Source organism: Anthonomus grandis, chromosome 5 (assembly GCF_022605725.1).
Source record: "Anthonomus grandis grandis chromosome 5, icAntGran1.3, whole genome shotgun sequence".
Classification (NCBI taxonomy): Eukaryota; Metazoa; Arthropoda; class Insecta; order Coleoptera; family Curculionidae; genus Anthonomus; species Anthonomus grandis.
In genome coordinates, this window is record NC_065550.1 from 12,357,491 (window position 1) to 12,501,669 (window position 144,179).

Genomic DNA, 144,179 nt, shown 5'->3' on the forward strand with positions numbered 1-144,179 from the left:
AAATATGCCCATACAACCCCAAAAACCACCCCAAAATTTTATAAAACCTCAAACCATACATAATCCAACTATACATATTCAACTTAAGAAATCCAAATCCAACACCTTTTTATAATAATAATATTCTTCCAAAACCACCCCAAATTGCCACAACAAAATTACAAGTTTCAGAGAATTGAAACTCATAATACAAAATCCCCAATTTCAAAGATTTCCAATAAATCCTAATCAGACTTCATCTATTCGAAGGGCGTGTAATATAACTTGAAATAGTTTTGACCATTTTTTTTTGGTCCATTCGTAGCCGAATTCTTTGTTCAGCTTTTATTCTATTTATTAAGCTTTTCTTTGAATTCAATTGATCGCAAATTGATTGATTGCCAAAATTAATTAAAAAAATTACTTTAATTATTTGCCTTTTAATTAAACATTAAAACGGTGCATTTTCCATTCCATAAAGCATACATTTCGCAGTTTTTGACAAAACACCAAAGTCTTTTGTATTGTTCAGTGGAGAGAGAGCATTGTTCGTGGCCTTGAAAGTGCTTCGCATTCTTCCAACAACGTTTTCAGCGCTGATTGAATAATAGGAACCTATTATTCAATCATTCAATTATATAAGGATGTAATGCATTTTTTTTGAAAAGATTTAATTCAAATTAAATTTTTTTGAAAGTTGAAACTACAACAACTGGCTGTTCTCCTTATTGCCATCGAAATAATTTGCTTAATTTAGTAGCTTTAGTTAAGAAACTATTTTCTTATTTAAGTAAGCAAAATGAGTGCTAAACCACAAAAACTTTAAGTGAAGTTTTAAAGACTAAACGGTCCGTTATAGTTAATCGATTAAGGGAAATTTATGAACTTGCAATAAATTGTATGAGGGATGAAAAATTAGAAAGAAATTTTCAAGTGCGTTGCGATGATTTGCAAAAATATTTTAAATATTTCAAAAATTGCTAGTTGAAAAAAGATATGGAAAAAGAGCAGTTAAAACTGGAGAAAAGTGTTAGAAAAGAGTTCGATGACCAATACTAGTCTATAAAAACTGATTAGAGTTATTAATCAAATAGGAAGTTACGCCTAATGATTTAAATGTCTCTAACTTTGTTGGTCAAGCTCAGGCTCTTAATGCAAAGTTCCCTAAATTAGCTTTGCCATTTTTGATGGCAACTTTAAGCAATAGCCCGCCTTTTTTGATTTATATAAAAGTCTTATATATAATTAAGACAGTATTTCTAATACCGACATTTTCAGTATCTATTAACCTTTTTACGAAGGTGAACTATTAAATTCCATAAAAAATATACCACTAACTAGTGATAATTATGAAATCGCACTTGATACTCTGATAAACAGATATCAAAATAAAAGAATTCTTACCAATACTTATTGGAATGAAATAACAAATGTCATTTCCTTAACAAAATCTCAAAGACCACTTCATGCGGCTTTGAGATATATTTTAGACATTTTTTCAGAAAATCTCGAAGCTCTTAAATTGTTGGAGTTTCCAGTAGGAAGTTGGGACTGTTTTATTTAGTTTACTTTTCCAAAAGTTAGATTCAGAACTTTTCAGCTACAAAAATTTGAGCTCATGGCCATTTAGAGGGTATCTCTAATATAATACATATAGTCTGTTTCGTCATCACATGCTTATAGTAATTATAATTTATTAACTTTAATTTTCTTTTGATTAATACTCAGTAATACTTTAATTTTAATTTAATTCTTTAGTTATATTAAAAAATTATGCATTTAAAAATGCGCGTTTTGCTAATAACTTAATCAACTTTACATAATATGCTTTACACCTTTTCCTTTTCCCACCTTTTGTTCCTAAACATACATATCTGTCCTTAAATTAAATACAAATGCGCAAAGAGTGGGAGAAAAGGAGAAGAAGGTCGTGCTAAGCTGTGAACCGAGTAATTTTGGCATTGACGGAACACCGGATTGATCGATAAGTGTCGACACCGTTTTTAGGCGCGCGTATTTTTCGGTACGCGCCCTACTACTCCCATCCCCAAACAATCCAGGGTAAAGTTACTTTAGTCTCCCTTTTTTTTACGTTTACGAGTCAGCAGGTGATAGTTTTAGATTAACGGTTGCCTTTGAATATTTTGGTAAATGAGTCAGTGAACCAGTGACTGTAGGGATTTATTCCCTCGAGATATTCATATTTCGACGGAGTTATCCCATAGTCATTTGAAAATATTGTTAAAAAATCATTGTGAAGTTTTGGACAACGCTAGCAAATTCTTTATTTGATATGCAGAAAATCAATAATTTTTTTAAAAGTAAGAGTAAAACTCATGTTAATGCTTACTGGAGCTCAGCCTAATTTAAAATGTGAAATATGTAAAGCGTCTCATACATTATCAAACTGTTCACATTTTCTTCAAAAGAAACCAAAAGAGCGCTATCATATGTGCAAACAAAATAAATTTTTTATAAATTGTTTAAGTATTTCACATACTTTTTCGAAATGCAATTCAAAATCTGTCTGCCGCACGCCATCATTCACTTTTACATTTTGACAACTCTTTTACTTCTTTAGAACAAGATCCCTATTCTAGTACCTCGCACCATGCGACCTTAGGCTCTGCGCCAAATCTTAGGCTTAATTGACAAAATACGCACATGCCCAACCCTTTTCCAGTTGTTCAACCTAGCACATCCACCGCTAATATTTAAAAGACTTATCTGATCAAGAGGCTTTTCAAAATCGTCGCTGTAATTTACCCCCTAATTTATCCTCAAATCAAGATATTAATGGCTTTTTATGCTCAATGCTTAACGACTCATTTGTTTTGTTGGCAACCGCAATTATTGCAATTTTAAATGCTCATCTACAACATCTACACCGTATTCCGATGTTGTTGGAGAGTGCCAGCCAGGCAAATTTAATTTTCGAGCGGTGTTTTAAACGCTTAGGAATAAGAAGATCATCTTGCATAATTATTGTAAATGGTTTAGATCAAATGAGTAGTATGTCGTCAAAAGGTTTTACCTCTCTTGCCATTAATCCGCTGGATAAACCACAAAATTCAATGTCTATTGTTGCTATTGTTCTATCTCAAATTTGTGCAGATTTACCCCATACATTTTTAAAAAATTCTATGTGGGACCATCTTAAAAATCTCTAGTTAGCTGACCTTAAATCTAATATTACCAGTGGAATTGATATTCTGTTAGGTAGGGATATATTTTCTTTAATTATTCAGCCTGGAAAAGTTTTGCGCAATGCGGCTCATTTGCATATTGCTTTAAAAACAATTTTTGGATGCATTTTAATGGGTAAAATTAACTTGTCACCTAAGCAACCTATGTATTCCTTTGGTACATCAGCTCTCGATAATTCTTTGGATTACCTTCAAACGTTTTGTGTGTTCAAGGAAATTCCAAAAGTTGTTCCTTGGCCCGTAGATGAGCGTGAAGCAGAGGAAAACTTTTAAAGCACTCATAGACGTACTCTATCAGTTTGTTTCATTGTGAATCTACCCTTCAAACAGGGAGAACCCTATTTTACCGAAACTCGTGCTTTAGCTGAAAAGAGTTTTTATAATTTAGAAAAATGCTTAATTCAGGACCTCACTTTGTATGAGGCTTATAACAATTTTATGCGAGAATATTTGAAAACTATTTCTTCTGACACTAATTCAGAAAAGATATATTACATTCCGCATCATTGTGTACAAAATATAAATAGTTCTACCACCAAATTACGTGTCGTTTGACGGTTCCGCTAAACCTCCTAAACAAGATTGTTTAAATGATTCGCTTCACATTGGTCCTAAATTAGAAAAGGATATATTTATTAATATTTTATTGTCTTTTAGGCAACACCCTATTGTCTTTACGGCGAATACAAAAATGACGTATCGTAAAGTTCTTGTTAATCCTGCACATATGGATTATCAGCGAATTTTGTTTCGCTTCTCCCCTAGCGATGAACTTCAGGATTTTCATTTAAAAACTGTTTTTCTTAATTGTGACATATAGGGTTTCTTCTACTTCTTTTCTTGCTTTACGATGTATTCAGGAGCTAACCATCGAGGGTAAAAATCCATTTTTTAAATCTGCCAACGTTTTATTTAATCATGTTTTTGTTGACGATGTAGCCTACAGTTGTAGTACGCTTGAGAAGGCTTTAGAGACTAAACATGAGTTAATCACACTTTTGGCCTAGGGTAATTTTGAGGTCAGGAAATAATCAAGCAATAATATTGAATTTTTAAAAACTATTCTTGAAGATGTATACGTCACTGCAACTTTATTGGTTCGAAGATGCTTTAAGTATTGAGTATGCTGCCTGTATTTATTTTCGCCTCGAATCTGTTCAGGGAATTTTGACTTTTCTTGCTTGTGGAAAAAGTAAAGTTGCACCTTTAAAATCAATTACTCTTCCAAGATTGGAACTATGTGTCGTAGCTATGTGTAGCTTTATCGTGGATTAAAGCATCCCCTTATAAATGGAAAAATTTTGTTGCAAACCGCGTATCTCAAATTTAGCAAATAGTTGCCCCAGAATATTGGTATCACGTTTCGTCAGAGGACAATCCTGTTGATTGTGCCTCTAGAGGATTGCTGCCCTCGACACTTGATTGCAAAAACATGATTCCATTTCGAAAACATGATTACCATTTGTGGTGGAAGGGCCCTCATTGGCTTCCCAAGCCAGAAAATCCTTGGCTACAATGAAAATTTGTTTATATGGCTTACGAAGCTTCATCCAAAGAGGAAAAAAATAGTCTTTTGTCTTATAAAGGATGACCATCCTTTAAAGAAAGAATTAATGATAAAGAAAAAAATATCTAATATATCTAAGAATTTTTCTCTAATCTAATCTAAGAATTTTTTTTAAGGCTTTAAAATTTAAAAACAGAGAATTTAATAGGTACCCCTTTGACGAACCTGAACTTTTTGATAGTCTTCTTATTATTGAGAAATATGCACAAATAGAATGTTTAAATAAGGATATTTCGAGTTTGATAAAAAATGGTCGTTGCTCAAAACCCTTGCAAAAACTTTCTCCCTTTCTTGATAATCAGGGTCTCCTCAGGGTGTGTTGTCGATTAAGTTATTTATTGTCCATTAAGTTTTGATCAAATACATCCATTGCTATTACCCTGTTAATTGAAGACTTTCATAAAAAACTAGTTACATTGTGGAGTGCAAAATCTTCACTTTCTTATTTTTATAAATTTTTGAAACTGTGGCACATATTTTGTTGGTGCCTCGAAATACCTTCTGAAAATTTGTTAAAAAGGCTAGTGCTAAAGGAAAAATTGTTTGGCGCTTTAACCCCCTGTCTTCTCCCAATTTTAATGAATTACATGAAGCAGGTGTAAAGGCAGCAAAATCGTATTTAGTTCGTATTGTAGGCAAGCAAATACTTTTCTATGAGGAGTTCTACACATGTTAGTGCAAATTGAAGCTGTGTTGACTTCTAAGACTCTAGGACCATTAAGTTCCGATCCCAATTATTTTTTGCCGCTTACTCCCGGACATTTTCTCATTTTATCAACTATTCAAACCCAGACTTAAGTACCTAAAATATTAAAAGACTTAATCGCTGGCAACTTTTAATCTACTTTCACAAGGTTTTCTGGAAACGTTGGCATTTGGGGTATCTTAATACTCTCCAGCAACGCCAAAAGTGGCAAAAAACTATCCGTGATATAATCCCAGGTACAATGGTACCCCTTGGACAACTTGGAGAAATCGAAAGTACTTTTCCTGGAAAAGATGGCGCAGTGCGTGTTGCGTCAGTAAAGACTAATAGGGGTGTCTTTACTAGGTCAGTGGTAAAGTTATGTCCCCTTCCCATTTATGAAGATTAATTTTTTCACTCCTTTTCTTAATTAAAAAAAACTCTTATTATAGTTTAAAGTGATAGTATAATTTGGTGGTATTAGTTTACATTAAATTTTTTTGCAATGCGATGCAACGTATTATGATTTGACTTGCTTATGTTATAAATGATTTTGCTTTATTTTATGTAGATTAAAAAAAATAAATAAAAGTTTCCTAGTTGATTAACACGTGCTTTAGCGTGTCGCCGCAGAGCCCTTTTGGGCATTTATGTTACCGAACAAACAGTGCAAGGTCTTGCAAGACATCCCTTCAAGCCAGGGTACGGTAAGCCCTTTGTTCTGAGATTTTTTCCGCAAAATTTATTTCCTTTACCCGCAAAATATACCTGAAATTATATTAGATTTTTTGAACTAGCTTAAAGCTACAAATCAGCTAATATTTCACTACCCAAAGATAGTTCAAAGAGTCATGGATAACATCTTACGGGGTCTCCAAAATGAAATCTGCTTAGTCTATTTAGACGAAATAGTCATTTTTAGTACATTCTTAGAAGAACACATCTGCCATTTAAAACAAGTATTTAATAAACTTCGTCAATCCAACTTAAAAATCCTACTAGATCAGTCAGAATTAAAAAAAAAGAAGTTCAATATTCAGGACATGTACTTACTACCGAAGGACTCAAAGCCAATCCGGAAAAAATTTCCGCAATAAAGAATTTTCCATTACCCCCCAAATCCTTGAAACAAAAATAAAATCATTTTTAGACTTGCTTGGCTATTACCGTAAATTCATAAACGATTTTGCTAAAATTACGAAACCTATGACGATTTGTCTTAAAAAGAAAAAAATATTCACACCCCTGAGTTCATTAAATCATTTAACCACTGCAAGCAACTTCTGATAAACTCTCCAAATCTTCAATACCCAGACTTGTCCAAACCTTTCGTATTAACAACCGATGCAAGTAACTTTGCGTAGTTCTCTTCCAAGGGAACATATCCCATGATAAACCTCGCTTATGCATCAAGAACCCTAAATGACAGCGAAACATGATACTCCACAACAGAAAAAGAATTACTAGCAATAGCTTGGGGTATGCAAACATTTCAGACCATATTTATTTGGAAGAAAATTTCAAATTTACACAGATCACCGACCCCTGATATGGCTATTTAATATAAAAGAACCAAATAGTAAACTCGTCTGATGGTGATGTAAACTTAGCGAATATGATTACGAAAACATTTTTAAGAAAGGTACAAAACACAAACGCTGATGCATTATTCCGTTTATGTCCAAACGCAGTAGAAACAGAAAGTATTTTTAACAACCCCGGAGATATAAATTTCAATATAAACCAATTATTTATAGATCAATCTTACAACCTAAATGAACTCGACATAGCTGAACTAACCCCAATCTTAGAAAACTTTTACCCTGAAAAAATTAAAATATTACAAAATATTTAACTAATCCCACCACGTGATGCAATTTAACAACAACAATAAAACTATTTTCCACTATCCACAAGTAAATATTACATTCAAACAGCAAACGAACACAACAAATTAATACCATTAATACCACAAAATCAATTCCCAACATTTAATGAAATCCCAGAAAGTACGATAGATACACCACATTCGAGTAGTAATCATCAAACTTTAAATGAATGTATTCCAATTATTGATGACATAATTAATAATAAAGTATACCAACTATTAATAATAAAATATCCGCATAATAAATTAATCGTAAACCACTCAAAATTAGAGAAACATAATATTTGGAAAGTTAAAATTCCAAAGTCAAACCTAGAACTAATACTACAACTTTTCAAAACCTACACCGTAGATAAAAAAACCTTTTATATGTATTTCCATGACGATTCAATACATAACGAATTTAATGACGTTTATATGAATAACTTGTAAACTCAATTAAAGAACCAGAAGAACGCTTACGTTTAATTAAATATCAACACGAAGGCAAATGCAACCACAGAAGCATTAACGAGACTTAAAGAGAGAAACTCAAAACCAGTTATTATTGGCCCTTTATGAAAACAGATGTAACCAAATATATTAACGATTGTGTTATACATCTAAATATTCAAGTAAACTCCCTTTTAACTGAAACAACCGGCAAACCTTTCCAACTATTACACATCGATATATTTAAATTTGACAATCAAGATTTCTTAACAACTATTGATACATTTTCAAAATTAGAATAAGCTATTCCCATACAAGGTAAAACTGCTGTAGAAATTTGTTTTCCGTAAGTTCGTCTCTTAGGCAGGAGGAGTTATGAGATGCCCTAACGCCCATGTTGCACATTATTATATTTTAATACTAATATAATATTACGCTTTATCATTAGTTAATATATATAAGTTCCAAATATAAATAACATATAGTTGTAAGTTATATATAGAATATAGTATCGTTATTTATAAGACATCCAAAATAATAAAGCTAAAATAAAAACTGAAGCCAACAACAAAACCGAAAGAATCCTAAAAGAGTTAAAAACACCCGTTGTTGCAGCTGCTCCAACATGCACGATCAGACATAACCATACACGACATGACAAAGAACTCCGGACTTCTACCGTTAAAACTAGAAAATGCTTAAAACACCATATGCCTCTGGCCATTCATACAAATCTATAACATAACACCAATACTAAACTAATACACTAATTTAGATAACTCAAAGATACGATGCAGCTATATCTTTGAATCTTCAAATCGAAAATAATTTTAAAGCTTCTCTAAATACTCAACTCTCTATAATCGAGAATTCAAATAATCAATTTCAATAAAGTACACAAAATTTAGCTAAAAACCAATTAGCATTGGAAGTATATGTTCAAGAAACGTTTAATAATGTTAGCAAACAAGGCATGGAAACTAGACATTTCATTTCTCTACAAATGTACTTGACACACATAACCACATTTTTACAAGAAATATACGATATTGTTGAATAATTACACATCGCTATAACATTTTACACACAAAATTAAACACATTTCATAATTTAATACTTAATCCTAAGGAACTACTTAAAATATCAAAAAATATAACTTTTGGCAAACTTTCGTTTTAAGTAAATATCGAAAATATCCTAAACTTTAAAAAAATATTAAATATTAAAAGGTAGATAAAGGTAAAGAAAATGCCTAGAGTCGACAAGAATACTTATTCACTATATCACCTATATCCTCTACCAACACCCTCACTTCACTCCTATAAAATAATACCTCGTCAATCAAAATATCTTCTCCCAAATGAGCAAATGTACCATGCAATCAATAACCCATACTAGAGGATAACATTTCAATAATATCTTTGTCAGAATATAAATCCACTACCTATGAATACACACCCACCTTGTGAACTGGAATTATTGAAATTTAGTCAAAACATCACTCAATGCCTTAAAACCAAAATTCAGTGGGACAACATCAAAGTCGAACAATTGGATCACGAAAAATAAATGCTGGTCGTCCCTAAGCCAGTAGCAGCAATTCAGTGATGCAAAAAAAGTAAATTTAGCGATTCTGTGATGCAAACAGAGATAATATCCCCCTAAATTCTAGAACTAGATCCTGCATGAGAACTTCACATTGAGAACTTCATTTTAAAAACCTACAAGGATCCAGGGAAACACTTTCAAAACATCAAGCTACCTCAAATTGAATCACAACCAATTGATGACACTAGCTCTATCATCTTTATCAACCTTCAACTCAACTCCTTAGACGTTAACGAAGCTAAACATATCCAGAAAAACTTAGAAGACCAACGCAAAAAGATAGACAACGCTCTTAACCAACCTGTGTACTTCCACCAATTCAGCTTTGAACTTTAATACTGTACGTACTAGTAATGTCTAGCAGTCTAGCTACCTAATCTATCACAAGCTAGTACCTCTAAGACTACAAAGGAAGAAGAAAGAGGCAAAGAACTTCAATCCAGAAGAAACTCTGATGACGCCTTCTCCACAAATCGTCATATAACGCCAAATCGTGATATAACGCCCTCACTTCAATACTTGCCCATGTTGCACATTATCATATTTTAATACTAATATAATATTACGATTTATCATTAGTTAATATATATTATAAATATAAGTTATATATTATATATTATATATATATTATATATATAATATATTTATAATTAATATTATATATTATATAAAATATATATTATAATATAAATAACATATAGTTGTAAGTTATATATAGAATATAGTATCGTTATTTATAAGACATCCCGTAACGTTTTTTAAAAATAATTTTTTTTTAAAGCTTTTCTCGTGGTTACGGAACATAACTAGCCTGCTTTCTCGAAGCTATTTTGTACTGTTGTATGTGTTTTTTTTTGCCTTTCATATGCACAGCGCAGGTGAGCGAACAGCTTTCAGCTTTTCTCACCAGTACTCATTGAACGTCCTGAATTCTAGGGTTTATGGTAACACCTTACGCCAAGTGAGGGCAGTATCTGATCTGTCTGTCATAACGATTTCTATCAGTTTGTTTGCCTACAATTATATTTAAAAATGATCTAATAGAAATTTAAAAAATGGATGAGTTTAAGGGAACTCCTGAAAGTGAGTATAGCATTGAATGTTTCCAAAACTACACAGCCCCAGAAGTGTTTATTCAGGGCCTTGCGGGTATTGTCAATCAAACAGATGTAGAGACCATGATAAGAGCCCAGAAGCAAATGTTAGTATTCCTTTTATTATTAAAACATGCTATGAAAATTGTTATTTGGGCCCTATATACAGGCTGCAGAGATTTGAGAAGACCAATGAAATGCTTACAAATTGCAATGCTTTAAGTGCTTTGAGGCTAAAGACTGTAGGTCCCGAGTTTAAGAAGCATGTGAATACACTTATGGAAATGAAGAAAGATCTGGACTTTATTTTTAAGAAGATTAGAGTTATAAAAAACAAGTTATGTTGTCAATATTCTGAGGTGTGCTTTTTAGTAGTTTCTTGATAAAATATACATTGTTACTATTGATTTTGCTTTCCAGGCCTTTGCTGAAGCTGTTAGAAGCAGTTATGCAGAAGAGTGTGATGAGGAGACTGAACATAAAAATAAAGAAAATAGGAGAAGTCTTCACATAAAAAGTAAAAATCTAGAAGCAGGAAGTTGTGATCAAAACAGGAGATTTTCAAAGTAGATTAAATTTGTTTTCATGATCTCTTTAAGAATAATTTTTGAAGGAATGTGTATATTTTGAGGCAACTATTAAATATGGGGAGGGAAGCAAAGTTCTGCAACCCTCAGTTTTAGCATTCACATTTAGAAGTGGACAGCGTGAAAGTAGCCAATGTTCCAAAGAAGTCACATTGATATTTTGGAAACCTATGAACTCATTTTTTTCATAGGCAAGCTGTTATGGCTTGCCTATGAAAAAGGCAGTTAGATACCTATGTTCCGCTGGGTTAAGAGATTCTTATAAACCTCTCTTTATATCTCAAAAAATCCTAACTCTTTTTTCTCTTTTTATCTTAGAAACAGCTACTCTTATTCATAAATGTCCTAAACCTCCCTCTAACACTGGTCATATGACTCGCCAGGTTAACGATTTTCCCTTACCAATCCCTACATCCTCCCTCACCAAGAACTCACTTATATACCTTAGCAAAAAAATTTACAACCATGTTCCTCTATGTATCAGACAAATTTTAGAAGTTAAGAGATTCAAAAAGGAATTAAAATCACTTTTATTATCCAGGGCATATTATAGCCTTGATGATTTTTTTAATGATACCTTTTAACCTGTGCTCTGACATCATTTTAGTGTTTTAGTTTTGTTTCCTGTTAAATAATTTAATTTACTTCCTCTAAATTCTGTTTTATTGACAGCTTTACTTATTTTTTAATGAAATTTATCAAAAAGATGCTTTTTTTTTCTCAATCTGTTTTGTTATGATTAATTTTGGTAATGAGTGTAAATTTTATGGTAAAGTGTTTTAGATGTTATGTTTGTTTGAAATTTGAAGTGAATTTGAATTTTTTTAGTTTTTAGGATGCTTGTACACAAGATTTTGTTGTCTTACGTAATATAGCACATTTTCTTTCTTTCTTCTTTCATATTTTCACCATATACTGGGCAACGCAGAAAAAAGGGAACACTTAATAACTTTTATTTTTCAAGATAAATAAAATTTGTTATATTAATAGAATAGTTATATGAGCATCTGTTGAGATATTCTATTGCTTTTTATCACTTCTGGTTTAACAGAGAGGACAAACACTTGTTATATTATTAAGTATTTCTATAGAAAATAATATTCTGAAAACAATGATGCTCTATTTGCTAGTTTTTGCTTTATGCTCATAAAAAAAATATTTTTTAAAATTTTAATATCAGGTGCCATGAATGCATTGAAAGTTTTAATTTTTAATCAAGTAATCATGGAAAAATAGTTTTTATTGCATTTTATGACTTAAATCTTTTACACACCTATTTAAAATTTTTAAACTATTAATTTTGGCATTTACTTTATTTTTTTAAATAGCACATTATTGTCAACAACCACTTTTGAAATGCATTTCTTTTTTCATAATAATTTATTTATATTGTCGCTTCGCGAGAATAATAACGACACAATCCAAAAATACACTTTTTTCAGGAGAGCACTTTAAAGTTTTTCTTACTATAAAATTTGGAATATCTAAGAGATCAAATAATTTATGTGAAAATTATTTTGTTGGGTGATATAATTTAGTTTTAACATTAATTTTGTAACTTTTTATTATTATTTTTTTAAATTGGGGTCTAAATGTAATTTTTTTTTGTTTAAAAAACTAAAATGTGTCACTGTTCTTGCAAATATTGAAAACTTTTGAATGTTTTTAAACATAATTATTATATAATAAGAGCTAAAGATGTAGTGGAATTTTGGAAATAAAAATTATTTATGATCAAAAAATACAAAATTTTATTTAGCAAATCATTTAAACTTATACTAATTTTTTTTAAACCCAAAGTAATACCTAGGTTTTTAGATTAGATAGTAAAACTTAATATCTAAAGGTCTTTATAAAAGTTTTCATAGAATTTGGGAATTATGCTTTTATTAATTAAATTAAGCAAAGCTAATTTTTTTTTCTCAGAAACGGCCATTTTCTTTTTATAAGCCTGTAGTAGTGGTAGCCATAGTAGTGGCAATAATAATAAATAGTAGTAGATTTACAGCTGTTATTTTTTGATCGTGTAGTTTTTTTTGCCAACTTCGATGTTTTTATATTCTTGGTCACTAAATGAATTTTTATAAAAAAGTGTTCCAGGATTTTGGTTTTCAACTCTAATTATTTTTGCTTCTGTTATTTTAAAAGTCTCATTTTTGGTAATTTTAAATAGGTTTCCCAATTGTTCAGAAAGATTTTTTATGTCATAAAAGGAATCGTGGCTCATTTCATGTACTTTGTAAAGCCTGTTTATTTTTTTTTACATTTCGAATTATATTAACATACTGGTCAGGAGTAAATATAGGTCCGGATTTTAAATTTCTGCTAATACTTCTCTCAATCACTGAGTGCATACTATCTCCTTCATTTACTGTGTGGCCTTTAATTAGGAATTTATGTGTAATTGAGTTTAAAAACTCAAATTTTGATACCGCAAACTTATACATGCTAATCATAAATTGATTCTTTTGCTGCCCACAACAGTTGTCCGAATATAAGATTACATCAATTTTTTTTCCAGGTTCAACAGTTTTTTCGAGGTTTTTTAAGAAAATTTATACACATGAACTGATTTCGTTAACCCCACTCTGCCCTTCTCCCTCATGCCATACAAAACAATCTCCATCTTTAGTTTTTAAATTAAAGATGGTAAAATTAAAGGTATTTATTTTTGAGACATAATAAAAATTGGAAACGTCTCCGTCTGGACCACCTAAGGTTCCTTGCAGATCATACACTGCTACAACGCAGGATTCATCAGCACTGTTTTTATCGCTTTCTTTTTCTTGTCTTGCCAAGTCTTTTTCTTTCAGATGATTATCATACATTGATGTAAGTTGCATTTTTGTTTCCCCAACATTGGAATATGCTGTACAGTCTTCGCACTGGTCTTTCTTCGGTTTAAAGAAGGAGATGTTAAATTCGTTTTCAAAAATGCGGTTATACATAACATAATTTCCGTAGGGCTTATTTTCTCTTTTACAATCCTTTACATAATCTCTATGTAGATCTGCAAGTGATTTTCCACCTTCGATAAATTCTCTCGTATTATTTGCCCTGCAGTAGTGGCTTTCGATCCGGGGAATCGCATTAATATGTTGTCGAATGCCATCTTTAATACTACTGTCAACTTTTTTGTGATTGGTATGCTTACCACGCTGATCTAATAGCACTATACCACCTGGTGAATTTTTTCATTTTGCTGAGGACTGTTCCTAATTGGATGGTCACCTATACCTAAAGTAGATTTAAAAAATAATTTGCAGACCCGAATTTTTCTGCCTTCAATCATAAAATGAAAAGCATTTTTACCAGAATGATTACTGTGCTCTAATCTGTATGAATACCTAGACACAATTCCAGTAATATTAGCAGCTAGGAACTCTCTTTGTCTTTGAATATCTCCCATACCCCAATAAGCTAAGAAAATATTATTACGCTGTTCTTCTGTCACATTTAAATAACATTTTAACCTGCATTTACTACATGGAAGACCAAGGCTTCTTTCATTAATCACTTTTTTATTTTTTGTGGAATTTGAAGTATAAGATTTTCCTGTATTTCTTAAACGTCTGGCTATTGTCTTTTTTGATCCTGAAGGTTTGCTTTTCTTTTTCGGCCTCTTTTTTGATTCTCTACTTCAACTATCTTGTCTGGGGTTACTTGTGACTCATTTGCGTTCAATATCATATCGGATGATCCTGAAGAACAAGAAGAACTCGTCCGAGGAAAATGTTGAAGACGATGAAGAAGAAGAAGACGATTGAACATTTTCAAATAGTGGATCCTTAACACTGTCATCAGATGCACAAAGAGAAATATTGTCAGTCAAAGATTCTTGTATATTTTGATCCTGTATTAACTTCTCTTCTTGTGCTAAAATAAAACAAAAAAGCCGTAAATATTGCAATAATATATCGATTGTGTTACTGGTAACATACTACTTGACAATACGGTAGGTAGAGAACTTTTATCAACTTGGCTGCCAGATTCTAAGAAATAGTTTAGAAGAAAATTACTTTTTGTTTCTTCTTTTAGCTTATTTTTTTCATTTTCTTGTGCTAAAAAACAAACAGTCCATTATACAAATTTCGCACTATACTTGGGTAACCAATCTTAATTTTGTGCGAGTCTGCAAGTCACTATTCTTACCGAAAGAACCTTGCTTTTCTATAGCAACTGCTATCTGCACCAGCCGTTTGGTCCTATCATGCATCGGGAGTTGGGTCTTGTGTTCCATATTACAGCTAAAAAAAGTGAATTTAATGAAGAAAATAGCACTTATATTATTCGTTTATATAACGTTTTATGGTGCGCTAACAGCCAAACAAATTTTAATATATAATAATTAAAAAAAAATCATAAAAATATACATAGTTCTGTGAGTATTGATGTAAACTCTGTCACGTAATCTAAAATAAATATTTTTTTTTTATAATAATTAATCTATTTTACCAAGAATAAAGACACTTTGCGAAAAGAGACATTAAGAAAAAAATAATTATTAAATTTAATATATGAAATTTACAAGAATAATGGTTTAATATGAAATATGACGATCTTATAAAACACTTAATTACAAATACAACTTATTCTTAACAGAAATACTGTCACAATCTATAATGTGTCACTATTTAACATAATAAAAAAATTAATAAAATTTTTTACAAGAATAAAGACATATTTTAAAATATGACGGTGTTACAGCAAAGAAAATAAATTTTATTAATACTTACTATATCAAAAAGACTGTAGTAATCTGTGATGTGTCACTATTCACAAAAAAAAAATCCAGAATTCGAAGCACTTTTTGGATTGTGTCACTGTTCGCGTAAAAACATACATGTGCTTGTCGGATGAATAGGCGCAACTAAATTTGTGTCCTTTTTCTCGATATAATATTTAAAAAAGCGTTTAACGGAATAACGACACTTGCGCCATCACTTGAAGCAGAGACGTACTAAACGCATAGGACCTTGTTCTTGATAAATTAGGTATTGTTTGTAATTGAATTTTATACATAACTCAAAAACGGGGTTTTTTGGATTGTGTCATTATTCTCGAGAAGCGACGATATGATTATTTTTTAAATCAGTTGATAAATAAGCCCATCTAAGCCAAACTTGGAGAAACTTTAATTTTAAAGAAAGAAATATATTTCATTAATTAATTTAGATATTTTTTAAATTAATTTTCAACTTACATAAATTGAAGCCTATTGAGAATAAAGGTATGTACTTAGCAATAAAACTATTCATAATATATCAATAATGATAGTTTTACAATAAATTGGTGCCTGTTTGGTTTTACCTGAACTGAAAATTTGCTAATTTTGCAACTACATTTAACTGAATAATTCAAGATTTGCTTATTAAAATTTTTTGAAACTTTGCACAAGGGTTTGCCAGATTGGTCTCTTGAAAAAGTTATCTTACATTTTTTCTATAAAATGTACAGGGGCTTTGACCCCCTTAAAATTTACATGGGTTTTCCTATGTTCTGCTCGGCGACGCACCACCCGGTATATCCCAGTACAGAAAATAAGATCAATAATATGCTTTAAGGATTTTAGGAGTACTTCATGATTGGACTTAATGATTATTTCTGATGTAATTCCATCTTTAACACTTTTTACATTATTTTTAAGATTTTTAATGTGAATTATAGATTCCTCATCCAATATACACTATCGTTCATATATAAAGCAACTTTTTAAAAACAAATAAACATATTTACTGCCAAAATATTTAGGAATTCAGACATAAATAAGATTTAGCATTTAACAAATATCATGTTTTTATTTAACTTGTGAGACCACAAGCTTTGATCATAATTTTGTTGGTTTTTAAGCAGTCCATATACCTTCTAAATTTACCAACTAAATTTTATTTTAAATTCTGTTCAGTTCCGTTTGTACTCTTTGGATAATCTGTGGTGAATGTAACAATATAAAGACTTAAAATGCCAAGAGGTGTACATTTGTCACTGCAAATAAAGGAAAAGATTATGGAAAAAATAAGAAATGGAGAAAAGCAGTCTATAATGGCAAAAGGCTTAAATTTAAATAAATCCATAATATCTAGAACTGTTTCTTATTTTAATAGAAGGGGTACTTTGGAAGGAGTTCCAAAAAGTGGCAGGAAAAGAAAAACTAATGGTGTGGTAGATAGAAATATAAAGAGATTGGTTGTGCAAGATCCCTTTATTAGTACTTCTCGAGTTAAGCAGCAGTTAGGACTTGTTTCAATATCGGTAAGCACTATAAAACGAAGACTTAAGGAAGCTGGTTTACATGGCAGAAAGTCCGAAAATAATCCGTTTATCTCAAAGAAAAACGGAGAGTCTAGACTTCGATTCGCGCATCTTAACTGGACTTACCAAAAATGGAAAACAGTAGTATTTTCAGACGGAAGTCGATTTAAACTATTTAGATCCGATGATATTTGCTGGAATAGGAGGCCGGTGAATGAAAGATTTAACCCTAAGTTACGCGATGGTGGCATTATGGTTTGGGGTTGCTTTGGCGGGTTAGGTATGGGTCCATTGGTGCAAATTGAAGGTGTTATGGATCGTTTTGTATACCAAAACATATTGGAAAGTCATATGCTAGCATGAGCAGAAGACAACATGTGCTTAAGATTGGTTTTTCAACATGACAACGACCCAAAACACACATCAAAATTAGTTAAAAATTGGTTAAGTGTTAATAAACTTGATGTTGTGCTTTTCCCAGCCCAAAGCCCAGATCTCAAGCCTATTGAGAATGGTGGGATGAAATTGATAGGAGAATTCGTTAAAAAAATCTATCAAATATGAACGAATTGCATCAGGAAATTCAAAATATCTGGAAAGCAATTTCTCAGGACTATAATATTGATGGACTATTAAAATCAATGAAAAAAAAGGTGTGAAGCTGTTATTAAATTAATTTAAAATAAATAATTTAAATTTAAGTTGCTCTACCTTTGACCCATACAATTTAGATTTTTTTTGTTTTTATATATACACGATATTGAAAATAAAAATTGTGATATAAATAAAGTTGTTTTACTATTACATAAAAAGAAAGCAGACAGCAAAGGAGATAAAAAAAGAAAAAAAACTACATTTTTGAGAAATTTGAATTGAGAAAAGTTGCTCTATATATGTGCGATAGTGTAGGTGTAAAGAAAAAAAATTGTTGGATATTCTTTTTTTCAAAAATAGGTTTTTTATCCAATAAATTTGATTTTATTCTATGTGCTAAATGTTCCCCTACCCCAACATAATACTGATTGAATTCATTGGCTATGTCAAGAGAGTCTGTCAAAGAAATGTTACTTCAGTATATTATTCACTTTATTATACAAATATCATTTGTAACTTCTCCTATCACTTTCCATGTTTTTTTTTATGTCATTCGTGTTTTTGCTAATTTTTGTTTTAAAATACTTATATTTAATTTTTTTTACTATTTATGTAAGTTCTTTTCTATATTCGTTATATGTATTCAGAGTGGCTAGGCAGTTTGGCTTAATTACACATTGTTTTAAAAAGTCGCTTTTTCTTATAGAATTTAAGACGATTGTTATCCACAGTTTAAGTCTAACTTTTTTTATTAAAATTTTCTGCTAGTACAGATTTCCCTTATATTCTCATGTATTAGAGATATATTGCTAGATATCTGGTCAAAACCAGACACCTCTAACAAATTATTGCATTCTATCGTTTTACATGCCTTATAAGTATCTAAGAGATCATTAAACACAGCGAATATCATAACAAAAATCAATTAACATTAAACTGAACTTATTTACATATTAGGTCAATCAAGATCACATACACTATTTATTAATATAGGGCGTTCCTGATCAGTTTTTTTAGCAAAAATATCATTCTTATTATTTCATGTTTTCATCATTATTTCATGTTTCTTGTCATAACTTATTAGTTTCACCATGATAGATCCATTCTAAAAGTTTCCTCAGTGATTCGTAGTGGTATTTCCATTGTTCTGCAAATACGAACAACAATATTGGTAGGATCTAATTTAGTTTGTTTTGGGACCCCCATTACCACAATGTTTTTCCACCTCTCCTGTTCCAAATTGGCCATTCTAGACTCCAGATGCCGATATTTACTGTTAAGGAAGATATGTTCCTTTTTTAGTTCCTTTACTTCACCAATAAAAGACTTCAAAGTCACTTTTTGTTGTTCAAATATATTTGACATGTATTGAATGGACGCTTCAATTTCATTTAATTCTTTGCTCATGGATGCTCTAAATAATAATAATAAGACGTTTATTAGTCATCAAGAAATTACAGCAATTAAGCACAAAGAATACTAATAGGTAAGTGTATTAAATTTTACAAAATTTCAAATATTACAAAATTCCACTAAACATTATTTCAACAGAGTATTTCATCATTTACCAATAACAAAAAAAATCGAAGAATTTGTAACTAAATAAAAAAGCTAATAATGCAAGGTGACCAACAGGCCATAATATGCAGATTTACAGAGATGTCGCTTACACAAAAGGCTCCATGAATTCTGTTGAGGCCAAAAAAAAAATTTAAAAAAAAACAGTAACTTAAAAATTTAATAAATATTCTACTGAAAAAAGAAAGAACATACCTAACGGGAGCATGGGAAGAGGATCAGGATATGAAAGAAAATATGAGGGGAAGGGAAGATGAGGAAAATTATATAACGATATTTGGCAACGTTCAAAGCCTTTCAGGAACAAAATCATGAACAATATTATACACAAAAACGTAAAAAAAAACTCACTCATACATATAATTAACCAAGGAGAAGCAGCTTAATGTTAACTTTAAAAGTTTTTTCTGTTATTGTAAAATCATTTATTTTAAACCTATTTATATAGTGTGCAATCAAGTATGAAAATGACTTTTTAAATAATTCCTTACCCACATAGCATGCGATATCCACTGTATATACCTATAAAGTCCAGAAAGCGCACAAAATATTGTGTCTGTTCTATGTATATACAGGGTGTTCCGTTGATCATGTTACAAACTTCTAGGGCAGATAGAAAACGTCAAAAGAAAAACAAAAGTTCATATAAACATGGGTCCGGAAAAGCTTCCTCAGGGAGCTCCGGAACTACTTTAGCTACCGCAACCAATTTTGGGAGGTAAATTATTGTTAATATAATTAATATAAATAATTAAATATTACGTTTATTCTTTTGAACCTACTAAATAAAAAAAATATTTACCAGGGGCTTCAGAATCAGGGGGGTATTTGGTAAATTTAGGCCAATTTCTTTAAGACTTTAATTTCTGCCCGTTTGGGCATTAGATTATGATGTTCATATGCTTTTTACATAAAAAAGGTGCTCTTAGTAAAAGTCGGTAAATATCACCGTTTTTGTGGAAATTGACTAAAACCAAACTAAGATACAGCCCCTGAATTAATTATTTTAATAATAATAATAATGCTAATTCATTGCCACTGTCAGTATTTTTTAAATTTGTCACTGTCAGTATTTTTTACATGATATTAATTCCCTTTTTATTACGATTAAGTAATGGAAGATTACACTTTTGCTGAATACGCCGATATGCTTTTAATTTATGGGGAAGTTCGATGTAATGGTAGAGCTGCTTCTCTACTACATGAAGAGCGGTTTCCCGAAAGGTGAATCCCAGCTCACACACTTTTTGAATAGGTTAATCAACGGCTCAGGGAGACTGGCTCCGTTAAAATAAAACGCCAAGATAATGGCGCACAAAGGAACATCCGAATCCCGGATTTTGAGGAAGAAGTGCTTCAGCGATTTGAAGATAACCCATCAGTAAGTACTCGAGCAGTAGCAGATGCGATGCATGTAAATCATGTTAGGGTATGGAACGTTGTTAATGAACAGCTTCTTCGGCCCTACCACCTGCAAAAGGTGCAATCATTAGGACGTAATGATTTTATGCCCCGCGTGAATTTTTGCCAGTGGTTTTTTGACCGGTGTACAGAAGAACCTCAATTTCCAAAATATGTCCTTTTTACTGACGAGGCTTTATTTACAAAAGAAGGCATTTTTAATTCTAAGAATAATCATGTGTGGAGTGAGGAAAACCCTTATGGTATTCATTTTAGGAGCTATTAACATAAGTTATCGGTCAATATGTGGGCCGCCATTGTTTGAGAACGCTTAATTGGTCCAATTATGTTGCCTCCTCGTTTAACGGGAAATATTTATTTAATTTTTTAAGAAATGTACTGCCAGAACTATTAGATGATCTGCCCCTAAATATACGACAGAACTTATGGCTATAACACGATGGAGCGCCAGCTCATTTTTCACTTATTGTCCGCGAGTTTATAAATGAAAATTTTGGAAGGCGCTGGATGGGCCGCGGAGGCCCTGTCACCTGGCCAGCGCGCTCACCAGATTTGACACCCTTAGATTTTTTTCTTTGGGGGCATATGAAAAGTCTCGTATATGAAACTCCAGTCGAGTCAGAAGAAGACCTGGTGGCCAGAATTTCCGCAGCTGCTGAAGTAATCCAAACCACGCCTGATATTTTTAACCACGTCAACCTTAATATGGTGGGTAGATACAGTAAAAGTGTCGATCGTGGCGGCCGGCATTTTGAGCAATTAATATTTTAAGTTTATTTTTGTAATACCAATCTTTTTTTAATTAATTTGAGTACCAATTTAATAAAGTGGTTACCTTAACTTTTTTTAAACATTTATTTTTTATTTACGCCAGATTTTTTTTTTAATTGTTTATTAATAATAATAGGTAATTCATTTTTGTATCTCATAACTTGCTTTTCATCAATTTTCACAAAAACGGCGATGTTTACCATTTACCTACTTTTACTAAGAGCACCTTTTTTATGTAAAAAGCATAGGAACATCATAATCTAATGCCCAAACGGGCAGAAATTAAAGTCTTAAAGAAATGGGCCTAAATTTACCAAATACCCCCTGATTCTGAAGCCCCTGGTAAATTTTTTTTTTATTTAGTAGGTTCAAAAGAATAAACGTACTAACAATATTTTACCTCCCCAAATTGGTTGCGGTAGCTAAAGTAGTTCCGCAGCTATTAAAAAAAAATAGTTTTTTTAAGAAAAAGGTTATTTTCAAAGAGATCTAGCTCCTTGAGGAAGCTTTTCCGGACCCATGTTTATATGAACTTTTGTTTTTCTTTTGACGTTTTCTATCTGCCCTAGAAGTTTATAACATGATCAACGGAACACCCTGTATATTACACATTGAGATTAACTTTATTTTTTTATGTTATAAAAGTATTAATAATATATGTATATATTTTGTGAACATTACCGTCGCCTGCTAATATCTATACCTTCGATATATACATCGACAATGATGTCATTTTAGGAAGGACTTTATGTCGTCCTGATTGTTAAAAAAAAAAACAAAATTTTAAAGTAATAAAAGTAGTAAAAAAATAAAAAAGAACAGACAATGTCGAGAATTCAACCCGGGACCACCTTCACCATATTTGCTGTACAACAAATACGTACTAAGGCAGCTTGCTTTTTAAACCAAAGCCAATTAACTTTAAAACTATCACGTGACTAAAATAAGATATGTAATTGACTTTTTTTAATCAAGTATACAAATTGGATTAGATCAGTTATATTATTTCATATTTTAAGGGTTTAAATATCGACAAGAATTTAATTTTTTGTAATGGCTATTTTACTTGCTTCTGCCATGTATTCATGGACAAAGTGGGCGGCCATATTCTCACTCTCCAAACTCCGTTTGACAAAGGGAATCATCCTTTTCACATTTTGTGATTTAATTTTAAGTTAAGCAATAAAATAATTAATTTCTATTAGAATGCCTTAAGAACCATATATAATTTTAAATATTTGTTATATAAGTGTATGTAAAAACTACATTGGTTATAATGTAATATTTACTTCTATTTGTAATGTTCTGCCGACCGAAATATACAAAAAAGTTTTATTTTATACAGCGTTTACATCCTGATCTAATCTTGTTTATAAAATTAAAAGTTGTCAGTATTTTTGTGCCGAATGTTTCCTTCTGTTCTCCTTCCTCCTTTTTTAGGGTTTCCTTGTCCAACAAATTTTTTATCTGAATTTGAAATCTTCCAATCTGTTTTATCTGTTAAATATATATTTGGAATTTAAGTAAAAATATTTTCTCTCAATATTCAAATTCTTAAAAACTATTTTAAGACCTTAAAATTACTTACTATTTAAGGTCATTTTAAATGACCTAAGATAGTCTTTAAACGTCATCCTATGTAAATATTTGACGTCTTCCAGAAGCCTTTTTCAATTCCGTTTAAGCCTTTATTTAGGACTTCATTTTGGATGTGACATTTGTACGTTACTTTAAGGTAGTAAGGACGTTAAAATGACTCGTTATGTAGACCAGAAAGTACGAAAAATGACGTATTCATGACGTCATTTTGTTACCTAGGAAATTATGCATATATGGTATATCCAGAATATGTTTTAAGGATATAGGTATAGGTATATATATACCTTAGAAATATTTAATATAATATATCCTGGAATAATAAAAATGTGCGCCTGAACAGTAAAAAAATTTTTTCTTCTAATATTTAGGTTATGTACATCCCTTCGGAATTTTATCTTTCTATGCAAATATGATGGACACTTCCACTTAAGTAATTTATAAAAAAAACAAATAACATGTAATAATCGTCGATTGAACATATTTAACCAGTCCGCATCCTTTAGCTTATGAGAAATATGCTCCCCTCTCCTTACGCCAAATACAAGTCTTAGGCACGAATTCTGAAGTTTTTGTATCCGATAGGTATCTGAGCAGTCAAGACAAGGACCATAGATAGTGTCGCAGAAATTGAAAGGTGACAAAACCAATGCTTCACAAAGCATTTTTTAAATATTAGTACTTAAGTAATTCCTCTGCGAGTAAATAGTTTTTGAAGCAGACTATCCAATTTTAGGTTTAAGTGTAACATGCTCCCTAAATTTTAGTTTATGATCTGTATACAGGGTGAGTTTTTTAAAGTGTTACAATGCGATATGTCAAAAACGGCTGCAAATTTTTTTTTGACATTTTGGTGACATTTCAAGTATACCGGGGGGCACTTTTTGTGATATTTTTGACATTTGTCCCTTTACCCCTCTAAGAGGGGGGGAGGGTCACTTCCTTATTTTAAATGGAATGATGTGTTTTTTATTCTTAAAGTCAAATTCAGGGCAAGATTTTAACGAGGACCTTGAAGGTCTTAGGGAAAATTTACACTTTGAAATAGATGATAGTTTTCTTGAAGATTAATGTTTTTTAGGTTTTTGTTTGTATTTTGAGTTCATTTTTGCTTATTTCACTTACATACGAATGTTGAATATTCAAAATTGACCTAAGCCACATCTGATGACCTTTTCTGTCATATGTGACAGTTGAATCCGTATTTTTTACTACTCATTATATTTTTCATAGCCAATGTTATGTTTAGAAAATAAAATAAATATTTTTCTAAAACCTGTTGATTTATTATTTAAATTTAAACTTTAAACTCAAATATCTAAAAACTATGTTCTTGTGGGTTAGTCGATTTTTGCATAACACCGTCCATATAAGATATGCTTGTTGCTTATTACATATATACACAATTTGGCAACTGCGAGATCATATGTCAAAAGTTTGACAATGTATTATCAATAGCAACGAGTTTCGATCATCAAATAGAGTAGAGTAGACCTTTTTTTTGACATAATTTAATATTATTTTTTAGCGTCCTATGTGAATGATCCGCAATTTTTTTTCTCTTAATCTATTCTTTTCAAAGTCCTCTTTATGCTCACATTTTAATTTTAAAATATTGCAAAATCGGAGATACTTAAAGTCGACAAGACCCCTAAAACAATTTATAATATCTGGCAGAAGTTTGAGCAGTCAGCCTGTGTAAATCGGTGTGCAAAATGTTCTAGTGGCGATCAGGAACCTCGTCGAACACCTGACGCTAGGATTGAAAAGGAGGTCAATGTGTGTGCTTTTGTGAAACTAAGTGAACCTTGTCCTAGCTCCCAAATTTCTGAAGAACTTGATATTCCAAGTCGTACAGTGCGGGATATTTTGAAAAGAAATAAGTACAAAGCCTATAAAATTAAAAACACTCAAGAAATTTTTCCAGAAGATCAAATAAAACTCTTTTTGAGTTTTATGAAACCTTAAGAAATTGATCAAAATGACGACTACACGTAATATTTTAATTACAGACGAGTCATCTTTTTCTCTTCTAGGTCGACATAATTCTTCAGTCGTGAGATATTGGTCTCGGGAAAATCTACATTTGAGTGTACCATTACGAACTCAATACCCGCAAAGGGTAAATGTTTGCGCTGGTATTTTAGCCAACCACATCGTAGGGCCTTTTTTATTGATGGCACCTTAAACTCTGAGAGATATTTACTTTTATTGCAACAAAATATTATACCCGCTGTACGAAACTTGGATGTTAATTTTGAGGAAATTTCGTTTTAACAAGATTTTCCGGTCACAACGCTAGGCAAGTGCAGGACTATTTAACAAACACTTTTCCTGAAAGGCTTATTTCCACAAGAGGTACCATACCATGGCCTCCGCGATCTCTAGATCTGACGCCTTGCGACTACTTCTTATGGGGCTATTTGACGGAAATTCTTTACCAACACCGACATGAAAGAGCCATTAATTTGGACGAATTTCGGCTTAGAATTATTAATATTTCTAGGTCCATTACACCTGAAATGTTAGCCAATGTACGTATAGAATTTTACGATAGGTTGGGATACTGTGAAGCCCAACAAGGTGTATTTGGACACCTTATTAAATAATCCATTTAATTAGAATTATTGTTTAAGAGTTATTTTTCATTTTATTTTAGAATATTGTATTTAGTTTTCACCAAAGGTTTTTAAGATTTGAGCATATTAAAGTTGTTTTTTTACTTGCGATTATAAGCACGTCAAAAAACAACATAAATTTTTATCTTTCGTGTGCGCGTGAAATTCCAATAATTGATTCGAGGCTGACCTACCCATCTCCAAGCGCTTGCTAAACATCACTGCGAGCAAGCCGAAATTAAATTCACATTGCGAGCGGTACGGAGAATCGGCGTCGCTATCGGTGGGAGGTTGCCGATGCAGTCGTTCTCTGTCTACTCTCTATCTATTAGGTCTAATACATTAAAACTCAATCCGTAAGATTCAACTCGCCAAACGTGTATATAATTTATCTCTATTATTACTCGGCCTCCTGCCCATTTAAGATTTCAGGGTTGATGCCACCCTGTCTTAAGGGGTTTGTTATTTAGATTCTATATACTAGAAATTTTTTTTAAATTAGATTTTCGGTATATTGAAAGTTAAGATGTGGTGGTAAGGTACAACCACACTTTATTGCCATGGCCCCGAAATCGCCCCATTATTTAGATTTACTTTGGAACGAGAAAATATTTTTGTTTTAATATTCGGTATATTGATGATTAACATCACGTTACAATGTAATTTTTTTGTTATTGATCCAATTTGCTGCAGGTTTGGTACTTAGGTTCTATGTAGAAAAAGATCATTATTATTTTATCTATGTAGAAAAAGTCCATATTTTGTAGGAGAGTATATATATATATATATATATATATATATATATATATATATGGATGGATATATATATATATATATATCTTATCTCGCACAACTCAAGAACCACTTTTAAAAAAAAATCTATTTATTAAATATTAAAATTTAAATGAGCATAGTTTCTGCCTATAATTATTCTGTAATTAATCTGTTTTTTTACAATAAAACTTAAACCTATTTATACTAAATCTAACTGCTGACTACGTGAGAACTGTAGATTCCATAATATGGTGTGATCCGATTCAAGAATGCTGACTTAGCGGTTCCCATGAGAAAGGTCGCCACGTGCATGGGAAGATCCAATATAACAGCTCCCCATCAAATAAACAAGTTGATGCTATGCAACAACTTTTAAATTGAGCTTAACTGGATGGTTTCTTCCTGGATCGGGTCTTCTGGATGGATGCTGGTTCGTCTCTTGGGAACCAGTCTTTTTAGTAGATCGGTTCCAGGTCTTGGTCGTGGTGGTGAGTCATCGGCTGCAGGAAGGCTTAGTCTAAGGGGCTTGCGACGTCGACACTTGCAGAATATGTACAAAACGATGAGGGTTACTACTAAAATGATTGTCAGGATAGTAAACCAGTGGACATGCTTGGTTATAAAGGGCTCTTCGATTAGCTTCTCCAGTTGCTCGGAGTACTGATTTAGCTTATGTTGAGCCACATTCAGGTCAGCGTTGAGGTTGCTGAGCTTAAGGGGCTTCAGTTCGGGAACATGGAACCGAATGGGTTGGGAAGCTTTTGCAACAGTCGTACGGTATCAAGACAGGATGACTTCTATAGGTAACATTTTTGTAGACTTCTATTGGGTACTTAGAGTGAACCCTGGTACTGCCAATAAAGGAGTTGCATTCTGGTTGGAGTCTGAGAAGGGTGTTCCCTCGGATGATTTTCGTCGCAACTTCTGTTTTTCCACACTGGATGGTTACTGGTAGGAGTCCTGAGACGGTTATTAGCTAGTAGTTTTGGTCTAACTCTTGCACATGATAGTCTGACGTCTGGAGAATGGAAGTTTGACAAGTGATCGTTAACTGGGTACTCTGCTTCAGTAGCTGTGCCTCACATATTGCATCGCCATCTATAAGATATTGTAGGAGGTTGGAACAAATGTAGCTATTGATTTGAACCAGTTTGCAGTTATCCAGGCTTGGAGGTAAAATGTACAGTAGAGGATCGTCATCACGCGCAATGTATTTATTTATTGTTGGAATTACATGAGAGAGACCTGTTCGATTGTCCAAAATGGGGATAGGAAAGTTTCGGTATAGGGTATAGGTTTCAGGTTCAAGTAATGGAATGTTAAGCACACATACTATTTTGTTTTCAATTTGAAAGGCGTGCAATTCTATTACATCAAGATACTGAGCAGCGTATTGAAGGTAGGTGGGGAACGGTAAATTATACTTTGAAAGAGATCGCGAGACTTCTTGTAGAGAATTGATCAAATCCCTTGGGTTTATGATTGAGCTATGTAAAATCTTTAGGCGAGCAAAAGTTACGGAGTTTAAAAGATCATTTAAATAACTTTCCAAATAAACATAACTTTCCATTAAAAACTCGCAAAGCTCTAAAGTTTTTACTAGACTTTCATAAAACTTCAATGTATCTGAAATGTCTATCATTGATGTTTTTATTTCTTCAATATCGTGATTGAATGTTAATTTATCTATTTGAATTTTTTGTATGGTTGAATTAAAACTTTTAATAACTGACGTCGTTACCGATATTTGGTTTTTTAACAGGGTTTCAAGTTCTCGTTCATCGTGCGATAATTTGTCTATGCATTCATTAAAATATTCGCCGTCAGACGAATCTAAGTTGCCGGTTATTGAGTTAAAGATACTACCTATTCCGTTTATTAATCCGCGTTTGATTCGATAGGTATAGTCTTTAGTACCAGCCGTAACTTCTGACAATTTAAGATTAACAGAGTGAGCGATTCTTGAAAGAAGACTAAAATGAGTTTGAACAATACTTTTAAAAGCGGTAATACGGGGAGAAGAGTCAGCCGTTAGGTCAGAGAGGATAGAAAGTAACTTATCATTATGATTAATGGCTTGCCTTATGGGCTCTAAATCTTTGTACACAAGCAAGGTCCATTTATTATTCGACACTCTTACTTTTCCTTCTTCGTGGAAAAATATGCCAACCGTGTTATTTACAGGCGTAAGCAGGAATTAAGTGACCGCTGCTGGGATCAGCAAGGGAAATCTGAAATAAAATAGCACTGTTCTAGTCATAGTATGGCTTCAAACGATCAAAATTGACTTTAGAAGTCTGATTAGTGGTTACATTTTTCAATTTTGCAGAATTTTGATAAACTTCTAATACTTCGAAGGGGCCATTAAAGAGGTTTTGCGCTTTGGTGGTGATTTGCGATTCTTTGATATAAACTTTTTGTCCTACTTGATATTCTGATTTATTTCTATGTACAATGCGGTCAAATGGAATTTTGGCTTTTTCTTTCTTGTCGTTAGATCGAGAGCGCGCGAGTTTGTAATAATATTCCATACGATTATTTAAATCTCGGACATATTTCGTTATTAACTGCTCTTGATTGTATAAGGTTTCCGGTGGTCTACTGGACGTGTGACCAAAAATAAGCTCGTAGGGTGTAAACCCATGAGTTTTATTTTTAGTGTTGTTGTAGCAGATTACCGCATACGGCAGAACATTAAAAGGATTTTCATCAGGGTGTTCCGCGCTATGGGCTCTAATCATTTCAGTCAGCGTCGCGTAAAATCTCTCAAGCGAGCCATTTGACTGGGGGTGGCTTACACTGGAAAACGTTAGTTTGATATCATAAAGTTTACAAAGATCTTTTAAAAGGCTATTGTCAAATTCTCGCCCTTGGTCAGAATGGATCCGCAAAGGGGTACCGTAGTGTTGAAAAAATAATAATAGTGTATTAAGTACAGAGGATGCCTTTTTATCTAGTAGGGGGTAGGCTTGCGTGAATTTAGTTAATTCGTCCCTAATAGTTAATGCATAATTTCTAATCGGATATTCAAAAAGATCTCTGTTTATTCTTTCAAACGGTGTTTTGGGGGTTTCAGTGATTACAAGGGGAGTACTAAGATTTTTTCTATAAATTTTTACCTTTTGACAAATATCACATTTTTTTATAAAAACTTCTACATCGCGAGTTATACCAGGCCAGATATATTTTTCTTTTATACGCCTGACTGTTTCGTTTATGCCACGGTGTAGGTTATTTTTCCCTGTGTGGTATTGATCTAAGATGATAGGGATTTGGTCTTGATCTGGTGTTAAAACGATGCCTTGACATATTCTTAATTTAATATCTTTGTCGGCAAAGATATACGAAAATAATTCGAGAACCGGTAGGTTAAGATTATTTTCAACACAATAAGTTTGAGTAAGGTCAAATTCATTACTGCACGTGTAAAGAGCATAGAAAAGGTGTTGAGCAATTAAATCTTTATTAGCTGGCAAAAGAAAAATAAAATATTTTCGATTTTTTACACTTGTGCTTGACAGGATATTAACTTTATGAGTTTCAAATTCGATATTCTCTTCGAGTAAATCGTCCATTATTTTATAATAAAGATCTTCGAGTTTAGTTTGACAAAAGAAACTTACGATGTTTTTGTGTGATTTGTCTAAAAGTTGTGAAGTAGAAATTTCGATTTTTGAATAATCAATAATCGACTGAGTACTGTATAAATTTACGAATCTATTGTAGTCTTGGGTCATTTCTTTATCGTCATCATCGGGTTCATTTTCATTGGAAGGAGGTGTTTCTTTACTAGTAGAGGGCTGGTCTTCATTGGCGGCAAGGATAGTAATTTTTGATTGAAGATCTATACAATCCTTGACATGATTAATTTTTACCCTCGAAAGAGCGTTCGCATTTTTGTTTATTTTACCAGGCTTATATTCGATTTTATAGTCGTACTCCTCTAGTTTTAGGCGCCAACGAGCTAATCTACTACCGGGATCCTTGATTGAGAAAAGCCAAGTCAAAGGACGATGATCAGTAATTAGAAGAAACTTACGACCGTAGAGATACGGGCGGAAATGTTTCACAGCCCAGACGATGGCTAAGAGTTCTCTTTCTATAGTGGAGTATCTTGTCTCAGCACTACAGAGAGTCCTTGATGCATAGGCTATTGGGAGGTCCTTTCCTACAGGTCCTTGTGAGAGTACAGCTCCAATAGCGAAGGCACTAGCATCGGTTGTCAGAACAAACGTTTTCTCAAAGTTTGGGTATATAAGAATTGGATCGGATACAAGAGACTTTTTAAGATCGTTAAATGAATTTATACACTCAGAATCAAAATTAAAAGAAGTGTCTTTCCGTAAAAGAGTCGTCAGAGGTTTTGAGATTTTGGCGAAATTAGGAATAAAGCGTCTGTAATATCCCGCAAGACCTAAGAAAGATTTGACATCCTTGGTGGTGGTAGGAATGGGAAACTTCTGGATACAATCAATTTTAACAGGATTGGGTTTAACGCCGTCCTGGGTGATGAGATGTCCCAAATAAGCGACTTCCTTCCTAAGAAATTCGCACTTGTCAGGCTGAATTTTTAAATTTGCCTTATAAAGATGTTTGAAAACCTCAGTAAGTCTAGCGATGTGCTCATGAATAGTAGGCGAATAAATTATTGTCATCCATGTAAACCAAGCAGCGTTCGTTCTGGATACCAAGAAGAATGTTGTCCATAACTCGCTGGAAGGTAGATGGAGCATTCTTCAGGCCAAATGGCATTCGGACGAATTCAAAATGACCATTTTCTACAGAAAAAGCTGTATTGGGAATGTCGTCTGGATTTATCTCGATCTGATGAAACCCTGAAGCGAGATCGAGCGTAGTGAAGTACTGACATTTCCCCAACTGGTCGAGAAGATCGGAAATGTTCGGAAGAGGATACTTGTCTCCAACGCTGAGCTCATTGAGTTTGCGGTAATCAATCACCACTCTCCATTTTTGTTCTCCAGAGGCGTCAAGTTTTTTGGGTACGACCCATACGGGGTCCAGCCAAGAAGACGTCGAGGGGCGAATGATATTTTGATCGAGCATTTTACCAATTTGCTTTTTAACTTCTTCCTTATGTACCTGGGGGTAGCGATAAGATTTTGTGAAGACAGGTCGAGCATTATTGGTATCGATACTATGTTTGATTTCGCTGGTGAACGTTAGTTGGTCACCTTCAAGGTAAAATATGTCAGAAAAGTTTAGACATACATCAGTAACAAGTTCCTTTTCTTCGTCATTTAAATGTTAAAGTCGAAGTTGGTCTCGTATTTTGGCTTTACGATCAAGACTTTTTTTATTGGGTTTTGAGTTAAAGTTTAAAATATTTTCTTTACATTGGTCTGTGTCAACATTAAATGGTTCTATTTTGAGTTGAAAACTGAAAAATCAACTATTTTTGGTATGGCATTAGCATTAACTATGGTGGTTAAAAATTCACCACATTCGTTGACTCTGACCATTGCATTTGGTAACCTAACTTTATCTTTTACATCAGAGTATAGTAAGGCATTAGTATTAGACAAGTTAGACTTGAGTTTCAAAATTTTCTCTGTCCGGGGTTCAATTTAAATTAAATTTACAGGTGCTGTCTTTTGCTGTGAATTTTCTGCACTTGATTTTATGTTTTCAACTTTATGCAGGGGAATAGTTTTAGAGTTTGTTATTAGCTGTTTTGCATTTAAATCTATTACGCATTCATAACGTTTAAGAAAGTCTAATCCTAGTATTCCATCAAAATCGATATCGAGGTCGTAAATATACACCTTATGTGGCTCTCCAGGGCCAAAGGAAATAAGAGTAGATTCTTGAATTATTAATTTTTGATCCGTAATACCTTGGATAGTAAGGTTTTCAGGGAATCTTTTGGGTAAATTTTGAGCCGTTTTTTCTTTAAAAATTGAAATGCCTGCACCAGTGTCAATGAGTAATTTACATCTATTTGATGCATCGTTAATATAGTAAAGGTTTTCAGAATTTACAGTAAGTAAGGATTTTAAATGAAGTGTTCCGGGAAGTTAAGGTTTGGGTCCATGTTGTCCAGATTTAGGGTCTGTATCTGCGACTGAAGTTCGGCTACTGGGTCCTGGGTGTTGCTTTCTGGGGGTTGGCTGGTAGTTGGAAGCGTGAGAAAATCCTGATAGTCATTAGTATGAATAGAAACATCAAGAGAATAATTATAGTAATCGCCAGAATTTTCAGCATAGGATTGATGATCCGACTCGTGTTGCAAAGAGTAATTCGGGTCGTATTCCTCCTGGGGTTGTTCATAGTGCGCATGGTGTGTCCTCTGCTGCGGCTGGGAATACTGGGGTTTGTTTTGACTAAAGGAAGGACGATTTGGACCTGATTTGGATTAGCATTTCCAAAATTCCTGTTCTGGTTTCCATTGTTGGTTCTCCATTGTTTTTGCAAAAAACTATTTCCATTTACACCTTGTTGTGGTTGATGACGGAAATTTGGTGGGTTAGGATTATGATGTTGAAATGCCTGTGAAATGCAATTGGGTTTGCCTTGGCATCATTGGTTGAGTTGTTGGCCTCTGCATAGGGGGTTTCGAAATTTTCTGATTCTCAAAATATGAAAGCTAAAGCTCCCTACGGATTCTGGATTGGGCTTCTAAAAGTGTAGAAGGGTTGCTAGCTCGAATGAGTTGTCCAAGACGGTGTTCTAGACCCGTTAACAAGGTATTTAGAGCCATAGTCTCAATTAATGTGGTTTGTGCTAATTTTTGTTCTTTAGTTGTTAATAAAGGTGATCTTTGCATGCACGAATGCATTTTTGCGTTCAAAATTTGTAAACGGTTAAAGAATGTAAGTGCCGATTCGCCCGGTAGTTGCTTAAGGTGTTGCAGGTCTTGTATAAGCGAAGACAAGTCTCTTGAGTCACCAAAATGTAAATTCAAGAGTTGTTTAATTTCAATATATGACATGGGGTTACGCGAACTAATTAATTGCGCTGCCCTACCTCTAAGTTTATTTTTAATATGAATGACTAAAAATACTTTTTGTTGTGCGTTTGCCATATCGTATGCGCAATCGCACGCATTAATAAAATTGCTTAAAAAAATTTGATCACCCTCAAACTCGGGTACAATTGAAAATATTTCAGAGAGCTTATAAGGCTCTACCTCAACACTGATGTTCGCATCTTGAAAACGTCCTTGACCTTGTTCGGCCATTTTGTTAAATTTACTTAAAATGCAAAAGAAAATATAACAATTCAATTACTTGAGTACGTTAAGGAAAAATTGGTTAAAATTAAGTATCTAATAAATTTTATTTTATTTCAGGGAATAGGTTCAAGGACAAATATTTTTGAAAAATCGAACAGTTTCGAATTATTAAAACACCCAAAAGAAATATTAATAATAAAAATGTTTAAAATCAATCAAAAAAACAAATAATATAAACGAAAACTTACAAAAAATAATACTCCATGAGAGCCGTGTTCTCGTTCGACTGCCAGGTGGTTAAAATGCTTTTGTTCCTCCTGAAGACGTCCCAGTTAGAGTTCTCTTGGCAGGTTCTTCTGTTAAGGGATGGAATCCGCCGCTACTAGTGGGAATTCTCCTGTTCTAATAGCGTTGACAGATCCTACCTCGACTGCGCCAAATTGTTATCTCGCACAACTCAAGAACCACTTTTTAAAAAAAATCTATTTATTAAATATTAAAATTTAAACGGGCAACTCTCTCATCGAGAAAAAATGCATGTAGATCATTTAGTTAAATTTATTATGCATTTCGACTGTGTAAACGGCCATCCTCAGATACTAAAATGAAATACATGTTTTCTTTGACATAGGTATATATTTTTTTATTACGTTTTTGGTTTTTAGTACTACTAGCTCTGCAGTTGGGATTCTGCCAAAATAACTAAAAGAAAGGTATAGATTTTATGAAGAAACACAAAGAAATAATAATCTCAACAAAATATGTATTTATGTATAAAAAACTGACTGCTTGAGTATACATATAAAACAACCGCAAAATCAAGATTAATCTATGCGAAAAAAAAACAAATCTGAACGTTTTTCTCTTAAAATATCTTTATCAACACATTTGCACTTGAGATTAAAGGTTAATGGACAATTTTTTGTTTAATGTAATTTAAGAAATGACCTAAACTTGTTTCAAATTTATACTAAATCGGTAAGTCCTGGTCTGTGGAGTTTCTGCCTCTGGTATTTTGGTTGCCTTCTTGGCTCATAATTTCTATTAAGGCTCTGATCTTGACTTCTATATTGGAAGTTCTGTTCATACTGTTGATAACCTTGACTCCTGTTGATTGGTGGCTTCTGGATTTCACTGCAGAGTTGATTCTCTAGGGGCTACAAAACTAAAAAGTTTAATTTTTATTTTTAACTATCGATAGGCTTACCGTATCCGATATATGTCCTAATTTTTCCAATTGTTGCACCAGTCTGGTAAATTCTACTGTTAACTCAGAATTATCAGTTTTCTGTAATGCCTTTTCCACTAAGTCTAACACATCCCTGTTGAATGTACTAGTTTGTTTTTGAGCTAAAAATATTTTTTTTTTATAGTTTGCAATTCAAATGTGTAAAACATATGTAATTTACCAGGAAGGACGTCCTCATTCAGAACTTCCTTGAGAATGGGAATGATATCGTAAATTCTCCCAATATCAGCCAAACAAGCAACCTTTAGGTTCCTAACTGTGGTATAGTTTTGATTTTTGGCAGATTGCAATATTTCTAGGGCAACATCCGGTTTCTTTTGATTTAAAGCAAGTCCTGCACAAAAAGTAGTTGCTCTTCTCATAGGATTATGGCCTACTTTATTTAGTTCAACCCACAGATTTAAGGCATAGTCAAGAGCTTCCTGGTTGTTCTAAAATAATATTAAAAATATTTAAATGTATATATACCGTGTGAGACAGAAAAAAGGGAAAACTAAATAACTTTGTTACTTTTCAAGATAAACAAATGAAATTTGGGAAATCAATTGAATAGTTATAAGAGCACCTTTTGTACCTTATACAGGGTGCTTCAAAAAAGTAGGGCGATATAAGCAGCTTTTTTTTTAATGGAATGCCATTCTTTTTATTTTATTTTTAAGACTGCCTTAGGCGTCTTAAAAATAATTTTTTGGAACAATAATTTTTTAAATGTCTAGACTTAAGGTAGAAATATTCTGTAATATGATAGAGCTATCTCATTTTTTGTCTCATAATTTCATAATACTTGATAGTTTTGTCCTACTGCCTGGCATTGTTTTTCTTAAAAGTACCTTTAGTAGTCTATGATAAAGTAAAAATATTGAAAATTACCTTTTAAGGTTTAAATGCGAAAATTTCAAAAAGTACTTACTTAAATTGCGTCAAACCAAGTACCCTTGTAAAGAGAATTAGAAGACCTTTCCAATGAGGTATCACTCGACCTCCCTTCCCATTTAAGATTTTAGGGGTAGTGCCACCCTCATTTAGGGGGTTGTAGGTGGGAAAGTGATTTTGTGATTATTAAGTGTCCCCCTCGAAAATAAAATCGACGGGTCCGAGCGTTTTTTTAAAAAGTTAATGGACTGCCCGTAATTGGCTCTGTTTCGTTTTCGATGCGCCACCCGGTATATATATATATTACATATATACAGAGTTTTCCGTTGATCATGTTAAAAACTTACGTGAAAAAAAGAAAAGTTCCTATAATCGTGGGTCCGGAAAAGCTTCCTTAGGGAGCTCGAGCTCTTTGAAGATAACCTTTCAAAACTAGTTTTCGTTTTATAGCTTCGGAACTACTTTAACTACCGCAACCAATATTGGGACATAAACTATTGTTAGTACGTTTACTCTTTGGACCTACTAAACAAAAATAATGTTAACCAGGGGCGTGACAACCAGGGGGATATTTGGTAAATTTAACCCCATTTCTTGAAGACTTCAATTTCTGTTCATTCGGATATCAGAATATGATGCTCTTATGGCGTATCGTATCGTAAAAAGGTGCTCTCAGCAAAAATCGGTAAATATCCCGTTATTGTAAAAATTGACTTAAAGTAAAATAACATGCAGCACTGGAATTAATTATTTTATTTCGTCATCATTCTACTTGCAGCAGTCGTACGAGACAGTCGTGTTTTCGTTCGTTGGCTCTGTTAGTATTGAATGTTTGTTTTGTTTTGATTTGACCGTGTTTTAAAAAAACAACGGTGTGTTTTCCGCTATACATACGCTTCCTGATAAATTCTAGTTCCTATTATACTGTTTACGTTTCGCTAGTATAAACTTTTCCGGTGTAACTTAACGTGACCTTGTATAGCTACCATTGACTTTTTCGATATTTATTGAACTTTTAATATTGAACATTAATTGCTGTGCGTGCTTTCTAGTTAAAAAACATTTCCCGCTAACTATTTAGTTCCTGTGTAACTCTGTCTGTTAAACTATTTTTGAGTTTTTCCTGTATAAACATATACCGTCCACTTAAGAATAATGGCTGAATTCAAGTGCGATTCCTGCCAAAAAATCGTCTCGGATAAGGAGAAATACAAACTTCGTTGCAGTGGGGAATGCCGCCGTAATTTCTGTATGAGCTGCACAGGTCTGGACAAGGTAACTACAAAGGTCCTTCATCAGCAGAAATACAACAACATTAGATTTTTCTGCAGTGTTTGCGATTCACCAACATTAAAATATCTTCATGATAAAGTTTCGCAGCTGCAAAACTCTCAGATATCTCTAGAAAATATCAATGCTCTGGGAACCTGTCTAAAGAAGAATAACGACCTTCTTCCAGTGTTTTCAGAGATGTACGACATTTTAAATTCTCACGACTACAAATGGAAGAATCTCTATGACAAAATTGATGACATTCATCGCCTCCATACTGTCTCTGAAAATGGACAAGAATCTCTTTTCCATTCAATCAGAGATATGAAACAGGAAATTTTCAACGTGTCATCAATTCTTATGGACAACCATGGTGAGACGGTAAAGGTACAGGTCCATGATTCTTCCAATACTACTACAAACTAAAACCAGCTCTAGTACAATAGATTATGTCGTATCTTCCTTTGAGCCAGATTTCGTCGATTGTACTGTCTTAAGCTCAGGTTTCTCAGACCATGAAGCCGTGTTAACAAAGTTTTCCAAAACTAAATCTAAAAGTAAAAATGTTCCACGCAAATTAGGCAGTATTTTCTCGGATAAAAATTTTTTACATTTTAGACACCTTTGTCAATCAACTGACTGAAATATTCTCTCTGACGACGTTGATTCAGAATTCTCTAGATTTATAAAAACGCTATCTAGTCTTTCTCACAAATCCTTTCCTTTGAGACCTCTTAAAAAGAAGCAACATAACCCCTGGTCTACCCAAGGCTTGCGTACATCTGCTAAGAACATGCGCTTATTATCTCATCTTAAGAAATTTTCAGACAGCGCTTTTTTTCATGAATACGTAAGACTTTACAAAAAGATTTATCAGAACTTTAAAAGCCGCCAAGGATATTTACTATAATAGAAGACCGGGTAAATCTAAAAATGTGGCTAAGGAAACATGGTCGATTGTTAATGCTTTGAGAAATAAGCCTTCTTTATCGAATACTATCTCCACTTCATCTGAGAACCTTAATGATTATTTTGTAAATGTGGCAAATAATTTAATGAGTACCATAACTCCTTTCCATGATCCACTTTCATATCTTCCCATTGCAAATGAGGATTTTCACAGTTTTTTTTTTACGCCCGTAGTGTTACCAGTGCTTTGCAGTTCAATTAGGCAAATAAAAAACAAAGGCTCTTCTGGAATTGATGGACTTACTCTCACTATGTTTTCAAATCTGCCCGAATGTACATTATGTCAGAAACAAAGATCAGTCTTCCAACTATCGCCCTATCGCTCTTCTTCCCACACTTTCAAAAATTATTGAAAGATTGGTTAAAAAAAGACTTCTATCATTTTTGCTAAAATATAAAATACTTACTTTCCATCAATTTAGATTTTTAAATAACAAATGCACAAATGATGCTATGTTTTCTCTTTTTAATAATGTAACGTAGTAAATGTAATGTAGTAATATACTCTAGCTTAAACAACCAACACCCTACAGCAACAATTTTCTGTGATTTTTCTAAAGCCTTTGATTGTGTTAATCATGACATCTTATTAAAAAAGTTGCAATATTACGGGTTCAGAGGAGCGCCTTTTGAATGGTTTAAGTCGTATCTCAATAACAGAAGTCAAGCTGTGAGAATTGATTCGACTATGTCTTCTTGCAAGCCAATACAAAGTGGAGTGCCTCAAGGTTCCGTATTTGGCCCTATTTTGTTTCTTATCTTCATCAATGACATTGCTAATCTAAATATTAACGGTAAAGTCTGTCTATTTGCTGATGATACTAGTTTTACCTGAAGTAATCCGGATATTTCTACACTTCATAGAGCCGTATCAAGTGATTTAATCAAATCATGGTGCGACTCTAATCTCCTTTGTCTCAACATTTCCAAAACTAAAATGTTGTCCTATCAAAATACCTTGCAATCTTTTGTACTTGGTAACGCAACAATTGACGAAATTGATTCTGTAAAGTTTTTAGGGCTAACTGTTGACAACTCATTAAAATGGGACGCACATATTGACTCTTTATCAAGAAAATTAAGTTCCGCTTGTTTTGCGTTAAGATCAATTTCTAAGGAGCTTAGCCTGTCTACTTCTAGAACAGTTTATTTTGCCCTTTTTGAATCGCACCTTCGATACGCCTTTCCATTCTGAGGTACATGTAGTGCAACTCAATTTGACCGTATTTTTAGACTACAAAAGAGAGCTTTACGTTATACACTGAGACTTAAATACAGAAGTCATTGCCAGCATTTCTTCAAAAAATTTCAAATATTAACTCTTCCATCTTTATTCATAGTTGAGTCCGTTTGTCTAATACGCAAACATGGTTCAGCATCTGATAGGCCTTCCCATAGTTATCCACTTAGAAACATGGAACTGATCTATACCTGCCTACCCCACATTCAGAGTTGGTCAAAAGTTCCATATCATATAATGCAAAAAAAATGCACAATCATCTGCCAAAAAATCATCTGCTTGGAAATTAAATCCATCACATCTTTTTTTGCATTTCGTAAAGCTTTAAAAGCATTCTTACTGGAGAGAGCTTTTTACACGGTTAACGATTTTTTTTTGTAATCATTGATTTGAAATTTCGCACTAGCTGATTATGTATTTTTACTATCTGTACATACATGTTTAGGTATACTGCTTTGTGTAGCTATTTTAGGATTTTTTATAATTTTTTACTTTTTTAAACATTTTTTACATTTTTTTTATCATAGAGATATTTTTTAATGATTTTTTTTTTAATTGTATACATTAAATTGTATATTTTATAATAATATTTTTGACTACTTACAATTTTTAAATTGTATTAATCTGTATATATTGTAGATATTCTATTCTATTTATTTATTTATTTTTTTTTTTATTTTTTTTGTTTTTCTTTTCTTTAATTGTGTTTTATTTGTATTTTTGTGTCTTTTTTGTTTTACAGCTTTGTCTACAAATTGTAACAATTTCTTGACAATAAAGCATTGATTGATTGATTGATATTATTAATGCTTAAGTTGATTTTCCGAAAAGCAATAGTGCATGTTCGAGAATTAATCAGGACTAAACTTTTAACTTTCTGCTGGACGTCCTGCAATACTGTGCAATCAAGTAATTTTAAAAATTACATAAATTTATATCTACCATATCAAAAATTCGATTATTACATTACGATTATATGAAGAGCGGTTTCCCCAAAGGCGAGTTCCAACTCACACATTTTTTGAAAGGGTCAATCAACGTCTCAGGGAGACTGGCTCCGTAGAAATAAGACGGCCAGATAATGGTGCGGAAAGGAATACCGGATCCCGGGTTTCGAGGAAGAAGTTTTTTAACGATTTGAAGATAACCTATCTACAAGTACTCGAGCAATAGCTGATGACCTTCATAAAATTGTTGATTTGTTGTTTTTTTTATTACTCTAAAAATCATTTTAAAAAAAATTAAAAATGGTAATAAATTAACTTTTAAATAAAAGTTAATTTATTACCAAATTAATCAAGTGCTACCTTTTTTTTAAGACAGTTATTTTTTATTTAAGGCACAGATTAAATTTTTTAAGTATAATTAATTTTTGTATCTTATTATTTGCTTTTACCCAACTTTCACAAGAACGCTGATATTTAGCGAATTTTATTGAGAGCACCTTTTTTTAAAAAAAAGCATAGGAACCTCATGCCCAAACGGGCACAAATTGAATGCCTAGAGAAGTGGGGTTAAATTTACCCAATACCCTTCGCATGCCCCTGGGTAAAATAATTTTTGCTTAATAAGTTAAAAAGGATAAACGTATTAACAATAATTTATGTCTCAAAATTGGTTGCGGTAGCTAAAGTAGTTCCGAAGCTATAAAACTAGGTTTTAAAGGCCATCTTCAAAGAGATATCGCTCCCTGGGGAGGCATTTCCGGACCCATGTTCATATGAATTGACGTTTTCTATCTACCCAGAAGTTTGTAACATAATCAACGGAACACCCTGTATATATATAATATACAGGGTGTTCCGTGGCTAAACGAAAACGAAACAGCGGCCATGTCGGGCTCGTAAAGACTTTAAAAAGAAAACGCTCGGACCCGTCAATTTAGATTGTCAGAGGGATACATTTTTAGAGTATAATACCACTCCCATCTGTCATCCCATAGCCCATAAAAATTTTAAATGGAATCGACCCACTGAGTTATACCTTGTTTGAAAGGCCTTTCGATTCTCTTTACGGCTGTACCTAGTTTAAAGGATTTTACTTCTATTACTACTTATACTTATTTTAACATTTAATAGAGTTTTTTGGAAAACCTGTATTAAATATTCGGTTTTTGGAAGAAATTTATTAAATCGATATTCATTGTCAAACTATTAATTTATAACAATCGTACATAAACCAACAAATACTGAAAATGGCTACCGTTCAGTTCAACTTGGTCAGAGTGAAATCGAATCATTAATTTTTAGTTTATCGTGTTAAACAAAGTAATACTCAAAATGGTTTATACGCTACAAGAGAGAATAGATAGTCGAGTTATTTTTTGCTAAGTAATAGTAACTTCTTTTCGAACAGCGGAACTTTTCAATGAACGTGAAGAAAACAGAAACGGACAAAGAAAAATGTCATAGAACTAATTACAACATTCAGGGAAACAGGATCGGTGGCCAATAAAAAAAGGAATGTTGAGAAACCCTGTAGAGGATGCGGTTTTGGGACATGCTAATATGGATCCTACACTAAGCACTCGACAGTTAGCTTCTGTATCTGGTGTCAATCGGGAAAAGAAGTATGCAAGGGAAAAACTCATGATTTTCAAAATAAAGCTGGTACATGAAGTAAATGAAGAGGACGAGGATCGGTGCTTACAGTTCGGTGAAATAACTAGTAAAAAAGCATTAAATAATCCCAATTATGTGTTTAACATTTGTTTCTCAGATAAATGTTCGTTTTTCTTAAACGACACTGCAAACCGTCATAATTGCCGTTATGGGTCGGATCACAACTCACACATTTATCACGAAGCACATAAACATCCCCAAAAATTAAACGTTTTGTGTCGTATTTATGGCGATCATATTATTGGACCATTTTTTTTATACCTGGTAATCTTGATGGAGATATGTACCTCAGGTTATTACAAGCTATCGATTCGGCAATAACAAGCTTTATTGAAAATGACTACTAACTATCCTGGTCGCTGGATTGGACCCATAGGCTCTATTGAATAGCCCGCGCGGTCGCCTGATCTTCCACCTCGGTATTTTCTTCTGTGGAATTACCTAAAGAGTAAAATCTACGCTACCCAACCAGCTTCAATAGAAGAATTTCGCAACAGGATTACATTTAAATGCCAACAGATAACTCCTGATATGCTACGAAATGTGCGACGTCGATTTGAAAAAAATCTGTATTATTGCATGGAGGTTAACGGTGGCCATTTTTAGCATTTGTTGGACTGGTATTTATGTGTGATATAAAAACGTGTAAAATGTGTATTAGGAATGAGGCCAGACAATTTGAGCATTTGTTGAGACTCTAATAAAGTTTTATTTCATTTACTTTGATATTTTTTTTCATTTATTTATTTTGACTGTACAATTATTAACTTAGCTTAGATTAACGGCGCAATTTATCGAAGGGTTATTCAGGGTTATTCAAGGGTTTACCACAGTACTAAAAAAATTAACAGAAAGGTGTAATTTTTTTTCGGTTTTCTATGAATGCCTATAATTTTAAAAGTACTCAAGATAGATTTTTTTAAATATTTTTTCTGTATCCCTGAGCACCGGTCTACTGCCCGTTTTCGGCTAGTTGATTTTTGGGGCACTCTGTATATGGTTTTCTCAGATGGTTAAAAAATATTGTAGCAATTACCATTTTATAACAAGCAGCTAGAACTAGTACTAAACTATTCTTTGGGTACTGTTGACCATCCAATTGTGTTTCTTTTATATTTTCAAAAACATCTAGAATATCTTTGTATCTCTGGTTTTCATACAATAAATCTAAGAGTAATTGATAACTAATATATTGGTCGAACATGCGGGAAAGATCTGGCGATTTAAAAGACTAAAAACAAAGATAATTACTAATAAACTAGGCACAATTTTATGGTACATACTTCTAGAGCTAAATCTGCTTTATTATGAATATAAAGCATTCTCATAACAACTGGTCCAAAGATATAGTTTCCAAACCTAAGTGACTTATTTTGCTTGTTATATCTAAAACAAATATTTATTAATAATTAATAGTCTAAAAGGAATGCAAACTTACTTTTTTAACATTTTAATTGATAATTCAATATCTTTATCATCATCTGCCAAATGCACCATATTTTTAAGATCTTCAGTGAAGACCATATTTGGAGAATCTGAAGTCACAATCTCAGCCATTTTCTCTTTAAATTTGTCACTTATATTAGTCATTTGAGCTTTTACTTTTTCTCTTTGCTGTTCAAATGTATCCAGCCCCATAGCTGTCTTAACAAACAGCTGTCGAATATCTATAAAAATTACTACATAGTAATTTTTGTATTATAATGTATATTAATAGTAAAAAAAGAGTAATAATTTATTTTTTTATAGGTGGTAAATATCAGAAATAAATAATGACAAGTTTATAGATTATTAAAGAAATAAAAGAAACTATGCAAAATTATAGTAGTTAAACATTAAAATTAGACTTAATTGTCGTGGAAAACCCAGACAATAAGGTTTTTAGCTTTTTCCGCTAATTATATTTACAGGACAATGCAAGAATTTAAAAAAGGATGAAATAAAAAATGTTTAATCTGCAAGATAAATAGGTCTTGTATATTATTTGATTTCTCAGAGAAATCTAATGATTGAATATTTTCTTATTTAAAAAAATGAGGAGGATGCTTTTTTTAAATAATTTTTTATACAATAGTTTTTCCGGCGAATATAAAGTAACATTATCTTGCTTTTCGTTTGTGTCTTTTTTTAATATTTGTCATTTATGTATCCTTAGTGTTATTTAGAAAAAAATATTACCGATTAGAACTTTGCCCTTTCATTTTGTTTTGGTCTCCTGTGAATAATTTCAGCTTATAATGATGTCTTATAAGCTAAAATCGCTTTTCTAATATTTTGGACAATCTCTCAAGCAACAAAGCAACTTCACCATTTTTTACCTTATTATTAATAACATATAATTAATATAATTAACGCAAGGTTTTTTATTACATATGGAAAAATTGAAATCAGGTATAAAGGGTATCAAAATCTGATATCTGCAAGTTCAACTGATTTTTCGAAAGACTTCAACAAAGTGAAATAGACTTTTATTCTAACAATACGCCGTTTCAAGAATGAGTCAAATTGGAATGTTTGTTAGTCATAAGTACACACTAAATGCGTCTTTACTCATCAAAAAATTACTAAAAAATTAAAAGAAATAGATATGAAATTAGTTAAGATAAATAATGTCACATACATCAAAATCAATAGAAAATCAATGAAAAACGATAACAATCAAGAGGCAAGAAAGAGAAATTAAAAACAAATAACATTCATATTAGTAACAGTCATACGAAAGAGTCGTGTCCGCTCTCGTAACCTGTACCGGTACTGAATCTTTGTTTTGTGTGTTTTAATAAATTTGTTTTTAGACAACTATCAGTTTTGATACTGCAGCGCGTTTATGTATAATTTTCGCGTGTGTTGATACTACCTAGTTCCTGTTAATCAATTCCTATGTAATTGACATTATTTACAAGCAATTCACATTTATTGTTTAAAATTGTTTTTAAAACACAGAACTTCAACGCTTTACGTTATTTCGCTGTGCGTGTGTGAAAACCTTCCCGTTTGTTAAATAGATCCTATTTTAACTCAACTTAACCTTGTTTTCCGGACGTTGACTTTTTTCAATAATATTACCTTACAATGGCCGACATGAAGTGCGATGCCTGCCAAAAAGTTTTTTTGGAAAAGGAGGAATACAGAGTTTGCTATAGTGGGGAGTGTCGGCGTAATCTTTATATGAGCTGTACTCGGCTGGATAAGGCAATTACAAAATCATTGTGCCAACAAAAGTACCATAATTTGCGATTTTTTTTGTAGTGTTTGTGATTCTCCTACGTTAAAATATCTTCACGATCAGCTTTCACAGCTTCAGAATACACACATTCCCCAAGAGCATATTGAAGCTTTGGGATATTCTTTAAAAAAAGGAACAATGACCTTTTTCAAGTCATAACGGAAATTTATGACATTTTGAGTAACCAAAAGCCTGAATGGAAGTTACTTTACAATAAAATAGATGACATTCATGCCATCCATAAAATATCTGAGACGGGACAAGAATCCGTATTTCACTCTATCTGTAAAATGAATCAAGACATCCAGCCTGTCTTCTATTTTAATGGACAACCACGATGTCCAAGTCCAAGTTCATGACTCATTAAAAGAAGATAGAGAGGAGATAGTAAAGGAAGAATTTAAATCAAATGGCAATTAAAAAAATTGACGACGGCGGTAGTCAAAAAGGAGAAGGTCTGCAAACCCGTTGTAAAAAAGTCGGTTTCCATGCAGACATGCAGCTCTAACAACCAAGTCCCAAAAGTTGCTCCTAAAAGGGTTTTATTCCACCGACACCTAAATCTTTCAAATTAGATGTAGTAGTGTTTAAAATACCAGCTTCTTACTCGGCAAATCAAATTGCACATTATGTAAAGGAAAAACTGGGGACAACCGACTTTATTCGTTGCTTCCCTATGCTAAAAAATAAAGACAGTGCTTACTCCGAATTGAAAGTTGGCTTAAAGGACAATCTGGAGTCATCTGGAGAAAATGAAGAACCTTAGCAAGTAGTCACAAAGTACTTTAGTTGACAATACAATTTCTACACCCTCATCATCACACTTGTGAATGTCACCAGCCTTATGTGTAGAAAACCTACAATTAAGGACAAGCCAGATTTGGACCCATTGACGCCCTATGGTGCGATTGTCGTGTGATTTGGATGCGGCTAATAATCGTTGTTGGTAAGACTAAAAGATCCATCAATATTAAAACCTCTTAGGCTGTTTCTTGCCTAACTTCACGACTAACCCTCTAATGTCTTCTTTGAAGGATGATTTTTAGTTCTTATGACGCGATCAGAGGATCCCGCTCTGTAAATATGGACGAGAGCAAGCTTAGTTTATTTCTTATAAATATGCAGTCCTTAAGAAACAAACCAGATGAATTATTTCTTCTAGAAGGGCTTAATTTTCCCGACATCATTGGCACCAATGTTCAGTACATTGGTCAAATGTTGATGAGCCTGTTTTTGTTAAAAAATTATACAACAATGGCTAGATAAAGTAATTTATCACATGGAGGTACCATAATGTCTACTAACAACAATTTTTCAACGGTTACCAAGTTTTCTAATCTGCTATCTAAAAAAATTATTCGAATTTTCTATTATCCATCATCATAATTATGATCTCTATATTGTTTGTATTTACAGAACTACCCACGCGGACCTAAATATATTCTTTCAGAAATCACTGAGCTTGCTTGAGTCCCTATCTTAAAAAGCAAATTAATTTTATGTGGCAATCTTAACATTGACTTCTCCAATGTGTGTGCTGCTCAAGAATCTATCCAGTCGATTTTCGACTCATTTGATATAGTCATGCATATTAACTCACCAGCTAGAATTTCGAAAACTAACTCCAGCTACATAGATTATATAGTTCCATCTTTCGATCCAGGACTCGTTGACAGTACTGTCTTAAGTGCAGGTTTCTCTGACCATAAAGCAGTATTGACAAACATTGTGTTGTCGTCAAACACAAGCAAAAATTCCTCCCGCAAATTAAGCCGTATTTTTTCCAACAAATAATTTTGTTAATTTTAGGAACCTCGGTCTAGCAACTGACTGGAATATTCTCTCTGGAGATGTTGATACAGAATTATCTACCTTTGGAAAAACATTATCTAGTTTAGCATTTAAATAATTTCCTCTTAAGCCTGCGAAATTTAAAACCTTGGACCACAAAAGGCCTACGTACATCAGCTAAAAACATAAGCTCTTTCCAGACAGCACTTCCTTTCTTAATTATGTAAAACTCTACAGAAACGTTTGCCACAAGGCTATAAAGACCGCCAAGGACATTTATTATGTTATGATTGGCTAAATCCGGTAATCTTGCCCAAAAAACATGGTCTATTATTAATGATTTAAGAATCAAGGCTCCCACATTCTCCTCTATTTCGCCGAACAACCTAAACGATTACTTTGCAAATGTGGCTAAAAATTTAATGAGTATTCTAACCCCGTGGTCAAAAAATCGATTCTGTATAATGCGAAAAAAATACACAATCATCTGCCATTAGAAATATATATACCTTCCTTTCCCTCATTTCGCAAAGCATTAAAATCGTAGTTACTAGAGAGAGCTTTGTATGCAGTAAACGCCTTTTTTATTCATACTTAAATTAAACTTGCCATACTCTTTTTAATTAAAACAAAAAACTAAAATAAAAATAGTTTTTAAAAAATATTTTATTATACGCGCTTGTGTTGCTATATACTGTTGATTTGTTTTATTATCTTTTGACCTTATATACATTTTAGTGTATATGAATTTTTCGTTTTTGTTTTTTTTTGTTCTATTTACTAATTTATTCATTTTCCTTTTTTATATTTTGACCCCATAGAATTTTGTTAAATTGTAGTTTTCTCTCTATGTGTATTTTTTATTGTACTTTTGTATATTTTGTATTCTTTTATCTTGATTTTTTCTTAGGCTTTGGCTACAAATTGTAAAATTTTTCTCTATTGTCGATATATCATATATATATACCATGGAAGCTATTGCCTCCTTGTCACAACCAATTTCAATATATATATTAAATATATATTGAAATAATATATTGAATATATATATTTAATTAAGATAAACAAAGATTTTTCTAATTTTCTCGAAAACGAATCGATCGATTTAAAAAAATCAAACGTCAAAATAAAAGACTTCGAAAGACCTTTTAAACAAGCTATTACTCGATACCCCTTGCCATTTAAAATTTTTAAGGGGATGACCCTGGGGGGGCAATAGGTGAAAGGGGGTGAAGTAATTTTAGGTTAGAAAGTTGTCCCCCCTTGACAAACCTTTTGACGTATTTCGGCGTTTTTTTTATTTTCCCATCAAGCCTATCTGATCCATTCTTCGCTCTTCATCTCCTTCCTGCAGCTCTTGATGTTTTTCGAATTTATACGAATAATATTTGTGTTTTTTTAAAGTGCGCAATACCGCACTATGTATGATGTTCATTTACCTCTTGCCCAAGAACCCTCGTGTATATACCCTCATATATATATATATATACAGGGTGTCCGGAAAAAGGAGGCCAATCCGCCGGGCACATATAGGATGGACCAAAATAATGCGCCTTTCGTTATGCCATTTTTTATTTGGGCGCTTGGTATTCAATATACAGGGCGTCAAAATGAGAAATATAAAATCGTTTCTTTAAAGTAAGTCGAGTGTTTCATAAGAATATGAAACACTCTACAATATTACCATTCAAACGAAAACTTCATTTGAATAACTATTTCATTCCATTTTAATGAATTTTTAGGTCACTATTTAAAAAAAAACACCCAAGCGTATTTACTATTAATCAACTAAATGTCACTGTCAAACATCAATAACATAGCATTGTTTCATCATGACCTAATTTTGAGCAACCCTGTATAACGTAGAACAAATTTTCATAGTGAAAAATAATGTACAATACTTCCATAAATTACATTTATAATTTCAAGGTTCTGCGCGTTCCAGAGTAATACAAATTTATTTGGATCTATGTTTTCGTCAAAAAATTAAGAAAATAATTAATTTTTCGAAAACCACTAAAGATAGGTATAGGAACACCTTATACAGAACCAATCATAAAGTGTTAGCGGATCCGAAAATAAAAAAATATACAGGGTATTCCATTTAAAATACCAAAGTTGCTACTACTTTTTGGTATAAGCGGCAACGCTGCATCGCTAGAAATATTTTTAATCGTTAGATCATCAGCTGAAACCCATGTTGCCAAATTTTCAAAAAAACATTATTTTCCGTTCTGCGTAAACGTCTAAGGTACCATCAACCATCAATCACCCTGTATGCAGGGTGTAGTATACTTAAAGGTATGTCATAATTTAAAAGGGACATTTCTGGACCGATTTTAAGTCAAAAAGTTCATATCAACATGGGTCCTAAAATGATTAGTTTTTAAGATACAGGGTGTTAAAGTTTTATTTATTTTTTTCGTTTTTAATAAATTTTTCAAATACGGTTTCAAATATTGAACTGAATTTTGGCAGAGGATATTATGGCATAAAAACACATTTTTTAGATGTTCACCTACTTTTTTTTAGCAACCAGTGAATTTTTAATACAATTTTACAAAAAAATACTACGCCATTGACTTATGAAAAAATTATGACTTTATCTTAATTATCAATCAATTATAAACAAAAAATTCCTCTATGACTTTTGCTGTAAATCTTACCGTTTGGGTGTAATCGTTAATTAAAAAAACGTCTTTTATGCATAAAATGCATCTTTAAAAATTTTAGAAATAAATCAAGTTAGCTTTGCTCGTTGCCAGCAACTTTTTTGTTGTTGTTGTAAACATTATGACACTGATATTAATAATTATTTTTGATTGTGTTAAGTTTGATTTTATTTTCAGTTTTTATTAGGTACATTTTTCAAATATTTATTTTCAAGCTATTTTTTACAAACTGGTGAACAAAAAGCAACAACAATTAAATACAATACATACATACATAATTTACAACAAATGTTGGAAATGACCACCTCTTGCCTCTATGCAGGCTTCTGCTCTTCTTCTCATAGAATCACGAACTCTTTCGAAAATTCCAGGCGTCTTTCGTATAGTTTCACATCCGTCAATAATTCTATTTCTTAGTTCTTCTAATGTCACGATTGGTGTCTGATAAACCAATGTTTTTAGGGCCCACAAAAAAAAATCTAGGCTATTTAAGTCAGGTGATCTAGGTGGCCAAAACTGTGGTCCTCCACGGCCTATCCATTTATTTCGGTAGACTATTTAAATGCTCACGAGCCAATATGCTAAAGTGGGCTGGAGCACCATCATGCATAAACCAAAGTTGTTGCCGTAACTGAAGAGGCAATCTTCAAGAAGCAAAGGCAAATCATTTTGGAGAAAATTACAATAATTCTGTCCGTTAAGGCGTCCTGGTAAAAAAGATGGTCCAATTAAATGATCGGATACGATGCCGATCCAAACGTTTATTGAAAATTGTTCCTGAAAATGTGTCTCTGTAATCGCATGAGGGTTTTCTTGGGCCCAGTAATGATTGTTATGGAAAATGATTATTACATTTCTGGAGAAATTAGCTTCGTCCGTAAACAAGATGTTCGCACCAAATTGAGGATTTTGTGTTACTTTTTGGAGATACCATCTACAAAATTGCGTACACGGTTCATAATCTCTAAGAAGCAATGCCTGAACCCTTTGTATGTGAAAAGGATATAACAAAGAATCCCTTAAAATTTCCCATACCGTCTTGTAGCAGATGTTCAATACCATACCAATTTTTCGTGTACTTGTGGTCGGATCTTCGACTGCATGTAGGACAGCCTCTTCAACTGCCCGTGTCCTAACTGTACGGGGCCTTCCCTCGGCAGAATTAGCCTTAAAACTCTCAGATTCAGCCAGACGACGATGAATGTTTATAAATAATCTTCTATCTGGGACAGCGCAATTAGGATACCTTTCTTGATACAAACGCCGCGCCTCCATAGCATTACCATTGGCAAGTCCATAAAGGAAATGCACTTGCGTCATTTCCAAATTAAAATAATCTACCATTTTTTAACTAGTACAATTCACGTTTCAAGATCCAAAGGGTACTAAAAACAAACTGTCAAGAATAACCACTAACGCAAGTGTCATAATGTTTAAAACAACAAAAAACAATTTCTGGCAACGAGCAAAGCTAACTTGATTTATTTCCATAATTTTTAAAGATGCATTTTATGCATAAAAGACGTTTTTTTAATTAACGATTAAACCCAAACGGTAAGATTTACGGCAAAAGTCATGGAGGAATTTTTTGTTTATAATTGATTGTTAATTAAGATAAAAACATAATTTTTTTCGTAAGTCAATGGCGTAGTACTTTTTTTTGTAAAATTGTATTAAAAATTCATCATAGCTACGCCACTGGTTGCTAAAAAAATGTAGGTAAACATCTAAAAAATGTGTTTTTATGCCATAATATCCTGTGCCAAAATTCAGTTCAATATTTTAAATCGTATTTGAAAAATTTATTAAAAACGAAAAAAAAATAAAATTTTAACACCCTGTATCTTAAAAACTAATCATTTTAGGACCCATGTTTATATGAACTTTCTGACTTAAAATCGGTCCAGGAATGTCCTTTTTAAATTATGACATACCTTTAAGTAACACCCTGTATATACAGGGTGTCTCACGACGAATAGACGCGATCGATATCTCGGAAACTACTTTTTCAAAAATTTTGAAAATTTGGCAACATGGCATAGTTGATGGGGGCTACACAACTAAAATATTTTGACAGTTGTGACGTTTCCGGTTATACCGGAAGTAGGTGTCAACTTCGTTATTTTAAATGGAACACCCTGTATATTTTTACATTTTTTACTTTTACGTGAAATTCTAAGTATATTTTGTGTATAATGTCATATACCTAAGTGTAACCGTTTTTGACATATTTTTAATTTCATGTTAAAAACTATGTTTATAAGCCCTAACATAATTACCGATTACTCCCTTTTAGTAGCCTTTATTCATTGGTTAGTTTTGGTTTTATTTTAGAGGAAGGACCACTTTAAAAGACTATTTTAATATTTGGCTAAAAAAAAGATACAGGGGGGTCAAAAACTAGCATTAAAAATTAAAATGAAAAAATCATTAAAAGTCAATTTTTTTAAATGGAAACCCCCTATTTTTATAATTTTTTCATAAAGATAATTAAAAATAAGGTTAACTTTGTATAAGGTTATCTAGTCCAAAAATTGATAGTTTCCGAAATATTGGCAGTTTAAATTTGGCCTAATATTAAAAGCCGTATAGTTGTACACGGCTCAAGGATTGTTGATTAGTTAACCAGGACGGTTGTCATAGTAACCGCTACAAGCAACAGTAAGATAATGGATTATAACAGAAATGTACACTTTTTAATTAAATTACACTTTTACGAAGAAAACTTAAATAGCAAGTAACTTATAAATTTAATGCATATAATCCATTGTCTTACTGCCGCTTCTAGCGGTTACTATGACAACCGTCCTGGTTAACTAATCAACAATCCTTGAGCCGTGTACAACTATACGGCTTTTAATATTAGGCCAAATTTAAACTGCCAATATTTCGGAAACTATCAATTTTTGGACTAGATAACCTTATACAAAGTTAACCTTATTTTTAATTATCTTTATGAAAAAATTATAAAAATAGGGGGTTTCCATTTAAAAAAATTGACTTTTAATGATTTTTTCATTTTAATTTTTAATGCTAGTTTTTGACCCCCCTGTATCTTTTTTTTAGCCAAATATTAAAATAGTCTTTTAAAGTGGTCCTTCCTCTAAAATAAAACCAAAACTAACCAATGAATAAAGGCTACTAAAAGGGAGTAATCGGTAATTATGTTAGGGCTTATAAACATAGTTTTTAACATGAAATTAAAAATATGTCAAAAACGGTTACACTTAGGTATATGACATTATACACAAAATATACTTAGAATTTCACGTAAAAGTAAAAAATGTAAAAATATACAGGGTGTTCCATTTAAAATAACGAAGTTGACACCTACTTCCGGTATAACCGGAAACGTCACAACTGTCAAAATATTTTAGTTGTGTAGCCCCCATCGACTATGCCATGTTGCCAAATTTTCAAAATTTTTGAAAAAGTAGTTTCCGAGATATCGATCGCGTCTATTCGTCGTGAGACACCCTGTATATATACATCGGCAAAAACAATGAAGAAAATTCTTAATATTTCTAAATTGTTCCATGGGTCTTTAAAAGGAATCATGTTTCGTGAGATTTTAATTATTCTTAATTAGTTTTGTTGTTTATCTTGGAAACAATTAATCGACAGTCAAATCCAGGTTCGAGCTTCTGACATTGTCAATAAAGGTGTGTTCCTAACAGAAAAGAGTATTCTTGGAAAGTGGAGAAGTGTGTTCCTGAATTTCATTACAATTTGGTGTCAGAAGTAAAGGATATTAAGACGCCAGCATTTTAGTGGACGCCATTAACAAGAAGTCAGGAGGAGGCCGCGAATTTAATGGAATTGCTATTAAGCTTGACGAGCAGAAAGTAGAATAAGAGGAAAGAAAAAACTCTTCATCCCGATCCTGGAACTGAAAGAATGATGAAAGTGAAGCCACCAAAATTCCGCGGCAAAGAAGCATAGAGTACCTACTTGCATCAGTTCGAGGCGGCTGGTAGAGGAAATTGTTGGGACAACGAATCTTACGCTATGCCTGAGAAAAGAAGCTACTGAGATATTAAGAACGGTGCCATCTGAGAATCACCTCAATTTGGATGTACTGGCGCGTACCTTAGAGATGAGATGCAGTGCAGTCCGTCTATAACAAGTGTACCAAGCCTAATTGAAATCTAGGAGACAACATAAGAAAGGACTCAGTTTGATACCGAGACAACAGTTTGAGGCCGATGTTGCTCGATTAGTAAATCTGGCTTATCCTTTCGCCCCAACGGAGTGCCGGGAACAGATTTCTATAAATTATTTTATTAATAAGGTTTGAGATCCAGATACTAACCATGCTCTTATGATAGCTCGCCATAAAAATATTTCAGAAGCTTTAGCCCCTGGACTGGAGTATGAAGCAACTTTTCAAGCAACTAGAAGGCATATTTGAAACAATAAATCAATCAAATATAAATAAAATATTCTCATTTGTAAACAAAGCAAAATCAAAACTGAACGTCCATCTCGTCCATCACGGATCCGATTCTGCTATGTGGTGCGACGTCGCCAACTGTTATTTCGCGGCTTAAGTCGGCTGTGCCGATAGTAACGCAACAGAAGCCAGACGTATTTATCAGGAAAAGTATCCGAATCGTGTCCTACCAGATAGCCGTATGTTTTCAATTATTCATCGTCGACTTATGGAAACTGGTTGTTTCAATAAAGGTACTCCGTAAGGTAGACCTCGAGCTGTCACAGCCCCTGAAATTGAGAACGCGGTGATACAAGCAATTGAAGAACGCCCTGAGACGAGTACGAGGAAGATCGCTAGAAGTCTGCATATCTGTCATCAAATTGTTTGGCGCATTTTGGTTGATTTTTTATAATACCCATACCATATTTTAAGAGTACAGGCATTACTTCGCGGAGATTTTCGAAGCACCGCGTTCTCAATTTCAGGGGTTCTGACAATTCGAAGTCTTCCTTCCGGAGTACCTCTCTTGAAACAACCAGTTTCCTTAAGTCGACGATGAATAATTGAAAAGATACGGCTATCTGGTAGGACCCTATTCGGATAGCTTCGGGCGTAGTATTTTTTTCACTAAAAAGAATATACGAAATATATATAAAGAAATATTCAAAAAAAGACCTGTAGGGACGCCACTGGCAGAGAAAATATTTTTAAAAAATATTAATTTTTTTTTTGCACTTCAAAAAATGCGTTTTGATGTATGTATCAAATTTCATAAAAATGTCTACAATATTTTTTAAATTATTATAAATTAAAACTGATTTTTTTGAAAACTTTAACACCCTGTATCTCAAAAGTTAAGACGTTTAGGACATATGTTCAGAAACACTTTTTACTTAAAATAGGTCTAGGAATCACCCATTTAAATATTAGCACGTCTTTAAGGAACACCCTGTATGTGGAGGTCTCCGATGTGATAGGCAACGTCGGGCGTGCCTCAAGGACTGCGCATTGGTCCTGACGATGTGCTGTCTTGTATTAAGAATTTAAAAGTGTTTGCTGCACCCAAGCAACTTAAAGTTTATTCGGTTTAAATAACTTTATTGTTATCCGCTGCTGGTGAATGTTCAGGATCCGATTTTCCTTCCTTTCTTCCATCCTTACATGCAACCTTCGGTAGAATAGGATCTCAGCTAAATCATCTTTAAGTACATCCTGTAGTTTCTTGAGTTTATTTATCTGCTTGGGATATCTCTTTTTTATTTTCAGTAAACATATAGAGGTAATCATATTTCGATTAAGACTAGTAAACTATTTTATGTCATTATATCTTCCAACGATTTCTTGGTTTTGTCAATTTCATTTCTTAAGTCTGCGTTCTGGAGTGTCGGCTTATTTAATTCTTACATATCACGATTGTTATAACAATAAACAGTTGAAAAAAAGTAGTCCTATGTTTGGAACCTTTTGTGTGACACTTAAATAACAGTTTTACAAACAGTTAAACAGTTTTACCACTAGCCACCAAAATCTTTATTTTTTCTCTGGACTAATAATTAGTGTTGTTTCTTTTTCTATATTTTCAAAACTCTAAAAATAAAATTCATTTGGGCACCCAAATCTGGAGTGGAGACCTATGAGGCCATTTAATATCGCCAGTCCCACTAACAAGACGGTTAGGAAAAGTATTTGTTAAAACGCTTTTAACTGAAGGTATTCTTGTGAGTTTAAAATACCATCAATAAAAAATGGCTCTATAACATGGTCGGCCAAAATACCAACGCCAAAATTCAATTTTTGAGGAATCTGAGTACAGAATTGAAAACTTCTATACTCATTTCCCCGAAACCAATATTGAACAACGGAAGGATTGTGTTTTTTCATGTCATGGGAAATAAGATTTATCCGAAAATAGAATATTTCTTCATTTTGCTTGGCCTTCTAGATCCGCCGATTTAATTCCCTGTGATTTTTGCTTTTATTGGCGGTATTTTCCATCGAAAGTTTATGTTATGTTACGTGTTGTCGGGAGACTGGACGTGTCAGTTGCGAAGCAACATTCAAGCTGTGTGTTGGTGTTTTTTTTTTATTTATCGAAGTTTTGTTTTTTGTTTATTATGGCACAACAAAATGCTGAACTGGATTTTAATGGATGTCTGTGCAGCTCCTTAGCAGCAACAAACATTTATTTTTTTTTAAATTTTTCTCAATAAAAGGATGCACGCACCATTTTCTTTTTTTTTCTATTCCGCAAATACCAATACATTGCAACCACATCCTCGTCTTCACTCGATGACATTTTGAACTAAACTGAACAACTAAACGTAGGAAACACGAAACGCGTATCTTTGGTGGAGCAACTGCATTTCGTCTGAAAATTCGCCGTCGCGTATCTTTGGTGGGACGACGGCCAAAGTCAACAGTTATCGAAAAAAATACGACCAAACATTATTATTGAAGTTCACCTTACGAGTCAGCTTATCTCTGAAAATTTTTATACAGAGCAAAATTCCATTCATTCGTGTTTTTTATTGTTGGCTGTTGACCGTGTATTTTCATAGAAACTGTATGACAGTTGTACGCCAAACAGATATTGTCAAGTGTGAAGTTGTGAAGTGTACGAGCAAAGTTGCGGTTTTCACAATGATAAAGTTAACGGAACGAGAAAAAATAGAAATTCTGTGCATGGTTGGATTTGGTGAGAACACGTACTCAAAAAGAAGCTGTTTCGTGTGTTTTTAATATTAAATTAATTAAAAAAAAACTGTTTCTGGGAAAGTTAGTAGTTTTTAATCCCTCCCCGATTGTTCGTATTTTAAAATACTTGTTATCTCAGAAAAAGCACAGATTTTGATTGTTCCCATTGCGCGCCAAAAACATTGTTTACATCGGAATCCGTCCGCGGCGTTCCCGATTGGAGTTGCACCAAACTCCAATCGGGAACGCAAATGCAAAGTGTCGTTTTCTAATGATTATAGTATTTTGGATTATAACATTTGGGCTTAGAAAACTTTTTATAATAATTCTGACTCATTTGCTTGTTGGAAATCTTTATTTGTGAAGACTTTTTGACAATAATGTTATTTCTACCTTTTTACATATTTTTTGAGGTATCTAAAATTTGAAACCATGCTTTACTTAATTACAAAGATATTAATATCGAACCACTCATGTTAAGACAGGAAAAAAAAAATCTTCTGTTGCAAGTGCGAATATAGTTTGAGACTATCATAGCTATTTTAAATAAAGATGTATAAACATGTCTGAAGTTGCAAAAATAAATAAAAATAAATTTAAATGTTGTTCAAGTAAAAACCATGGTTACTATTGTTGTGCAATTTGCTTAGGAATTTTCCATACAAGCTGTGGGAAGATTTTAAAAATCACAAAAAGATAAGCGATACCAGGATATATTGCTCTGAAAAGTGTTTTCTTGAAAAAAATTTAAATGACCAAAATCTTAAAAATGTGCAAAGTAAAATAGATAGTTTGTTACAATCAGCCACTATCTTAAAAAGAAACTGTCAAATAAAGAATAGGAATTTACTGCTACAGTCGAACAAAAAGATGACATTATTAACTTTCTTAGAGCAGAGGTTGACCGTTTATCAGATGAAATAGATAAACATTATGCAAGTCCATTACACATAACAGACATGGTCCATAAAAAATACAAACGTTCTGTTAATAATAAAGCAAGAGTGAAGATTTTACAGTACTAGCTTAGGATTTCTCATCCGAAGACCCAACTTTATAAATATATTAAACAATTATTTATAGGATAAAAATGTATAACCATTTGCAAGTAATAGTAATGCTAGCAATATATATATATATATATATATAATTTAGTATCATATATAGTATCTTAAGAATTAAAGGAACAATTACTATCAATAAGAAAGTATTTCTTTCGTCAACACATCTAGTTCCAAAATTAGTTTCTTTACTTATATATTCTTTTATCATTTCAGCCTTAACATGTTCTTCAATCCTGTTAATATGAATGCAAGCCCTTCCTTTAGCCGCCATAAATCCGTTTGATTGAGTATCCGGTCCACTAGGTGCATCTTTCATCTTTTTTTTTTTTAATTTCTTTTGGTGGTATCTTCTATAGAGTTTCTAAATCATCGGAATGTGGTGTCTTCTGTTGGCAGTACTAGGTAAAGTCCAAATCAGATCGAATCTTTGCTTGCTTGATTTGCCTTGTTGCCATATTGCTGTAAGAAACTGGTTGTTTTCTATAAAGTGATTTTTAGAAAAAAAACATATAAAATCTAACAATAGATTCAAAATGTTAATTATTAATTTCTAGAACATTATTTTTATCCTGTACCTCTTTTAAGGTTTCCTTGAGGTAATTGCTTAACATTAAATCATTGTCCAGTTCAGTCTTGCTGACATCCTCTTGTTTTGTTTGTTTTCCATTTTCCTGAAGCTTTTCATTTGACATTTTTTTTTCTTTTTCCTGAAGCTTTTCCTTTAACATTTTTTGTTCTTTTTTCATCTTATCATTTTAAAGATAGCCGCGAGATGTCCTCTAAATGCCCCGAGAGCTTACTCGAGAGCATACTGGCTTTGAGATGGATGAGCACGTGAGTGCGACTCGTGAGATTCTGCTTCAAAAACTTAGGTTCTATGATGTCTCTGTCAATAGTTGCTGGTTGATAAAATCTCTATGAAAGGAAGCAGAGGTAGGACTCTGTAACGCAAATAGCGATAGATAAACTCTTTATTCTCTATCTCTATGGTATTTCGTATTCTGTAACGCCGTTCGGGCTTTTTCGTTACAGAACGAATATAGACGACCTCGCTTTCTTAAGCGACAACGAAAAGAACCTTTCTATTGTAAAGATATTATTTTCTTCCTTTTTTAGCGTGTATTGTGGGAAAGAATAAACTATTGGCTTAATTATTTGGATTTGGCACCGACTCCTCGTCCGTGTGCCATGAACGGGGAAATTTTATTAGGAGGGAGAAAAAATTTAACGTGCGATGGACGGGAGTCACTACCTGATTTTTTTAAAGTGTTATGTCATGATTTATTTTCAGTTTTTCGTTTTTGATTTATATTTGTATTCTGTGATTTAGGGTAAAAAGAAAAGGAGAAATCAAATTATTTTACTAGGTAAGTACTCATCCATTCCCTCAAGTAAATAATATCCTATGTAAAATTAAACCTTGCAATTGCAAATCATTATAGATAAAAAGTTGGTATACATCATAATATTATTTCTGTTAACGTCCTATAATACCTATTATATGCCTTTGAATATCTTAGCTTCTTTAGAAGAAACTATGTTTGGAATAAACTTAAATTGTTCCAGACTAGCTTTTAATGCCATTTTTTATCAACTCATTATTGTTGTTACAGATATGGAGAATCAAAGTAGAGCAACTAAAACCAATCCATCGCAATGGGCTGTGCTGGATTGGTATAAAATTAAAAAAAAGTCAAAATGTCAATATTGTCAATGTCATTTTCTTCTTCTTGTATTCACAAATGGACTATGCTCAACTGTCTGATGATTTTAGAATAGATAATTATCGAATTCTCTATGCCCGAGCAACAACGAAGTTTATAAGGAAATGTTTATAGAGTGCCAAGGCATTAAGCGATCTTTGTCTCTTCGCTTCCTTCTCTAAATAGAGAAAATTTACAGTCCCACGCCAGGTTACTTATTTTCAGGGCGAGGTCTCGGATGAGAGGACAGTAGCACATGGGGTTCCTCAGAGATCTATATTGTGATCGCTACTTTTTCTGATATATGTTAATGACATCAGTTCTGCTCTACCACAATCTGTCTTAACTCTACACGCCGCTAATGATACAAGCTTTCAAATAAATCAAACCGACCTCACCACAATCAAATGTAGAAATGCATCGTTGAGACCGTGAGGGACTGGTTTACAGCTAATAAACTTAATCCTAATCGTAGCAAGACCAAAAACATGGTGTTTTCACTTAGATCTCATGACATGGAGAAAGTCGACAGTGGGGTAAAGTTTCTGGGTATACTTTGGGTTCTAAAATGACCTTCTAAAGTTGATGCATCAATGCATTGTCTCGTTTGATGCAATATCAAAAAGGATAAGCTCTGCGATTTTCGTGTTGAGAAATCTGATTCGGACAGTCGATTTGGCATCGATTTGGTTGCTTACCATGCATAGGTTCATTCCGTATATACATACAGGATGTTCATTTGAAAACTTCCCACCACGGATTTATCGAAAACCACTGTTTAAAAAAAAAAACGCCGAAATACGTCAAAAAGTTTGTCAAGGGGGACAACTTTCTGACCTAAAATTACTTCACCCCCTTTCACCCATTGCCCCCCAGAGTCATCCCCTTACAAATTTTAAATGGCAAGGGATATCGAGTAATAGGTTGTTTAAAATGTCTTTCGAAGTCTTTTATTTTGAAGTTTGATTTTTTTAAATCGGTCGATTCGTTTTCGAGACAATTAGAAAAATCTTTGTTTATCTTAATTTGTTCAGTTAGAAAACAAAAACATGAAAATATCACTTTTTATTTCAATAAGTGTTTAAAATGTTGCCCGTTTTTGGCCAAACAATGATATAGGCGATGATCAAATTCCTGACGGACATTTTTAAAAACATGTTGTGGGATATCATGGCAGCTGTCGATGATGCGTGGACGAAGTTCATCCAAACTTTCAGGTTGGGGAGTAAACACAATAGATTTCAAATAGAATTCAAGATTTCAAGACCCCATAAAAAAAGTATAACGGCGTTATATCAGGAGATCTAGCAGGCCATTCTATAGGCCCCCTTCGCCCTATCCATTTATCTGGAAACTCGTCGTCTAGTCATTGCCGAACGGGAAGAACATAGTGAGGAGGAGCGCCGTCTTGCTGGAAATATATTTCAGCCTCATCAAGTATAGGGTTTCCATCATCATCGATTTGGTTTTCAATGGATTCAGTGATAAGCGGATTGATGGTATTTTCCAACATATCCAAATAAATGTCCCCATTTAAATTTCCGTTAATAAATAAAGGCCCAATCACTTTATTTTCTAAAATGCCTGCCCATACATTAATTTTTTGAGGGTACTGGGTATGCCCTTCTACAAATGCATGAGAATTTTCATTGCTCCAATATCTACAGTTATGCTTATTAACAAATTAGATTTAATTTTTAGATAATTTAGATAAAATGTGCATTCATCGCTGAAGCAGATATTATTTACATGAATAGTTTTATCATTAATCGCTTCAGTAATTTTTTCACAAAACTCAACTCGCTTATCGAAATCGTCTTCGGTTAACTCTTGCAATATTTTCATTTTGAATGGATGAAATTTATGAAGTTTGGTAGCTGTGTGAATAGCGCCTAATGAAATACCAGTGGCAGCAACAATTTTGTGTAATGAAGTATTAGGATTTATTCCAAAACGACCCAAAACTTCAACTTGAGCGGCATCATCCAAAATTCGCCGATGATCACGTTTCTTATTTGCAACAGATCCAGTTTCAGTAAACTTAGTAACAAGGTCCAAAACATACCTATGCGAAGTTATCTTCTCCGGATGTCTGGCGTTAAACGTGACGGCAGTTTGCCGAGCACATTGATTTTGTGCACCATAAATTAGGATAATTTCCACTCTTTCGGCTAGTGTGTAAACCATTTTGGAAGTAAAATCTTCATTTCAACAAATAAATGTTCACTATTCCAAGACTGTCACAAATGTAACGGCAAAATAAATTCTTTATTTTCCTTAGCAACTATAAATAACTAAGCAGGTATAACAATAAATACAGTTCGCCCAGGATATCTGTGTTGATGAAAAGAATGTGGAAAAAAATTCAGGTTATTATTTAGTTTTTTCCACGTCTTCGGAATTGCTGTTTATGTTGGTAGTTTCCGTTTTAAATTATAAACGAATTGTAGATTTGGCAAACCCTAACGGGCAACATTTTGAACACTAATTGAAATAAAAACTGATATTTTCATGTTTTTATTTTCTATCTGACCAAATTAAGATAAACAAAGATTTTTCTAATTTTCTCGAAAACGAATCGACCGATTTAAAAAAATCAAATCAAAAAAATCAATTTAAAAAAGACCTTTTAAACAAGCTATTACTCGATACCCCTTGCCATTTAAAATTTTTAAGGGGATGACCCTGTGGGGCAGAGGGTAAAAGGGGGTGAAGTAATTTTAGGTTAGAAAGTTGTCCTCCTTGACAAACCTTTTGACGTATTTCGGCGTTTTTTTTTTTAAACAGTGGTTTTCGATAAATCTGTTGTGGGAAGTTTTCAAATGAACACCCTGTATGGCCTGCTTGCCTGGGGACATTCAGCACATACTATCAGAACTTTTGGACTGCAGAGGAGAGCAGTTCGAGTCTTGGCTCAGATTGAATACTGACATAATGTACAACCTTTCTTCCAAAACCTAATATTTATGAATGTCTGATATATGTACATAAAAATAAAAGTGTCAGATGTCCATCGTCATGACAGTAGAACACACCAAAATTTTAGAATAGAATTCCATAGATTACATAAGTCATGCAACTCCACCCCATATTTTGCTCAATTTTTGTTTAATAAACTATTACATGAAACTCTTTTTAAGCCTAAAATCAAAAACTACTTCCTTAAAAAAGCTTTCTTTGGTGTAAATGAATTTATAGCATGAGTAATTAATTAATTAAACAAAAGTTTTTAATTAATAATTTAATTAATAGTTACAATAAACAAAAGTTTTTACTACTGAAAATGGCCTGTATATATTTCATGAATAAATTTGATTTTTGCGCCTTTGTTCTTCATGAAATTTCAGATAACAGACAGATTTCAGACAAATTTCCTGTCCTTTAACTCCAACACTATTTCTTCTGTAATTATTTCTACGCCTAAACAGGACTTATAAATGTAATGACAAATAAATGCATCACAAATATTACAAGAGGAAATCCTTTTCTGTTCAGTTGGTTAATGATCATCATAGAAAATTTGGCACCTTACCTGACTTCACTCACAGTTTGTTTTTGCTTATTAACCATTTAATAACATTAACTAGTAACAATTATTATAATAATAAACCCCGTGGGGGATCGAGGTCAAAGAATAGTCTCCCGGTATATTCTGCCTGTCGTAAAGGTAACTAACGGCGCTGGACATAACAGCACGCGGACCATCTGTGGCAGGGTGCTAAGGGCTTCTGCCATACAAGAAACTACAGCTCCACTACAACCCCAGTTGCACAGGGTCAAATACCAACCAGGACTCAACATGCTGAAGGTGTTGCGCAGGAACCTCAGCCAGTGTTCACTCAAGCAGGGTTACCTAGACAGCGCTTAAAATGCACATCTGCCATCAAGAAATCTATAATGCACATTTTCTTTAAGGTAACAAATCTGGGCAACAACTGATATTATCCAAAATATCCAAATATGAACGTGACTGAGCAGAGAGTCGCTGACTAATAGCGCTTTATTCTTAGAAACAACATGATCCCAGAAACGCGAATTAACTCTATTAAAAGGGAAATTGCAGCAGAATAAATTATCAACAGGCCTTAAATAAACGAAGGGACAATTTGCAGGACAATGCCGACCAAGAGAGAACAGAAGCAGAAGAAAACTTACACCCAACCTTAGACCAACTCTTTCCACACTTCTTGTTAATGCTGCTAACTTAATTATACCTGATTACAGTTACGTAATATGCTACTGTGCAGCTACCGCTGTTATTAAAACCCTTGGATTAAAAATAATAAATAACCACCAAAGTGTTACACGTAATGAAAAACTGACACGGCCATGGGAAAAGAAATTCAAAAAAAGCTTGAAGATATTGGGAAAGACATTGGCCGGCTAAAGGAATATATTGAAGGTATCAGAACCAGAAAAGTATAAAAAAGAGTAGGGAAAATAATGCGTCAGACCGTAGCCGATCGAGAGTTTTAGCCGTGACACTGGTTTCGTGGCGTCAAAATTGAAGCCGAGAATTGAAACGACTAAATGAAGATACCGCAGGACCTAATATTTTACATTTTACAAGATAATATATTTTTTTTATCATTACGTATTTTTAGGTATATGATAAATGTTTTAAATATTTTTTATTATTTATTTTATTGGAAAAATATACATAAACGGTGTTTCAAATTCGTCTACCCTCAAAATATGAAAATGGATAATTTACCCCAAAGTTGCACATTATTTACTTGTAAAAGAATATGCCATATAAAAAAATATATATATTATATTTTATGTGGTTTTGAAGATTATTGAAAAAAAAAAACAAATTTTCAAAAACTTATTCTTGACACTTTTCTGGGTTATATTGGTTGCTATGGGAAAGTTTTTGCATTGCTGTATTACTTTTTTGTAAAAATTTTAATGCCGAAAACAAAATTAGGTAGGTACCTACGCCAAATTTTTGTTGCTTATTTAAAAAATCGAAAATTTTAATGATTCCGAAGATAATCAAAAAAAAAAACAAAAAAAAAATTTTTAAATCCATTTTAATTTTTTCTGAGCTTAAACAGGAATGCAGTAAGAGGTAGGCATTATTCTAAATAAAATTAAGATTGTAAAATGTAAGTTAAAAATAAAATTGTCAATTTATCCACCTAATTTAAATACCGAATTTTTATTCTTTTTAAAACTCAAAGCGAATATCAAAATAGTTTGGTAGTTTAAAATTTTAAATGCGTAATCTTACTATAAACTACAATAATAACTGCAGTAAAATATTATTTCGAATCAACGCAAAATATGTGCCCCAGCGCGGAATTTTTGTCATCGCAATGCGGTCGTCGCCTCGCATGATTTCGGCTTCTGTTGTGAGGTATCGATGGAAGAGGGATAAGTGTCCAGGCTAGAACTATCGATCGGCTACGATCGGCTACGGTCAGACCCAACAACATACACAGTAGGACCCAGAAAACTGTACTCTGGAAAAATGCCTAGACACCCTTAAACAAAAGTTATCTATTTTTTCAGATCGCTTAAGAAGGTATAAATCTAAATACTAAAAGGAAACAAGATAATTTACTTTTTCAACGCTCAGAGAAGCAATTCTATCGAAAGCTTAGCGACACTTCTCCAACAAACACTCTCATTAGCATTTACCCCACTAAAGAAAACATCAAGGAGTCCTGGGGCACTCAATTAGCAACACCTTGTGATTGCAACCTCGACAATGAATGGCTGACTGAAGAACAAGGAAAGTGTCAAACATATAATCCCATTGCATTTTTACCAGTTGACGAAGTCAAACGAAGTGACTAACGTCATAAAAAAGCTACATAACTGGAAAACCTCCAGGATGAGATCACATCCAAAATTACTGGATTGACAAATTGTGGTCAACACATCAACAACTGACCGACCTTTTAAATGACGTGCTTTTGAATCCCCAGAATTTTTTAACAGAAGTTACCACTTACTCCTTGTCCAAAGACTGCCAAAACACTCAAGATCCGGCTAAATATCGGCCAACAACATGTTTACCCACACTCTATAAACCAATTACATTACAGAACGTATTTACAGACATTGTTTCCAAAATAGCATCATAGCGGCTCGACAGACAGGATGTACAGAGGTGCCATGGGGTGTAAAAAACAACTACTCATTGACTCATACCCCATACATACCTTTTCGCAGCATACATTGATTACCGAAAAGCTTTTGATGCAGTTACTCACACAATAGCTTATTAATGTACTTCTATTATCTTTGATGTGTCGCAGATGCCGCACTAAATAGTCCGTGCGCCTATGTCGTATTAACTAAAATCTAACTTACAAACACTCCCAGCACTCACCAACTTCTTACCTCTTTTTAGCCAGGTTACTAAACAAAGATAAAACGCCTGCGTTCTGGCAATTCCTACTTTAGGCTTTGTGCAAGTGATTGTGTATCTCTCTCTGATTTTGAGGATTACGGAGCCGTACCCAGATAATAATAATAATATATTTTTGGGCTGTTTTTGTATTACTTTCATCGTGTTTTTAAAGAGATCTTTAAGGATGGGTCTATCGCCTTTAAAATAGTTCTGTTTTATGGGTCTATCACCTTTAATAGTTGGGAGAGGGGTTATGTGAGGTTATTATTATTTGATGGGTTTTGCTTTTTACACGTTTACGAAAGTGGAGAGTATGAGGAATTTAGAATTTGGCCTGTATTCGTCTAATTTTTTTGCAGTTTTTACTGTGAGGATTTTTTTTTATTTGTGTTTGTGGATTTGTTTTGGTATTATACCTAAAGGCCTTAAAATGTTTCGACCCTGGGGAAAATAGGCAGGAAAATTTGGCAAATGAGGAGTTAAGTGCCTATGCGCGTTTATGGTGACCGTGGGTGCACAAGAAAGGCAATAACATTTTCTACTGTTGAGGAAGCAGAGGAAGGCGCAAGAAAGGGACTACAGGGGAAAATCAAGCAGTTTTAAAATGTTATTGTTTAAGTACAGACGGAAATTTTTCCAAATGTCTATAACAATCTAAGCAATGATCCTCAATTCACAAAAGCACTACAATGCTTTGCAAAAAACATTTATATTGTCAAATTGCTAAGTGAAGTTGTGTATTCTAAATACAAAAATAATGAGGGTCTGACCATATAGTTAAGGAAACCTTATCGGCGAGGGAGAAACATTTCTCAGTCTCAACCTTGCGGAGATACCTAATAAAACTTGGATTTAAGTTTAAGATGGGGTTGCTGTAATGGAAAGTACTCGAATTGTCAGGTACCGTATAGAATATTTGGAGAAAATTTAAAAATTTTGGGAGGAAGAAAGATCCATATATTATTTAGAAACATGGTATGATACATTTATGATTTTCACTTCTGGGAAAAGTCCCTTTTTTACCATAATAACGAAACCATATTTTTATTAATTAAACAAGTTTAAAATTTTGTTTTTTACAGCTTACTGCCCTTGTTGTTCTTCAGGGACACAATAAAGTCTGCCTCTCCCTCCATTCTCTAGGAAAAAACCCTTTTTTGCTATGGAAATTTAAAATTATTTTTTTTACAGTTACTGCCACACTTGTTCTGTCCCAGAGAGGCAAGACTACTTCTTTCATAATTCACTGGAAGAGAAAAGGCTATTTTACATCTGAGTTGTTTTGATTTAAAAAAGAATATTGTAAATTTATTATTATTAAGAATTAGTTTTAGTATCCCTATGCTTCGGTGCGAGATAAAGTTTTGTAACTAAACTGTAATTTTAGGATCCAGTATACTTAAAATGTAGTGTTTTGTATAAGATTTTTAGTTTTTAGTATAAGCATTTCTTTTTGTTAATTTTCATCTAATCTCTCCTATTATGCACAATAACTAAATATGAGGCAAACAAATTAATAAATATTACATACAAAGTGTGTGTTTTTTTTATAAGTAAAACTTGTAATAATAAATATTACATACAAAGTGTGTGTTTTTTTTATAAGTAAAACTTGTGTCTTTTATATGCTTAAGATATAAACGGCTTGGTTTTTAATGCAAAAGTTTATTTTAAAAAATATACTTCTACTTTTCTGACTACATAATTACTTTTTATCAAAAAATGTTGGTACTAAATATAGAGATGGGGTTTTCATGAGTAAGTTATTATAATAATATATCATAATATGTATAAATTTAAAAAAAACTGTAATAAAGGACATTGAATGTGGCAGCCAAAATCCCCGTTAATAATAACCACCAAATAAAAATAAATCTCAATACCCCAAAAAAAGGAAATATATAAAATTTGAAGACAAACCAAAACATTTTACCCTTTTGTGTCAAAAAGTAAATCTTTAATGCCATAATCCACAGAATAAATTGTACCACCTATTCTCTTATCACTTATTATAAACACCTCACTGATGGAGCTAAAAACTAAATTTATTAAATTAAAATTTTTGGTTAAACTGATTTTACGTACTTAAAACTTATCTTTAAATTAAATATTATCTTGCTGCTTATTATATCTATTATATTATACTATTATATCAACTATCCTGAATTTCTAGGTTTATAAAACTAAACCCAAAAATCCCGAATAATAAAATTTTAAATACAGATAAATTTTAAGGCCCGGCCTGTGCATCTTTTCACGCTTGAGTGGCTGGGACTGAGGTCAGACGTCTAACAAAATAGTACGTGGGCGTTTGTAGTCAAATTTTATGAATCAAATGTATAAATTTAAAAAAAAATGTTTAAAACGTTTATTTATTTCATGGAATTATTAAATATCGCTTAAAATATTACTTTGTGACTCCACATAAAATTTTGCGATTTAAACATGCATGCCATGTGACAATACAAGCAACACTGGCACACGGACTATTCGCGGCCCATCAAAGATTTTAATAGATCTCTGAACTGGACTTGTCCAAGTTTTGGCCTAAAAAAGGATAAAAGAGAACTAAACATCTACTTTATATGGATGACTTAAATATTCCTGCCACAACACGAAATCAACTGGATCAGATGCTTAAAATAGTGGATAATTCTCTTCCCGATGATATAGGAATGACCTTTGGATTAGATAAGTGCCGAACTGTGAACATTATTTAGAGTAAACTACAACCAAGTGACTTTCAAACAAAAAACGGTAGGATAATGCTATGGACGAAGAAGAATCCTACAAATATCTAGGAATAAAGCAGGCACAAAGAATAGACCATAGAACTATAAAGAATGAGCTGACAACTAAGTTCACTACAAGAATGCGACGAATCCCTAAAACAAGTCTAGCAGAAACTTATTTCAAGTTATTAATTAGTACAGAGTCAGTTCATTAACTTACTCTTTTGGTATTATAAGATGGACTAAAACGGACATAAAAAATTTGCAAATAAAGGCTAGAACACTCCTAAAGAAAGCCAATAAGTATCACCCGCGCAGTACCTTAGAACGAACTACGCTACCTCGACATATAGGAGGATGAGGAATGGCGGACATAGGAAAGACACTAACTCAGCAAATTAGTAACTTGCGACCTTTTTCTTAAGAATGGCTGAAACATCAAACATTCATGCCGTATGTGAAGCAGAAGATTCAAGAACAAGAATATGTACTGGTTGACTTCGGGACAACTTTTTCCTGAAAATGAAGGGTTACTTATAACTATCCAAGACCAAGTAATGCCAACAAGAAATTATTTGAAGTTTGTCATAGGTGACCCAATGGTACAAATTGACAGATGTAAGTATGTATGTGAGACTTTTGCACCACCGGAATATAAAGAACGGCATGAGCTAGTTGCAAACATACTGCATCAAGAGCTCACAGAAAAACTAAACCTCATCAGCCAAGGTACCATATTATAACTATAAGTCCAAACCAGTTCTTGAAAATGAGCAACACAAACTGTATTGGGATCACAAGGTACTTACAGACCAATGAGTAGGACAGACCTAATATTAATTGATAAAATTTGTAGGAAGATTGATGTAGCTATTCATAATAATAACCTATGAGCGAAACATAATGAAAAGATAGTTAAGTACACGGATCTAGAACACCAAATACGAAGACAACGGGAAATGAGAGAAGGGCAGACAATTTCAATAATTGTGTTAACAGGAGTAATACCAAAGAGCCTGATTTAAAAAATAAAACTGCTTAACCTTAAGGAAAGCATCTATAAACTAATGCAGAAGTGGCCGAATCGTCAGAAAGTTCTGTGATAACGTCAACTAGGTTAATCAACCTATCATGTAATTTTAGTTTTTATGTAAATTAAGGAAAAAAACAGAGTTCGATAACATGAAAAGGATTCCATCAAAGCTTCATTCTTCTGAAGCTCTGAGATATCTGGGATTAAGTGTATGATCCTCCTTCTCCAGGGGGAAGTGTGATTGGCATTTGGCATGAAATCTATAATAATAATAAATCGGCTTTTATTTCAATAATTATAAAATATTTTTGTCTTACAAAAAGGGCAAAGTTTATCATGACAAAAGCCAGTCAACTAGTCTTCCAGTTAACCCTTAGTGTGGAATAATTTATGTTTTTCTTTAATATTATTGCTATACTTGCACTTCATTCTTAGAGTTATATAGTTTTTTATGAAAAAATTTGCATCACCCCAGCCATGTCTCATTAATAGGTACTATGTCTAGATTGTGTTTATTTAAGAACAATTAAATCTGTTCTATTTGAAATAATGCAGTAGATATTCCATTTATATTATAATATATTTCCAGTTTTAATGTTTTTGTAGTTGTTTTGGTCCGTTGTTTATTATTTCATTATTGTTAATTTCCTGTGTATATTATAACTAAGGTATTTAGTGTATTTAATGTAAGCATGAAAACCAAAAAGATAAGTCTTATTTTTTATTGAGTTTTGTGAGATGGTTTAAAATTCCATATCATCTTCAACCTCACTTATTTTATATGATTTGATTGTTTTTTAAAAATTTTAAAAACCTACAAAGTTTTGACATCCAGTGCATTCATTTCAAAACAAACCACCCCTAATAACTTCTGAAAAAAACATGTCAATCTAGATATACAAGGGGTTTTTTAATTTTATATTTGACAAAGTTTTGTGAATCACCTCACCTCCAGCTAACTTCACTTTGATATGTCAAATGGGAACCCCCATCCCATCATGTGACACATCAATGTAAGCAGTATTAAAATGTCTATTCAACTGTGCCAAAAAAAAATTAAATTCATAAAAATGTCTGGCAATAATGGATATTTTATCCACGTCAAACATGTCGACGTTTTGTATTTCAAATGGCTACCCTAAGTGTGATACATCATTTTAAAGGGCATTCAATCTTCTATCTAACCAAACCGAAAAAAAATCGGTTGACGTACAAGCAAATAGTATGCAAAATGTGGTAATAAAAGACATTTTATCAACTTAAACTTTGGTAAGGCAAACAGTTGCATTATAGTGTCACACATTCTTTTAAATGGCAAACATTTGTTATTTTCCCACAAAGAATAGATGAATATTTAAAAATATATATTTGGACTCAATGAACTGTTTATTACCATAAATTTTTACTGGTAAATCGCTTGAACTTGCATCAATTTTTTTGGTGAAGTAAGATGTAAATTTTTTAATATCATAAAAGGTCTTGTGGATGAAAAAGTCTTTGATAAATTTTTTATACTTTATGAGAGGGGTAGTTCACATATTGTGGATGTCAATTTATTAAAGAATGTTATCCCATAAGAATTTAGTCCATCCAGACTTCTCTAGAGTCTCCTATAGAAAGGAACACGATTCTGTCCACCTGTGGTTTCATACTGATAAACCTCATTATGTCTGAGATGTAGATGGAAACTTTCTTTGGTAAAATTAGGGCTTTCAAAAATATATAGAAGTGGTAGAGCTAATATCTGAAAATCTATGAAACCTCTTTAATTCTCACCACCCTCCTCTGAAAATAAAATGCATTCTGAGCACCAGCATGATGAACCCAGATGAGGATGGCATAACTTGTGGAAATGAAAAAGAGAAAAATAGGCATGTTTCAGAACAGAATTAGAGTCACATTCAAAAAGTCTTCTTGTAAGAAAAGTGGTAGACCCAAGCTTTTTGACTAAGGATTCTGTCTGCGATTTCTAAAGAAGACCAGGATCAAGATGCACCCCTCTTTAATATTACATCCTCAGTACTAGGCCCAGTTCGAAGGGCTCTTGTGGAAATCATGGTATGTGTTTTTTCAGCATTACCATTAAGGAGAAGTTCATTTGCTGCAAACCACTGTTTAGCCCTCAAGACTGCCTCCCCAGACACCTCCAGAGGAGTAGTTGAATCTGTCAGTGCACAAGTAAAAGTTGTGTCATCTGCAAAGATAAAGAAGCAGCATTCCTGATAAACTTGTGGCAGGTTGTTTATATATAAGAAATAATAGTGGTCCAAGTATTGGCGTTTGAGGAACTCTCACCTTAATCACTCTCTCAGGCAAGTCCACACCATCCAGCTGCACTCTTTGCATTCTATTTGTAAGGTAGCTGGAAATCAATTGAATGCTCTTCCCGCTAAAGTTATATTTCTTTAGCTATTTTAAAAGTATAAAGTTCTGGGAAACACAATCAAAACTTATGTTACAGAATGTAATTGACAGGTAACAATGACTCTCAAATGCATCCTCAATCCTTTTTAACTAAATCCAGAATAGTCCAGGTTCTATTATAATTCTTTCTAAAACCAAAATAACTGTCCATAAAAAGATTTCTAGATTCGAAACATGTTACCATTCTCAGTGCTATTCCTTTTTAAAAAAACTTTGAAATTATAGTAAGAAGTGATGTGTGTCTATAATTAGAGAGATCTGAAAAATCACTTTTTTTGAAAATAGGTTCAATCACAACTCTCTCTAAAGAATAAGGAAAGAAGCTAAGTCTGCAGAGAGGCCAAAAGTACCTCCTTTTTTTTGCTAGTCCCATCAAAATATCTCTGATCTCATTGGGTGAAACCTCTAAACTGAAACTCTTCTCACGCCTCAAGCAATGCAATATGAAAACCTAGAGGATTCAGGGTAGATGGATTAATGTGGCTTTTCAGATAATGGACAATGTTAGCCAAAAAAATTATTACACTAATCAGAAAAAACCAGTATATTTACCTCACTACTAGACTTATTTTTATGGTCATTAATAATACCCCACATATACTTAATTGGATTGGAAGCAGTTTTAATCAAGTTGTCATTTGCTTTAATTTAATGCTTGGTGTAATAAAACATGCAAAATAAAAAAATACCTATAGGCAAAGATATTGATAAGCATTGAGAACAAATAAGATACAAAGATACATAACTTTGCTTACCAATACACTAATAAATAAACATGTAAAAAGTGTAATAACAATGAAAAATACAAAATAAAGACATGTCGAACAACCTTAGAGAAGGTGAATTGTAAATATTTCAAAGATTATGTAAAAATAAATGTTAGGAACCTTCAGTGAATTAAGATATAATACATAGTATGAACAATACAAATTACTAAGTTAGTATGAGAGATATGATCTCAATAAACATTTAAATTGCACAACTCTACTTATGGTATATGGGTTACTATTATTTGTTAGCATTTTAAGCTAGCAACTAACAGCACTTTATAAAATAGAAGGATGAAAATTAAAACAAAATATACCTAAGGGGGCTGGTTGGTTATATAACATATGAAAAAAAAAGGCTTACCTTGTGCATATAGAGCAGCCAGGCCTAAATTATTGTTTCGAGCTAGGTAGTGTATGGAAACAGATTTCCTTAGCACTGTAAATAGTGTATTTGCCATTTTCAAATAACTTATTTTATCTGCGAAAATGAGGACAAATAATATAAAAATGTGGTTTTGTTTATACACAGAAGATTTTTTAGGTTAGGTCGTGACGCTTGGGGCGGACAGAGGTGTAGCAACACTCCGCCCCAGACAACCGGCAACACTGGCATCAGCTGATGAGTGATGACCGTCAACGTCAGAAACCAGGAACGTCGATAAAAATGGGGGGTGGCAGAGAAAAAAACGACAACGATCTCGACGCGACTTTCGATCCGTTTAGAATGTAGTTAGTAATTACATGACGCTAGTTAGTTTAAGTTTTATGTAGTTTAGTGTTAATAAATAGTTTAAACTAAACCGTGTGCTTATTTGCTTGCCGCAACAGCCACACGCTTTAGCCTCTTAAATTAAAACTCGTAGACGAGGTAAGAGAGGATCAGGATACAGTGGCGAAGCGTGAACTTTTTTTTCGGGTAGACAAACAATAAAAATCGTTAATTAGAAAAAATGTGTTTTTAATATTTATTTTAATGAAATAGAGAATAAAAGCGCATGAAATATTAACTCAAAGAGAAAAATTAAGTAGTTATATAAAAAAGAAAAAAATAATTTCTATTAGCATAAGAAGATATATAAATAAAAATAAATACTACTTACAAAAAAACACAACAAAGGTATAACTTATAAATCCATAATATCCATTATTTTAAAATTAATTAAAGACAAATAAAAACACAACTAAAATACAATTGCCAATATCGAACCACTAAAAAAACCTGTAAGATGTATTGCGGCCGACCAGATCAAGCGTGTCCATAAACAACCCTCAACAGCATAATAAAATAGCTGGTCGACTTCGATAGACAAAAGCTCGAATGTCTTTCCCGCGAATAAATTTTGCATACGTAATAGGCTGAATGCTGATGCGGCCGGACCTCTGCCACCTGCTTGATGCGTATATGGTTCGATTAATTGCTCTAAATTTCGGAAGACAAATATCAATGTGTCTTTCTGGAGCTCGTGTACATTAAGTGGGTGTCAGCCCTGCATTTTTATTTTAATTGGTGCGTCAGGCGGGGCGCGCCTTTAGATATTAGAGATAGATAGATATTATAGCCGTTTAGATACTATATAATAATAGTAAGGAGCGACTACGTTCTGTGTTAGTTTTTTTTAAATTGTAATTCAACAATTACATGAAATAATTACGTAATAAATTAATGACAAATAACTAAATAATTTTGGGTAGACAGTGTCTACCTTGTCTACTCGTACGCTTCGCCACTGTCAGGATATACGACGTGTGTCACAGCCGAGTTTCTCAAGCCGCGAAATAACAGTTGGCAACGTGGCATCACGTGCGAGATTCGGATCCGTTTACGCTTTGAAAGCGCGGCTCTGCCAAGATGGACGTTCAATTTCGATTTTGCTTTATTTACAAACTAGCTGAAAGCCCGCGGCGTTGCTCGCGTGAATATAAAAAAGTCGAAGAAGACTTCCAATAATAGTAAATGCAACCCACAATACACAAATAAAAATCCGAAGCCACGGCTCTAATAATTGTACATGCAACCCACAATACACAAAAATAAAATCCGAAGCCTCGCCTCATTGATAGTCCATGCAACCCACATTTGCCACGCCGTTTTTCTTGAGGTCAAGGGGCGCGATTAATATAATATAATTATTATAAAACCAAGACACAAATAATCTTAAAAATGATTCGTTAGATGCAGAGCGACCGGTAAGACTGACACTTTTATAAAAGGTAAAAAACACGAAATCTACAGCATCACAAATAGATTTAATAAAATAACGAAGGTTACATGTTTCGCTCGACCAGAGCATCATCAGACCTAAACAATAATTAAAATTATGTAACCCGAAAAAAGGAGAATTCAACAAAAACTTACCATAACATACACAAAACACCTAATATTTAAGTAAACAAAGATTTGTAGGTTTTGTAGTCACCAGACGAGAGATCCTATACTCTTAAACACCAAAATAATACACACGTTAACGGGTAACAATACTTTATTGTACCAATCGTACAAGTAAACGGCTATATAGCTTAGACACGTGGAAGTAAACGACTTTTACAACCAGTCTCTGTCACGACTCAGGTGCAACCTAATCGGCCATAATGGATCGAATACCTCCTGACAATTGACAGCCTCCCCTCCACTCTCGGAGTGAGTGAGAAGGCGATACAAGTCCCCACACACTCCCCTCCTACTGTGAACGTTACAATTCAACAAAGTCACAAACATTATATAATATGCAAAGATTAATAAAATTATGCATTAGCAACATTAGAATAACACAAAGTTACAAACACTATAATATGCAAAAATTAATAAAATTATGTATTTGAAAATCTCACTTGCTTTTTACGAGTGTAAGTTTTTAAAACCTTTTTAACCATTGGTACTGGCAAATCGCCAGGACCGTCCAAGTCGTGGGTTCCAGCCAAACTGGATGAGGTGACTGGCGAATTGCCAGAACCATTCGAGTCCTGAGTTCCAGCTAGACTCGAAGGGGTGGTTAAAGGAGGGTCGCTATCAAGTGTATCAGCTAACAAGTCTTCAGACATGAGATATGCCGGCTTAAGTAGCTCAACCGAGACGCTTTTCGTTTTCCCGTTAATATCGATATCAAACACCCGATCGGACGGTCTTTTAACAACCTTGTAAGGTCCGGAAGAAGTTCGTTCGAGTGCCTTCGCAACAACATTGTGTAAGAAAATATGGGAGCTTTCATATAAATTTTTAAAAACAAACGCGCGCCTCTTGTGGTTGTGACTGGAACAGGCCTGACAAGTCGCATAAACTCACGAAACTCCTCAATGAATGTGCGAGGATCAGGAGTAAAATCCCCTTCAAGAAAGAACTCGCCAGGCATGCAAGTGTTGTGCCAAACAAGAATTCGGCAGGCGATGCCTCGGTGTCAGCACGAACATGAGAGCGCAACCCTAAAAGAACCGTGGATAAGGTCCGCGTCCAACTTTTGTCATTGTGACACTTCAAAGCGGCTTTAAGGCAACGATGCCAATGCTCAATCATTCCGTTTGCCGCGGGGTGGTAAGCAGTCGTATGGATATGTTAAGTGCCAATAAGGCTAAGTAAGGCTTTAAATAAGGTGGCTTCAAACTCAAGACCCTGGTCAGAGGTAATAACTTTGGGAGACCCATAACGAGAGACCCATGTATCATAAAAGGCCCGCGAAACAGTTTGGGCAGATTTATCCGGGATTGGAATGGCCTCTACCCAACGGGAGAACCGATCAATCATTGTCAAAATATAATGGAAGCCGTTGCTTGGAGGCAGAGGGCCCATCAGATCGATATGTACGTGGTCGAAACGACCATCAGGGGTTACAAAATGTTCAGGAATAAATTTGACATGCCTAGAAACCTTGGCATGCTGGCAATCTAAGCAGGTTTTGCACCATAGTGCAACATCACGGTGCAGACCGGGCCAAATGTACTTCATGCGAATTTGCCTGTCAGTTGATTTGGCTCCACAATGGGCAGCGTTATGTATACGATCAAAGATCACGCGCCGTAATGGCAAAGGGATAAAGGGGCGAATGGAGTCGCCAGAGACATCACAATATAAAGATGTCTTGTCAGGACCAAAGTCGAAGGTTTTAATACAGAAGTATTTATGGTGGGTCTTAATAAGCTCTGCCAGTTCTTCATCTTTGCTCTGCAAATCAGAAATTTGTTTTAGAGAGATGTCTATGGGTAGAGAAAGAGACTCAATACGTGACAAACAGTCAGCCACCACATTATCTGAACCTTTAATGTATTCAATGCACGTAGTAAATTGGGAAATGTATGAAAGTTGGCAAGATTGCCGGGGAGAAGCTTTGTCTGGACGCTGAAGAAAAGCATAGATCAAGGGCTTATGGTCGGTCACAACCTTGAACTCCTGACCTTCAAGATAATGCTCAAAGTATTTAATTGCCTCGTAAATGGCTAGCAATTCCCTATCGTAAGGACTGTATCGAGTCTGCCGAGGGGACAATTTCTGAGAATAGAATGCCAAAGGCTCCCAAGACTGCTTCGTTCCATCAATCCGTTCAGACAGTTGTTCGAGGGAAGCACCAATCGCAATGTCAGAGGCGTCGGATACCACACGGAGTTCCGCACCAGCGCGGGGATGGACTTTTATCCCCGCGGATCTATCCCCCGGATCTTATCCCCCCGGGGATGGACTTTTATGGATTTTTACGCGAGTCCTTGAAATATGCATTTAAAGGAGCTTGAGAGGAGGCCGCGGTAGGTATATTGCGATGGTAAAAATTTACCATGCCTAAGAAGCGGCGAAGCTGAGAGACCGTAGAAGGCTTGGGGAAACTTAAAATGACTTCAACCTTAGTAGGAATAGGAGATATACCACGATGGTTAATGCGATAACCCAGAAAATCAATTTCATTAACGGCAAGAACACATTTGGCGGGATTTAAGCCAAGACCAAATTCTCTAAGTCTTTCGAAGACTACTCGTAAATGAGTGTGATGGTCTTCAATTGTTTTGGAGAATACCAAAATATCGTCCTGATAAGCAAAGGTAAAATCAAGATTGTTCAAGGCTTGGTTGAGATATCTCTGAAAGGTCTGGCTAGCATTACGCAAGCCGAAAGTCATGAACATGAATTCGAACAAACCGAAGGGAGTTATTACAGCAGTCTTTTCGATGTCCTCAGGATGAACTGGAATCTGCTGATAAGCACGAATAAGATCAAGCTTGCTGAAGACTTTTTTACCATGTAATTCACTGGAGCAGTCATATAAATGGGGAATGAGATATTTATCCGGTTTGGTGACAGCATTCAATGGTCTATAGTCACCACACACCCGCCACTCGGTGTCACCCTTTTTGACCATATGAATGGGACTTGCCCAAGAGCTAGAAGAGGGTCTACACCTACCAGTGTTTATCCAATGCTGGAATTCCATTTTTGCATACTTAAGCTTATCAGGCGGTAGCCGACGAGCCCGAGCTGACAAGGGAGGTCCTGAGGTAACTATATGATGGAAAACTCTAGGAATTTTTGGAGGAATATTGCAGGAGCTGCCTGTAATTTCTGGGAATTCTGAAAGAATTTTTTTGCACTCACTATCTATCAGCACACAATGTATGGAGTGTACAGGAGCCTCTTTGACAATTTCTTTAGAGCATAGCTCAGTTGAAGTGTCCAGTAAACATTTCCTGCGTAGATCAACTGCCAAATTATACTGAAAAAGTAAATCGGCGCCAATAATGGCATATGGAACCTCCGCGATACAAAAGTTCCAGGATATATCGCGCCGCAGCCCCAAATTCAGAGTACGAAGCGCCTCACCATAAGTATTTATGAAGCTATTATTAGCGGCATAAAGTTTTAGCCGAGCCGGTCTGTCGCGAAACCTAGGATCGACTGGCACTAGCGAAATGTCCGCACCGGTATCGACAAGATAAATTTGACCTGTGGTCCTGTCACGGATATGAAGACGTCGAGAAGGTCCAATCACACCTTTACCTGCCGCCTCCAAACAGGAAGGTGTAGAACTTAGTTTTTTGGCTTAGCCGAAATTCCGCGAACATTTTACACCACTCTTTGCACGAAAGAGCGTTATTCGGGTATTTCTGATGCGCATAACATTACTCGGATTTCGCAGAATTACCCCTGCGACCCTGATTGGACCCAGACCGTGACCGACCGCGACTGCGTAAGCGTTTAAATTCCGTTTGCATTTGCTTAAATGATTCCATCATGGTGTCAAATTTTGCCTCTAGCTTTTGAAATTCGGAGCGGTCTACCGGCAATAATGGCACGGGTTTTTTAAACACCCCGAAAGCTTGGGGAAATTCAGCGTTCGAACCGGGTTGACACGAAATTTCAAGGTCCTTATCTGATACTTCGTTAGAATGTCGGGCTGTTGTTGCGAAAGACAATCGAGAAAGATTATTTTAAGAACTTGATCCGAGAGGTTACTTTCATTCAAATCACGAAGTTGACTCAATACTATAGAAGGTTTGCAATTAACATCGGCACGACCCTTTAATAACTTTTTTAAGCTGTCCTCCTTAGATAAGGAAAAACGTGAAACAAGCTTGGCTTTTGCTTGTTCAAACGCATCACCCGGAAGCGGACTCGATTTAATAATTGAGCTGATACATTTGAAGGCTTCCGCATCGTCAATAGCCATAACTAAATAATCGAATTTTGTAGAATCTACAGTTATATTGGCACGGCGGAAAGCGGAATCGACCTGAAAAAGCCAGCACTGAATGTCAGAAGTTATCATTTTGGGAATTTTAGGCGAAACAGCGTCGATGCGGCCTTCATTACGGCCATTACTGGCAATGACATTAGCCAGGGCGTCCCTGACATCACGTAGTTGAGCCGAAATTATGGCAACAAAATGAATAATATATGTGAAATAAATGAATAAAATAAAAAAGTATGATCTAATTTTAAATTAAAAATAGTTTCCAACACAATATTTAATACAGTAAAAACAGTGACGATAATTAATCAAAAGGGATGATAATCACACATCCATAATAAAAAACTAAAGAAATTTAAACTTTTGTACCTTTACGCACTGCACTGAAGTATCAAATCAGCTGATCCCTCAATCACAAATTTGAAGTTTGAAATCAGCTGATCTTGCTGTCAGACGGCGAGATGCAAGAGTCAAGTGGCGAAACGTCGCGCCCCAAATTATTGTTGTATAATTATTATTGTACCAATCGTACAAGTCAACGGCTATATAGCTTAGACACGTGGAAGTAAACGAATTTTACAACCAGTCTCTGTCACGACTCAGGTGCAACCTAATCCGCCATAATGGATCGAATACCTCCTGACAATTGACAGCCTCCCCTCCACTCTCGGAGTGAGTGAGAGGGCGATACAAGTCCCCACAGATTACAATAAAGTGGCACTATCTATGTACAAAGAACTCAACTAAACAATCAAATCCTTTATACATTTTAGAAATCTAACCATCATTTAAGAGTCTAGAACTACTTGAGGTTATTAAAAACTAGGTGGCCATCAAAATCAAACTTTTCATTAACACAGGACAGATCTGGGCTTTTAAAAGCTTTACTAATCTCCATTGCCTCCAACAAGTCTAGTTTTTTACTTTTGCTGCATTGATGCAGTATTTTTATATTTTGGCTGTCAGGAAAATCATGTTTGGAGTCGAGAAGGTGACTTTGTTGGTAGGAAGATTTCTACCAACACTAGGATTAGTGAACACAAGGCCCAATACAATAAATTAAAAAATACCGAAATCACAGTGACCAGATCAGCTTTTGCTAATTAAGTTAAATTGGCAGAAGATTCTTCAAATAGGTTTTGTAAACATACAGGAAAAGGTCTGTTTGAATAACGACTTCTATCAGAATTTTTCATGACTGCCACTACTTCAGACCATACGCCAATGTTTTCTCCTTGTTTCAGGTGTTGATCATATCCTTTTAAATTTACCATTCGAATCAAAACAGTAGATTTTTTCTGCGTAGATAACGTCTTGGCTGGAAAAATTCCTTGACCATATAGTTTGCAGTTTTCCATGGGCTCAATCAAAACAGTTTCTCCCTCTTTTCCTCCAGTTGTAGCATTAACCACCACCTCTGAATTTGCTGGTATGGTAATATCCTTGAATAACTTTAAGACTCTGGTATTTACTTTATCTTCATATAGGTGGTGCATAAAAATCTCTTCATTTCTCGTCATCAATATCCGGTTATATACATCCATTTTAAACTGCTGAGCATTCATAACATCTAATCCTAATTTGACATCATCCATGATTTCTGCCACTAATACTGGCTGTTGTTAACCCAATGGAAACTGTAGCTTCATGCAATCCAAGAATCGGGATCCTTTTTCCATTTGCAGACTCCAGAATTAAGTTGGATGGTGCTGAAAGCCAACAGTGTGCTACGATGTTCGGCTTCACGATAGTATGACTTGATCCTGTATCCACTACCACCTCACATTCACATATTTTTCCCGGTACTACCAAGCTCTCTCCAGGATGTGGCAGCCGGTTTAGTCTTATACGTGGGGCTTGGTAGCACCCAGCCAGCTTGAAGTTTTCCTGGTTCCTTGGATCTCTTAAAGGCTTGGGGCATTGACGTTTAAGGTGCCCCTCCTCATTGCAATTCCAGCATTGCAATGGTCTTTTAGGTTTCCTCGCTAATAATGATTCAATCTTCTTTAGGCGTTCTTCGAGATCACGTTCCGAAGTTCTGATTTGTCTTATTCGTGTCTGCCTTCTAGTTGCTTGAAAAGCTGCCTCATACTCTAGTCCATGGGCCAAAGCTTCTGATATACTTTTATGATGAGCCATCCTTAGAGCGTGGTTAGTATCTGGATCTCGAACTCCGTCAATAAAACAATTTATAGAAATTTGTTCTCGGAACTCTGTTGGGTACATCGGCCTCAAACTGTTGGAGTCCTTCCTCAAGTTGTTGTCTTCTAGATTTCAATTGAGCCTGGTAGATGAGCTTCACCGTATCTCATCTCTAAGGTACGCACCAGTACGTCGAAATTGAGCTGATCGTCAGATGGCACCATTCTTAATATTTCTGTAGCTTCTCCTCTAAGGCTTAGCTTAAGATTGATTGCCTTTTCTTCGTTATCCCAGCGATTTCCCCTAGCAGCGGCCTCAAATTAATTCAAATAGGTACTCCATGCTTCTTTGCCGTCGAATTTCGGTGGCTTTACTTTAATCATTGTTTGCATTCCAGGATCGGGATGAAGAGGAGTCCGTTTTACTTTCATCTCTAGTTCTTGGATCTTTTTTTGTTGCTTCAAAGTTAGTCATTAATTGTTTCTGATTCTTCTCCAGATCTTCTTTAAGTTGTAAAACTCGTTCCTCCTGCTCCTTTTTAAGATTATCTTTTAAATTAAGTAAGTCATCTTTCATGGTTCGAATCAGATCTTCATTTTCTTTCTATAGGTCATCTTTTATGGTCCTTATTAGGTCTTTATTTTCCTTCTTCAGGTCAGATTTAATTGTCTTTAGTAAATCTTCCTGTTTTTTATCTCGCTCTTCTTGTTCTTCCCTTTGTTTGCGGTCTCATTCTTCTTGTTCTTCCTTCCACACTTTTATTGTCAACGTCAAAAACACTAACCTAACTAGTCCTTGACTGTCGTTTAATTGTTTCCGAGGTAAAAACTGACTAAACAATTAAAACTGAATGAATTGTCATGAAGCGCGTCCTTTTTAAAACCCGATGGAACAGTTTCGAAATATTTAGAATTATCTTCAATGTTTTTGCCCAAAGAGACCAATAATTTTAGGAGAATACTGACAGTCAAAGTAAGCAAGTATACAAATTCTAGAAAATTAGAACTACAGGGCTTTACAATAATATAACCTAAATTGGGGCCAAAATGGGGCTCTCGAACAAGATGAACTACTTAAAAACTAAACACTATAGATAAAAATAATAAACCAAACGTAAGTAGAACCCTAAAGAAACCCTACGAATCAACTTTAACTACAGAATACTAATAAAATTGTACAAAAACTAGGAGAATAATTAACGTATTTACATTCTCATAATAATATGTTAATCTCTAGAATTTCTTAGAATTCATTGAATGTTAAATTGTTCAGGTACGCAGACGATACTACTATTATAGTTACAAGAGAAAGTATGGAGGAAATCGAACTCAAAGCCTGCTTTATTATAAAAAAGTTTAACAATTGGTGTGAGTGAAATCACCTTATAATAAATTAGGAAAAACTAAATGCATAAGTTTCTCAAAGAATGTGTTGGAAGTGAATCTATTGTCAGAGTTTTTCTGGTAATTTAACTACTGTTTCAATTGATTGCGAATCGTCAGTTAAATTTTTGGGATGCATATTAGACCAACAGCTTTTACTAGACTTTACAGCTTTACATAATAGACAACAACTCATCTTTTCTTTCTCAAATCGACGAGATATGCAGCAAACTATCTAGAATGTATTTTTTCATTGTTTTCCCTTAAAAGGCATCTGGGAATGAAGTATCTATTGAGTCTATGAGTGTGTACCCTCTCTTGACCTCACATGTTGCTGTTTGGGGTAATATATCAGAGACTCAGAGGGTATTTGTATTCCAGAAAAGATTTATGAGACTGACTTTTGGTTTGAAATATAAAGAGAGCTGCTGTGAAACATTTAAAAAATATAATATTATAATAATGCCCGGAATGTAAATATTTAAATTACTATTGTACATATACAGGGTGTTTATTTGAAAACTTCCCACCACGGATTTATCGAAAACCACTGTTTAAAAAAAAGGCCGAAATACGTCAAAAGGTTTGCCAAGGAGGACAACTTTCTAACCTAAAATTACTTCACTTCCTTTCACCCTCTGCCCCCCAGGGTCATCCCCTTAAAAATTTTAAATGACAAGGGGTATCGAGTAATAGCTGGTCTTTTAAAGTCTTTTATTTTGACGTTTGATTTTTTTAAATCGGTCGATTCGTTTTCGAGAAAATTAGAAAAATCTTTGTTTATCTTAATTTGTTCAGGTAGAAAACAAAAACAAAATGAAAATAACAGTTTTTATGTCAATAAGTGTTCACAATGTTGCCCGTTTTTGGCCAAACAATGATATAGTGATATAGGCGATGTTCAAATTCCTGACGGACATTTTCAAAAACATGTTGTGGGGTATCATGGCAGCTGTCGATGATGCGCTGACGAAGTTCATCCAAACTTTCAGGTTGGGGAGTAAACACAATAGATTTCAAATGACCCCACAGAAAAAAGTCTAACGGCGTTATATCAGGAGATCTAGCAGGCCATTCTATAGGCCCCCATCGCCCTATCCATTTATCTGGAAACTCGTCGTCTAGCCATTGCCGAACGGGAAGAACATAGTGAGGAGGAGCGCCGTCTTGCTGGAAATATATTTCAGCCTCATCAAGTATAGGGTTTCCATCATCATCGATTTGGTTTTCAATGGATTCAGTCATAAGCGGATTGATGGTATTTTCCAACATATCCAAATAAATGTCTCCATTTAAATTTCCGTTAATAAATAATGGCCCATTCACTTTATCATCACTTTATTTCCTAAAATGCCTGCCCATACATTAATTTTTTGAGGATACTGGGTATGCCCTTCTACAAATGCATGAGGATTTTCATTGCTCCAATATCTACAGTTATGCTTATTAACAAATACATTTAGATAAAATGTGCATTCATCGCTGAAGCAGATACTCTTTACATAGATAGTATTATCATTAATCGCTTCAGTCATTTTTTCACAAAACTCAACTCGCCTATCGAAATCGTCTTCGGTTAACTCTTGCAATATTTTCATTTTGAATGGATGAAATTTTTGAGAGCTTAGAAAGAAATTTTAGAGATTTTTAGAACAACAATTTTGCGTAATGAAGTATTAGGATTTATTCCAAAATGATCCAAAACTTCAACTTGAGCGGCTTCATCCAAAATTCGCCGATAATCACGTTTTTTATTTGCAACAGATCCAGTTTCAGTAAACTTAGTAACAAGGTCCAAAACATACCTATGCGAAGTTATCTTCTCCGGATGTCTGGCGTCAAACGTGACGGCAGTTTGCCGAGCACATTGATTTTGGGCACCATAAATTAGAATAATTTCCACTCTTTCGGCTAGTGTGTAAACCATTTTGAAAGTAAAATCTTCAATTCAACAAATATATTTTCACTATTTCAAGACTGTCACAAATGTAACTGACGGCAAAATAAATTATTTATTTTCCTTAGCAACTATAAGTAACTACAATACAAATCAATCAAACCAGATGTATTCAGAGCAATTTTTATTTTAAAAGCTTAGCAGAGCGCTTTCGGCGTATGAGCCATCATCAGTGCTAACTGAAATGAGTTGGGTGTTAAATGCGTAAAAGACACTGAGAACGAATGGATTGTACTCACTTGTCAGTTAAGCCCAGAAGTTTACCATAGTGGGAACACATTCGATATTAAAATTAGACGTAACATTTAGACACACTTAAGACTGTACAGCAGCGGGATTCTGATTCGCCAGTCGTTACGTCACATTACGAGACCTCCCGCTCGTGACAAATGTCGGTGTCGTCTGAAATGTGATTCTAATTCGGTCTCGTTCGTAGCACCGTTTTCAGCCGTAGCGATGCCTAACTTCACGTTGGTTTATATCTTTTTTTATGGTTTTTATTGAATTTTGCACTTTTTTATATGTTTAAAGATTTTTGTTTCTTTACTGACCTACATTGCAGTTTTTTTGTTACTTCTTTTGTTTTAAAAAATGCTGCCGATTTTTCACGCAATTGTTGACCAGGAAGAACACAGGGAGACAAATTTGAGGCTGAGGATGAAGAGAAGGGGAATTCGAGAAGAAATGGACCTGGCAACCCTAAATGATGAGCGATTTAAAGAATTATTTAGAGTGGACAAAGATTTATTTAATTTTTTGTGTAATAGATTGACACCCCACCTACGAGAACCCAAGTATCAGTCCGGAGTAACTATCCAGACAAAAATTTTGGTGGCTTTGCGGTATTATGCCATTGGATGTTACCAAAGAAGTCTTGGAGGTGATTTTAATTTGGGTGTCAGCCAAACAATGGCTCATAGATGTATTCATGAAGTGACCAATGCAATAAATGTTCATTTACATGAGTTTATCCATTTTCCAACTACAAGAAGAGAAATGGACCAAATAAAGGAAGAATTTATGGAAAAATTTGGATTTCCTGGTGTCATTGGGTGTATAGATGGCACTCATATAGCCATTTTAAAACCTACCATTGAAGAACACAATTTTATTAACAGGAAGGGATTTCACTCCCTAAATGTGCAAATAGTTTGCGATGCAACCTTAAAAATACTATCAGTAAATGCCACCTATCCAGGTGCAACACATGATTCATTTATATGGAGAAATTCCCGGGTGAAAGACTTTTTGATGAATCAATACAATACAGGGCTTAGAAGAACCTGGCTTTTAGGAGATTCAGGGTATCATTTGCAACCTGTTTTAATGATACCTTTTCTTAATCCAAATGAGGGATCTCCAGAATCACGATATAATAGATCTCACATAATGGCAAGAGACTGTGTGGAGAGATGCATTGGGGTACTAAAAGCAAGATTTAGGTGCCTTTTAAGAGAACGAGTTGCCCGATATTCTCCAGCATTTGTGGGACAGCTGGTGAATGCTTGTTGCATTCTTCATAATTTATGCATACAGAGGCACATTCTGTATGAAGGTGAACCATTTGTGGAGGAAGGTGGCCAACAATACGCTTTACCACCAATTCAAAATTTACCTAATATTGGGCTTCGAGAAGGAGAAGTGGTGAGAAGAAATGTGGTCAATACATATTTTGTTAGGTAAAAGCATGTATAGTTAAATTCGTAATTTAAGTGTCAAGTCTTTCTTCACCAGTGATTAGGTAAAAGCAGTAAAATGTTCTGTTTGAATCAAAAGTATTTTCTGTTTTTTATAAATAAACAATTTTTTTAAGTTTGTTTTGTGTTTTATTTAATTAGGGTTTTTACATTTTTTTAGATGTTTTATAATAATCTTGATTCAATTTTTTTTACATTTTTTTTGTTATTGTTTTTTACTTTTTAAATAAAGATTAGCACATTTTCTTACTTGTTTTTTTAACACATACTTTGAAGCTATTTTTCTTTTTTTAATTTTTTTTTTGCTTTAAAAGTTAAATTTTGCTTAATAAAAAAAGACCTACAAAAACAAATATGATTTATTTATATTCTGTAGCAGAAAAAATACACATTAATACTTTACCTTAACTCTATAGGAACACATGTTATTGCGGCTAGAAACGTAAAAACAAAAACAACATTCTAAATAAAAAAAATATTCTAAAGCTAAAAAAATAACCAGTAATAGTTTGCTTTTATTAAGAAAGGAACACAAGATGTCATTGTCACTACAACTAGTAGTGACAATGACATCTTGTGTTATAGAGTAAAGTTCTTTCGTCTTGTAGAGTAAAGTTAGGTCGAATATCATCCCTAAAAAGTGAAAGTTCCTTTAAGAGTGTCTCTGTCTGCTGGCCTCTGTTATATCGCCTAATTTTTCATTTAGGGTATGATTTAGGGTTTCTAAATGACTGTCGATACTTTTTAATAGATTTATTGTCTCTTGATAATAGATTTCATTTGTGGGAGTAACCTTTTGCCTTTTAGTTCTTGGTGTGACTAAATAATCATGATCGACTATATGAAGCTGTTGTGAAATACTCCTTTTTTGTGGTCGTGGCTTGTTGGTCTAAAAATAAACAAAAAAATTTTTTGTTCACAAAACTGATAGTATAATGTTTGAATCAGTTTTGCCAAAAATGGTAAGCTAGTTACTGAGAAAAACAATATAAGGTCGACCCTCGGTAATGTCCGTTGAACAGACATTACCTACATATATGGCAGGTCCTTCGTCCTTCAACATTAGGTCTTCTGTTTTAATTTGTTACTGTTTACTCCTGAATGTCAAAATGTAATGTGGTATATGACTTCTCTTAAATGTATGTAAATGGTTTCTCTTGTGAGCTTTCTTGTTTTGTCTTTTAAGTGTAGTATTATTATTATATTATGTAGGTAGCTAATAAGTTACTGCTTTTAATGTTAATATTTTAATTATATGTTTTAATTTTAATTGTGATTTTAAGGTTTTATAATTTACAGTGTAGTCTTATCTATTTTTTACTTGACTTATGTATGTATTTTAACACCAATTAAAAGTTAACAAAGAGCACTTACTTGTTCTTCTAATGCTTTATTTTCTGTAGGAATCTGCATAGAAATATTTGAGGGTCCGGGCTGTGTGTATTCACTATTGTATAAACTACCATTGAACCGAGCATCCACTATACTTGATGGAGCACTCGATGGACCACTAACGGGTTCTTCCTCTGGATAATATTTTCCATGAGCAAACTTAAAATATTATACAATACAAAAATATCGGACAATATAATAATGCCTTTGTTTCTTAAGCCAAAAAATGCAACTTACACCCTTCTCCTCCACTCCACATCCTTCAAAAAATGTTTTTCCCAAAATAAGGATAACTCTTTGATCAGTATCTGATAGCATATCAGGATATGCTGGCCCAGCCCCCGTCTTCATTCGCTCCCTTTTTATATCTGCAGCTTAAGTCCCTGTTTATAGTCAGACCACGTCTAAAAATGTAAACATGAAAATAAGTTATTATAACTGGTAATTGTTGGTAAAGATTGGTATATAATATATTATATAATATATTGGTAATATAACTTACCCTTTGCCATTTTTCTATAGTTCTAGTCCCATAACCAAGAGAATTTAGATTATTGGCCAGTTTTGCCCATAATCTCTTAAATTGTTCTTTTGCATTGGAGCAAGATAACCTCCCTCTTGCTAAATCCGGGTTTTCTTCCATAAACTCCACAAATACTCGTAAATGGTTTTCATTAATTTTAAATGACATGTTTTTTTTAAGCAAAAGCCGGACGCTCATCAAAAAATTGAGGTTAGATTTCCATAATCGGGATCTCCGGTGGTCTCGACTAATTTGACATTTCAAAACGAGAGGTATCGAGTGCCTTTAACGCATTAGAATCGCAAATTGTCCGTAGTCGTTACGTGATGTCACGAAATCATGAATTAGAATTCCACTGCAGAACACTGAACATTGACACTTAAGACTGTACAGAACACTGATTTAAAAAGGGGAGAACGTTGGTCTCCTTGTGTTTTGTTTACATTTATTGTGGTTTCTTAGATGGCGGGAAAAAATGTGTGTCAAATTAGGTTAGCCTACAGTTAACTTTACTTTAAAATTAATATTTATACTATGCGAACCTATCAGAGTGGTAGTAGCGACAGATCGGTCTAGATGTCATTATCGTAAATGATGTGCGGTAGGGCGAGTTGGTTATAAATTGGTGACACAAATTAGACTACAACAGTGAATTTTTGTTCGGATAAGGAAGTTGTTATCCTTTAAGTATGTAAAGCGAACTTTTAAATTAGAAAGTTGCCAATGCTTATAAATTTTTTTTTAAATTTGTGGAGTCTTCTATGTAATGGAACGTAAGGTCTGTTAAGGTTCACTTGTATATTTAAACAAGAGAGATTTTTTATGAGCTCGTTGGTGATATAAATGTCTTGAGGGTCTACTTAAGTGCTCGGCTATGCGTGTTTTTAAGGGTCTACAAGTGCGTCCCACATATGAGCAATCACAAGAATCACACTGCAATCTGTAAATACCACTCTTTGATAATGTGTGAAGTTTTTTCAGGTTTCCCTCTTCTATAAGTAACTAAGCAGGTATAACAATAAATACAGTTCGCCCAGGATATCTGTGTTGATGAAGATAACGGAAAAAATTCATAATTTATTTAGTTTTTTCCACGTCTAATCTTCGGAATTGCTGTTTATGTAGGTAGTTTCCGTTTTAAATTATAAACGAATTGTAGATTTGGCAAACCCTAACGGGCAACATTTTGAACACTTATTGAAATAAAAACTGATATTTTCATGTTTTTGTTTTCTATCTGAACAAATTAAGATAAACAAAGATTTTTCTATATTTCTCGAAAACGAATCGACCGATTTAAAAAAATCAAACGTCAAAATAAAAGACTTCGAAAGACCTTTTAAACAAGCTATTACTCGATACCCCTTGCCATTTAAAATTTTTAAGGGGATGACCCTGGGGAGCAGAGGGTGAAAATAATTATAGGTTAGAAAGTTGTCCCCCTTGACAAACCTTTTGACGTATTTCGGCGTTTTTTTTTTTAAACAGTGGTTTTCGATAAATCCGTGGTGGGAAGTTTTCAAATGAACACCCTGTATAAAAATCAACTTTACTTTACTTGTCTGTACTTTATTTGTACTGTTTGTTAGTACTTTTGTGGTTACTAAGTTTTATGTGTGTAATTAGGTTTTTCTATAATAGTGTTGCTCTTTTAAATTAGTTAGTTAGGATTATTAGTTTATTTCTCCTGTCTTATCCTGTTGCCTTGTATTTTGTATTGTATAACGTGTATTGTATAACAAGTAGTAACAAATGACCAGGGCCGTTCCTAGGGTATCTGCCGCCCGGGTCCGAAAAAAATTTTGCCGCCCCTCCTTTACCCCACCGAAACCGGCCTTTGATAAACATTTGTAAATAAATAACTTGAAATAATTTAACGTTAAAAAAAAAACAACATTTTAGAAACATAAACACTTTATTTTATATTAAATCATAATTTTATTTACAATTTATTTGTAGTGTAATGTATTTACAAATAAGTTGTAATTAAATACATACATACATATTATTTACATACGCAACATGCACAGAAAGCCTATCTTGACCCATTGTGGATCATAAATAATTTTTTATTATTTTGAGTTTAGAAAAGCTTCTTTCTCCACTAGCTACTGTGACAGGTAATGTTAAGAAAATTCTAATGGAAATTACTAAATTGGGAAAAACATAGATGAGGTTATTTACAAATAGGTAGGTAAGAACATTTAAGGCATTCATTTCAGGGGAAATATAGGGTGCAACATTATCAATTTCATCAGATAAGTCTTGACCTAAAATATCTTTTTCATTTTTTGAGGGATCATATAAAATTTTCTCAAGAGCTTCACATTTTGCAAACCTAATTGATTTTTCTGTTTGGAGAAAGCTATGTAGGTTGTTAAGAAAATTAAAGAACGTATCATGTTGCTTCATTTGCTCGAATCTTTCTTCCAATTTTAATAATGTAGTATCTAATATAACAAAATAAAAATTAATTTTAAACTGATCAACTAGATTTTTAGGGGCTTCGTCTACACACTCATAGTCAAATAAACGCTTTTTTGTTCGGCGTCTAACAATATTAATCGGAGGAAACCAAGGGTCGCAATCAATATCTTCGGAAACTTTTTTGGCCTCCTCTAAAATATCAGTGAAACCTTCATCTAATCTAATACTAGATATATTAGATATATATGTTTTAGTCTGTTTTAAGATTCAAATAATATTAGGTAGGGCAACATCGGATTTCTGCATCACTTTACTTGCAATATTAATTTTTGTTAACACATTATACCATATAATAATGGAACAAATAAATTTAAACGACTTAATTTTTAAGAGTAATTAATTAGCCATAGTTTTGGTATCGGAGTCCCTGTTATTATCAGAGTAAAGTGCAAATAAAGCATCATAAACGCAAATAAATAAACGCAAGTCATATATTTTTCCTAAATTATGTCTAAGAACTTTCAGAGCATCTATTCTGCTTTCCCATCTAGTACTAGAAAGAGGTTTTAGTGTTAACGTTGGGATTTTATCTTTTAAAACTTGCCAACGTTTAGTTGATGCGGAGAAAAAAACGTAAAGTTCCTGCACAATAGCAAAGAAACTTGTAATTTCTAAAGATGCTTTTGCAGCGTCATTAACAACTAAATTTAAGCTATGGGCTCCACAAGGCACGTAAAAAGCTCTAGATATAATATCATGTCTTATTTGCTCTCCCAGAAGGAAAATTAATTAATTTTGAATATGAACACCTAAATAATGAGGCATATTTGATGGAGTTCTTTTAATACAGTTAATGTGATCGCATATTGTTTTATTAAAATTGGCAATTGTCTCGATTAATTTTAAAAAGTTTCCGTTTTGTTGCTCGTATATTTTGTTATTTTCACCTCTAAAACTCAAATTTTGACCGGCTAAAAACTTGACAATATAAATTATAATTTTCATATATAAATTATCTTTTTCCATGTTTATTAATTTCTCGTTTAGTGAATCACTTGTCGTTTTAGAAGAAATTGATTGTCTTAAATCAAGCCAAGATTTTGTATTACAAATATGCCCCTTTGACTTTTCATGTCTTTCTATAAGTTGACTTAAATGTCTCCAATCGTTATAACCCTCAACCAAACCACTACCACCAGGAAAAGTTTTAAATATTTTGCAAGGAAAACAATATACACAATCTTTTGATTTAGAATATACTAGCCAAACCCTCGGAATTATTTCTCCATTACACATTTTTTTTTTATAATAAATAGATGAGAATCCTCTATTGTCTTTATTTAAAGGAAACGTCATATCAGCCTCCGTTAGTTGCGTAGGCGCTAACTCTATCAGAGTTAATTTCATTTTATCTAATAAAACATTTGGCCAATAGCCAGGATCCTTATAGACATTAATATTTTCAAAGCTTACTTCAGATCTTTGTTCTGCTAATAAAACATCACCTTCCACTATAGTTTTGGTATTCGATGAGTTCTCCTTCTCTTCTCCGCTATTGACTATTATACATATAGTCTCCGTCACATTTTCATCTCGGGCTTGGGAACTTGATGGTTTGTCATGTGATCTTGTTGGGATTAAAAACGCTTGGAGTGAACTGCAAGCCTTTTTAGTTAATTCTTCTTTTTCACGCTTTCGTTTCCTGTACTGTGCTCCAGAAAGCTTTTTTCGATTATCAGACATCTATAATAAAACAAATCCAAAATTAAAATAAATCCAAGTTATCCTATATTTTGCCTGAATGAATAAAGAGATATATTTTTAACGTTTTAAATAAAAAAAAAATAAATATTAAGATTAAATGCTACTTTTTTATTAAGCAAATAACTAATATTTGAAAGGTGAGTAGCCAAACGGAATTAGTGGATAAGTGCGACTACTGGCTATTCATAACGCATATAATTTTTTAATTTTTTCCTCAAGTTCAAAATTAATTATTTTTTTTTAGTTATTATATTATTTGACTCTAAATAAGTCAACATTACTTTTTAAAATAAAATTAATTGTGCTAACAAAAATTTTGAAAATCTCAAGAGTAAAAAAATTGGGAGATTTCTAATAGGAGTAATAGGTATCTAAAAAAAGGAAAAAAAACTCCTTAAATTTCAGGAAAAATAAAAAAATATGCATTATAAATAGGCAGTAGGTTCAATCATCCACCATTTTCGTTTGGCTACCCATTTTTCAAACATCCTACATATTTCAAAAATATAAAAACGATATTTAAATTTTATGCGACAGCTCAAAAAAAAATTTAATCAAATTAACGTATGTGTGGAGATACTTACCTTTTTAATTTTTACTGTCTATTTAACCACAATATTAAACAAAAGCTTTTAATAACGTTGCGATTTACACGACTACAGGCTACACGCTTAAAATTTAAAATGAAACAAGTGCACGCATTTATATGCCTTGACCACAGACAAGTATTTTCCTGAAAAATCTTCGTCGCGACATATTTTTTCCAACTCGTTGCGACCTGAAGCATATATCTAGGTATACCTATTAAATTTGAATCGGTAAGATAACTAATAATATTTAGAATGTTATAAAGTAACTTTAATACATTAATTAATAATTAATAATATTTATATATGTATAATATTTTAAAATATGTGTATAATAGTTTTTGAAACAAATTATTAAATTTTAAAAATATTTATTAAAAAAATATTTATTTAGTTTTTCTCTGACCTGCCGCCCGGGTGCCCCGCACCCCCGGGTCGGAACGGCCCTGCGCAAGATAGAAAATAGAAAACTATTTAAGCGCTAACAATGGTTTCATAAAAAAAGTAGACATTTACCCACCTAAAACAACTTTATTGTTAAATAAATGTGATATAATATTACACTAAAGTAAAAATAAATCTATTAAATGCGGAATGAATCCTTTTTTAAATTAAAATTAACACTTAATCATAGACACACGAAAAACGTAAAATAATGGTTAAAATAAAACAATTTCCAAACCGGGAAAAAAGATATTAAGACGTATAAGAGATACACAAAAATACTTGAATGAACCATTATTAAATGTTTAAGTGGTCATTAAAAACATAATTTTTTTTTGTATTTTTTTATTAATTTTTATTTATTTTTTATTTAAGGAGCATAAACAGGGGATTTTATTCCGCACGATATTAAAACTATCGATGATAAGTTTTTTATCCCATCCTTGGCTTTACTTAAAACTATCTTAATATTAAACTTACAGGTTAATAGCACATCAAAACATGGTTTTATAAGAAAAATATGTTTCTGAAAAATCTATATATTGATTCAAAATTTGTAAAAATTGAGTATATTGCATTGAATATTAAAAAAAAAATTATATTTACTAACTATTAAAAGTGATCAAATGGAAACAGTAACTTAATGCTAATTAAACTACTCTCTAAACTCTAGTTTCATAATAACTATGGGGCCTGGTCAAAGTTCTTTTATCGCCATGAGATGTTTACCTTGGCTTTATCTGTCCAATAGGGAAATTAGACCGGACACCCATTTGGCAAAACGAATGATTCTACTTTTTATGAAAATACTAAAAGCAAACCGGTTGCACCAAACAAATTAACTATCAACTATAGAGCTACAATTAGGAAGCCAAAAGACGAGATATCCGAGGCTGGTTCTGGGGGTCGATTACTCTTCAACGTTGTAATGCATACAAACATTACCCTTGGCTAGCTGAGGTGGTGCAAGAGTAGACGTTGGGTTCAGCAAAGAGAAGCCGAGGAACATAAAAGTACGCACCAGGTTGGCACGGTCGGCGCGATCTTCAGAGAAGACCTAAACATAATTTTCTATTACTATACTTGATAAAATAAAGAATAAAATAATGTCAAAGGTGATATGAAAAAAATATAATTATTTCAAATTAATAAAAGGAGTTTCTTATCTACAATACGAAACTTCACACAGACATTAAAGAATAAAACGCTATAATTTATAAAATATAAATATTTTGAACCAATTTGATTGAAATTTGGTACAGTTATTTGAAGTTATAAGGTGCTTATTACTAAACTGCTTAAATAGATCGAAATTACAAAATCACACAGCCACATTATCAAGAAAAAGTACGCTAATGGGTGGAAAAATACAGAAAAAAAAATTTTTATTAAAAAATATGTTTTACGTGCTTAATCTAAAAAATATATAAAGACTACTTTTTTTCTCTATAGTATGACTATGACAATAACAAAACTTTTGGTCAAAAAAGCTCTGCAGAGGGTTTAAAGTTATTTACAATTGTAGATATAAAAAGGGGGGTAATTAAAGTCCAATTGCCATATCTGCAAGATTGCGCAGATGACTTGTCAGAATTAATATCTATATATCCAATGAATTTTAGGTGTTTCAAGGGGTAGTGTTCCAAGGAGTATTCATTTAACTGCCTTATCTTTTTTGCTATTGTGATGATGTTTTGACTTAAAAATTTAAGGAATGGTTCAATAGGTGATTGATACTCAAAAAATTTTTAGTAAATGTCAAAGTTTAAGTGAAAGTCAAATTTCTTACTCGTGCTCCCAAAATATCTTTAATAGCAGCATATAATCGAATCAAAGTGATTTTACATTGGTGTCAAGTGTGAGAGGTCAGGTATTTTTGATGGCGTAAGTTAACGTTCGTTTCACACATCAAAAATATTGTTAACAAGAGTTTTATATCTATCTTCAGTAAGTTTTAAGCTTCGTCTATTCAACAGTGTCAAAAAAAAATGCGTTGACGTGCCAGCGAATAGTGAGCTAAAATGGTTGGTAAAGTCCAGTTCAGAGATCTATTAGAATCTTTGATGTGTCGCAGATGCCGCACTAACTAGTCTGTGCGTCTATGTCGTATTTATTGTCGCATGATATACATATTTAAATGGCAAAATTTTATATAATTTATCTATGAAATCATTTTAAATATACATAAAACCCCATGTTGTACACTATTTTTTATTTGTCTTTCGAAAATGTCAATTTTTAAAAAGAAAATAATATCACAAGAAAATAATATCAAAAAATTGACCGCGGACTAAAATCCAAGGCATTTTACAAATCATTTTAAACACTTGCAGCACTCCCAGACTGTCATCTCTTTTTAGCTAGTCTATTAAACAAAGATAAAACACCAACGATCTGGGGATTCCTATTTTAAGTTGTGCAAGTGATTGTGTATCTCTCTCTATCCCACTGATTTTAAGGATTACGGGGCCGTACGCAGATAAATTTTTGGACCGTTTTTGTATTATTTTCGTCGTGTTTTTAAAGAGATCTTTACGGATGGGTCTATCGCCTTTAAAATAGTTGTTGGATGGGTCTACCTTTAATAGTTGGGGGGGGAGTCATGTGAGGTTATTATTTGATGTGTTTTGCCGGTTTTGCTTTTTTACACGTTTGTTTTGCCGGTTTTCCTTTTTTACACGTTTATTAAAGTGGAGAACTTAGAATTTGGCCTGTATTCGTCTAAATTTTTTGCAGTTTTTAATGTGAGGAAGTGTGTTTTTTTCTTTGTGTTTGTGGATTTGTTTTAATATTATACTTCAAGACCTTAAAATGTTTCGACCCTGGGAAAAAAGGCAGGAAAATTTGGCAAATGAAGAGGACAGTGTTTGTGCCGGCTTATGGAGACCGTGGGTGCACAAAAAAGACAAAAATATTTGTGGTGAAAACAGTAAGAGTGATCTGGACAGTGATTTAGACTCATATAGTTCTGATGGTTCATTTTCTTGTGTTGAGGAAGCAGAGGAAGAAGCCAGGGAAGTAAAAGCTATAGGGGAAAATCAAGAGGTTTTAAAACGTAATTGTTTAAGTACAGACGCCAAACAAATTTGTTTAAATGTCTATAACAATCTAAGGAATGATCCTCAGATCACAAATGATTGTAGTGCTTTGCAAAAAACAGCGTTTTTAACAGGGGTTCCATATAGTACAATATGCTATTTTGTAAAAAAAGGGATTAAAGACAGAAAAAAAAGGAAAGATGCAGGACAATCAAAGGGACTTGACATGGACATTGCCAAACTGCTAAGAGAAGTTGTGTATTCTAAATACAAAAACAACGAGGTTCCAACTATAGAGATGGTTAAGGACACCTTATCGGCAAGGAACAAACGTTTCACAGTCTCAACCTTGCGGAGATACCTAATAAAACTTGGATTCAAATTTAAGATGGTTAACAAAAGGGCTGCTGTAATGGAAAGTACTCGAATTATCAGGTGGCGTATAGAATATTTGGAAAATATTAAAAAATTTCGGGAGGAAGAAAGATCCATATATTATTTAGATGAAACCTGGTATGATACACATGACATGGCAAAAAAGGGTTGGACTGATAGTTCTAACAAATGTGTCCTAAAAGATGTTTCACCGAACAGAGGATCTCGGATGATCATTATTCATTGTGGTTCAAAAGAAGGTTGGGTGAAAGATGGACTGAAATTGTGTGGCAAAAAAATAGAAGAGTGGACTATCATAGAAACATGCATGCAGATATATTTGAAACCTGGTTTGAGAAAACATTAATTCCAAATTTAAAGGAAAACAGTGTCATTGTTATGGATAATGCATCATACCATTCAAGGCTTTCTGAGAAAATCCCAAACACATCTTCACATAAATTGGAAATTGAGACATTTTTATTAAAACATGATCTCTATTTTCATGAATCTTATACAAAGAAACAATTATTGGAAGTTTTGAATACCAAATCATGGGAAAAGCAGTATGTAGTAGATAACATAGCTAAAAAGTATGGTCATACTGTCCTCAGACTTCCTCCATATTATTGTGTATTTAATCCTATCGAGTTGATTTGGGGACAACTAAAAAGGAGAATTCGCAGGAAAAATAAGTATCCAAAATTTGATAAAAAAGTTATAAATTTGATTAAGGAGGAAGTTATGAATTTAGGAGAGGAAGAGTGGAGAAAGTCTGAGGAAAAAATTATAAGATATGAAGAGGAATATCGTAATTTGCATCAGATTATTTTGAATGGAGGCGACCGTTTCATTATAAATTGGGATAATGATGAATCTGATGCAGAAATTGAAGATCTGTGGCTAAACTAGTTATTGTTGCATATGGTAAGAAAACCTTTTTTTTATTAATTATACAAATTACAATTTTTTTTTTACAGTTTACTGCCTCTGTTTGTCCTTCAGCGATACAATAAAGACTGCTTCTTCCTGCATTCTCTGGGAAAGTCCCTTTTTTGCCATAGTAAGAAAACCTTTTTTTAATAATTAAACAAATTACAATTTTTTTTTTACAGTTTACTGCCTCTGTTTGTCCTTCAGCGATACAATAAAGACTGCTTCTTCCTGCATTCTCTGGGAAAGTCCCTTTTTTGCCATAGTAAGAAAACCTTTTTTTTATTAATTAAACAAATTACAATTTTTTTTTTACAGTTTACTGCCTCTGTTTGTCCTTCAGCGATACAATAAAGACTGCTTCTTCCTGCATTCTCTGGGAAAGTCCCTTTTTTGCCATAGTAAGAAAATCCTTTTTTTATTAATTAAACAAGTTTAAATTTTTGATTTTTTTTGAAATTTTTGATTTAATGATTTTTTGTCCATGATTTATCTTATAGAGACATTATAAAACCAGTTTAATTTTTTTTACAGTTACTGCCACACTTGTTCTGTCTCAGAGAGGCAAGACTACTTCTTTCATAATTCACTGGAAGAAAAAAGCCTATTTTACATCTGAGTTGTAATTATTTTAAAAAAAATTGTAAATTTATTATTAATTTAATTTAAAAAAATTATTTCTGCTACTGGTGTACACTTTTTACATCTGTTTTAGTATCCAAATGCTTTATTGCGACTGTGCGAGATGAAGTTGAAATCCATAGCAGCAACAAAGAAACTGGTTCCTTCCTTAATGGAAAAAACTGCTAAAGAAAACAAGGAAAAATTGAGTTTAGAAAATTGTATTAACTCTTTGGGTCAGATTCAAATGAGTAATTTTAAGATTTTGTATAAGAATTTTATTTTTTAGTATAAGCATTTATTTTTGTTAATTTTCATCTAATCTCTCCTATTATGCACAATAACCTATATATGAGGCAAACAAATTAATAAATATTACATTCAGGATGCAAAGTGTGTTTTTTTTTATAAGTAAAACTTGTGTCTTTTACACACATAAGATATAGACAGCTAGATGATTTTTAATATAAAAGTTTATTTTAAAAAATATACTTCCACTTTTCTGACTACATAATTACTTTTTATAAAAAGAAGTTGGTACTAAATATATAGAGATGAGGGTTTTCATGAGTATATGATTATAATAATATATCATAATAGGTATTAATTAAAAAAAAACCAATAATAAAGGACATTGAATGTGGCAGCCAAAATGCCCGTTAATAATAACCACCAAATAAAAATAAATCTCAATACCCAAAAAAAGGAAATTATAAAATTTGAAGATAAACCAAAACATTTTTCCCTTTTGTGTCAAAAAGTAAATCTTTAATGCCTTAATCCATAGAATAAATGGGTCTAAGTAATTCGTACCACCTATTCTCTCATCATTTGTTATAAACATCCCACTAATGCTAAAAACTAAATTTATTAAATTAAAATTTTTGGTTACTCATTTTACGTGCTTAAATCTTATATTTAAATAAAATATTATCTTGCTATCAACTATCCTGAATTTCTAACTAAATAAAACTAAACCGAAAGATCACCAATAATAAAAATTTAAATACAAATAAATTTTAAGGCCGGACCTGTGCAACTTTTCACGCTTGAGTGACTGTGATTGAGGTCAGACGTCTAACAAAATAGTACGTGGGTGCATGTAGTCAAATTTTAGGAATCAAATATATAAATTCTTTAAAAAATGCTTAAAACATTTATTTATTTTATGGAATGATTAAATATCGCTTAGAATATTACTTTATGACTCTTTCTACATAAAATTTTGCGATTTAAACATGCATGTCGTGTGACAATTCAAGCAACACCGGCACACGTACTATTCGCGGAACATCAAAGATTCTAATAGATCTCTGAACTGAACTATAATAATGAATATTAAATCGACGTCATACTTTGGTATATCAAATGGCTATTCTATAGTGTGATACATTATTTTAAAGGGCATAGAATCTACCACCCAACCCAACGGTGTATAAAAAATTTAAGTTCATAGACTTATAAACAGTAACGGTGCAAAAACGTGTTTAAAAAATAAACAATATAAACAATCAGTTCACAGAATTTATTTTATTAAGTGATCACAATATGCTGCGTTATTCGCAAGATAATAATTAAGTCTGTTTTGAAATTCCTCTTTTCAAAAGTCTTTGTCTACTAATATCTCTACATTCGCGAGTAATTCGGTCCTTTAAATCATTAAGATTTTCAGGTAGGGTGTTATAACCTTTGCTTTTTTAAATACTGCAAAAGAAAAAATCTAGTAGTGTTACGTCTGGCGACCCTGAGAACCATTTAATTGTACCACGTCTGGCAATCCATATATCTAGAAACTGTTCATTAAACCACTCTCGAACTGTCAAAACGTAGTGTGGGGGAGCTCCATCTTGTTGGAATCTGGAAATACAAATTATATTCGTTTTCGTTAGACCATTTTTCATTCACTTGGTTTTCCATAGATTAAATTTAAAGGATATATTGTATTTTCGAGGAGATCTAAATAATTTGTGTAGTTACATTTTCTTTACGAAAAAATGGCCCCATGATGTCGTGACCATATATACCTGCTCATGCATTTTTTTTTTTTGGATACCGAGTATGAAACTCTCGGAAAAGGTGTGGATTTTGCATTATCTCAGTATCAACACTTATGCCGGTTTACCAGCCTATTTAGAAAAAAAGATGATTCGTCACTGAAGCAGATATTCTTTACTAAATGGGGTTCCTCGTCAATTCGCTGGCACAGCAGTTCGCAAAATTAAATTCTCCTATCAAACTTGTCTTCTTCTCGTTGTTGAAGGATTTTAATTTTGTAGACAAAGACCTATTTTTTTCAAGATCTTGCGTCCAGAACCTGTTGAAATATTAGTTAACTCTACGAGTTTGGTGATAGATAATGTTGGATCCATTGGGAATTTGTCCCAGTATGTCAATTTGGCATGCTTAATTAACAACCCTTTCCTCAGTAAACTTTGCAATAAAAAGTTCCCGTTTCCTCAAACTTCATTACCAATTTTAGTACATATTTATGGTACGGTTCTACGAGCGCACCGATCTTCAGCGCCATAAAGAAAAATATTTGTCTTTTATTACCACACATTTTTGCTTACTATTCGCTTATACGTCAACCGATTTTGTTATTTTCGGATTCGTTAGATAGGAGATTGTATGTCCTTTAAGACAATGTATCACACTTTTGCTATTTGAAATACAAAAGTTTAAGGTCAATAAAATATCCATTGTTCCCAGACTTTTTTTGGTCACTATTCGCTGGTACGTCGATCGATTTAATTTTTGGCATTGTTGAATAGACATTTTAATGCTGTTTACACGATGATAAAGGTTTATAAATAAGAGTGATAACTTATTTTGAAGGTCTTATCGTGTGATTTATAATGACGAAGTTTTAACTTGCTGTTTTCAGATTCTGTGATATCAGAACTTGTCAAAATATTTAAAAAAGTTAAGGGTTTTGTTTTTATTTATCAATATAATATTCGCAAGAATGAGCCGTTTCGAGCTAGCTAATGATACTCAAAAGATTTCACTCTTTCAGTGAATGACTGAGTAAATAGAGTGTTCGATATTTAACAAAAAAAATAAATTACCAATTAAAATATACCAATAATAATTTAATTATAATCAATTAAATGGTGAAAATGGCTCTCTCATTAACACGCAACAGAATTAACCAGTACCTAACTTACGCTCAGTATACATACTCTAAACTACATACTCTCAACTACCTGTAAATCCAATGACCGGTCGTTGCTAAGCTATACCTGTATATACCTGGTCACACAGGAAAAAGGAAACACTTAATAACTATTTTACTCTTCAAGATAAACAGATAAAATTTGGTATATTGATGGAATTGCTATTAGAGCGCATCTTTTGACATATCCAGTTGTTTACTGTTTAACTGGAAGTGACACTAACTTTCTTATTTTAACTGAGACACTTGGTATATTATGTATTTTAATAGAAGATAATAAGACTGTATTTGCTACTTTTTGTTTTATACTTTTTTAAAATAGGGTACGACGAATGCGTTAAAATGAAACGAATGTTTTCATTGCATTTTATGATATAAATCTTTTACACGCCTATTTAAAATGTCCAAACCAGTACTTTTGAAATTTACTTTATTTTTGAAATAGGACGTTATTGGGAACAACCACTTTTGAAATAAGTTTTTTTTTCCCAATAATTTGGTATGATTATTTTTTTATAAATCAGTAATCAGGAAGGATAATTAAACCCATAAGAAAAAAATAAGTCATATAAATAAACGCATTTAATTAATAGAAATAGCATAGAAGGCTTTGATTTCTTAACTAGGAGGCTGCGTTTTGACGCGTTCAATTATTATTTATCATTCAAAAAAAATTTTCAAATTAAATTTGCCGCAGTCATTTGAAGGAATTCTTGTGTTTACTTATAGCTGAAATATTTATATATATTAATAAACATTTCAATATATCTGAAAAATTTATTTAAATAATAAAACAATGAATTTTTTTTCCGTGAATATTTGATTAAAAATTAAAATTTTCAATGGATTTACGGCACCTTATTTAAAATTTAAAAAAAAAAATTCTTTCTATATATATATATATATATAAATCTGGTATATACAGGGTGTCCCGAAATTACCAGCCGCATCTTTGTCTAAAAATAAGACAAAAAGTCCATATACAAGTATGGTTCAAAAGTGCATCGTTTTTAAGTTACAGGGTAGGGTGTTTTATGAATCATGTTAAAGATGCTTTTTTGTTAATATATCCGGAACGCCTAGTTGTAATCTTTTGAAATTTTCAACATTTAATATTGGTTTTATTAAAAACTGATATTGCAACCATTTTTGCCAAAATGTATAGAGGGTCGTGTAAAATAAGTGGTCGGTAAAGTTTAAATTGTTAAAACTTTTTTTCTAGCAACTCCGTGATAATTTTGGTATTAGAATTGAAAAGAACAAACATTTTTACATAAAAAAGGTGCTCTTGTCTAATTTCGATAGGAGCTTCCGTTTTCGAAAAAATTAGATGTAAATGTTTTGCAAAGAGAACGCGTAAGTTATTTTGGTAACAGTTAATAAAATTAAAAAGCATCTTAAAAATCCGTTGGGGATAAACATGACCTAAGACTATCACAAATACTTTATTTAAGATCAAAAATTGTTTTTCGAGTTTAATTGTTTTTTTTTAAATGTAATTGAATAGGTAAAAAAAGGAACAATTAATTTATTACGTAAAAAAAAACATAAAAACACCAAACAAAAAAGCACAAATTACAACAAATGTTCAAAGTGGTTTCCATTTTGCTGAAGACACAAGCTTGCCCTACGCGTTATTGCGCGAGTAGTCCTTAAAACAAAAAATGGATTTCTCTTTATTTCACATTTACATTTAAAACATTTTCTAAATTATAATCTTCTTGTGGTCTGCCTTGTCCACGAGCTCTTTGAAAACTTCCGTTATTGCATAAATTTCGGTGAGTGTTTATAAAAACTTGACGATCTGGAATATGTCTTAGGGGAAATCTTCGGCGATACTCACGGACAGCCGCTAAAGAACTGCCATTACACAAACCATAAACAAAATGCATGTCAACTCTTGATTTGCAAATCTATCCATAATTTTTGAAAAATGAATCACAAAAAAGAACTAATTTGTAAGACCCACTTTATTTTCTAAAGAATTGAAACATTTTTCTTAGTCATTAAGATGAAATTTATCGGTCTGACCGAAAAGAGGTCCAGGATATTTACAAAACTAAAGCTAGCTCAGCGGTACCGTAAGTAACCAAATACGGTTTACACATAGCGTTTCCCCTCGGGAATTATTTTTATGGGTTTAGATATAAGAGTCTGAGATAAATATTTGGTTTATAAAATTCATTTCAGTTTTGGTCACTAAAGAGTGAAGTTATTTAATAAAAACAATAAAGGGTGTTGCGACGTGAAATAAGCTGGGTTGGTTTGGTGTAGTGTTTTACTACAAGAAAGGGTGAGTGTTCTCACAGAGTATGCTTATTTCTATCTTATTGATTTCGCCGATATTTTACCTTTTTAGTTAAAAATGTGATTATTGAAATATTTTAATGAGCGATTGTTGCTTGTCTTGCTTGTGTTGTTGTGACGATTGTTTATTGTTTCTTGTTAAGATACTGAGCTGGTCTGGGACCAATGCACAGCTCGTTGTATTTAACAAGGCTTTGTATCTGGAGAGGACCCTCGCGTTTTGGTGTCCACTGCACCCCTCAGTACAAAGTGTGTTATCGTCAAGTGGTCTAGATCGGAGATTGCTGTCTCAATCTCATGTTTTATGATAATGTTTTTGGTAGCATTTTGGCTACGGTTTGTGAGTAATATAGTGCTCACCTTTTGGCATATTAAACAATTGTATATCATTCTATATCAGTACGTTGTCGTTACTGGGACATTTAACAATAGGATAAAAATAATAAATTGGTGAATAATGAATTTTGGGATATTTAAGTTAAGTGGTTAAATGTTGGTGAACATGAATTAAATGGTTATCGTAAAAGTAAAATCACTGAGCAAGTTTAAAACATATTAATTCGTATTATTCATATTAATGAGTTTTGCTTAACTTCTTTTTATTTAATTCATTTTACGGGAATAAGTGTGCTCAGGTTACTTTTATTATTTCAGGTCTACACGTCACCATCTCTACTTTGGAGTCGCCCAAGCGCCCAGTAGTTTTACAAGGTGTTTATTCTATTTTTATGATTTATTTTGATTATTTTGGACTATTTTGAATTTATTTAACGTATTAAAAATTATAAAATTATTTAAATGACGCGCACAAGTTTTAATTATTATAAATTTACTTTGCCAAAGCAATTTAAAAAAATGCGAAATGTAAACGAAACGTTTTGAACCATACTGTATATAGACTTTTTGTCTTATTTTTAGATAAAGATGCGGCTGGTAAAATATTGCGATATATATATATATATATATATATATATATACATGCATGCACGTTATATTATATATGTCCCGAAATACATCGCAATATTTTACCAGCCGCATCTTTATCTAAAAATAAGACAAAAAGTCAAGTTTTGCAAAGATCAAGATACTACACCCAATTGCAAATAATGTTGTCAGACAGAATATTAGAGATCAGAGAGACATCCAGCATGATGGCTGTCCAGCGCATTTCGCTCGTACTGTAAGTGCTTTTTTAGATCAGAATTACAACAACAGGCTGATTGGTAGAGGTGATCCAGTCCCTTGGCCAGCAAGGTTACCTGATTTGACACCTCTAGACTTTTTTGTCTGGGGCGCCATGGAACAGCTTATCTACGCAACACCTGTAACCAACAGAGAAGACCTAGTTGCTAGAGTTGTGGTGGCTAAGGACTTTCTGAGAAACGATCCAGGGGCCTTTGCTCGCGTACATCTTTGGTCAACAGGTGCAGAAAATGTTTGAAAATGCATGGAGGACAGTTTAAGCATTTGGTTTGAATTGTTTATTGCTTAAATTGTTCTTTTTAAGTTGTTTATTGTTAAGGTAAATTATTTATTTTTTATTGTAATGATATTAAAATTTTCGTTGTGACAAAAAAGTTTTGAAGGATCTAAAAAAATTAACATACATGTGCTGCAACTTCGCCCCAGGTCAAATCTCCTGTAATTCCTCAAAAAGTTGCCTTACCACCTATCATTTAGAACCTAAAAGTTTCATTTAAATCGCTATAAGCGTTTTTAATACGAAGTAAAAAAATCGACTTTTTTAAGAAATTTCAACATCCTGTATTTTGGAAACAGCGCTCTTCCGACCATCGGTGTCCTATCTCAAACTACTTCTTTATGGCTCCTGTGTGTACTCTAGCATTTTTGACCATTTGAAAAGGGACACTCGGTATATCTATATACCTTATACTTTCACTTTGATTTAAAGGTTTGAAATACTTTCTCATATTATTTATTTGACAAAGGAGCATTTTGATCTATAGCTTTTAGAGTAAATTACAGTTAACCATACATCGTAGTCTTGACGTTCTCTGCGGCGGATTGGGTAATTTCTTAATGTTATCTGATGTATTAACACAGGCAAAACACCTACTATTTGAGAGGATCAAGATGTTTAGTTAACTTAAAATCTTATTACAATTGTAGTTCAATTGTTTTCATAATTCTTACTTACCACGACGACATTTTTGCACTTCAGTTGATCCTCGGCCGCTTCCAGCAGAGCTACAAACGCCTCCCTACTGCCCTCGGCCAGGTGCTGAGGTGTGGCCACATACAGGGTATCCCCGAGTAAGACCGCGTCCCATGGTTGCGACGAAGCGGGAGACCGTGAAGGACTACCCGCACCCGGAGTCGCGCGGAAAGTCAACCGGAGCGGTGGTGCCGCGTTTGACAGTGGGGCCGGTTGATCCCCTATAAAATTTAAAAAACATATTAGCTTTTGTTTTTCAGTTATGTGAATGTTGTATTTTAGCATCAAGATCTTCAAACACTGCCGTCTCTAACAAAGCAGTAACAGCTGCAGGAATAAATATCTAACTGAAAAGCAGACGTGAACTCGGAGAGATCTTTTCTAAAAATCCTTTGAAGGACTATGAAAATCAATCTTAAAAAACCACGTCTAGTGTGGTACCGATAACTGACAAAAAATTGAATATTAGGTCATTAAAAAAGAAAGATTAGATTCGCGTCAATAGAAATATCTAACTAAAAAAATAATATGTACAATATTGTCTTGTAACAGGTTCTCGAAAATCAAAATAAAACAATTCGTCTCGTAGAAAACGGCCAATCTAACCTTTTTGAAAATAAACCTATTAAATACTCAAGATATACTTTGAGTCTTTTAAGCTTCCCACTTAAAAGTGTGAGACTTGCTGCATCTTATTATTTCTGCTTTAATTGCGTATTTTAATAGGTTTGTATAGTCACATTTTTTCACAAATAGCTTCTTTTCTAGGTCATGGTGGAGCATGTTAGGACTGCAGTCTAAAATGAGATCCAGTAGCTATCTGTAGTTGCCTGGTTGTTAGTGTGATCTTTCCTTTCAAATAGTAGAATTAGTTTTATTACCAATTTATACAGACGTACGCTTAGACTTTCAATGCCAGTCTTCTGCATCTATACTTGACGGTTTAATATTTCAGACTTTTATTATTGGGATGTGTCTTATTTTGTCAAATTTAATGCCCTAGCCTGAAAATCTAATGCCCAATTGCTATTTTATTTTTAAAGGAATATTAATTATGTTACAATAATGTACGTCAGAACAATTACTGATAATTGGTATTAAAGTGAATAGAAAGAACCGAAAAAAATATATGTGCGTCTAGGTTGTACTTGTTGATGGTCCAATGAATAACTTTTACCTTTGCCATTAAAAATAGGTTCCCAAAATGTTTCTGTGATAATAATTGCAATAAATCATAATAAGTAATAAAAGTCAACTTCGCGGGGCAGCAACCCGTTTTTTTAAAAATGTATGCATTATATAATATATTGTTACATTCAAATGCAGGCTTAGTAATGTAACTACCATTTCAAATAAATTGAAGGTATTAGACTAAGACTAAAACTAAGACTTAAATTTAGATTTTATTAGTAGCTAAGTAGTACATATTTGCTAATTTTTAGTGGAATTTTATTTTGAAATTTTTATACCGGTAGATCGCTTTAGACCGCTAAAGTCGAGATGTATTTGCGACTTGCTATTTAGAATGAAATATTAGACGTTGACACTACACTCCACTTATTTCTTTTACACATATTTCTTACATATTTTGCATTTTTCAGGTCTAATTTTGGGGTCATTATTTACAGGTAATGGGCATTTATTGTTACTTAATGCCAAATGCTTATAGAGAAATGGCAAAAATCACTTTATAATATCATAAAAGTTTTCAGTTTTTTCTGAAAACTTAAAACAATACTACTGCTCCCCTTTAATAAAATATCAAGCATTTTTTAAAAATAAATTTGATAAGATACTCTATATCGAAGTCAATATACGTTAAATAAATGAAAATAAAATACGAAGCAACGAGAAAACGTTAATGGCATCGCAACGCCGCTCGAACGCATTGTTGACGCCACCGATACAAGCACTCTCTACCAGTGACGTCGTCAACAAACATTTACCTGATAAATTTTTATTAATTATTATAGAGTTTAAATATAAGTAATATTACCATTTATGAGCTATTTATGTATTTTTAACGGACTTCGTTAGAGGAAGGTCCTAATAAAAGGCAGCATTTTTGTCAAGGCATTTTTATGGAAATAAAATATTTTATTAATATAATATTATAGATTTCTTAATAAATCATGTTTTAAGACACAAATTTTTAACATTTTGCAAAATTTTATTATAATTATTAAATTATACAAAACTCAGTTTTACATCACTTACTTTAAATCACATAATATATACTTCTATGATGCTGACTTTTTCAAAGGGACAGTATTGCTTCAGCGGAAAGAGTTAAAACTACAAGGAGGTTCAAATTGTGAAGGAGTTGCAGGTTTTTTATAGGTTATAAGATTTTTATTATGAGTATTTAGCCTGTACAATGGTTTTGAGACATTTAACAGTGACCTATATAATACCTAATACCAATTATTATATCACATTAATTTATACTAAAAAACAAAGCTTACCTAAGAATAAAGACTATGTACAATAGATTAGATTAGATAGTTTATTAGTAGTAATATACAAACAAGTACTTTTACAGGTCAAATAAAATATTTAATATATGTAAAATTTCTTAAGTATTTTAATAATAACTTGAGACATCGAGGGATTTAAGTGTGACGTTCAGGGCCTTATGTTTAGTGAAAACTCCCCCTTGCAAAACAAAGAAAGCTGTAAGTTCCTTGGTATTACCATTGATGGTCGCCTTCGCTTCGAAGATCATATCCTAAATCTTGCATCAAAATTATCCTCTGGATGCTTTGCAGTAAGAATGGCGGGGCATGAGCTGGGAGGGGTAGTTGCACGTTCAGTGTACTTTTCTCTTATTGAGTCCCACCTTCGTTATGGCTTGCCTTTTTGGGGTTTAAGCAACAAGGGATTATTAAACATAATTTTTGTGATTCAAAAAAAGGCAGTTAGATACCTATGTTCCGCTGGGTTAAGAGATTCTTGTAAACCTCTCTTTATATCTCAAAAAATCCTAACTCTTTTTTCTCTTTTTATCTTAGAAACAGCTACTCTTATTCATAAATGTCCTAAACCTCCCTCTAACACTGGTCATATGACTCGCCAGGTTAACGATTTTCCCTTACCAATCCCTACATCCTCCCTCACGAAGAACTCACTTATATACCTCAGCAAAAAAATTTACAACCATGTTCCTCTATGTATCAGACAAATTTTAGAAGTTAAGAGATTCAAAAAGGAATTAAAATCACTTTTATTATCCAGGGCATATTATAGCCTTGACGATTTTTTTAATGATACCTTTTAACCTGTGCTCTGACATCATTTTAGTGTTTTAGTTTTGTTTCCTGTTAAATAATGTAATTTACTTCTTCTAAATTCTGTTTTATTGACAGCTTTACTTATTTTTTAATGAAATTTATCAAAAAGATGCTTTTTTTTCTCAATCTGTTTTGTTATGATTAATTTTGGTAATGTGTGTGAATTTTATGGTAAAGCGTTTTAGAAGTTATGTTTGTTTGAAATTTAAAGTGAAATTGGAATTTTTTTAGTTTTTAGGATGCTTGTACACAAGATTTTGTTGTCTTACGTAATATAGCACATTTTCTTTCTTTCTTTCTTTCTTTCTTTCATCTAATTCAATTTCTTTGGCGCAAATTTGTTTGTTGCAATCTTCGAATTTTAATTTTTTGTTCTTTTTTTTCCATAATTTGGTGATAGGTGATTTAGCTTTTAAAAAGTCCTCAGGATATCATTTTCATTTTACCCTAGAGTAATATACATAAAAATATAGTATTACCAATATTAAAAAGAAAAAATTAAAAAAATGTATTATGATAATCCAATTGATCAATAAAATGTATGTTATTATAAAGAATCTTTGAAATATCATACATTTGATTAATTGCATTTAATTACCAATAAAACACATTAAAATATTATATCACTTTTAAATAAGATATATAGAATAAGATGATACATGGCATAAAAGTCTTATTTGTACTTAGAGAAAGAATTGAACAATAATTTTTAAATTTGCTTTAATGATGTCTATTTTGAGTGTATTTTTACCTTTTTCTTGGCAGAGTCAAGGAATGTGTAGCAGTTAAACAAAAACGGATTGGATGGGAAATAGTAATTGTTGACATAGACCCCACAGTAACTATTAATCTCAGATGCAGTTATTGTTGATGATGAATGATCAGATCTGTAATTATACAAAATTTGGTGTATCAAGAATATTAATTTATTTTAATTATCCATACTTGTCTATATTAGCTTCACTGTTTGTACTATATACCATTTTGGAAGCTAAAGAAGTTTTTGCACTCTTCAGGAAAACTACCCTTGCAGCTTTGAAGGGTAAATCACTTGGTAAATTAACTGAATTATCGGCTGCTGTGTTTTTAACCAGTGCATCAGAAATCCTAGTAAAAAAATAGTTTTACACACATACCTAATTTAATAAGTATTAGGTATAAATAAAGCTTATATGAGTAACACTAATACTTTTTGTAACGATTTTTTTATACTAGAAAAATATATTAAAAAAAAATTACCTTTAAGGTAGAGCTGATTTTTTTAGAAAGTCTGGCTACTGATAATATTATCTTCCTTATATAATAAATCACTTCTAAGGATGGGATCTGAACAAATATATTCTTTTTAATTGTGTTGATTTCGATTAATGAAATCCATTGTTCCCTTTGGGCATATATTAGGCAATTTATAATAAGTATTTGATATTTATTCAAAAAGCAAAAAAAATTACAGTGATAAATTAATATGTGGTGCCAATACTATATATATATTATTATTATAAGTTGCAATATGGTAAAACAAAAAAAAATTATCGACCAAATTTTAGGGAAAGACAAAATTAACTATACATAGATATCAATATCTAAATAAATTTCAAAATTCTTTAAAGGCAATAAAAAATTAGTAATTTCATCTATCTACCTAATGTCTATATTAAAAAACATAACTATATATAGATAGGTATATGGGTATTATGCCATCTTTCTGCCAAAACAACAAAAAAAAAACATAAAATCCTGCAATAAAATTCTAGTTTTATATTTTTTATAGCCTATTGATAGATGAATATGTTCAAAAATATATTTAGATTTAAAAATATAAATATTTTGGTATTTTACACACACTTTCACATTCTATCTACAAGTTTTTATTAGGTTTATATCTATAAGATCCCCTATTCTACGTTTATGATGATGGTTACCCCATGATGTGATGTTATGAAAGTATCGGTACTTACTTGTGAAAAGATCGGCTTGAATCACCTTTTTATCATGATGCGGCACAAACGACACAAGTTTTTGCCATCCTAGCAATTTAAAAAAACACTAAAATGTGACCTTTTTCCTTTTGAAACCAAAAAATTAAAGAAAATACACGAATCTCGAACATAAACAAAAAGCCGTTTGACAGATGACACTATGCGTATGGCTCAGGCGCTTAAGTTCCGGTGTTGTCGCTTCAAATTTTTTAGAAACGGTTTTAGGGATAAGAATGTTAATAATTTTGTTATTTTTTTGCTTAAGGATATTATATTTATTCTTAAAATAGGTTAATTGTAGTATTTATATTTTTTAATTTAAATTTTCCTATAAAATACAACACAAGTAAGTTAAATTAACGTTATAATGGTTGTTAAAATATAGCAAAAAATTTCCTCCGTTGGAAATTCGCGTCGACTTGACAACAGAGAATCGGCAAATATGTTTGTAAACAACACACCCCTCTTGCCCCTGTGCACATGTTGGACTCAAACAAAGTTGTTGTTTACTAATTCTAGCCTTTCAATGTTCTAAGAGTTCGACAATAAGCGCGTTCCTTCCGCGATTCTAAGGACTTCTTGTGTACACCGCGCATTTGACGGCTATTGGCAGCGACGACCAGGGCGGATATTCTGTAATTTTGGAGGAAGTGACACTTCCTCCTGAGAGAAGGGATCTCACATCACGTTCCTCTCCCTAGCTATAAAAATTAGTATTCTGTAATAGCAGTGACCGTGTGGTGAACGATCATCATGATCATGTAATTCTTACAGCGTTGCCAGATTCTCGACCAATAGAATACGCGCGCTCATACGTTCGACGCGCCGCTGACCTGATAAGGATTTTGACATTTGACGTACCGGATACCGGGTATTTATTATTAATTTTTTTTGTACAACGGATTAAAAGACATTAATAATTGTCTGTGTTAGTGTTACCACTTTAATAAATTAGAAATTAGATAGAAGTGGTATGTGGGATTAAAATGGCAGAGTGTAATCGATCGACCCTCATGACCAATGGACAAAAAAAAATTCTAACTGAGTCGATGAAAAAACACCCCCAGCTACAAAGTGGACTATTTTCAAATAGTTTTACAAAGAAAGACGCCCAAAACTTGTGGGAAAACATCACTGTAACGCTAAATGCATTCCCTGGGGCATCCTGTAAAACTTGGAAGCAATGGCGAAAAGTAGGTGAAACATTAGGGTAAATAAAAACAGTTTTGAATATACCTTTCATTTTTAGTCTTGGCAAGATTTAAAGAAAAACATAAAGGCAAAAAATCCATAAATAATCCATAAATAAAAGCAAACTCCATATTATGGTTATTATTATACACAATAATAATAGTCGGAGGGATTTTTTTTAAAATCAGAACCAACAAACCAAAGAAAACAACGCTATTTTTTTTTGGATTTTCATCACCTGTCTCGGAAGTTAGGTTAGGATACCCTTCTCCCTCACAATTTAGCAGTAGAAGTGTGATCACGCATTTCTCGCACGATGTGAGCGCTCCCCTGTTTGCAGAATAAACTTTTAGTAATTTTCGAGTGAGCTCCGCCCACTTCTCGTGTGAGTGTTGTTTCACGCGTTTACAGAATAGCCGTCCAGAGAGTCGCAACGGCCAGTGAGATCAGTGGCAGCGCGCACGTGACTCACCGGTTGGCAGCCAACTGTTTACATTAATTCAAATGAATGAACGCTCATCTTGGTCGACCCAACAGCGGCCAGTACAGTAGCTCTGCAAAGTTCTCTTCATCACGTCGCGTTCATGTATCATTTTGATTTTGCACGTCTGGTGTTTGTTTCTATTTGTCTTTCTATTCTGCTTCTAATCAAGAATGGAAAATCAGAAAAATGACGTTTGTAAAAAAGATGAAGTCGACAGTGAGCAATTCATTCTTGAAATAGAAAGAAGATCATCGATATGGGATTCCTCTAGAGATATATATAACATATAACAACCAACGATACATAGGAGGAGCTAGTGGACATTTTTTCTGGTGATGGTTTTTCTAATGCACAGAAAAAGGCGCTAGGTAAGTCAAAGTAGAATATTTATTTTATAAAGTATATTATCTTATAAATTTGCTCATGGTATTAGTACATTGGATCAAAAGATTTATAAATAGAAAATTCATAAAATCAGACTCATGACATAGTGCAAAATAATTTCGATTTGCCGATATTATTTTACAATATCAAAGAAACTCACGGTTAGCATCTCTTCCTATTTTATTCAGATGAAGTTATACTGCAAGTCCAATTTACTTTCATTTTGGCAGTATTCTCCAAACAAATCTCTGTATTTGGATGCTTGCCAGCTACCCCTTCCCGTATTTCCATGAGGTACATCATGTAATCCAGCGTCTTCTTCTTCTTGACCGAGTCTGTTTCCGTCTCTTGATCGAACAAAGTTCTGTAGGATACAACAAGCATTAACAATATTGATCGCAAAGTCTCTCTTCACATTTAGCGGTCGATGAAAAATTCTCCATTTGTTCGCTAAGATTCCAAATGTGCGTTCGATGCACATTTGGAATCTTATGTATATATCTTATCTTATGTATCTATCTATATCTTATCGATGCTCGAACCTTCGAGCTCTTGCGAGTCTGTAATTAAAAATCGTTTTTACTACAGGCGCATCACGTGTTTTGTCAGGCTAAAACCTTCGTCTCCAATTAAAACGTAAGGCATCGGTGTATTATTAGCAGATAGATTTAGCGGACATTTTTCAGGAATATCCAAGCCTGCTTTTTCAAGTGACTTGAAAAACCTGGAATTTCTAAATAAATTTGAATCCGCTTCCTTTCCGTCATCTCCTATATTAATCGCAATGAATTTATAATCAGCATCAGAAATAGCAAGTAGCAGAATGGAAAAGAAGTGCTTGTAATTGAAATTTAAAGATCCAGAGGGTTTGATAACTCGAATATGTCTACCATCAACAGCTGCGATACAATGTGGAAATTTAGCAGTGGCATTGAAATTTTCAACAATTTTGAGCCATTGTTCCGGTAATGATTCAGGCAAACATAAGTCTTTTAAAGAATTCCAGATCGCCAAACACACCTCTTGCACAAATTCTCAAATAGTAGTTTTGCCCAGTCGATAAGTGTAGTGTAAATCTACGAAAGAGCAACCAGTCGCTAGATACCTGAAACACAAATAAATAGAAAATAAAATTATTAACCCAACCAGAAATAATAATTTTGTTTTATTTTTCAGGAGATGAACTTCAAAAAAAATGAAAAAATATGAGAGACAGCTACACTCGGGAACTCAGAGGGCTGAAAAAAATCAAATCAGGATATGCATCAAATCGCAAAAGCCCATGTTTACTATTGTACATATTTACTCAGATGTCATTCTTAGGTAAATGCTCAGGCGATGTTTCTACTGAACGTGATAATACCAAAGAAATGGCAGAAACGAAAGCAGGAAAACAAGCTGAAGAACCCTATGATGCATGTAACAAAAGTGCAGGCTTCCTAAAGAGAAGCAAAAGAGCGAAACCTGAATATAATGAATCAGATTTGATTTTGACTTTAAAAAAGTCTGACTAGAGTCGTGATAAGTGGTATAGAGAAGCCGAATCAGACCATGAACGACTGTTTTTGCTTTCATTACTTCCTGAATTAAAAAAAATTCCAGGACATCTATTACTTTCAACAAAAATGGAAATAATGTCCATCATCCAACGGAAACAAACTTCAATGTTCTCATAAAGTCACAACAACACCGGTAGCACATATCAACACTCCAGTGCACCCATATAGCCCTACAGCAATATGTATAATGATAATTATCAGCATTGGCAGAGCCGGAATCCTGCATCATTAGCTGCAGTACCAATATTTCAAGGTCCATCACTAGCTTCAGTATCAATGTTATCGCCAAACTCAGAACCATCGCCACCAGAAAGAACCAACTCTATCCACTCAATGTCTTCAACATAGTCTTTAACTTGTAGTGCAGAAGATTATCATTTACTTGAACTCTTCACTAATAAAGATCAGTGAATTGATTGTTATTAAAAAAATAAATGTAAAGACATAATGTTTCCTTACCTCAAAGTGACAAGGAGTTTTTCCTCTGGTCTTATACTTCTTCTTATAGGTGTATCCTGCTCTCTAATCGATTCATTTATTATATTTAACAACTCATCGAATGATTTACTGGACATTCTGGTGTAGTTGAAAAACTTCTCGTCATACATCCTCAGTTCTTTATAGAACAGGTTGAACATACCTTTTTCAGCACGAAGCCTCATTGAATGCACCCAATACCGTATTTTTTTGTCTTCCTGTTTCGTATGAAGTACCACATAGCAAAAGCTTGGTCGGCATTCATTTCACAACTGCACTGACTAACTATTTTTATATAATATTTTTTCTCTGTGCATGGCTGTCGCGTTCGATTGGCCGCAATGAATTTCTGTGAAACGACTTGGTCGGCAAACCAAGTCGCGCGACTTGGCCGCAAGTTCGCGGGGGCTGGCTTTAAGTGATTTGAAGCAATACTTATTATTTAGAATAGGTCGTTTTCTGTCGAGAAAGTTCTATTCAGGATTACGTTTAGATGCACAATTCATTATCCTAGATTATTTTGGTTATTTAGTTCGGTCATTACTCGTCATATCTGCACATTTGACACTGATAATCCCGCTTCCTGACTGGTGCTGGCAAGTTTCAGTAGAGCTTCTAAGAATATCATAGAAGGCGGGAACAGTATAGTCAGAGGTTCAACTGGTTCTATGGTTGCCTGTTGCCTGTTAATTTGCAATCTGATCATCGTTCTTTCTCAATAAAACGAAAAAAGATGAGAAGGAGAATCGGAGTAGCTTCGCATGCGCGGCGACGAGTAAAGTAGTTGATACATCGGTCCTTATATTTTTTCTGTGCCATTAAGTGAATGACTCGAGGAGCTAATAAAGGTGAAGAATCTTAAAAAAAAACTAATACTGATATGCAAAAGTTAAGTGACCATATGTATGAAATGGCAACCAAGTTAATCGCCGACATTACAGGTTTCAAGAAGGAACTTCAGAACAAAGCCATAAAAAGTGAATCTTGCAGTGATTCTAACTTGAAAACCTGAAATGAAAGTCTTGCGAGCCTAGCCAAAAGCTTTCCCACCTTGGAAAACTGTATTGTAGCAACAATTGAGGGGATGAGGGAAGAAATTGAAGACCTTAAATCGAAAATTTCCACTGCGCAACCTGGTTCGACCAATGAAAACGTCATCCTATTACATGGTCTCAAAGAAAACATAAATGACAATTTGTATTCAAACATTATGAGTTTATTATCGGTTATTAATTCTTCAAATTTACTTCACTTTTTTAAGGTATTTATGCCTGGGGCAATTACGAAAAATGTTAATACTAACATGTTTTCTTTTTTCTCATTTCTCTAAATCAATAATTATTACCTCATAAACTAAAAAAAAATTATTTTTTTTTAATTTTATGTTAATGGATATTATTTTGGTTTTATTATTGAAAATAAGCAGAAAAAACACGGTTTCTGTAATAAAGTTCTTTATTGTTTTTAATTAAAATCCATTTTTTTTTTGTTAAATAAATTACTTTTTTTTTAAATTCAAGGTATCCAAGATAAGGAGGGTCAGTACAGGGTATCTCCGTAATTATAACAGATAGAAAGTTGGTTAAATAGGAAGAATTTAGCGGTTTTAGGTGCTCAATAAGATGCTGTATTGAAATCTAAAAAATTTCGAGTAGTTCCGGAGATATCAGCAAAAAACCGAATTGTCGAAAGAAAATTAATAATGTATAATAATAATAATAGATGGCGTTAGCTGTTTCGCTTTGAATTTTAAACAATTTACTAGAATCAGGTTGTTTTTCTCTTTCTCTCTTTGACTAACGTGATTTTTCTATTTATCTGTCTTTGTCATTGGTCACGTTCGCCATGGTCAAGGATCAACTTTTACGTATTGGCATTTTCGATACCGGGCTATGCCAGTTGCCATTGTTTTTCCAGTAATTTGAATACTTTTTGGATTAGATTGATTTCCGTACTCGCTGCAACTTAAGGCTAAGCAAGAAAACGTTGTATTGTCAATTCTTGTAAAACTGGGCCTGCGTGGGATTATCGATCGAAGAGGTACCAACAAATTGCGTTTTGGCTTTTTTTCCAAATGGTGTGGTCTTCGGGTTAACAAGTTCAATTGCTCGAGGTTTGGATTCAACCTCATAGTTACCTCATGGCGACACTAGCGATGTAATGTGAAAGATTACTTTAATAGACTTTATAAAACACCCTCTAACATGAAACTGTCTTATAATTTTTCAACAATGATTTTTTTAAGTGAAGGTTTAAAAGTTTAAAATTGAAAATATAAAAATAATGAATATTGACCAAAAATAGAATATTTTGATAATATAATGTTAATAATTAAGGCTTATTTTGTATTTTATTATGTGTTATGTTTCTTAACATCGTTTTTGTTTATGTTAGAACCAATTTGTCAGTTAAAGGTTCTTACAACTGCACTTTAAATAAACACATTAAACTGGGTGGGTGCCACACAATTTAAAAGGTAAGCATCTCTAGAATAATTTTTGGTTGCCATCCCACCACCAATTAATGTTCTCCAGACTGATAAGCTGTGACACTTTATTAAAGACTTTCAACGTCAGTCAATTTTTATAAAAAACAAAAATCTAAATAAAAAGAGGTACATAAAAATGACGCCCATGGCGTGGAGCTTTAGTGTTAACTTTTTCTAAAAAATTTTAGTAAAACATCAGAATAAGTTTTTAATTATCTTTGGTATTTTTCCTGTTTTTCTATTTTTTTATTTCAGATGCGGGTGTTTGTTTTTGCCATTATATTGTACTGTTATTTTCCTGCTTGTCATTTAAATGACCTTTACTGTGTCTCTTTTCTTTACAGTGTTTTAGCTGATTTGCTGAAATTCGATTGATTTTTGATTCCTGATTTTGACCGAACCATTTAATACTATTTTTTTTAAATAGCTACACATTATTGATTTGTATATTTTTATTTTGATTTGAGTTTGAAAAACCAATTACCATAATGGCTATATCTGAAGATTAAATATCAGGTTAACGACTCGATTATGAACTTGACCTTGAACTTGAGACTGAACTTTACCTCTGTATACACTGATCGGCCTGCGGCTGATAAAATAAAAATCTTAGGTAAACTTTTAAGAAAAGCAAGTAGGCCCAGTAGTTATTTTAATCTCAAGACCTATACTGTTGATATAGATACAGAATCATTTCAAATAAATAAAAGTATTAAGTCAATTACTGAAATTATTTCTGATTTTGAGGGTTCTTTTTATTTAAATAAAAAAAAAAACAAATACATACATACATAATTAATCATACATAGAAAATAATGGCAAAGTCTAGCCCTAGGGCTACTCTTACTTAACCATTAAAAATAGATAGCATAAAAGAATAATAGAAATACAAAAAGGGGTTTATTGCCCGAATTAAATGCTCAAGTTCCTTGCACAGGTAAAGGGAAGAGGGCATGCAGCAAATTTAGAATAAAAATACACAGATCATTGGTGCAATAAAACATAATTTTTCAACTTGAAGACTTTGATGAGTTTAAACATATTTAGTTATATTTGTAGTTGAAAGAGGAAAGAACGAAATTTAAATTTGAATTTATTAATATTTAGAATTTTAAAATGGCCAGGAATATGGTTGTAGAGTTTAATAGCATTAAATGTAAACGACGTTTTAAATAGAGCAGTTTTTAATTTGGGCATAGTAAGTGATTCTGTGCTTCTTACAGTTAAGTGATGAACTTATTTTTATTGGAATAATTTACTCTTGAGTTTTTTTATAGAAGAGTCTTGAAAGTACCGGTGATAATTTTATGAACAAAATTCGCTAGATGAAGATTCCATCTGTTTGACATATTCAGCCAATTTGTTTCTGATATTTTATGCAATATGTGGTCTCCCTTTTTAATACCATATATAAACCTACAACAAGAGTTTTGCATTTTCAGAATTCTTTGTTCTTCTAATAACAGCAAGCAAGGCGTATATATAAAATCGCAGTAAGCATAATGACTAAGAACAAGAGACTCACAGATTAGCTATTTAAAATTATGTGAAATTAAAAAAAGGCCTTTTTGTTCAACTGTTCGCTAAAACAAAGATCTTCGTCCATATGTAAACCTAAATTTCTCGCGGAAGCTACGAAAGGAAGTATGACCCCTTCTAGGTTAATATCAACATTATTTCTGACAATCATTTTATTTTTTTTTACTTGCAAAACATAGAAGCTTGGATTTATTTGAATTAGATTTATTTAAGTTGTAGATTATGTTGATTAGACAAAGACCTAATGGTTTCGTCGTGTGTTGAATGAAGTCGTGATTAACAGGCGGTGTTGCATCAGCAAAGTTTGTGGCATCAAAGTTATATACTAGTTGCGTATTGTCAGTAAAGGCTGTAGCTGTACAGAAATTAGTAGAAAGAATATTAGCCGTGTATATTATAAAAGGCAAAAGAGAAAAAATAGAGCCTTGAAGAACACCAGAATGAAGAAATGAATGAAGGTCTGAGAAGAAATTCCATTGACATTACTCATTGTACATCATCCCTAAGAGACTGACGTTCATCAATAAACATGGTTTTAAAATTTAGAAACTCCTCTCTAAGATTTGTAGTCGTTCCAGCATCGGGGACGACTAGTAGATACTTTGTAATGGTTTTCAAATCCCCCCATTAACCGATTAAACATACTGGCCAGTGTGTCAACGCGCCCGTTAGATCACATAACTATAAAACTTCACTGGAACTTTTAATATTTTTAATATTTTAAGGAGGCAATCGCTAACGCGTTTATCTGCCGTGCAGCGACATCTACTTCTGCTGAGTTTATTACAAAATATTTTATAAAATACTTTTTTCTCTTTTTAAGATGCCGTTATTAAATTCCAAATCCGACATATCGTCGGGCCACCATCATCAACTTTTTTTTCAAATACGAACCTCGTTTTTCGATATCAAATATTAAAAGTGCTTTTAATTCCAAACTCAATGGTGTATCACAAGCTTAATCAATCATGTTTTAGATCTTTTTTAAACATTATTAAATATTTTCGATGACTTGTTACATAGAAGATTATTAGAAATTAGACTTGTTACATACTTAATACATTAATTTATCGAAATTGTTATAACGCGGAGCAGATGTATTTGAATAAATATCGCGAAAGACGGCAGCCAAACAGAAGAATCTTTAGTAGGTTAGAACTCAATCTGAAAGAATACGGTGCGTTTAAAAAAACTTGTGCATTCACCGACAAAAACCAAGTGGTGAATGGATTATTAGCTGTTACCGAAAACCCTGGTATTTCAACGCGGAAAATTGAAAATAACGTAGGCGCGAATAAATCCACAGCACAGTTAATTTCAAAAGTTTCATCTCTATAAATATAGAGTTTGTCAAGGACTTAGACCCGGTGATGCAGAGAGGTGTCGAACATTTTGCGAGTGGTACATGAGAAGATATTAGAATAATGAAGATTTTCCTAACCAGATCATCTGGCCTGATGAGAGTATGGCAACAAAAAACGGTATTTTCAATAGAAGAAATCACCATTATTGGGCCACAGAAAATCCTCATTTCGGTGAAAAAAGCACGATACCAGGTGCGTGGATTCAATATGTTGACTGGTATTGTGGGTAAAAGAATTTTAGACCCTTTATTTTGTTACTTATATATTACACAATAGCTTTAGATAATTTGCCTCATGCATAAATTCGAGGCCATTGGTTTCAACAAACTCATAATGCTAGAGTACGCCATGGCCAGCACGTTCCTTCGACATTGCTCCCTTAGATTGCTTTCTTTGGGGGTATCTTGAAAATTACATTTACAAAAACAATGTTGAAACCGAAGAAGAACTTCGAAGATTGGCGTTCAAGGCTTTTGAGAGTATAACACCAATGATGCTTAATAATGTATTGGAATCCACAATAAGGAGATGCTATTTATGCTTAGAAAATCAAGGAAATCTTTTTAAACATCTACTACCGACGTAGGTTCTTTTATTTTGTACCTTTTTATTAGCTTTTTATTAGTTATTTATTGTAATTGTTTGTACTCATGTTATGTATTGTTGTTTATCGTTAACTTTGTTTAATTGATTTATTATCCAGTATTAAATTAGTTGTATTGAGTAGGCCTTAGATCGATTTTTTCCAATAATATTGTTTTAAATATTTTAGGCACGAAAACATGAAAAAGCATGTTTCTATGACGACCATTTTATTTCCAAAGCTTACTCTCTTCTGAGGCATCAAAGATATTTAATAATACTTAAAAAAGGTCTAAAGCATGATTGATACACCGTTAACTTCAGAATTAAAAGCACTTTTAATGTTTGACATTGAAAAACCAGGTCCATATTTGAAAAAAAAATTTTGATGATAGTGGCCAAACCATCAACAGTTAAAGTTAACAGTTAAAGAGGGAAAAAGTGGCTATGAGAAAATCTCATTTATTTTCAAAAATCTTTTGTAATAAAATCAGCAGAAATTTTTTTTTCCGATAATTTGGTTTTTTTCGAAAACGATCTCTCGAAGGATCTCCGGAACTACTCGGAAATTTTTAGATTTCAAAATGGCATTTTTAGATTTTATTAATTAAAAAGGCACATATATGTACATTATAAAAATATATGATAACATATGAATAATAAACTTGACGTAAGTCATGTTTGTCACTCAATTCACTCAACATATGAGTAATAAACTTACTTATGACGTCACAGGCACATTTCAAACCGCTGTAACTCTGTCAATTTTGGAACTATGAAAAAAAGAAAAAACACGTGTTTATTTATTTCTTATTCCCTATCAAAATCAAAAATAAAAAAAAATTGATGCAACTTCCTCATTCCATCTTTCTTCTTTCTAAACATTTTTTGAAACTGTGAGATATTTGTAGGAATTTGATAATTTTTTATTAACCATTTTTTAGAAGGCGCAATACTACGCAATAAAATAATTTTCTGTAAAACATGAATTCGCCTCAACAATTTAGATTTTATTTAATAAAATTTAGTATCTAAATATCTTAAAAACCTTAATATCTAAACTATATGATTTCCACTATAAACGTAAATAAAAAATAAAACTAATCAAATAATCTACTCTACAAAAAAATACGCGCTAATACAGATAAAAATATCTTACTGGGCGAATTTCTGATCATTCATCTGTAGCAGTAGTTTAATGTTGTTAAATTTAGCGCAATCCGACAACCCGCTTCATCGCTCCGTCGAAACAAACCGGGATTTTAAAAATTTCCAATTTAAGGCCGGCCGACGACAGCGCCAAGTGCGGCGTGCGCCACGTCCCTTGGTAAGATTACGCGTGTATTCTCTCGTTAGCCTATGCTATTACGCATATTTGAAAGATCATTAAATACCTTTAAGAATCAAATTTATATTACAACCGGTACCGGACCAGATATTCGATGTAAAACTGAAAAACCAAATAAACGTATGTACGCCTTTAAAAAGAAGTTGTTCGGTCTGTCTGCAATGTGCAGCGAGTTCTCTCTATTACGATTTACATAAGTTGAAGAATTTTTTCAAAATCGGCTTTACAAATACTTTGGATCGTGTTCAATATTAAACGTATAACGAAAGAGGAATATTTATTATACAACACGACAAAAGAAGGGCCTGGAGGACGACGAACGGCACGGCGATGTGTTTCATATAAATCAAAGCAAGTACTAAAATATCTATGGAGACAACTGCGCCAATAATTTTATTTTTTTGTTTATATATACCATCTTATTACAAAAAGATCCTCTAGGAAAGTGAAAAGATTAACACATGAACAAAAAAACAAAAAAAAGTCTTACCTGGACTGCCCCTGTGATCCCCAGGGGCATCAGGACCACCACAGAGGCCCCGCTCCCAGAGACATGTTGGAGCACTCGGCCTCGATGACGGAAGAAGCGGAACGCTTTTGACTTAACAAACCACTTCTAGAAATACAAAAAATATATTAAAAACTTTTACCTAAGAATAACTTGTTAGCCGCTTACTCAACATAATGGCGGCAGTTAAATTGATTTTCAAAACCCATCGGCAATTTCTTAAAGGAAAAACGGATTATTTTCGTGGAAGTTTACAAGTAAACTAAAGTCAAAATAAAACCCAGGCCAAATTTTTGAAACATACGGTTCGCCAAATTTTAAAAAGGTAAACAAAAAAAAATTGGCATTTGTATGCACAAAAACACCTGATCAAGAATCCAGTTAATTTGCTGTTTAGGCCAAAATCTTATCACGGTGCAAATTATTATGGACTTTTTATAGTTTTGTTTAGTCTATAAATGAACGAGTTTTATTGTTAATACCTCGGAATCCTAATGTAAGTTATTAATGGCAGCGACGAGCGTATTAAATAAAAATCATCATTTATAATCGTCTACAAGACGTCTAAGTACAGCGTGTTACAAGTCCGAGCCGCTATTTCAGGGGCGTAATATACACTTTTTTTTATGGCAAAGGTCTAAATATATCGTTTTCCTAAACCGCCTCCTAAGGAAAAGACCATTTAAAAATAACTGGCAAAGTGATTTTTTGTTCATAATTCTTGAACTAACCGTCACAAAATCATAGAATTTGGCAAACCCATTAGTTCAAGAATTATGAGCAAAAATATTTAAATCACTTTATCCAGAGCCTTGCTTAAATGGTCGTCTTATGAGACAGTTTAGAGAAAAAAAATATTTAAATTTTTGTCTTAAAACAAGATGGTAAGTTGCGCCCTACATCCTTTATAATTAATTATTCGTTTATTAAGCATATTATTACAATTTTTCAAAACATTTTTTTAGAGAAAAAAACGCAAAAACACGTGAAAATATAAAATGCGTATTATATATTTTAAAAACTCAATCCCAGAGTATTTACTAATTCCATAATGTTCTAAGTTAGCTGTGAGTTTTTAAAAATATCATGTGACTTGAAAGCGACGCTAAAAGCGTAATAAATTACCACAAAATATTATCAATAGCAACTAAGCTATGAGTTTTTGTTGAAAAAAGATTATGATACTCTATTACAATCGTTAGATTGTGAAACATGCTGTTTAAATAACATAATAATAAAAATAATTTCCATTTTCATTCTTAAGAATAAAATGTTGTTTGCTTTTTTACTACCATGTTTTCCTACTTATGAACTTTGAGCATAACTTGAAACGTCAAATATGAACACAAATGGAGGACAGGTAGGACTCCAAATCTCTCTCTCTCTCTCTCTCTCTCTCTCTCTCTATCTCTCCAATCAGGAACAACTACAGGACCAAAACATATACCAATCATAATTATTGTTCTTTCCATTTCCACCCTCCACATTAATATAGTGCCTCAAGTGTAGTTCGAAAAAAATTATTTTCATGTCACCCAAGAATATTGTAGAATCCTCACTCTATAAGTTTTCTAAATCAATTACAAAATTTTGTTCTGAAGTGATTTGTGACCAATTATAATATTAAGACATATTGTTAATCTCAAACCTCACCTGTTAAGGTTGCATGTGAAGTTGGTGTTACATATATGTTTAATGTTAAAGTTGATTTTATTGTTCATAAGAATCAGTAGTCCATCATTTTGGTTTAGGGCACTATTAGTAAAGAAAGTAGAAAAACCAGGAATATTAAATTGGTCTGGCGAAAATAAAAACAGTAAAAAAGAGAGATGTATACATAAAAAGGAGGAAAATCAAAATCTATATATACATACAAAAACATACACTGTAGACTCCACAAAACATTAAGCATAAAACTCTTCAAGGTTATAGTAGGCCTTTTCTGTCAGATACTTCTTAAGCCTACGTCTAAAGCATTTGAGTGTTGCAAGGTCTCTAATGTTGCATGGCAGGTGATTGAATACCTGATATAAGAGCGGTCGTTGAATAGGTAGTTGCAGATTGCCCCTCTGTCGTGTCACATACCTAGGATCCTCTGCCATATATTTATGCCGATTCTTGAACATAATGCTAGTAACTTCCAGTATATACACACAAGTGACTGTTTTCTCGAGCAAATAGAGGGCGGCAGGAATCCCGCGGTTTTGCCTTGCAAATTTACCTGAGAGCTCTCTTTTGCAACACAAAGAGCGACTGCATTCCACCGGAGTAATGTTAGCAACGGTACCAGCAATGGCGATTGCCGGCTCACGAGTCGCGCGCGATGTCGAAGGGGCGCTTATGAAAATTGACAGTTTACTCAACACATGCAAAACTTTAGATGCATTATAACTTCCATTAGATGCATTTTCTCAACGCAAAAAATTTCTTTTTACTAATTTTGTTATGTCAGCACAATTAAAAAAATTATGTAAAATTTAATCGGAAAAAAATTATTTTAAACTCGATATAAGTCGTTTAAAAAGCAAAAAAAAACACCGTTGCTAGGGGTGAAAAAATATGGTTTTTTATGGGATATACTACAATGTCTGTAGATACTTACTATAGATGCCTTTTCAAAAAGCCGATGTATTTTAAAAAACTATAATTTTTTTACTATGTTAGAAGAAGAGACCAAATTCAGTATATTCGACAATTGGAGGGTAAATAAACACCGTTGCTAGGGGTAAGAAAATATGATTTTTTAAGGGATGATACTAAAATGTCTGTAGATACTTACTATATACAGTAGTGGCAGAAAAAAGAGCAACTTCTTTATTTTAAACACATCTATTTTATTTAGTAAGAAAATACAATCATATTGGAAATATAATACCAATAAGATCTAAGCATTATAAATCTATCAACAACTTAACTTAATATTCTTTGTTTATATTCTTTATGTACAAAAATTAATTCTGGGGCGGAAAAAAGTAGAGCAACTTTTTAAGAATTGATGTTTTTCTTTTAGTAAAAACTGAAATACAATTACAATTTTAGTATTTTGTAAAATATCCATCATTTTTGATAACTTCCTTACAACGGTGGCGCATAGATTGCAGTAACCTAGAAATTATTACTGGGTCCATATTAATCCAAGCTTCGTGTAATGCATTGAACAATTCGTCCTTATTTTTGTAAGTTTTCCCCCTTATTTTCCTATCCAAAATTTCCCATAGGTTCTCGATGGGGTTTAAATCTGGTGATTGACTTGGCCAGTCCATTACTTGAATATATTGCTGTCTAAACCAAGCCTTTACATATTTAGAAGAATGCTTTGGATCATTGTCCTGCTGAAAAATGTGCCTAAGGGGCATTTTCTCGTCTGCATATGGAACCATTTCATTTTCCAGAATATCTTTGTACATAAATCTATCCATTATCCCATCAATTTTATGAAGTGGCCCCAATCCGAAACCGGAAAAGCAGCCCCACACCATAACTGATCCACCACCATGTTTTACTGTTGGACAAGTGTATCTGGGATTTAACCTTTGGATTGCAGGACGTCGAACATATGCTATTTCATGACTTTGAAACAAATTAAACTTTGATTCGTCGCTGAATATTATCTTTTTCCAGTCATTAATTGTCCAGTGCAAATGAGATCGAGCAAAAAGAAGACGGTCTTCTTCTGTTCTCTTCTTACGACAGACGATCTTCTTCTGAAGATCGTCTGTTTTTTGCAGATAATAAGGGCTTTTTTGCTGGACGTCTTGCAAATAATTTGGCCTCGCATAATCTACTTCTTATTGTCCTTGAAGATACCTGAACGCCTAATTCTTCTGATAAACGCTGCTTTATTTTACTTGAACCCAAAAATGGATCACTCTGAGATATTTTCAAAATTTGTTTATCTTGATATTTATCGGTTTTTCTTGGTCTTCCTGTTTTTTTTCTAGGTAAAACATGTCCATGCTTCACATAACGTGAAATTATTCGCGATACTATAGATTTATTCAAACTAAACCTTCTTGCAATATTGATTCGTTTTTCATCATTTTGTAACAGTCTATAATTCGTGTTTTTAAATCAACGGATAAAGGCCTTCCTCTAGGCATTGTAAACTAACTTTGCTTTTAATGCAACCGGTAAACAGCTGGAATTAAACTAATATTATTCGATTTGTAAGTTCTAAGAAAAATGTTGCTCTAATTTTTGCCAGGTACACAAATTCTTATCAGTTTAAAAATAAACAGAAATATTTAGAAGGTCAATTCTTATCTGATTTAAGACTACAGTTATATGGCCATTTATGCCTATGTATATTTTTATTCATTCTCTTTCGCTTCATCCAGCTTGTTCAGCATTTATTTTATATATATACCAGTTGCTTTGCAGGCGCGAATCAGTCATTAAACGGTAGTCTTTAAGCAAACTTCATGTTAGTTTGTAAGTTGCTTTAATTGTATTCTTCTTTTTAATTAAACGTATTGTTTTTAAAAAAGGAAGTTTCAATTAATAAAATAAAAAAGGCGCAGTCGGTAGGATCCTTTAAGAGCAAAAAGTTGATCCATTTCGAGTAACACGAAAATTGAGTACGCGAATACTCAGTGAGTACGTGAGTGCTAGTGTCAGTGCTAAGTGATAGTTATCAGTGCTTACCAGTATCTTATAGTCAGTAGTACTAGATACTTAGTGTATGTGATAGCATCCGATCGATTGAGTTCAACGCTCGTCTGTTTCAACAGTTAAAGAAGGATCTAGAACATCTCAGGCAACAAGACTACATTTTTGGCTCCTGGCAGATCATCTCAATTATTGGTTCGCCATTGTGAGAGGCCAGTAGGACAATTTGGCGTATGCTAGTGTCCACTACAACCATCTACGGCAGTAGCAGCAGACGGTTGATACAAGAACGAAACTGAGAAACTTTCAATTGTAAGTGTTTACAGAATTGTTTCTTATAGTTGTACATCTTGTTAATTAAGATTGAAACATATGTTCTATAAATGAAAAAATTTAATGATCGGTTAAGTGATATAACTTATCCAAGAGTTAGTCGTCGTAGTACTGAAACTACAATTTTTGAAAACGATTCTAGCAATTTAGGTTTAGAACAACAATACGCTGAAATTTCTGCGAATAGCTTAGTAACCCTAGGTCTTGTAAATAACGAAAATTTTGCAGAAAGTTCCACTGTAAATAATTTAGATTTTAATTTGAAATCAGATAATAACAATATGGCTGATGCTTTGCGATCCACTGTAACCCTTTTGAAAACGTTTGACGGTACGCCATCACGGTTAGATACTTTCATTAACCAAATTAACTTATTTCACACAAGATATTACAATGCAGATCCATCGCAACAGGAATATGTTATTTTAGCTATTAAGAGTAAAATAATAGGAAAAGCGGAAGACTTTTTACTTACTAGAAGCGATTTGAATTCGTGGGATGAAATTAAATTAGCCTTACAACAAAAATTTAGTGACCCTATAACTAGAGCAAATCTACAACAACAATTGATTTTCCTTACTAGAAAGAATGAGTCAACAAATGACTACATTCAAAGATTAAAAGCTTTAGTAAATAAAATTAATAATAAAATTTGCTCAGAAATAAATAATATAGAAGCCAGAACTATACTTATAAATCAAAACGAGCTAACAGCAACTCAAAATCTTCTTGCTAATATCTCTAGTGAATTGAGAACATTATTGATAGTGCAAAACCCTCAAACTCTAGATCAGGCAATTGACATAATTACTAATTATGAAATATTAATCAGTCAGAACCATTTTAAAAATAACTATTTACAAAATCACAACCCACACAAACAAAATACACAAAAACCTTTAAATCAACCTCAAAATAATATACAAAGAACACAACACAATCACAATCAAAATAAACATTACCCAAGTCAGATTCCAAAACCTCAGAATCAATATAGTAGTTATAGACCATTTAATCCCAATTATAGACAACAGAATCAAAACTTTGTCAGACCCCAAGGTCCACAAAATCAAGATTTCTCTCAAAGAAACCCTTAACAAAATAAAAATCAATTTCCACAACCAATGTCAGGTATACAATATACTTCAGCCAAATCTCAATTTCCAAAACCTATGTCCGGAGTGAGTGTTCAACCAAGAAAAATCCCTCAACCTCAAATAAGACACGATTTAGCTCATCTTGAAAATACTGATTTAAATTTCCCTTACCCTCAAGATGATTACTCTATTAATCATGATAACCCTAATTTTTCTGATTTTTGTGACTATGAGCAAGAATATGGAAACCTCGATAATAATCAATTACAATCTTATGAAGAAGATCTAACAGATCAATTCGAAAATTTTCATATCCAAGCCTCGGAGAAACAAAACCATGCTTAACATTAAATAGCTTTCAGGTAAATAAACTACCCTTTATAGAAATTAAGAGCCCTGATTTTAAGATTCGTTTATTAATAGATACAGGCTCACATGCTTCATTACTCAGACCCTCCATAGTAGAAATGTTTTTCCCAGAAACCATAAGACCTTATATTAGCACCCTGCAAACATGTACAGGTTCGCAAAAAGCTAAATATAAAGCTCTTATACCCTTATTCGCAAGCTTTGCTATTTCAGAACCCATCGAATTTATTCTATACTCTTTTCATGATTACTTTGATGGAATTTTAGGTATAAAAGATCTTCGTAAATTAAATCTAAATATCGATCTACAAAATCAAACCCTATACAATGATTATTTAACTATTCCATTTAAGTATAGACAGGATTTTGAAAAATTTATTGTCGAAATACCACCAGAGACTATACAAAAAACCCCGATTAAGACAAATTTACCCGAAGATACAACATGGTTTGTTCCATATTACTTTGACGGTGAAATTGAAATTCAACCCACTCTTGTTACAATTAAAGAAAGTTCCTATATTGTAGATATTTATAATCGTTCGAAAAGATACATAGCTTTAGAAGGAAATTTAGATAATGGATTTCCAATTGAACCAATTGAACTTAACAACTTTGAAATCTTTAATATACAAATAGGCGAAAATTCTAGTCAATCTAAATGTACAGAACCATTAGATTTAAAAACCTTGTTACGTCATGAACACCTAAATAAAGAGGAACGAGAACAACTCTTTAAATTAATTAACAAATATAGTAGTATTTTACATAAACCTGGAGACATACTAACATTCTCTAGTCAAGTTAAACACGTTATAAACACCAAAGATGAAATTCCAGTATATACAAAAAATTACAGGTATCCCTATATTCATAAAGAGGAAATAAACAAACAAATAGAACAAATGTTAGACAGCGGAATAATTCAACCATCTAATTCGCCATGGAGTTCACCAGTATGGATAGTACCGAAGAAGTTAGATGCAACAGGACAAAAGAAATGGAGAATGGTGATTGACTATAGAAAAGTGAATGAGAAGACGATCAGTGACAGATATCCAATACCTAACATCACTGATATATTGGACAAATTAGGAAAATGCAACTACTTTACCACATTAGACCTTGCTAGCGGCTTCCATCAAATAGAAATGGACCCTAAAAGCATCCCAAAAACTGCATTCAATGTCGAACATGGACATTATGAGTACACACGTATGCCATTCGGATTAAGTAATGCACCTGCTACATTCCAGCGTACAATGGACAACATATTACGTGGTTTATTAGGAAAAATATGTTTAGTTTACATGGATGATATTATAATTTTCTCTACCAGCTTACAAGAACATATGAATTCCTTAAAATTAGTATTTGAAAGACTTATGTCGCACAACATGAAAATACAACTAGATAAGTCAGAATTCCTACAAAAAACAGTCGAATTCTTAGGACATATAGTAACTGCGGAAGGTGTCAAACCCAACCCTCGCAAAATAGAAGCTGTTAAAAACTTTAAAATACCAAATACACCAAAAGAAATCAAATCCTTCTTAGGTCTCATTGGATATTATAGGAAATTCATAAAAGACTTCGCAAAAATTACAAAACCATTGGCAAACTGCTTAAAAAAGAACGCAAAAATAGTTCACGATAAAGCATTTCGTACATCTTTTGAATTATGCAAAAACATTTTAACAAACGATCCAATATTGCAGTACCCAGATTTTAGTAAACCCTTCATCTTGACAACTGACGCATCAGAATATGCAATAGGAGCAATTTTATCTCAAGGATCCATCGGATCAGATTTACCTATCTCTTATGCAAGTAGAACGCTAAACACAGCAGAATGTAATTATAGCACAATAGAGAAAGAATTATTGGCAATTGTATGGGCAACCAAATACTTCCGTCCATATTTATTTGGTCGAAAATTTACCATCGTGACAGATCATAAACCACTGCAGTGGCTATTTTCAATTAAGGAACCAAATTCAAAATTGGTAAGATGGCGATTAAAACTCCAAGAATACGAATATACCATTCAATATAAAAAAGGAAAACACAACGTCAATGCCGATGCACTTTCTAGACCACCAAGAGAAATTCATCCTATGGAAATAAGAAAACCATCACCCACGCATATGTCAGCAACTTGTGAAGATAACGAAGATTACGACCAATATACATGGCATGATAAGATAAAACATTTCTTTGATACACAAGAAAACTTATTTGAAAGACCAAAGAAAAAGAAAGAAAAAAAGAAAATAAATATAATCTCTAATGTTTTATTAAGACCAGCTGATCAACCAAAGGTTAATGAACTACCTAACCTACCACAACAAGAATCACCAAAACCTACTACAAGTAAAAAGGAAATAGTAGATATACCAGGAAAAGATAATTCAGAAACAGACACAGCTAGTTCATTGGAAAAATTGACATTAGAACAACTAGAAAAGGATAAATACAAGAAAGACAACTCAGAAACAGATACGGTGCACACGTCACAAGAAGACCCAATCTTAGGAGCACCATATGTAAATAAATCGATAAATACATTTAAAAACCAAATTATTTTTAAATGGACAACTAAAGAAAAGCCATACATACAGAAAGATCGATTATTTGAAACAAAAAAGAGATTTATAATTTTTATAAATAACAACCCTATAACCAATGAAATACAAATCCTATTCAGAGACAACTTACCACCCGATACTTATTGTTTGTTTTTTCAAAACAAAGAATTAGAGCCAGTGGTCATAAGAATATTTCAGGAAACGTTTAAGCATAACGCGTATAAGTTATTAATTTCAAACATCCTATTAGAAGACATTTTAACCCCTGATGAACAAAAGGAAGTTATCGAGAGATACCACACGACGAAAACTTCACATCGAGGAATTACGGAAAATATTAAAAATATCAAACAACGATATTATTGGCCAAGCTTAGAGCGTGATGTAATTAATTTTGTAAATACATGCGAAACTTGTCAAAAGACAAAATACGATCGACATCCATATAAAGTAATTTATAAGCCTACACCAACAGGATCAAAACCTCTTGAACATATTTACATGGATATTTATTCCATATCTGGACAAAAATATTTAACCCTAATCGATAATTTCTCTAAATTCGCAACAGCATATCCTATAAACGAAACCTCTACAGAGATATGTCAAAGTTTAATAAAATACTTTTCACATCACGGAACGCCCTGTAAAATAACAACAGATAACGGAACATCTTTTAAGAGTAATCTAATTCAAGATTTATGTAAAACTTATCGAATTGAACTACATTTCACCACCCCTTATAACCCCAACTCGAATTCACCTGTCGAAAGATTCCACTCAACCCTTCAGGAAAGCCTTATTGCTCTTAGAAATGATCATAGAAGTAAAACTATACAAGAATTAGTAGATATAGCAATATTAAATTATAATAATAGCATCCACTCTTCACATGAATATACTCCGTTTCAAATTCTTAAAGGAAACTTGAACTATCAGTTAAATTTCGAAAAAGATATTAACCAAATGCAAACTGATTACGTATATGAACTTGCCGAAATTTTCAAAGAATTAAATGAAAACATTAATTCAAAATTAAATGCTAAAAAGGCAAATGTTCTATCTAAACTAAACAAGAAACGCGAAAATGACCCAGAAATTCCCGAAGCTACTAATCAATTAGTAGGTACTCCGCGGAAATTACCTCAGAAGTTACAACCAAAATATAAAATAACCAAATTTAAAGGTCAAAGACATCCTAAAAATATTAAACGACGTTCGTAATTATTTTTCAGGAACGAAAATAAGGATTGTAATAATCTTATTACTTCCACTACTAATAGGAATAGACGCTCAATATAAAATAGAAGAATTAACCAATCCCTTGCTGCCAGTCTATCAAGGAAATAGTTATATAGTTACCAATTACCATCATGTATACTATCATGTAAATTTAACTAATATGAAGGATTGCCTAGATATAACAAAATCCACCCTATTACAAATTAATAAGACCCTTGGCAATATTAGCGTAACATCACCCTATTATTCCCTATATAAATTACTCTTAACCAGAACAAATAACTTATTCGATCAAATAAAATCGATTGAATTATTTATTGAACATTATACCACACCCCAAACGAGATTTAAAAGAGGATTATTTAATATCATTGGAAAAGCTCAAAAGTTCTTGTTTGGAACCCTAGACGATGATGATGCAGAACGTTATAATAAATATATTAAAACCCTGCAAGACAATCAAAATATCTTACACCATGATATTTCTTTAACCCAGACCATTGTTAAAAATTTAACCAAAGATATAGACTTACAGCTGAGTAATATTAAAAACAATCAACAAAAGTTAATGACCCAGGTCAATGATTTGAAACAGTTAACACAATCCGCTACCATAACATCTTATTTTATTCTCTTACTCGACAATGTAGAAAATAATATTCGCATATTATATGAGACGTACAACAATGTACAAACCGCGATAACCTTCGCCGAAATTAACATCATGCACCATAGCATTTTTAAATATCAGCAGTTAAATGACATCACTATGAAACTTGACCCAAAAACCAGAATTCCTTTTGATAATATTATCAAATATTATGAAGTCGCACATGCGGATGTAACCATAAAAAACGACCTAATCATATTTTACGTAGGGATCCCTTTAATATCTAATAATCCCTATATGTTTTATCACATTTATCCAATCCCCATTAATAGGCAAATAGTAAAAATTAACAACCCCTATCTATTAAGATCAAGTGATGATTTTTACAACGTGAAAGAAAGTTGTTATAAAATAGAAGACATGTTTTTATGCCAAAATTACCTATTGAGTCATGAACCTTGTATCATTCAAACTATTAACTTGACAAGCCATTGCCCTATGATACCTGTTAAATACACAGATACATCTGCTACACAATTAAGTGATAATTCTATCATAGTAATTCCAGCTCTAGAACAAAACATTTACCTTACATGTCCAAATCAACACAGCATTGAAACACTTAATAAACCATCCCTTATTATTCCTTCGGAATGCAATGTAAAAATTAAAGACAAGGTTTATGATTCACAAGAACCAGAAACTATTAGTCTAAGACTTAAATTGCCTTCAATAACTATTGACGATCAATTAGTACAAAATATTGAACCTCTGGAACTTACAGAAATCAATCTTGAAAACATAAAAGAAGATTTAGAGAACGCTCAGCGATTATCTGTACAACCTCTGAAAGATTTCGATATTGTAAATTCAGGACTATCAATCACATTATTGATAATTATAATTATTATAATTATTCTTGTAGCATGTATGTATTATTACTATTGTAGGAAACATGGGAATAATGTAAAAATGGACATAGAATTAACATCCCTCAAAAACCAACCCCGGTTTTCTGAGACCTAAAGAGGGGAGGAGTTATATGGCCATTTATGCCTATGTATATTTTTATTCATTCTCTTTCGCTTCATCCAGCTTGTTCAGCATTTATTTTATATATATACCAGTTGCTTTGCAGGCGCGAATCAGTCATTAAACGGTAGTCTTTAAGCAAACTTCATGTTAGTTTGTAAGTTGCTTTAATTGTATTCTTCTTTTTAATTAAACGTATTGTTTTTAAAAAAGGAAGTTTCAATTAATAAAATAAAAGTCTACCTACTTGACCAAAAGTATTGTGGATAAATATCATTGTTATTCCTTTGTTAGTTGTCAAGAAATTTTATTTTTTTAAAAGTTGCTCTACTTTCTGCCACTACTGTATGCCTTTTGAAAAAGCCGACGTATTTTAAAAAACTAAAATTATTTTACCATGATAAAAGAAAAGTCCAAATTCGGTACATTCGACAATTGGAGGGTAAAAAAACACCGTTGCTAGGGGTAAAAAGTTAAGATTTTTTAAGAATGATAATATAGTATCTATAGATACTTACTATATATGTCGTTTAAAAAAGCCGACGTATTTTAAAAAACTAGAATTTTTTTAAGTATGATAAAGGAATAAACCAAATTCGGTATTTTCAACATTTCAAGGGTAAAAAAATACCCTTGCTAGGGGTGAAAAATTGACATTTTTCTACGGATGATAATATAGTATCTGAAGATACTTACTATGTATGTCTTTTGAAAAAGCCGACGTATTTTAAAAAAATAGAATTTTTTAAGTATGATAAAATAATAAACCAAATTCGGTATTTTCGACGATTGGAGGGTAAAAAGACACCGTTGCTTGGGGTGAAAAATTGAGATTTTTTTAAGAATGATAAAACAGTATCTATAGATACTTACTATGTATGTCTTTTGAAAAAGCCGACGTATTTTAAAAAACTAGAATTTTTTAAGTATGATAAAAGAATAAACCAAATTCGGTATTTTCGACAATTGGAGGGTAAAAAAACACCGTTGCTTGGGGTGAAAAATTGAGATTTTTTTAAGAATGATAAAACAGTATCTATAGATACTTACTATGTATGTCTTTTGAAAAAGCCGACGTATTTTAAAAAAACTAGAATTTTTTTAGTATGATAAAGGAATAAACCAAATTCGGTATTTTCGACATTTGAAAGGTAAAAAAACACCGTTGCTTGGGGTGAAAAATTGAGATTTTTTAAGAATGATAAAACAGTATCTATAGATACTTACTATGTATGTCTTTTGAAAAAACCGACGCATTTTAAAAAACTAGAATTTTTTTACTATGATAAAAGAATAAACCAAATTCGGTATTTTCGACATTTGAAGGCTAAAAAAATACCGTTGCTAGGAGTGAAAAATTAAGATTTTTTTAAGAATAATCATATAGTATCTATAGATACTGACCATATATGTCGTTTGAAAAAGCCGACGTATTTTAAAAAACTAGAATTTTTTTAGTATGATAAAGGAATAAACCAAATTCGGTATTTTCGACATTTGAATGGTTAGAGCATCATCAGGCCTAAATTTAGGCCTGATGATGCTCTGACTAGAGCGAAACACGTGTAGCCCGTTTAATTACATGTTGTGAGACCGTGACTTTGTGTTTTTTCTTTGTTTTTCGTCAATTTTATACTTAAGTCAGTTGGGGAGCCAACGTTTATATGCCAAGGAAAGAGAGGACCAGTTGATGGGGTATCATGCTTCAATGAACTATAATGTCTTATATGTATAATCGCTTTGTATGTCAATATAATATGTTATATGTCAAATATCTGTTTATATTTGACATCTGATAATTAGTCTAAAAATTGATAGTTTCCGAAACATTGACAGTGTAAATTTGGCCTAATAATTATTAAAAGCCGTATAGTTGTACACGGCTCAAGGATTGTTGATTAGTTGACCATGACGGTTGTCATAGTAACCGCTACAAGCAACAGTGAGATAATGGATTATAACAGAAATATACACTTTTTAATTAAATTATACATTAAATTACACTTTTCCGAAGAAAACTTAAATAGCAAGTCACTTATAAATTTAATGCATATAATCCATTGTCTTACTGCCGCTTCTAGCGGTTACTATGACAACCGTCATGATCAACTAATCAACAATCCTTGAGCCGTGTACAACTATACGGCTTTTAATATTAGGCCAAATTTACACTGTCAATATTTCGGAAACTATCAATTTTTGGACTAGATAACCTAATATAAAGTTAACCTTATTTTTAAGTATCTTTATGAAAAAATTATAAAAATAAGGGGTTTCCATTGGAAAAAATTGACTTTTAATAATTTTTTTCATTTGAATTTTTAATGCTAGTTTTTGACTCCCCTGTATGGTTTTTTTAGTTAAATATTAAAGTAGTCTTTTAAAGTGGTCCTTCCTCTCAAATAAAACCAAAACTAACCAATAAATAAAGGCTACTAAAAGGGAGTAATCGATAATTATTTTAGGGCTTATAAACATAGTTTTTCACATGAAATTAAAAATATGTCAAAAACGGTTACACTTAGGTAGAGGACATTATACATAAAATATACCTAGAATTTTATTTGGAAGCCAAAAATGTAAAAATATACAGGGTGTTCCATTTAAAATAACGAAGCTGACATCTACTTCCGGTATAATCGGAAACGTCACAACTGTCAAAATATTTTAGTTGTGTGGCCCCCATCAACTATGCCATGTTGAATAAATTCTCAAAATTTTTGAATAATTAGTTTCCGAAATATTGATCACGCCTATTCGTCGTGAGACACCCTGTATAATGGGTAGATTTTCACATATAATTTTATTTCAGATTTCCTTCAGATCCAGAAAGAAAAAAGTTGTGGATTCAAGCTATGAAATTTAAAGATTGGGAGCCATCACCAAATGATAGAGTTTGTTCTAGACATTTTGAGGAACATTTTTTTTATTCAACAGATTGCAGAAGGCGTTTTCTCAATGGAGCAGTCCTTTCTATATTTCCTGAATATCCTAAATATATGCAGTCAAAACAGGTACTTAGCTAATTAAAGATTATGTTTAGGATTAGAAATGAGAAGTTACCACTGTCAAGGGACAGCCTAACTTAAATCCTATATAGAGTATATATAGTTATGTATATATACCTACCTACGTTTTGTGTTCCAAAATAGGTGAAACTACATAGAAATGGCAAAAAAATAAAAAAATCAAAGTAGGCCTAAGGTTATGAAATTCGATAGGTAGTGGACATAATTTTATATTCTAAACAACCTTTTCCCATAAACTTTTTTATATCTTACCTAGAAATACTACTTTATTACCTACTTATAAAATTTAAAAAATACTCGTATGCTTGATTTTTTTAAATAAAAATATGCAAAATTTTATTTTTTAATCAAGCAGGGCTAGATGCCCTGTTGTCCTCGTCGTTCTGTTGTCCCCGTCAAATTTGAACTCAACATTTTTTTGCAATTTTTATAAATTCGCTCATCCTGGGACACTGTATACTGTATAGGTAGTAGTTATTGGTAAATTCAATTTTAATAGTGTTAATGTTAATACATAGGTACCTATAACAAAGAAACAAGCAAACAATTAAATTGATAGATATTACGCACTATTTTTTGGTATATGCTTATTCACACATTATTCGAGACATTCTGTTTTACATTTAACTCATTGTTACAGAGTGTCAAAAGAAAAGCGTTACAGCGAGATTTGGATTCTGAACCAGGTGCTTCAACTTCGACTGCTAGCCAAAAAATGAAGCCGGAATCACCCAGAAGAAAACGTTTAAAGAGGCAACTTTTGGCAAAAAGAAAAAAAATGACGGCAAAAAGAAAAAAATAAAGAGCAAACAAGAAGACTTAAAGTTCTCCGGCAAAAGGTGAAGAGATACAAAAAAAAGTCATTTCACTAAAACATCTTGTTAATGATTTATATAAAAAAAACTTATTATTGTCAGAACAAATGTCAATGTTTGAAAGTATGCCTAACATACATAGTTCAAGAATTGCGAAAAAGAAAATTGACTAGAAGAGGTAAATATTCGCCTGAACGACGTAAATTTGCAATTACCTTAAGTTTCTTTTCACCCAAGGGGAATGATTATGTTAGGCAAACTTTCGATACTTGCTTGCCTCACCGCACAGTACCATAGGCAAATGGTTTAAAAACATAAATGCTGAGCCAGGTTTTAGCAAGAAGCATTTGATGCTTTAAAAAAATATATTAGCTCTTCAGAAAATCCTCTCATTTTATCCCTTGTGGTTGATGAAATCTCACTCAGAAAACAAATAGAATGGGATGGGAAGAGGTATCATGGATATCTTAATTGTGGTGTGGACTTTGATAATGACTCAACAGAAGTTGCAAAAGAAGCATTTCTGTTAATGGTTGTTGGTGTTAATGCTACACGGAAATTACCTGTAGGGTATTTTTTTACAAACTCCTTAACAGGCAATCAAAAATCTTCAATCGTTTTGCATTGAATTCAATTTATTCAAAAAACAGGTGCACATTTAATTTCACTGACTTTTGACGGGGCTCCTTCAAATATTGCAATGGTACATATGCTAGGCTATAAGACAGATTTTTATGACATGCAAACTTATTTTACTGTAAACAGTACTAATATATAAATTTTTTTTGACCTGTGTCATGTTAAAATTAGTGAGAAACACAGTTGGGGAAAAAAAATTCTTAAAGATGGGGAAGGCAAATATATAAGGTGGGCATTTATTGAAAATTTGGATAAACTACAAAATGCAGAGGGCCTCCATTTAGGAAACAAGTTAAGACAAGCTCACTTACATTTTTTTAAACAGAAAATGAAAGTTCGTTTAGCTATTAAGTTATTGAGTCAATCTGTTGCTGATTCATTAAAGTATTGTGAAAATGTCTTGGAGTTAAAAGAATTCCAAGGTTGCTCTGCTACTATTAAATTTATTGAAAAAATTAATAGAGTTTTTGACATTTTAAATAGCAGATCCCTCAATACACCCGGCTTTAAAAAGGGTTTACCAACTTTAACAATTATTGATCAACTGATAATTAATTCCAATCAAAAAGTGGGGTTTAAAGGGCTTATAACTTCTTTAAAAAGTATTCTATTAATGTACGATGAAGTTATTTGTCAAAAAAAATATTTAATATACCTTCCTGTTTACAAAGTAAGCCAAGACCATATCGAGCTATTTTTTTCATCGATTCGTTCGAGAGGCGGTTTTAATAATAATCCCACATGTAAACAGTTCACTGCAGCCTACAAAAGAATAATTGTCAGAGCTGAAATTCGAGAGGGTGGTTTGGGCAACTGCATTCCGTTAGAAGATATTATAAATATAGAGCGTATTATAAATATAAGTAACGGAAATTTACAATTCCTCAATGAAAAAGATGACTTAGAAACAACTTCTTCCCTTGAGGCCTTGTGGGAAGATCATGAGTATATAATGAATCATGCTGTAATTAGTGACTGTTCATTTCAGATGGCTGTGTATATTGCAGGGTTTGTTTCTTGGCATCTACAAAAGTCAGTGAAATGTGAATGGTGTTTAGAGTCCATAATAGGGGAAAAAGGAAATTTCTTAAATTCCTTAATATCAACAAAATCCAGAGGAGGATTAATGTATCGTTCTAATGATGTCATAAAAATATGCAAAATGTGTGAACATTTTAAAAGGGTTGAAATTATGAAATAAACTACTACATAATAATCATTTTATAGAACTTTTAAAAAATAGACTTATGTTTCAAGCTATTGAGGCAAACTGCTTTTCTCGTTTAAAAGACCATGTTGCTGAAAACAACAACAACAACCACATTTATTTTTTAATTGAAGCAATAATTTTGAAGTATTTAAATATCCGGATTCATTTCATCACAAAAAAAAAATCTGAAGTAAAAGACCCAAGCTAATTTTATTTAAAGGTCAATAATAACTAATATTTGTTGAAGAACTGAAAAATCGCTAGTTTTGGTAATAACTAGATACTAGTTTTACGAGAAGTGAAAGTGAAAGATATGGAATGAATAGAGTTCTGAGGGAGACACATGCCCGAGTACCCCTCCCCCTGGAAACGTCCCTGTGTAAATGAATATTTTTACATTTTTTTAATGGTATTGTATGTTCCATACATATTTCATATAGATATTACAGGTACATGCAGTATGTAGTGTGTATAATGTAAATAGTATGTATTATATAAATATTATGTAGGTATGTATATAATGTAAAAATAGTATATATTATTTGGTATGTACCAAGTACCATATACATAGGTACCTATTTATATTATAGTAATAATATATAATTTTTATAGGTATATAATACTAATATAATATAGTATGTTAGTGTTCTTTTTTATTTGTGAAACATTTTTGTATGAATTTGAATATTAATCTATCTAATAAAACTTTACTTTAGATTATCCTATATTATTTTATTTATAATAATTAATGATTTTAATAAGGTCAATAACATCTGCACATTAGAAACAGTCTGATCTGATTACCTATTATTTTTTTCATACCTCTATAAAATTGATTTTATTTGTTTTCAAACAGAATGTTTTTTTTCTCTTTACCATGGGTTCGCGTCTGTGAAGACGGCCGCCCAAGAAAAAAAATCAATTTTATTTGGCATAAAAAACAAACCAATACCTTTAGAAAATAAATAATTAATTGCAATTTAGGTTTTTGCTTGGAGCAAGTTACGCCACTGAGCGCGGGGCATTGGTGCCTAAACGGAACAGGCTTGCGTGTGTATTATTACGCGTCCTCTCTCATTCTCTCGTCAAAGGGTTAGGGCCTAATCGAGTAGTGACAAACCACGTGATGATTTTGAAATTTTTGACAGTTGACTTACTTGACACAAATGATTGAAATATGAAAACCAAAACAAAAACATTGTGTGAGAAAAGAAGTGTTTTGTTAATAATAATTAAATAGACAATAAAATCAAATAAACTGAGACCTTAATAATAACCTAATACAGTAGAGCCTTGATAATCCGGACATGCGTTACTCCGGATGCTTCAGTAGTCCGAACACGAATTTTGCCGCTATTATGTACGTTATAGTCCGGATTCGCTTGTACGCGATAATCCGGATGGCGCTGTTTTCATCCGTTTTGCAGGCTTTGACAAGTTTAAATTGATTGGTAGTTTGCGAAAGTTTAGTTTTTAACCACATGGATGAAACTTGGGCTGGGATTCTAAAATCACGACTCGATCTCGATACGATCACGACTTCGAATTCGACGCGACCCAGTCGTGACGACAAGGGTGATTCTAAATTTCAATCGTCGGCTAAACTCGTTTTATTCGATTTGATTTAGGTTTCTTGGGATATATTTGTTATTTTCCCTAATATTTGACAGATGGAAGCGTCAATTGTCTTTTCTATTGATAAACACAAAAGTTTTCATTTATTTTGTTAATTTTTTTCGCCTTCGTGTTTTTTTATTTCAATATATGCCTATATTATTTCTTTAAAATAAAAAATTGTCGTTTAAAACCATCACTATCCATTGGAAAATCATAATTGAATTCATGGAAAATCACAAAAACTTGTTGTGTTCATCCACTTTTGATATGTTTAAACGTTTTAATATGGCAACATGTGTGCAATCAATAGGACCTAGAACACCAGGGAAATTGGATCTCTCTATAAAATGTTAATTTAATAATTTCTCTAATCTCTTATATTTGAAAAATTAATGAATCGATCAGCAAGGTGACAGCAATAATTTCAGTAATTTTATGGATCCAATGACTTGTAGTAGTTTCGCTAATTTCAAATTTAAAATCTTGTCCAATGCTTCTTTAGTAATAATATGTGGCATAAAATCTTGATATACAGGGTGTCTCACGACGAATAGACGCGATCGATATCTCGGAAACTAATTTTTCAAAAATTTTGAAAATTTGGCAACATGGCACAGTCGATGGGGGCTACACAACTAAAATATTTTGACAGTTGTGACATTTCCGGTTATACCGGAAGTAGGTGTCAACTTCGTTATTTTAAATGGAACACCCTGTATATTTTTACATTTTTGGCTTTTACGTGAAATTCTAAGTATATTTTGTGTATAATGTCCTATACCTAAGTGTAACCGTTTTTGACATATTTTTAATTTCATGTGAAAAACTATGTTTATAAGGCCTAACATAATTACCGATTACTCCCTTTTAGTAGCCTTTAATTATTGGTTAGTTTTGGTTTTATTTTAGAGGAAGAACCACTTTAAAAGACTATTTTAATATTTGGCTAAAAAAAAGATACAGGGGGGTCAAAAACTAGCATTAAAAATTAAAATGAAAAAATCATTAAAAGTCAATTTTTTTAAATGAAAACCCCCTATTTTTATAATTTTTTCATAAAGATAATTAAAAATAAGGTTAACTTTGTATAAGGTTATCTAGTCCAAAAATTGATAGTTTCCGAAATATTGGCAGTTTAAATTTGGCCTAATATTAAAAGCCGTATAGTAACACGGCTCAAGTTGATTAGTTGGGCATGACGGTTGTCATAGTAACCGCTA

The 144,179-nt window shown here is 32.9% G+C and overlaps 4 protein-coding genes and 3 long non-coding RNA genes across 7 annotated transcripts; 3 read left to right on the forward strand and 4 right to left on the reverse strand.

Annotated features, from left to right (window-relative positions):
- Positions 1-10,334: 10,334 nt before the first annotated feature.
- On the forward strand, positions 10,335-11,934 carry LOC126736383 (kxDL motif-containing protein CG10681). Its single transcript, XM_050440711.1, has 3 exons — positions 10,335-10,566; positions 10,629-10,818; positions 10,880-11,934. The coding sequence occupies exons 1-3, from the start codon at positions 10,421-10,423 to the stop codon at positions 11,027-11,029; spliced, it is 486 nt and encodes a 161-aa protein (XP_050296668.1). The 5' UTR covers positions 10,335-10,420; the 3' UTR covers positions 11,030-11,934.
- Positions 11,935-12,874: 940 nt separating this feature from the next.
- Positions 12,875-15,977, reverse strand: LOC126736384 (uncharacterized). Its single transcript, XR_007660658.1, has 4 exons — positions 15,783-15,977; positions 15,199-15,293; positions 14,988-15,107; positions 12,875-14,922 (listed from the first exon to the last, which is right to left on the reverse strand). It is a non-coding gene; the product is annotated as an uncharacterized LOC126736384 (long non-coding RNA).
- Positions 15,978-34,586: 18,609 nt separating this feature from the next.
- LOC126736937 (pentatricopeptide repeat-containing protein 2, mitochondrial-like) lies at positions 34,587-73,586 on the reverse strand. The gene is made up of 7 exons (XM_050441603.1): positions 73,337-73,586; positions 43,506-43,734; positions 43,351-43,453; positions 43,104-43,298; positions 35,253-35,523; positions 35,051-35,193; positions 34,587-35,000 (listed from the first exon to the last, which is right to left on the reverse strand). The coding sequence occupies exons 1-7, from the start codon at positions 73,431-73,433 to the stop codon at positions 34,809-34,811; spliced, it is 1,230 nt and encodes a 409-aa protein (XP_050297560.1). The 5' UTR covers positions 73,434-73,586; the 3' UTR covers positions 34,587-34,808.
- A 13,483-nt stretch (positions 73,587-87,069) lies between these two features.
- LOC126736941 (uncharacterized) lies at positions 87,070-89,932 on the reverse strand. Its single transcript, XM_050441609.1, has 4 exons — positions 88,710-89,932; positions 88,445-88,611; positions 88,190-88,366; positions 87,070-87,704 (listed from the first exon to the last, which is right to left on the reverse strand). The coding sequence occupies exons 2-4, from the start codon at positions 88,556-88,558 to the stop codon at positions 87,468-87,470; spliced, it is 528 nt and encodes a 175-aa protein (XP_050297566.1). The 5' UTR covers positions 88,559-88,611; positions 88,710-89,932; the 3' UTR covers positions 87,070-87,467.
- Positions 89,933-94,019: 4,087 nt separating this feature from the next.
- LOC126736156 (ornithine decarboxylase antizyme 2) lies at positions 94,020-108,151 on the reverse strand. The gene is made up of 3 exons (XM_050440386.1): positions 108,148-108,151; positions 106,560-106,798; positions 94,020-95,009 (listed from the first exon to the last, which is right to left on the reverse strand). The coding sequence occupies exons 1-3, from the start codon at positions 108,149-108,151 to the stop codon at positions 94,863-94,865; spliced, it is 390 nt and encodes a 129-aa protein (XP_050296343.1). The 3' UTR covers positions 94,020-94,862.
- Positions 98,193-98,911, forward strand: LOC126736944 (uncharacterized). Its single transcript, XR_007660835.1, has 5 exons — positions 98,193-98,292; positions 98,346-98,428; positions 98,481-98,563; positions 98,617-98,699; positions 98,833-98,911. It is a non-coding gene; the product is annotated as an uncharacterized LOC126736944 (long non-coding RNA).
- Positions 108,152-138,152: 30,001 nt separating the features above from the next.
- Positions 138,153-141,805, forward strand: LOC126736945 (uncharacterized). The gene is made up of 3 exons (XR_007660836.1): positions 138,153-138,663; positions 139,319-139,517; positions 141,590-141,805. It is a non-coding gene; the product is annotated as an uncharacterized LOC126736945 (long non-coding RNA).
- The last annotated feature ends 2,374 nt before the right edge of the window (positions 141,806-144,179 follow it).

What these genes read in the sequence shown, in the direction of transcription:
- LOC126736383 (XM_050440711.1), top strand. Translation starts at nt 10,421, where the DNA reads ATGGATGAGTTTAAGGGAACTCCTGAAAGTGAGTATAGCATTGAATGT. An exon ending in ATAAGAGCCCAGAAGCAAAT is followed by an intron (nt 10,567 to 10,628) that starts GTTAGTATTCCT and finishes CCCTATATACAG; the next exon opens with GCTGCAGAGATTTGAGAAGA. An exon ending in TATGTTGTCAATATTCTGAG is followed by an intron (nt 10,819 to 10,879) that starts GTGTGCTTTTTA and finishes TTTGCTTTCCAG; the next exon opens with GCCTTTGCTGAAGCTGTTAG.
- LOC126736937 (XM_050441603.1), bottom strand. Translation starts at nt 73,433, where the DNA reads ATGGCAAATACACTATTTACAGTGCTAAGGAAATCTGTTTCCATACAC. An exon ending in GGCTGCTCTATATGCACAAG is followed by an intron (nt 43,735 to 73,336) that starts GTAAGCCTTTTT and finishes TAATTTTTATAG; the next exon opens with ATATTCGACAGCTGTTTGTT. An exon ending in TAGCTGCTTGTTATAAAATG is followed by an intron (nt 35,524 to 43,103) that starts GTAATTGCTACA and finishes ATATTATTTTAG; the next exon opens with AACAACCAGGAAGCTCTTGA.
- LOC126736941 (XM_050441609.1), bottom strand. Translation starts at nt 88,558, where the DNA reads ATGAAGACGGGGGCTGGGCCAGCATATCCTGATATGCTATCAGATACT. An exon ending in GTGGAGTGGAGGAGAAGGGT is followed by an intron (nt 88,367 to 88,444) that starts GTAAGTTGCATT and finishes TAATATTTTAAG; the next exon opens with TTTGCTCATGGAAAATATTA. An exon ending in ATAAAGCATTAGAAGAACAA is followed by an intron (nt 87,705 to 88,189) that starts GTAAGTGCTCTT and finishes GTTTATTTTTAG; the next exon opens with ACCAACAAGCCACGACCACA.
- LOC126736156 (XM_050440386.1), bottom strand. An exon ending in AGTGCAAAAATGTCGTCGTG is followed by an intron (nt 95,010 to 106,559) that starts GTAAGTAAGAAT and finishes AATTATGTTTAG; the next exon opens with GTCTTCTCTGAAGATCGCGC.